Here is a 144,179-nt window from a genome sequence, read left to right on the forward strand (position 1 = left end):
CTGCCATCCAGTGGCCAATATTAAAAACTGCACAGATTATTTCTACTGCCACATTTCCAACTGCACCATGAAACTAGTCTGTAAAAGTCATCTTGTGCTATTCTCGAACAAGGGCACAGCACAAGAGTCAATGATAAACCTGTATGCATCACATTTTTCTATAATTGCTATTTTGAACCAACCTCCATCTCCAATATTTTCCTGACAGTACAATATATTCACAGCCCTCACGTTCCAGCTATGTTTTTTTCTGCAGGTTTTAGAACGTGCCTCTTGCGTCCTTCTCATTAGACATGCACAAGGTAATTTCCCCCTTCAGTGCAAGCTGGAGAGACAGTTAGAGTTGTGGGCTGGCAGACAGGGTTGTGGGCTGATTGCAAAAATCGATCTGCTGCAGATGGAAATGAGTCTGAATTCAAATAGCTTTCAAGTCAATTCTAGTGGCAGATGGTTTGCTGAGACTCACAAACATCCTGCTTCAGCTGTGGTGTAGATCTTTATCTGAACTTCATTGGCACTTTGACTCCAGTGAAGCCCTGACTCCCTATAAACAGCAAGTAGGGTTACTTAGGAACTTAACAACATTAGAAAATGTATGAACGAAAAGAGGCCATTTGGCTCAACCAGTTCCTAGTAGCTGGTTGATCACAATAGGCTATCAAGTTGGATCTTAAAAGGTCCAGATCATCAGCATGACTAAGTTTCTCCGTTACAAGAATCACATGGAAACAAACTTAGGACAGAGTAGAAGACACATCTTTGCAAGGCATGTGGTGAGGGTTATGGGTTGGGTTACCTGTACCATTGTGACAAACTGCTAATGTCTAAGAGCTTGCAAGAAACAATGTGGTATCGGTCCCCCCCCCCCTCCAACAGTCTATCTCTAACAGAGGTAAGAAATGTTACACAGAATAAAGGTGGTATTTTTACATTCACTAGGGGCAGAGTCTGCTGTACCAGGTGTACTAGACTGACACAATCCTGTGAGCTCCACTGTGGCCGCAGGGCTGCTTTAAATTGTTTTAGAAAGTCACCAGGATGTAATATGAATTGGATCTGTGCTTCTCTTCCTGATGAACTGCAACAAGAACAACAACCTGGAAAAAAAAGTGCACAAAATGGTAAACAGTGTTAGAAAAAGCCATTATTAAACAAGAGATTACTGCCGAATTTAGCCAGCTATGCTGTTATCAGATTATACATAGCTATACCACGAATGTGCCAGCAGAGGGAGTCTACATGACTAGCCACACAATACATGTACAAGGTAAGGCTGGCATTTAACTTTAAAACGTAGGTGTGAGTACAGTAAAATCTAAACAATGGAATTCAAACAGAAACAGAAAAAAATATAATATATATATATATATATATATATATATATATATATATATATATATATATATATATATAGATATATATATATATTCAATTAGATATTTTTACAAGAAATCACTGGGGTTTTTTCCATTACTACGTCACAGTATATGTGAAACGTTTTGTTTTCAGTCGAGCTTTTGGTTGGGCAGGTTGTTCTACCAGAGCTATGCAAATTGTGTCATAAATAGATTTAAAGTTCTCATGCTAATCCAGTTGCCTAGGTGACAAGTTTGCATTGCTGTCATGTTGCAGCTATCTGTCCTGACTAAGCACTATTCTTACTGTTGCAAATCCCTTGAGATATTTCTTTTCAGATTTAGACACTCTAAAGGCACAGTTAAAAAATATATTATTTATTGTATGTGTAATAGATTAGGAAAATTATACTGTCAAAAAGTGATATCCTGATAAGAATATAAGGAGGATTTTCATGAAATCTTGCACACACTGCTGATATGAGCAGTCTTTTTTTGTTGTTTTTTTTTTTGTTTTTTTTAAATCCGTAAATAAATTCTCACACGTCCATTTCCAAACGTTGTAGGTGAGCTTTAACAACTAGCGCTGCTTCTTATTTATTGCCATGAATTACAAATTAAAAACAGTTATCGTGGTCTTTTTGTTTAGTCTTCCTTCGACGCAAGAGGGCAGAAGCGGAGAAACCTCGCAGTTTATGGGAGGAGACAGCAGCAGCTGGTAACGGGGCTGAGCAAAGCCAGCCCGGTGACAGATTGTGAGTCTGACAAAGTAGTTAGAGCAACAAAGCGGAAAGTGCGGGGATCGGCCAAACCTGACAGCTGGGAGGTGTGCTAGACAATGCTCGATTAGTTTGTAATACCTACTTAACTGTGTTTACAAGTGGCAGGCTGGGGAAGATAGATCGCGTCCAAAAATTAAAATATACGCAATGGATGGCTCCCGAAGATGACACAGAGCGCAGAGCGAAGGTAGTTTAGAAGTAAAGTATTTTCCAACACACAGGAAGGAAAGGAAAAAAGGGCTGGATATATAGACCGGGGCCACAAAGCACCCTCCCAGTCTGAATCAGCCAAAAAGAACAGCTGCAGGCTTCTTATCCACAGCAGGCCAGCGAAATAGCCAAAAAAAAGGCAGAAGCACGAAACGGAGGACGATAAGAAGAGTTAAGTTGGATGCGCGTTTAAAAAAAGTGCCTGAGTGATTTGACTACGAGTGTTGCATTATAAACAAAACTTGACGTGCTTTTTTTTGGGGGGGGGTGGGTGGGTCTGTCACTAGCAACTATTTTAATCGTTAAATATTGACTATTTTAAACAAAAGCAATAATCTTTTGGCACCCATGGCAGCCGAAGCACTTGAAAGTCAGGCAGTGGTAGGTGATATTGGATTGACTAAAAACATTTCGGAATCAGATTCAGACACACCCAGGCTAGTCGTTTCTCAGACAGTGGAACCGATGCCACCAGCAGCAACACTGACTCCAGATCAAGTCTCTGAATCGCCACTGCACAGGATGTCACCTGCATCAGTAAGTGCTGATGGTGCAGCTTTAGCGACTCCAACCAAAACAGCAGGTCCGCTACAGGAAGCTGCGGTCGTTAGGACCTCAACACCGGGTAGAAGTTATGAGCCGCTCTCCTCAGAACAGAATGGAAGGTGAGTGACAGATGTCTTCCTGTTCCATTCCCAAACTAATTTCGCAATGCAATACACCTGTCAGCAGTCGATCTAACCCCTCTTAAAAACAGCTGTTGTTAAATGTTGCATATGTTGTTGTAAACACAAAACAAGAAAGATATTCATTCTTCCATGTGTTCTCTTTCGGTATGTTTTGGGTATGGAGGTTGCCCAATAATAGTTGAAAACTCGGCCTTAGTATCATAATAGAACTTGCAAAGAAAGAAAATAACATTTAACATAACTTTTTTTTTCAAAGGCAATACTTAGTTCATCAAAATTAGTCAAGTTTACTTCTGGTGTCTTGGCTCAGATATAGATTGCAAAAAAAAAAAAAAACAATAATGTGCAGAACCTCATCAATTTTGAGGAGAACTAGTGTCCAGAGTGGGGTATTCCGAGACTGACTTGGGCAGCTGCAGTATTGTGGTGAGACAAGACAGTCAGACTTCTGTTTGAGTGTTTAGCAAACCTCAGCCTGACCTGTAGTGCCGTAATTGCAGGCCCTGTCTAGTTTAGGCTTGTAATACTGTACACTGAACATACTACACACAAAGCAGTCACTACCTGAGTCAGGTGCTGCAGTATGCTAATGTAATTAATTTCTTAAAATTAATTTATTCTCAAGCTGCAGCAAGTCTACTGAAAAGGTGTCCTTTTGCAAAAAAAAAAAAAAAAAAAAAAAAAAATAAAACACCTTTCACTAATTATAGGGTTTTTTTTTTGGGTGGGGTGGGTTTATACAGAGGCATCTTCATAGGCTAAATTAATTTACCATTTTGTTGGCACATATAATAGTTGAATTAATTGTTTTTCATCTAGGCAGGTATACTGTAGCAACTTTTTTTAAAGTATCCCAATTTTCATTTCATGCTCCTAAGCTTCTCTGTTCCCACAATAGCCTCAGTTCATGACATTGAGCGTTTTTACAAGAATAACATTTCTTTTGCCATTTTGGACAAGTCTCTTATCCCTGTATACTGTAAGCCAGCCTGCTTGTACCCTGCCTGTCCTGCCATTAACTCACTGCTAACCAGTCACATAGCCTAATGGACAACGAAAACATCGATCTGTAAGGACCATTATTGAGCTTCCTAGACAGTGGTGATTGATTCATTTTGTTTTCGGCAAAGCACAAGAGCACATATACTGCACAGAGGCTTCAGCATGCAAACACATTGATATTTAGGCTTGATTTGAATTAAAATCCTGACAAAAAATAGTGGAAAGGGAAACGATCTGCTCACTAACTAGCAAAACAGACTCCAAAAAAGACTCCTTGCTCCAAAAAAGACTCCTCAGGCTGGTTGTGAGGAAGCATATGAGTGTTGCACAGGCGTCAGTGCACAGTGCTTCTCCAATGAGCTTAAAGTATAAAGCATAAGGAAAATATAGATGATAAAACTTTTAACGGTTATTTGGGAGTCTGAAACTACACATTTTGAAGAGTAACCAAGTTAACCTTTTGCAGAGCTAGGAGATGTCTCCAGCGTGGCTCCTAAGAAACATGACCATGTCATTCTTACTGCCAGGAGGAAAGCGGGGTCAAAGGGTGAGCAGAGTGAGACATTTACATCCACTGCAATTAACTCCTAGTAAGAAATCTGGTAACAAGCTGACTTTGTAATTCCCTGCTCAGGATTAAATCATACCACTCATATCAAGTGGGCTTCTGTTACTGGCTTTCCCATTATGGGAAATGGGGGCAATGAGGGGAAATTTCCAGGAAGGAGCGTTATGTGGATAGACTGCAGTGTTTGTAGGAGATAGTTTAGTTTAGATAGATTAGTTTGAAATAACATATCACTGCAGTGTAGACAACATGGGCACAGGTTAAGTAACCTTTTTTGTTAACACTTAACAACTGTACAAAGTCACAGTATAAATACACAATCGAAATACAAATATGTAATGCAATTATAAATTTTGGGGATCGTTTCAAACAATTGGGTTCATTATCCCACATAGATTCATCGATACGCTATTTCACATCTAATATCACGGGTCAAAAATATGTCGTACACGGTTTTGCATTGTAGGAAAGAAGATCTGAAATTGTGAAGCTCTGTTCTGACAGGTCCTGCATATTATCCACCGGGATGGGTATGAACAAACATTACCGTGCCGCTTCTTAATGATAAACTAAGATATTACTTAACATAGCACTGGGACCTCCCAGGTAAAATAAATAAATAAATAAAACTAGCGCACAGGCTAGTATTACACTGCCAAACTGTATGCTGAAATATTTAACCAACAGTAATTTGAATACTCATGAAGTGTTGCTGTAGAGTATGGGAACTGCCCCATTTAGTTTTTTTTTGTTCTGCGGTCTACAGTAATGAAGTGAATGGGGAAATTCTTACAATAATCACTTTTTTTATATCTGTGATGGGCTTCACATTATACAGGATCCACAGACCAGATGCTGCACTGGGTTCAGTAACTGAGATGCTGGTCTGTTTCACACTACAGTAGTTCACTATTCCTCCTTATCTTAAACCCAAAGGGGCAAGCTTGCATTGCATGATACCCATAGGAGCAGGTCTTGCTTTCATGTTATTTCAAAATAATCCTAATTGTTTGTGATAAAACCTGGTAATGACATTCTTTGGTACTTGACTATCAGAATCTGAGGACACAGGTCACAAGAACATTACGGTCGCTGCTATAGTGATTAAAATGAATGCCTTGGCTGGTAATGAAGTGAGTTTAAACTCTTGCCTGGCTGTACATGGTACATGTTTTGAGTGGCATGTCAGATACAGATTGTGAAGGAAACGCCTTGTAATAATGCTGTAACTGCACCTAGTCTGTTACCTGTCAAGACAGATCTACTGCAAGAGCAACATGCACGTCTATAGTGAGTCCCAAAAGCGTTTTTGAAATCCTTTGTTTTCAACACATTGTTTTCATCACATTCTAAGAGAGTGACTCATTCTGTAGACATTCCATCCACCCTGGTGGTTTCAAAACAATTTGTTCTTCCTCTGTATTAAGAGTCCTGCATTCAACACAGTTGGCATGGGTGGGGTTGTCTGAAACCATAATGGTTGTGAGGATAAAAAAAATAAATAACGTGTAACTAAACTGATTGCACGAATGTGGGTCACTCTTTCTAGAGTCGAGGAGTGTTTTACTATTGTATTAATAAAAAAAAAATGTAAAAACTGTTTTGCAGTTCTATACAATTGAGGAAAATCAGGTTTGAGATTTAATAATAATAATAATAATAATAATAATAATAATAATGAAAATAAATATATTTTATTTTGTTGTGCTGCTGTATTTTAAAACATGTCAAAGCAGTCGCTATCACTTACAGGAAAGTTATACTAATATGGGGAACAGTATTACCTTGAATAAACCTCAGCTGAACTAAAAAATAGCAAACATACTGTAGCAGTTGATCACATTGGGTTTGGAACAAATATTGTACACTTTCACGGGTGCCCAGACACAGTGCAGACCCTACGGCAGTGCCGACGAACTGACCCTACAGCAGTGCTGACAAACTGACCCTACAGCAGAGCTGATGAACTGTTGGACCACAGTACTGGATTCACAGGGGGGTGGGGGGGAGACAGGTGGATTATACAGCTGTAGCCAAAAGTTTTGCATCACTATACTAAAATGTAATAACTGTATACTGTATTATATTCACAAATGTTGCTTCGTGAAGTTGTAAGAAACCCGCTGAATAATGTTACGTTAACATATTGGGATATGTACCTCTTTGTAGTTTTCCATGTACTTAACTACAACTGACAAAAATTTAAAAATTTAACATTTTGAAATCAAATCCTACTAAAATGTTTCATATTGTGTGTGGGTTTTTTTTTGTTTTGTTTTGTTTTTGTTTAAATTATGCCTCGATCCTAAAATTCTGGGTGAGCCTACATTTTTGGCCCTAGCTGAAGATCATTCCGGAAGGGTGTGATGGTGACATTAGTACTGTTGTTTCCTATGCAAATTATTTTCTTTGTGCTCCTTGATTCCAGCGGTTTTGTGTCCAGAAATATCATGGACAATCATGGGTGTTTTATAAATGCAGCTTGTTTCTTCCTTCTGAAGTGTTTTATCACAAAGAGGGCCTCATTTATGGGCATGATCAACACGCTACTTCACAGTTGTTCACATGACAGTCCCAAATTGAATGGAGAAGGAAGCTTTGGCTGTATGCAAGAGTCCATTTCTAACAGATTTCGTTTCTAACCTTTCGTTTGCATTGCAGCCTGCTCGAGAGGCAGGAGTCGGTTGCCACCACAGAGGCCAGGCTGAGGATGGAGGGTGTGGAGCTGAAAGAAGAATGGCAGGATGAAGATTTCCCAAGGTACTCAAACAATGAGGCTCCCTTGTCTTTCAGAACCACCCCTGGTTTTGTGTATAAACACTAAGCCATGCAGCACATGAAGATTGCAGTTTTCTCAGAGAAGTTAAACGGAAGTTCTGAGGTGAAGCAAAGTTCATCTACTGTCTCGTTTCTGAAACAGGTGCCTGTCCTTTGAGAAATGGTTTCTGTATCGCAGAATTATTTTTATTATGTATTCCATGACCACAAATACATATATGTCTGATGCCAAAATTCTACTGTATCTTTTATAGGTGTGTTAAACTATGCACAAACAACTTTCACAACCTTCCTAGGTTCCTGTGCTGTCATTTTTTTATCACCAAAATTAACCTTTTATGTAATGTAGTTTATTGCAGTAAGCTTAGTCATTAGTTAGCCCCTTATTCATTGGATAGCTACATAACTACAGTGATGGAAGGTAGGTCTGTGGTTGCATTATGCCACCTAGAAAAGAACCAGCATTATACTTGTCAGATTCTAACTTTTTCTTGCAAAAGAGGAGCCCTCTTTTTTATAACCTTTTCCTAAACTGCAGTGCTGCATGACAATGTATTGCTTACAATCTTATCTTCAGATAATTAAACAAATGGAGAACTCCACTTCCATACAGACAATTGTTCAAAAGCAGTACTCATTTCAGTAATTTTAAAATGAATATGGGTTCGATTAATTTTCCTAATTGTAGCGTAAGGAACACAGAGCCACTCGTGGTCTCGTGTTGAAGTGTTTTTCAGACACTTTCCCAGCTAACGGTTAGGCACAAGCAGGTATGATCCAAGTAATCCACTGATGTATTCAGCAGGTAAATACACTGTTTCTACTAGGAAAACAAGCAGACCTGTTGCTCATCTCAGGTCAAGTAATCCAGTATACAGCAGATGACACACCTGTATTTACTACTGCAACTAAAGGAGACACCCCCTCATAAAAAACAGCTGGTGTACAGTCACACCACAGCCATTCAGAGCTGTGATTATGGACAGGTTTTAGGATGGTTGTGAAAAGCTTCTATTGGGTTGTTGGGTTGGACTATAATAAAATACTTTTTTGTAACTCTCATTAATTGCAACGTTCTTCCTAGTTAGCCGTTCTTCCTCTTGGTCTGCTTTTCGTGTTTGTAATGAAGCCAGACCATGTTCTCTCCCACAATAAAAGGGGGTCTGAATTAAATGAATGTTCAGATGCCCAGCATTTCTTTGTCTACAGGAATAGAGAGGGACAAAACCTCTTGGTAGAAGTGTGGCACCAGTTCATTCTAGCTTTAGATGACTGTCAGAAACATGATTATCAATAATAATTTTTAAAAATATATGCTTTTTCTTCAATAATTGTGATCTAAACCACCAAACCTACTTTGAACTACTCTAACCTACCAGTAAAGTGGTGGCACAGGTTAGTTCGTTCATTTTATATAAGATGTATTAGAGAACTGGTTGTGATCAGACTTTGTTCTGGCTCTCATTAACTCCACGTTGTCAGGTTTGTATTCTATGCCTGGGTATGTGTTTGTTACTGACATGCAGTACGTTTTTCTGATTTCATAGGCCACTTCCAGAAGAGGAGGACATCCACATGGATGGGGAGCTTTTCACAGCCTGTGGGAGAGAAAGTCATCCTGGTAAGCGGGCAGAGGCAGTGATCTCTCCCTTGAACCCCTTAGAGTTGAGTTTCTGGATTGCAGCCACGGTACAAATCAATGGACAGCAACTTAATAAGACAATACATAAACACACAAAATACGAAAATCAACATTTTATTCAGTCACTGTTTGACCACTTCTGATCCTAATTTTGAATCATACTTCCTTTTTTGATCATGCAATATAATACGTTTTAAATAACCGTCAATAAGTATTACATGCAGTCATTCAAAAGCATTATATTTTCAGGTGGCACGTTATATCCCCTTCGGTCACTGTGTGCACACATATTAAAAATTCAATAAAATAAATTAAACATTTGTGACCGAAGGGGATATACAAAGTGCGTAATATACATGGATTGTAGTATACAGAGTAGTATGTTATATTCTATTTTTGATAAGGCTTTTTACAAGAGATGTTATGTATTTGTTTATTGTACTACTTTTATTTTCTAGTTCCACAGTCTTTTGAGGCGAACGGCGATAAGAAAGCCAGGAAGAAGCTAGTGGCCCCAAATATCAGTCTGACGCTGAATCGCAGCGATGGGTCCCTGCTGTCAGATGAGCTGGAGGAGAGCGGGGAGTTGGAGCTGGATGATATGGACACCCCCTCTGACAACAGCAATGAGTTTGAATGGGAAGGTAAGCACATTGCACAGTGTCTGAAGCATTCACTTCTAGACCAAGAGGAACTGGGTAGTCTGGTCCCTTTCTGCAGTGACAGTGACAGATTCTTTGCAGTACATAGTTATTGAGGTAAGAAATAAACCGCACACACACTCCGATATGTTTGGAAACTTGAACAGGTGTTTAGCCTGCTGCTTTGTATTGCAACAGTGCCAAAAAAGAAATACTTACTAATCAATTTTAAAGAAAACACTGTCATACTCAGTTTACTGAAGTATTGTAACAGTGCTTGATTGTGATGTTGGCTCTAGAGAAGACATTCTCATCTTGAGTGCAACATTGTCATGATGCCTTGCTTTATGTCAAGGCGTTGGTTAAGTTTTCTTAGCAAGAATAATAATTCTCTGGGATGAAACAATCCCCATTTAGCTAATGTTGAGACATTTGTAATAGCAATCTATTAAATGTGTGTTCTTGTTCTTCACTTCATTATTCAAGCTAGCTGTGCTGTGTCTGTTGGTATTTACAGCATTGACAATTCTCACATATATACCCCAGTGGACTAACATTAGTTTACCCTTTTAAGTTCTAAGTATTCATCACATGTTAAAAAGGATGTCTGTCTTGTTTTTGTGTTTCCAAATGCTGCTTTCTGCTCTCTATCCTGGAAGGATTGTTTCCATTCACTGCTTTGTCTTGGAAGCAGGCTTCAGGCAGGCAGTAGGTCTGTCTCCTGACTCTTATGTGGTAAGGTTCACAGAAGACAAATCTGTCTTTGTTTTGCTCACACAGAAATCAACCAAGCTTTGAAGAAGTGATTTGCTTTATTTTTAAGTGATTTTTTTTTTCTTCAATAAAATAAAGTCCAGTTACCTACATATACCCAGATTATATTCATTACCCCAGTCCTATTGTAATTATATGAATGCTATGTCATGTGAATTTGCTTGGATAAATTAATGTCACACCCTGAAAATCAAGATCATTTTTTTTTTTTTTTTTTAAAGTCACGGTTGGACCACTTCTGATCCTAATTTTAATTTTTTTTCCTTTGCTCATACAATCTGAAAGAACTTCTTTAATAATGCGCTTTAATGACCGTCAATAAAAAGGTTTATTAAAATACAAAAAATGTAAAAGCTTGACAATGTATAAAATTTGCACTTCTGAAATCAATGCTTTGTTAAAATCCACAGAGAAGGGTGCTGATACCCAAGTGAAATTGGAAACCATCCAAATTTGGATGAAAAGTGGTTTACAGTGAAAGACAAGTTACAAGCGAGACATTGTAGAGAATCACAACATTTGCTTAAGTGATGAGTCCATCTTTGGTCCCACTGAGGGGACAGACCATGCAGAGACGCTTGTACACCTAGCTGATCAAAGTAGGCTGCGGTGGGGGCATGGTCTAATTCTGTTTAAAACTTTGTAACATAGCTCAGTCAATTGAGTACTTTATAACAACTGAGTAAGTAATGTTTTGTGTACGTTTACTTGAATTTAAAAATAGACTTTGGTTGGATGATTCCAATATTTACTCAGAACTACTATTACTTATCAAATGTGCTTACTGACTAACGATAAAGGTCACGATTCTAAGCCCATTACCTGATATGGGACTCATCATTTCAGTGAACAAGGAACCCCCCCCTCCCCTGTAAATAGGGAATCATTTAAGACTCCCATTGCATAGCAGTTGAAGTCATTCCAGGTTTCATGTCTCAGACCGCTGTCTTCAACTGTACCCTGTGAAATGTGTGGGACCTGAAGTGGTTTCCATTAACTGATGGGGGAATTTTTCAGATGATCTTCCAAAGCCCAAGATGACTGAGGTTCTCCGAAAGGGCGTGGACTCGATCCAGGAGTACTCCTCCACGGGCAAGAGGGAGGAGGGGTGGCGCTGGCGAGTGTTCAGGATCGGAGATCAGGACCACAGAGTGGACATGAAGACGATCGAGCCCTACAAGAGGGTGATCAGTCACGGAGGTCAGTGATGAGGGGCAATTTATTTCTTCTATGGTTTAATTCAATGTGTAGAGGCTAGGGAATGACCATGGCTTTGCTATTAGACTACAGGGATGGTGAATTTGAACTGAAAGGCCTCTGCGTGCATTTTACAGAAGTATGGTGTCTTTAGGCAAGGCTTTAAAATATTTATTCATATTTGCAACATTACAAACGTTCCACCTACTTTTTTCTTTTCTGTTCTTTTTTTGGTGTTCTATATTGTAATTTGCCAACCACACTGATTCAGAACCTGTTTTAGACCCATTGTGTGAGGCTGTAGTTTCAACTTTTAAATCTATATTCTGGTACTTGAAAATTCTTCTAGTAAAAAGTAATGAACCAAAAGACAGTTATAGGGGGGACTTTTTTTTTGGCTTTTGGATAGAGGCCCAGAGACATCCTGTAGTTCAAAAAAAAGGTATTTTATTATAAATAAACAAAAATAAAGTGCACAAGGGCAAAATAACAGATACTCAAACACAAATAAAGCAAAAACAAAACTCACAAAAATAAAGTTTCCAGGCTGGGCAATGCCTTCACTGGATTTAGAAAATTCAAAAACCACAAAACAAACACCAACCTGCTTCCTCAGCTCCCTCCTCCCAAATGAGAAGCTGAGGCCTCCTTTTATATCAGGTGGCTGGGCGCTGATTGATCGTTAATCAACCTAATCAACTAATCAACCCCAGCCACCTGAACATAATAAACCCAGGCAGGCAGGGGAAGTTAACCCCATCCCTGCCAATTTTAAAGGGCAGAGCTTTGCTCTGCCACACACCTCCCCCCATGTACAACGTACACCGGCCGCAATCGGCCAACTCCCCCCTTCCCCCCCCCCCCCCCCCCTCCCCCCAAGAGTCCAATTATGTCCCTTGGGTGGGCTGTTATGGTGGGTGGTGGTGGGCGGGGTTGATGTCGGAGCCCCCAAGCCTTCTTTGGTTGAGGGGGCCCCGAATGTCCAAGGTAGCATGGGGACGGCGGCCCGGCTCCCTCTGGTGGCGGAGGCGGCGACGGCGGCCCGGCTCCCTCTGGTGGCGGAGGCGGCGACCCGGCTCCCTCTGGTGGCGGAGGCGGCGACGGCGGCCCGGCTCCCTCTGGTGGCGGAGGCGGCGACGGCGGCCCGGCTCCCTCTGGTGGCGGAGGCGGCGGCGGCGGCCCGGCTCCCTCTGGTGGCGGAGGCGGCGGCGGCGGCGCCCGGCTCCCTCTGGTGGCGGAGGCGGCGGCGGCGGCCCGGCTCCCTCTGGTGGCGGAGGCGGCGGCGGCGGCCCGGCTCCCTCTGGTGGCGGAGGCGGCGGCGGCGGCCCGGCTCCCTCTGGTGGCGGAGGCGGCGGCGGCGGCCCGGCTCCCTCTGGTGGCGGAGGCGGCGGCGGCGGCCCGGCTCCCTCTGGCTCTGAGAGCGGCGGCGGCTCCTCCCTCTCGGGCTCTGAGGGCGACGGCGGCTCCTCCTCCCTCTCTGGCTCTGGGAGCGACGGCGGCTCCTCACCCCTCTCTGGCTCTGGGAGCGACGGCGGCTCCTCACTCCTCTCTGGCTCTGGGAGTGACGGAGGCTCCTCCTCCCTCTCTGGCTCTGGGAGCGACAGCAGATCCTCCTCCCTCTCTGGCTCTGGGAGCGACAGCAGATCCTCCTCCCTCTCTGGCTCTGGGAGCGACAGCAGATCCTCCTCCCTCTCTGGCTCTGGGAGCGACAGCAGATCCTCCTCCCTCTCTGGCTCTGGGAGCGACAGCAGATCCTCCTCCCTCTCTGGCTCTGGGAGCGACAGCAGATCCTCCTCCCTCTCTGGCTCTGGGAGCGACGGCAGATCCTCCTCCCTCTCTGGCTCTGGGAGCGACGGCAGATCCTCCTCCCTCTCTGGCTCTGGGAGCGACGGCAGCTCCTCCTCCCTCTCTGGCTCTGGGAGCGACAGCAGATCCTCCTCCCTCTCTGGCTCTGGGAGCGACAGCAGATCCTCCTCCCTCTCTGGCTCTGGGAGCGACAGCAGATCCTCCTCCCTCTCTGGCTCTGGGAGTGACAGCAGATCCTCCTTCCTCTCTCTCTCTGGGAGCGACAGCAGATCCTCCTCCCTCTCTGGCTCTGGGAGCGACAGCAGATCCTCCTCCCTCTCTGGCTCTGGGAGCGACGGAGGCTCCTCCTCCCTCTCTGGCTCTGGGAGCGACAGCAGATCCTCCTCCCTCTCTGGCTCTGGGAGCGACGGCAGCTCCTCACCCCTCTCTGGCTCTGGGAGCGACGGCAGCTCCTCACCCCTCTCTGGCTCTGGGAGCGACGGCTCACCCCTCTCTGGCTCTCGGGAAGGCGGCTCACCTCTCTTTATTGGAGTGACCGGTGGATCTCCCATGTCTACCGCCAGGTAATTAACCACCATGAGAGCAACCTCTGGGAAGGATATTGGGTGGTGTTGTTCCTCCCACTGTTCCCACCTCTCCCCATCTCGACGCCACAGCGTGTTGATAACTATGGGGAGATCGTGGACGAGGTCTGCCTCAGGGTGCATCAACCAGTCCCAGATCTCCTGGGACGGTGGTGAAGGTGGTGGTGCTGGAGGTAGTGGGGTGGCCCCTGATGCCCGGGGTGAACACGGCACCTCTTCCTGGGCCTGGTTGTAGGGGCATCCTGCCCAGTTGTGGCCGTCCTCCTCACACCGGCCACACCAGTTTGCCGGTGGCACGTCTGGGCAGGACCGCCAACGATGGTCCTCCTTCCCGCACCAGGAACACCAGGGGAAGAGGCTGGCCGGGTCCTCCAGCGGTGGCTGCAGCAGCTTACATTTCTTCAGCTGCTGCTTTTCCCTGCCTTTGCCGCTGTCTGCTCTTCTTTCCCATTTTTTTTTTTTTTTTTCAAAAAAAAAAAAAAAATAATTATCCCAAAAATTCCACCAACAAAACAAAACAAAAATACTGCTCTGAGCCTCTAGGTGGCGCTATCCCACTTCTGACACCAAATGTGGCAGGCTGGCGAGTGGATAGAGGCCCAGAGACAGACTGCAGTTCAAAAAAATAACTATTTTATTATAAATAAACAAAAATAAAGTGCACAAGGGCAAAATAACAGATACTCAAACACAAATAAAGCAAAAACAAAACTCACAAAAATAAAGTTTCCAGGCTGGGCAATGCCTTCACTGGATTTAGAAAATTCAAAAAACCACAAAACAAACACCAACCTGCTTCCTCAGCTCCCTTCTCCCAAATGAGAAGCTGAGGCCTCCTTTTATATCAGGTGGCTGGGCGCTGATTGATCGTTAATCAACCTAATCAACTAATCAACCCCAGCCACCTGAACATAATAAACCCAGGCAGGCAGGGGAAGTTAACCCCATCCCTGCCAATTTAAAAGGGCAGAGCTTTGCTCTGCCACAGGGGGGACTTTTTTTTTCTTTTTCAGTGTGGGTCATCCTGTACTGAATAAAAAGGTGGTGGTTGCTGTAGTTCCTACTTCTTTTGTATTCAAGCTTTTCCCTGTTTACCCAGTATAAACTATTCGATTCCCCTGGTTTCCAGCTTGTACACTGTTTGACAGTGTTCCGATGGTATTTAACAATTATAGTTAGGGCTTCTGATTTTCGGTTTTAACCGATAAAACCTGATAAAGCACCCCCGATACAAAAACAATGAAATCGATGGATAGCCAATAAACACTGGAAAAACTGTGGAAATGGTTAATCAATTCACGTTGATTTTACCCGTTTTTCCAATTAAAATAATACCCTTTTTCCATAAAATAAAACCTACTACAAAAATAATAATAAATACATTTCCCAGTGCTGCTGGGCAATGTCCCGCCTTCCTGACTTGCATCTATCGTTGATTCGTTCTGAATACTTTAAACCCACCCCAACTACTGAGTGACTGAGTAATTAAGCTTTACCACCCTTAATACATCACTGCAAGAAAACATGTTAATAAGTTAACTAAACAAAGAAACGTGTCCCTCTATATTAATGTATATTTTAACTTGTATATCTTTTTTTTATTTCCTTGTATGCCACTTTAGACATCTGTTCAAGGATGTCTTTATGAAGCTGTAATTTGCACCATGAAAACTGTCCAAACTGCACTGTGCTTTCTGCTCTAGGTTACTATGGAGATGGCTTGAATGCCATCATCGTGTTTGCTGTGTGTTTCATGCCAGAGGGTAATCTGCCCAATTACAGATATATTATGGACAATCTTTTTAAGTAAGTGAACATTCATATTCATACAGGTTTTGATTGTGTCAGTGTGCTATTATTGAGCATCTTTCTTCAAACATGAGGGGGTTGATTTGAAGAGCAGCTCTAACCAGTGTTTTCCTTTTAGGTATGTAATTGGTACTCTAGAACTGCTGGTTGCTGAGAACTATATGATAGTGTATTTAAATGGTGCTACAACACGTCGAAAGATGCCAAGTTTGGGCTGGCTCCGGAAATGCTATCAGCAGATCGACAGGAGGTAAGGTCACCAGAAGAATGAACTTTTACTGGAACGTTAAAAAAAGAAATGTAGTTATAATGTTAGACAAGCAAATCGTCGTTACGACTACTTAAGAGCCAAAATGAAAAGTATGAGTTGTTTATTTCTTGGTTTTTAATTCTGTGGGTTTATTTGTTTGTTTGTTTGTTTTTTAGTAAAATGTAGGCCACCTTTGAGGAAAGATTGGTAGTTGTGTTATTTGTGTCAACTGAACTTAGAAAGTGCATTCTCATTGTAGGTTACGGAAAAACCTGAAATCCTTAATAATTGTTCACCCTTCCTGGTTTATCAGGACACTTCTGGCTGTCACACGGCCGTTCATAAGGTAAGTACTACAGTTGATCCTGTGTTGTAAAGACTGCTGAACGAGTAATAGCTGCATTGGAGTAGGATGATTAAGACAGGGTGTGTGTCGCTGTGGGATATCGCCACACCTCGGGTGTGTTGGGAGGCATTGTGAGGAGTTTCCGTGTGTTCTAATTTTTCTCGAGACATTGTGCTCGAGCCAAATGAAAAATGACCCTATGCATTTCAGGTTTCGATTGGCTCAGTTTATTTTACTTGACAAGACCCTCTTTTCATCTGAAGTCATGCAAATGAAGGGGAAAGGAGGAGGTTGATATGCAAATTAGCCATCCGTAGCGTTCTCATGCTGTTTTAGCAGACAGCTTGGGAAAATGTGTTTTCCATGTACAGAGAACAGGTACACCAGAGAATCTCACCTGGAAATCCATGGTTGTCAGGTGAGATAATGTTTGAGTGAAACTCTAAAGCACAGTGTTAAGCTCATGTAACAAAGCTGTGATTTGTAAATACAAATGTATTGTGGTTTGTTCTTTTTTACTGCTATGTACTGTACAGTGCTTTGCAATACTTTTGTATAAAAAGCGCTATTTAAATGCATACATAAATAATATAAATTATTTTAAATTAAATAATGTTTAATAATATGTTTTACTGCTCTTGCCCAAATTGTTTTTCAGATGTCCATTGGTAGGGTGGCATATCGCTAGTAGTGAATAATATTTCAACTCATTTATCACACAACTTATTAATTAAAGAAAATAATTAACCCGGAGATATATAATGAAGCTGCTCAATCACCATGGCTGAAAACCGGCGGAGGATTATAGAGATCTGTGCCAGACACCTTCCACGTATGCTCCCAAGGCTGTCTGGATTGAGAGCAGTGGGCATTTTCACGTGAAATGCGGGTTTCCATGTGAAAGTGGGTGTGGATTTTCCATGTTTTACGTTATGCGCACGGGTAAATTAGATTTACCCTATCCTTCTCTGTGGTCGTTATTTTCGGCCATAAACCCGAATCTGTCGAGCTGTTCTCCCAAACGTGCACGTGCATCGCCACTTCACGTGTGAATAACCACACATGGAAACCTACCCCTTGTCAATGTGTATTAATAATTATGCAAGGCAGGTGTCACAGATAGTCACCCTACCAATAGGCTTAGTGGCTTGTTGCTAAAGCTGTAATATGGTATATTCCTTTGTGTTACCTTGTCCTACTTCAAGAGGAACTGGCTTGTCTTGGCATTAATCTCAAACCACTTAATGTTACCTTGGGTCAGGTAGTCCAAGATTAGAATTATTCAGTGTCTGTGAAACCACTCCTTAGTGTTCTATAGAAATCCCATTCTAGCACAGCTCAGTTTATGCATAACACATACCTGCTATGTACAGCTGGGTTATCTGCTCTGTCTTTTCTTGTTTCCCCAGCACAAAATTTAGCCAAAAAATCAAGTATGTCTTCACCTTAACAGAGCTAGCTGAGCTAGTCCCTATGGAGTATGTTTCTATACCAGAGTGCATCAAACAGTAAGTGTGATCTTTTCTCTTAAATTAGGCCAGTAAGCAGTATGTTTTATATGCATAGTATGTTTTTTGTACAGCTCATAGTTTGCTGTTATATGTAGGAAAAAGGACTTTTAACATGAAATGCCTGTTCTGATGCTGTTATCCTTACACTGCAGCTCTTTGTATTGTTTTGTAACAAGTAAACAAAACTCTTGTTTCATATCAAAAATGCCTGTAGAACTTAAATGTACATAGCCCTTTGACATTAAATTCTCAGTGCCGCATAATATGAGGAGTCTTCAAGACATCCTTTTTTCTCTTTGCGTAATCATTTTGCATTATAAACATCAACAAGCTACTTGGTAACCAGCATTTTTAAGTTAATTAATTTGTAATGTTCTTTTCAAGTGTTTGTTTGTTTGTCTTGAGTGTCTTGTTGGCTGTTCAATTTTCTTTGACCTAATTCCATAACCACTTTCCCTACCCTTCAAAGGTATGAAGAAGAAAAATTTAGGAAAACACGTAAAAGGTATCTGTACCCCTATTTAGGGAATTGGCCAGGCCTGCGTAGATTGCATTGCACTAAACTAACTCTGCAATTACTGTATTGGTTGGCTTGCAGGAATGTGACACACGCTTTGTTTAAACACCCCCAACCCCACAAAAAGGAGCACATTGCTTTGCCCCAGTTTTGAAAATGACTCCTAATACAAATGCACCTTCACTTAAAGTTCCTTTGTCATCTCGTACCATTTGCTCTGCTGTTCTGCAGAATTCTATTTTGTTCTCTTTCGCTTAGTCAGGAAAGCTCAGTACATAATCTGTGAGTATTGCATCCCCAGCAGTATATCATTTTACATTTAGATACTGTTCTATTTGTGTTCCACCTCATAATAAGAATGGACCAGTCCCATCCTCTAGTGGAACATTGGAGTACCCCCTACACTCTGCAGGAACCAAGCAGCTTGGGGGTGGGGGGGGTTTAAACACTTAGAATGCTTTGTCATTGACATTCTGAGTGTGGGATCTACACTCCCAGTGAAATTCTGTGTACTGGTAGGTTTCAATGGGGTCATGACTTATAATTGTTAATGGAAGTCAAAAGGCTATTTAGTTAAAATTTCACCGTTGCTCATTTTTTTCTCATCCTACACAAAACCCTGCTCATTTTGTCTCAAATATAATTTGTTCAGAAGATCCCAATTTCCCCCTTTCACTGCTTTTTAGTTTTATGTTTAAAAAAGTAGTGTCTCAATCCGTGAGTTAACCAATCTTTTGATTTCAAAGGTATGCCTAACTGAGCTTCAGTCAACTCCAATCTCTTTACACTGCTGAAATCGTCTTGTCTAAATCTCTAAACCACAGACTGACCCACTACATGCATATCCTTAATCCTCTTGATGTAAAAAGACTTGACCCTTCTTAAAGATAATTCAGCTGTGCAATGCTCACAAAATAATCCTTAGATTTATTGGGTTGTACTAATTACTAATTTTAATTATTTTCAGTCAACAGCAAGCCTACCTGAAGTAGACAAAATGATGCGGATCGTCCACGTTATGTAACAAAACATCTTCATCGCATTTCTGCCGATTTTAATTGGATTTAAACGTTTACATAAATACTGCCTTGTTTTGTAGCCATTTTGGCATTGCAGGTCTTGCATATGTAGAACACTCAAGGCAGCCCTCTTACAGCAATACAAGAAGAAAGGGTGGAGGTCTCAGGACTGATGCTAACAAAACAACTAATAAAGCCTGATTCACACTTTAATACAACCTGAATGCATTTTCATTTTCATAGAAATGATGTTGCATTTTAATGAAACGTTCCATTTCATATGCTGTAGAACACTCCCTTGCATTGTGATAAAGCAAATTACTGAAAAGTTGACTGTTAGTAATGCCAGTATGCTCTGTGATGTCATTTCAAGAGTACATTTTTGGCACAGAGCAGGTGCCTTTTTAGAGCACTTGAATAAATATAATTTGTACAGAAGGACGACTTCTTCAAATTGTATTCTTGCAGGAGTACTGCATGGGAACAGAGCTTTGCTTGAATAGTGTTGGAAACATTTCATGATCTGAATTAGGAACAAAAAACAAAGTCTGAATGCATCCTCCACTGATGGAGAAATACTACAGAGAAGCTCTTTATGTTCTCCTTTCCAGTAATTATCCTGTGGTTTATGAGTTCGTCCTAACAGGTCAGCATGACGCAATGTTTAGACGTGTCCTAAAATCCCACTGGTTGCCAGTGCTGACAACAAACAACAGTAGAAATCGTTTGCATCGGGAAGATAATGGATGTTTTTTGCATTGTTTTAAAAAAATAGGTTTGAACGCTGAAGTCCCAGAGTGGAAAATGAGCATCTTTTTTGCTTGGTAATAAAGTCAGTGGCTGTTTTGTGTTTGTGGAGGACAGGGTTCACACTGGTTATTTGGTGACCGTGGACTATTGGTTGTTGTGTTCTTGTGTGGTGCACTATGGTGGTTGTAAAAGTCACATGTTGTAGCATTTTTTTTTTCTTTAAGACCTCTTTAAAGGTAATGCATGTATACCAACAACTGTTGGTTATGAAAGTTATGATTCCAGTAACCAGGAAATAATAGGCTGATTACTGTACATAGGACAAAATGAAAACAGTTGCTTGTCCTATATATTTCTTTCATGAATTGTGGTTCCTTCATCACAAAATAAGTTACGCAGTCAACTGTACAGTTTCTTTTAGTTTCATCCTATGTACTGTAGCAGTCTTCCATGTTAGTGTAGACAACAGGCTTTACACAAATGTTTTCCGCGCCTGATAATTCTCTTCAAATCAAGGGTTGCCTTTGTCAAGCAGGGGGCAAGTATGGAATTAACATTATCAGCGTGGAATTGGGACCCCCTCCCCAACTACCTCTGTTTTGCTTTTATTTTGAATCCACAGACTTGACAAGGATATGCTTGGGAAACAGGAGACGGCAGCAGCCCAACAGTGAGAGACCCTATCCTTGTGCTTCATGGAAAGATGCAACAGACTGAAGAATGTGTAGGAAGAATGCTGCTTTAATACATTGGTCAGCCGTTGCCTTTAGATATTATTGTTCTAGAATAAGAGCCTTTCTTTTAATATTGTGGGAGCCTGTGATGTCATTGCAACGGTCACTGTTGTATTTGTATGCCAAACACTTACTGTACAGGAAGGTCTACAAGCATTTTGTACCTTTTACCTATCATGCCAAACTTTGAGAGTGAGAGTGAGTGAGTGAGAGAGAGAGAGAGAGAGAGAGAGAGAGAGAGAGAGAGAGAGAGAGAGAGAGAGAGAGAGAGAACAAATTTTGAATGATGCATGTTCTTCCGTACATTTAAAAATATATATTTATATTCATAAGTGGAAAAGGATAGAGATTAATATATTTTTTATGGTGGATATGATTTTGAGCAATATTTTATAGGTCTGTGAACCTGCAGCATGTGTATTATAAAAGCCTAAGGCAGAGACTTTCTGTGCTCTTTGACTGCTAATGGTCTGCATGAAAAGGCTCACATGTGTTTATTGTACATGCAGTAAAAAAAAAAAGCCATTATGGAAACCTGGTAATAGTTAGATGCTGTACTAGGAAGAATGTAGATGTAATGAGGAAAGAATTGTTTTTCACTTGGGAATGTAACTTGTGTAGTCTGTTACTGACTTGTCAAATGTGTTTAAAAAGTATCATATTGTACATTTACTGTTTGCAAGTAAACTGCCTATTGCAAAAAAAAAAAAAAAAAAAAAAAAAAAACATTACAGTACATGTTTTATATTAAATTCACAGAATCACAGTTTGACTTAGCTGTAACTCTCTGCAGTAACTTTGCAAAAAGATAACCCTTTTCTACAGGATAATTTATTCATTCATTTCAGTGTCTTACCCAGAAAGAAGTCTTTCAAAAACGTTATAGGGCCATACCAAAGACCTAATTAAATAGTCTGTTGTGCTGCATCTCCTAGACCTATATAGAGGTCTGCAGTGTTGAAAGAGTTAAATTAGCCCACTACATGTTATATATGTATGTATTTGTGTGTATGAATGAATATGTGTATCTAAATATATTTATGTATATACAGGACTAGTGTATGTTTGTAATAAAAGAGGTATTGATTGAGGCTTGTAGCGTGTGATAGGACTCTACCTGCTGCTTAGTAAACCCTTTTGGTGCTGGAATGCAAGATTAAAGAAAACATTGCTCTACTAGAAGGTGCCAGATAGCCATGATTCCATTCAGTTAATCCCAGCTGAGCCAGAATGTTGCTACAAACCTCAAGGGAAAAGTTCCTTCATCTATAAAAAGTTACAACTCATTTCCTGAGCTTATGTAGTTCCAGTACTGTGCAAGTTATGCATTTCTGATGTCTGAAGTTTTAATTAGGTAATGATTAGACCTCTGCAGCACAGCTGTCTAACCAGCGAGCTCAAGATGTATATGGACAGCTCCTGCTTAGTCAGGAATGGTTAATTTTAGCTGTATTTCTTTCAGGAGGAATATATTGTATTTGGTCATTGTACTGTCTAAAACAATGTCTGAGTGTGTTTATCAATTGAAGATTGTGTTTTAAAGATGTAGAAGCTCTGAAAATATGTATGGTCAAATCTATTATCTGCCCTTTTCTGGTTTCAGCAACATTTCTCTGTTCCTTTTATGATTATACAGATCAACTTCTTATCACAAATAACTTTTTCTCACCTGCAGGTCTGCCTTCGGCTCTGTGTTGGTAATATCCCTTAACATGCCAAGCACTGATAGCGAATAACACTCAATGAGCTTAATGAAACTGAGGAACAGGGAATGACAGTAAAACATTTCTTTTGTAAGGAATACTGTGCCCAATGTAGAGAGCCTTTGGGGACTGGAACACCTACGAACCAATACAGGACTGCTCTCTTATACCTTCATAGTTATGTAATAGTTAGAGACTTGATGGAAACCTATTGAGAAGTTGATTGAATCCTGATTGAACTGCACTTTCTTTGTGTAAGCAATAGGTTTTGTATTTTAGGAAATTAAAACATCTTCAGTTTACTGTACAGTTTGACAGTATCGCGTAGAACCTCTAAGTTCTTACTGCTACTGTAAATCATTATATTAAAAGAAGATGGCCTGTCTTTCCAAGACTTTAATAATTTCATTTTGAAAGGGTTGTTTCAGTTAAAGCCGAGTGCAGTGTCACAGGAAATTGACACGAATGTGCCATGAAATCACAGAAAGCAATAAGAGAAACCCACAACAGTGTGCTCTCATTTTAATTCAGTTTTCTGCCTCTTTATAAACTACTTGATAGTTGATATGCAGGACTGCTATAATGGTGCATGGTAGCTGTTTGACATGGCTCTTATTTGCTGAAGTGGTTACCAACTGGCAGAATTCGTGGGGGAAAAGCACAATAGATTTGAAACCAAAAATGTAAGAAACTGGAACATTAACACGCAAATAGTTATGTTAGAGTGATACACCTCCTTAAGTTATACTGCATGTGCCCCCTGAATTGTAGAAAGAGCTCTGTTATTATGGGTAATCCCTCATAATACCATAATAAAAACATATTTGAACTAAACTGAAATCAGGGGTAGTGATGTATTTATTTTTTCAACCAAAGTACAGTAAGTCTCTTGGAGATTTTGAAGCAGAATTGAATCTCCCTCATTTGCTTTCATTAATAAACCGTTTAAGTCAGGAATCACATTGAATTTTGAGAACGTCATTAAAATCATTTTTAAATATTTGAAGAGCGGGTGATTGTTTATTGTAGGATACAAAAATATTGTCAAACTTCCCCAAGCAACCAGCAGGGGTGGTCACATTCTGTGTTGGTTCAGTGTACAAACCAGGTCAATAATTTCCCCACAATGTATGTGTTTGGGAATCCGTCCACACTACAGTAGCTACAGTAACAGCTCGCCTTCCTAGTGGTTTTTATGTTTTCATTTGCAGGCACCCATTGTTTTGCTTTACACATGGATGCGTTATACACTAGCTATATAGTTGATTGTATCTTATACAATTCAAAATAGAAATACCACTCGATAACAACTTTAATATCATATGAAACAACACTGTGTAAGTTACAGTATGATTACAAAAGTGTTGTTTTCACTGTACATTTTGCCTTCCAGACGCTGATTGTTGTATGTGGAAATGAACAGTACTGCCCCTTTAAATCGCTTCTCCGCGCCTCATATTAGGTTTGTCCTCTTCGTCGTGTCGTATTCTCTAGGAGTCAGTTTCCTGTGGAAAAAAAAAACACAAAAAAGACAAGCCGTAAAGAAGTCTACATTCTGCTTCGGAGGAGTGTACATTTCTTTTTTAACCCAGATTAACATCAAGTAGAGATGGCATACCAACTTTACCGAAATACTACGCTTGGCAACAGCCTTCAGGAAAGTCTGGATGAGCTAATTCAGGTGATAAATACGCGATGTTTTCTTATGTGAATCTTTCCGCCTGGCGTGCACCAAAACAATCCGAAATGCTTGTTTAAAAAAAATAAACGAGTACGGTTTAAATGCTGCACATATACTGGTACTATATTGGGTTGCGATGTTCCTTAAGTTTCCAACGTGCAAACACAACGGTGCAGAAAGCAATTACCAAACTTCAACTGCTACTCCAGATTATTATTATTTTTTTTAAATCAAAAGTAATATTATTGTTTTAATTTCGAGCTCCGAGTGACGTTAACTGTAAGAAAGAGAAAGCTGTAGCCCCTACCTTATTCATCTTCAAGTTGTTTTTGTGTTTTATTATTATTATTATTATTATTATTATTATTATTATTATTATTATTATTATTTAAGTAAGGCTATTCTTGTTATATTGTCTAATATCTGCTTAGTGAGATTTTGGTTAATTTAAGTACTTACAGTACCCTGCTACTCATAACCGTACTGTTGCCTTTTATATTCTTCTTAAATAACTTGTAAGCAAAAACATTAGGTTTTTGTTGTTGTTGTTGTTGTTGTTGTTGTTAGGAATTATCACAAACATTTATATGATAAGTGACATAGTGGAAGCCTCATATGAACCCCATTACTGTATACCATGAATATCGCTATGCCGTGGGAGACATTTGTTTTTGTGGATTGTCTTTTTAAAATTGTTATTGTTGGAGTCCATTCCTTGTTATAAATGGTCAAGGCCTACCAATCCATTGGCGAATGAGGCACAGTGTAACACAGGTTATTGTATGCAAGCTAGCAAGTTCTGCATAATAAATAAGTAAGTATGTAAAACACAATCGTAAGATATGAAGACATTATTAAAATGCATTGTGCCAGTACATCTTCTGACCTTAGGACTTTCCTAGATTCAGTATTCAGTTAGAGGGCCATCACCAATGACTGAATTTTTGTCCACTGTAAAGATGATTTGTGCAATATTTTGCATCTATCTAGCCTTTTCTATTACTGTTTGTTGTAGATTAATATTCTATTATATATCCTCTTCAGTCAGTGCAACTTATATTAAAATATCTAAATGAAGAATTTTTTTTTTTTTTTTTTTTTTTTGTAGCTTTATTTCCCTGGATTTTTGTTTTGTTTTATTGTAATTAAATAAGAGTTTGTTTGGCTTCTAGTCCCAGCAGATCACTCCCCAGCTTGCTCTCCAGGTGCTTCTTCAGTTTGACAAAGCTATAAACACAGCACTGGCGCAGAGGGTCAGGAACAGAGTCAACTTCCGGGTGAGTGTCTGGCTTCCAAATAATGGCACACTGCAGCTTTGTGAGAATTAGGGGAACCGCTGTCTAGTATCTTTCTTAAATGGGTGAAAAAAAATGGACAACGATATTGTTGGTGTCCTGAAGAAAGTCATACAGCTTACATACGAATAATTGCTTACGTGGGGTGTTTAACAGCAATACAGTCTACAAACCTGCTTGAAAACACTGAACCAACGTGTAGATTAATCTGAAACAAGTCTGCTGGACAATTAAACACAGTGATACATTCCTGACAGAGGTACAGTATAAAGCAGCATTGGAAGTAAAACTCTAAAACAAGTGTAAAGACTTTCTTCAGCCCGGCTTGAATTCAAATAAAAAATGTTCAAGTATGTTGTATTCATCTAACCAGTGGTGCACAACTCTGGTCATGGAGGGCCGGTTTCCCTCATAGTTTTTGTTCAAACCATATCCTAAATTGGTTAATTGGACCAATTAAGCTTCTTATAAGGTCCAATAAAGTACTTTAGGGTGCAGTTGGAATAAAAACCTGCAGCAACACCGGCCCTCCAGGACCGAGTTGTGCACCATTATCTAAACCCGTTGCTTCTTGAAGCTAGATGCAGTCCCTACTGGACTAGAAGAGGGTAGCTTTTATTTATTGCTGAACCTTTTTCCAAACACTAGGGGGTGCCCAATGCAAAATTTTGAATTTGACACAACCTAAGGAATTTCAGGAACAGGATTGTCTGTTGTTGAAGCTGTTGTTTTTTTTTGTTTTTTAATTTTTATAGAAATAGAAACTGATCTATGGTTATTTCAGCAGCTCACCCAAAAGTTGTACATTGTGTGAGACTGATACTGTATAAATAAATGTGATGTGAATTTAGATTTCATTTAAAACAGTTTCTCCCCCCCCCCCCTCCCCCCTCAGGGTTCCCTCAATACCTATCGATTCTGTGACAATGTGTGGACTTTTGTGTTGAATGACGTTGAGTTCAGAGAGGTTACAGATCTAGTCAAAGTCGATAAAGTGAAGATCGTAGCTTGTGATGGAAAAAGTAAGTATATGCTTTGGAATGTATTTTGCATTTCTATGTGTGCATCTTTCAAAATTAAATACCTCATGTCTATTTAATTGATTGTGTTTGAACTGTATGCAACCTTTTCTGAGAGAACCCAGCTGCAGTTGTATTTGTACTTCTCCCAGCCTTTTTTTAAAACTTAACTTGTGTGTTAATAAAACGATCAGTGGCAAGCAGTCAGGCCCATGCTAAACCTCTCCATAGTAAACTAGATCTTTCCCTTGATCAACTGAAGAGTAACTTAGCAAGAGCCTTGAATCTGATTTATTGTAGTAACACTTAAGTGTCAGACAAGTAGAATCCCTTTTCAGAATTCAGGTCACAGCACTATGTTGCTATATGCACTAGCTAACAATACATGCAAGCTTGTGTACTTCTCGAAACACACAAATCAATAGCTATTATTATCGGTATCCAATCAGTGTCGGCCAATAAGGGTAGATAACCATCGGCTGTAGGTATCGGCCAAGAAAATCTTTAAATGCACCCCTACTATTAACTATTGTTTTTCACAGATACTGGTTCCAATACTACTGAATGAAATGAAGATGTGATTTGTGTGTAAAAAGATTCTGTTTGAAGAAGAGCCCAGGCTCATGAGGACACACTTACAGACAGGACTGTATTTATAATTTATTCCAGAGGTTTCTCTGTTGAGATGCCCTGTGAGTAATGGGACAGTGGGGAACAATGGAAATGCCAGTGCCAAGTGGGTCAGGCAGGGATTGCAAGATTTCATTGCCTTTTCTAATAAGAGATTTCAAATTCTTGGCTCATCTTTTTTTGTTTTAGTTTCTCAGTGTTCTTTATCAATAAAATTTCATTAATAAACTTTTATTTAAAACCATTCTCTTGTGAGTGTGTTGTGTAACAGCCAAATGCCATTTGGGTAAGCATTCCACTGCTCAACTGCAAATGTTTGGACAGAAAGGAATATAGTTATGAAAATTAAGTTATAAATTTAGACAAATATTTAGATTTCTACTTGCAAGGTGCTGAAAAAGTATATATGCAAGACTCCTCTAGCTTTTAGTACAAATGGTCACACTTGGGATGTACATTCATTAAATAAAGAGGAAGCAGCTTCAAATGTCATTTTAATTTATTAAAATGTTATTTTATGGTACTTAATCTTTTTGGTTTTTAATAAAACTATATTGAATTAAGCCTTTGGAGGTAAATGTTATCTAAAGCACCTCTTAGCTTCACAATAGATAACTGTCTTCGCAATTTTACTGCTTTTATAGGCCAGGTTTTACAGGTGAGGTGTGTACTTCAATTGTTACAACTGAATGTTATAATTATTTTGTTTACTGGTAATTGATTTCACGTAGAGTACTAAAACAAACAAGTGTTTAATCTGCACCCTCTTTACAACACTGAGAAATGAATGAACATTATTTATCAATATAAAATTGGAGTTTCAACAAATCTGACCCTTTTACAAAAGGTCTGTTGGGCTTTATCTAGTATCTTGTTCCCCAAAGGCTAAATCAAAGAAGAAAAAGTTTGCTGTGAACTAAAAGCATTTTTGTAACTTGAAATGAGTTGATAAGATACCACTTTCACAACCTCTCAATATTCTGATAGGATCTTGGTCCAGGGTGCTGAAATGTATTTAATGTTGCAATACTCTGTATAAATATGTAGTAAGATGTGGCACACCCTTGTGAATGAATCCTTCACATGAATGATTAATATATTTGTTTCTTGCATGCATCCTATTATTTATAAAAATGTAACAGTTTCCTATTTAATCCTACAGCAGAAAAGAAAACGCTCAGCTGTTGATTTGTAGATACAACAATAGTCATTTGCAAGTCATTTTTAAACTGTCAAAAAGCATTTATGTAAAGTACAGCTTTACTTTAACAATGTATTTAAGAACACAAATATATACCTTTCAACTATACTAGTAATACATTTCACATTTAATACAAGCCTACAACTTTAAACATACAAGAGTATAACAACGTTCTAGCCACTAATCTAGTTGGTAAAGGTAATACTTCATGCAAAAAATAAAGTTTTAGCAAGTGATTTTAACAATACAATAGTAGATATTGGTATAGAGACTATATACATAATATAAAAATAACAAATAAATACCTCCTTTAAAGTCCACATGATACAATTAAAAAAAAGTTAAATTCATGTATTACTACAACACATATAAAAAGATGTTTATTGCAATAAATAACCTTCCAGTGGGAATTTGAGAGTTCTTGTGTAGTTGGTATCTTCCTATGGTCATCAAATTTGTTGTCTAGAACCCTTCTCCGTAAATAGCCTTGTGTCTGAGATGCTCTTCAAGACACTGGATTGCAATATCATTGACTTCAGGGTCAAATTTATTGGCAAAGAGATGTTGTTGTCTGAGCATCCACTGAAGATCCCCAGAGCCGTAGACGCAAACTGATCTTCGATGAGTCCCAGTGCAGCGTGGATAGGGAGCCCCTTTACTGACATCTCCTTCCAAGTATGACCATTTCACTAGCCGGGCAATGGAGCTCATATCTGAAGTGTGGAATTTTTCATTTGGTGGGTTGGAGCCTGGTACCCCAGGCATTCTTTGGAGAGTGGCCCAGAGATGTTCGTCAGGGCTGTAGGTGTCCTTTTCCCATTCAATAAGTTTCTGTGCTTCAGGGTTTTCAAACAGGTACTCCACAAACTCCCTGGAGACAACAAAGTAAGCATTGCCTGAGAACATTGGGGAGCTAATAGGAGGTGGGCTCTTCTTTGTATCAGTCCTGCTTATGGAATCCGTGACCTCGTAATGGTACATCCAACGGGTTTTCTTATTCTCTGAGGTAGTTTCAGACTCTAAGCTGTTCTTGCCGTTCAGCACTTTGAGGGATCGGACTATCTCAGCATTGGTCTTGATAGGAAAGTCAGTCCCGCAGGTGTTCAGAAGATACCTCCATTGGACACCTGCTGCAAGAAGATCCTTCATACAGTTCAGATCAGCCTGCACTCGTGACCAAGAAGCATAGACCACTTTCTCCAGCTTACTGGCCACAAAGACATTCGGCAAGCAGGACACGATGGCTCTCACAGCCTTGATGAAGTTCTCTGGAGACTTCTGGTCTACATGGACACAGTATACATTCTGAGGATTGTAAATGGCCCTCAGAAGCCTTTCAAACATCTCAATTTTCTCATGCACAACAAGGGAGTAGGCGATTGGGAAGTCTTTTTCCTCCTGGCTGAGTGGGAAGGTAAAGAATCTTTTATTTTTTACAAAGGCAGGGCAATCCACAGTCATGTTCAAATAGTCATTCTCAGTTAAAGGCTTTTTCTTATTTGCAAGGGTCTGCTCAATGGCTTCCATGTCCCCTTTGATGATTCTGGAGCAGTTATTGAGGAAATCCTGATTCTTTCCACTGAGCAGATTAACTGATCTCTCTGCGATGTCAGTGGGCTTGCAGGACTGCCTCATAGATTGCAGCTGCAGGACTATGAATAAAACAACTATTACAAAAAAATAAGCTGTCTTCAGAAATGCACCAGAGACCACATTTGGACAAGAAGGTGCTGCACACCCAATTCTTCTCCTTTCTACCATAGCTACTAAAATGCAGATAGTGTCTTACCTTTTTTTGTTTAAAATAAATTGGAATATATATATATATATATATATATATATATATATATATATATATATATATATAATTTTTGTTAATTAATTACAGACGGATTAATAGCATTAGGTGCAATAAGAAAGGTCCGTGTCCAGTTGACTAAAAATTTGACTCCACGCTAGAAAAGAACGGGTATGGGTCTTATTTAAGTAAACGTTTGCCTTGTCATATAATTCATTTGCAAACAAAAAAGTATTACGTACACACACGCAGTTAAAGTATTTGCAAATAAACCCAGAGTTAAAATATTGGGAAATAATCTGTGGAGCTTTGATTAAGACAAAATATGCAAACATCGTATCATTAAGTTAGGAAATACATCCTACTAACCTTCCTACAACAGCACTTTATGTGCTTATCAAATACTGTATTCTATTGCTCACCAACACTATTTACAAAGTGGGATTTCCTTACTGTATCCTCGTGTCTTTGGTATGAATAGTCCACTGTTGAAACATTAGCTGAAACGTCTATTTGAATAAAAAAAAAAAAAAATCACAATCAAATACCTATCTTAATGTAATATTCAGTTGTTAAAGTAAACTTTTTAGTTTGATAAACTAAGTTTTGATTTTTATAGCAATACAACTTAATATTTATGAAGTTATGAATTACATTCACCAAACATCTAAGGCATTTGGCATGAAATATAACAAAATATAAACCATCAGATATCAGTAGCTAATTTTAAAATGTGATATCAACACCTAAGCTTAAAATGTGACTCCTTTTTTCAAAAAACAGAAGGTACATTTTTATGTTTCCCTTTAGTTTAAAATGTTTTAAAGAAAAATAAACTCCCCTATTGTTCATTATAGGACATAGCCATGTTAAGGACATTTCACTGTGTTAAATAGCAGCTGGCCACTGGCCCCTTTTCATATATGAACACATGATCTGGAAGCAGATGAGTTTTAAATCCTTTGTTGTAGTGACGTGCATTTGAGGAGATTTTTGGAATCGGTCTCGAAACTGGTGTTTTGATTCCGGTTCCAAAACTATTTAGAAAAACATGTCTGTATGTCAATGTGTGAGCAGAACATGCAGTCATGCTCTGGGGGACAGGCCTTGTCTCAGCTGCTGATTTTCATTAAATTCAATATTTGGGTGATAGGTGGCAAGGCATCTGTGGAGCATGTTAATTATTTATTATTATTCATTAGCAGCCTCATCTTTTTTTTTGGGGGGGGGGGGGGGTGGCCACAGCCACAGCCACTTCCTATCTGCGGCACTGGGATGCATGCAACTGTTTAGGTTTTTCCAGCCAGCCTTGTGCAGGTAGCATCCACCATCTCTAATTTGCACAGTAACAGTTTTATTAGAACAGTGAAAGCCATTGTGTGTTTTTATATGAACCTTGTTAATTGCAAATTTCACAAAGCTTACAATTAAAAAAAAAAAAGAAAAACTTTAACCACTTGGTATGTGCGAACAGGTCAGTGTATATGTTAGGATCCTAAACCGAAATACAACCCCATGGGCTTGCGGTTTCATTACATTTTTAAATTGCCGAAATCGTGTCATGTTCGGCTTGGGGTTGTCTTGCGAATGATCCCATCGAGGTTCAGAAAATTTACTTTACCTGAAGCAAATCTGAAGAAGCTCCAATCATCCCTTCACGTCAAACTGAGACTAGTTCGAATTAGCTGTCTGAGTTTTCATCCCTTTGTGTCAAAGTGAGACTGAATTATTCTCCAGGGAAATAAATATAATGATAATACAAAAAAAAAAAAAAAAAAAACATTAAAAACCTGTTAATGCATGTTCTGGCAGCAGAATAATCAGCTGATTTAGTGCAAGTAAAAATCCTAAAGTAATATATTTTCAATAAATGCAATTTTTCATTAATATGCTGCCCATTATTAGTTAAGAAGCAACACTAATTGTGAATCTGGGATTAAAACACATTTTGAGTTTAGTCTTGGCCTACTATTAACTTTGCATCATTTTGGAACCAGTTCAACAAGACTTTAAAAAAATTTGGCCAGCTGCCTAATCAGCCATTGTGTTTAAATTATTCTCAGCTGTATGTTAGTTATTATGCTGTATCAATGCGTTATGGCAAAATAAACATTGCATTCTTAGTTATTGATAGCAACCCATTACAGTTTTGATAAAAAAAGAATAGCAATGTATTTGCTGATATCAATAATTGTGCTTAAAGTAGCAAAATAATGATCAGAAATTGTATATATCAAGAAATAACCTGATAAGGGAGTGGTTATATTTTCTGATATCAGAAATGAGCCACGATACCCTAACCACCTAAGTTAGTTACTTATTTCCTTGTTCCTTATTTGCTATCCGGCTAACAGAATTGGAAAAGACTGTCATTTTGATTGCCCCACATATAGTGATATATATGCGCAAGCCATAACATGGATGTAGGGTCACCTCAAATCTCGCCCATTAAAAGCAAAATGACTAGGGTCAATATAAATGACTAGGGTCAGTCTTTTAAAAATAGTTGAGGGGTGGAGTAAAGAAGACAAGGGACAGAACTCACTGATCATGTTTCAACAGTGTTCTAAACAGCACTGTTTTGAATTTAATTTCTCATTAAATGCTCAATAAAATCCATTTAAAAAACGCCACTGTACTGTTTAAAAGGTAGCAACAGTTTGAAGGTACTGTGAAAGAGGTAGTGTTTCTAAAGCCCTAAACCAGCAAAATATAATAGAAAATAATAGAATGTGTGGATAAAATGGACAACAACAGACAACAACAATTTGGGTTAACTCTGCACCTGTGTTGCAGCTTGCTCATTAAAATATTTAGTATTTTTGCAAAGATACATAGATATTTAGTGAGCAAGTTAGGGTAAATGGGGAGGCAAATGGCGCACCCAAATGTGTTCTTTATTGGTTATATTTGGGGCATGGCATGTTAATTAAAACGTTACCACAAATGTATAGAGGACGTGATTACACTATGTAACACAATTTTTGTTCCTGGGTAGTAAGTGTTATTTCCTAATTGCTTATGCCTCAAAAGTATAGAAAATGGCTATTATTCCCCACAAACTGTAAATACAGTATAATCGTAAATCTCGAAAAACTATTCACTTCTAAATTTTTTGTAGTCATTTTTGTATTTAGTATAAATACATGTTAATTTGGATTCATATGTTGTTTTTTACTGACTTTATGTGAACGAAAAGACACACATTTGCCCATTTTCCCATTGGAAATAGTGATATTTTGAAATATCACTGTCCTGGTCACAAAAGTAAAGTTTGTGGGGAATAATAGCCATTTTCTGTGCTTTTGAAACATTTCCAATTAGGAAATTACACTTACTACCCAGGAACAAAAAATTGTTACACAGTGTTATCTATATCAGTAAATACCAAGATATTTACTGAGCAGGGTTTATGAGTGGAGTATGTGTGGCAATCAATGACTAACCCATGCATGGTTGATAATGGGTCATTAATGGGGTACTACAGCTTGCACATGAAATATTGTTGTATAAAGGTAGGGCAGAAATTAGTATTTTCCCTAAGACGGTAATATTTGGGATTCCGCAACACCAGTGATACAGCTTTCTTACTCGATATTTTAGTTTTACTTGAAAGAGGAAGTGATTGGCTTTTTTAAATGATACCAATATATTTAATGAGCAAGATATGTAGTGGGGTAAACAAAAAAACAAAAAAAAATCTGCTACTTTGTCAACTACACCGCAAATAGGGAAATGGGAACAAATAACCAACTTCCAGGTGGTTACACCCTAGCACTGTTCAAATATTTGTAATATAGTATTCATATATTGATAATACTGATAATGCAGGCTTTGAAGAATACATATTTAAGACGGTTGTTACATCACAAACTGATATTATAGGAGTTTCTTTGTAAATGTCTTTTATGTCCTGGTGTTCCTGCCACACTGAATGACGTTCATGGTCATAGTTTGTGACTGCCATGGTAATGACGGTATAAACACCAGATAAAACAGATCTCAGTCTCTTTATAAGGCAAGTGAAGGATCATCTTTGTTTTGTCTAGTAATGGGTGGATGAGTAGAGATTCTGGTTTTGTTTGATTCAGATCAATTTAAATGGGTGCTTGATGGAAAAATAATTTCAGGGTCACCAGACATCAGTATGTCATGGTCTCAGGGTCACACTATTTGTAAACTGGCATTATTGGTGGTTTTAAAGTTTCTTGATTTATGTTTAAATGTTATATTTACAAGGAAACATGATTATTTCAACCAACTTGCAGGACTTTAGAACACAAATTACTAGGGTGCAACTGTTTTTAAAGGCAATTCTCCACACAACTTCCTCTTTTACACTCAAGAACTCGAGTGTGGACGTCAGCGAGCTACCGACCTCTGCAGTACAAAGGCCAGGGGTCACAGACATACTGTGATCCTGCCATTATTTTTTTATCAGGCACTCATTTCAATTGATAGGAACCAAACAAAACCAGGTATCTGCTTTTGAGCTCCCTGGGCACCTGGCCAGCAGGGTCCGCTGCAGCACGATGAGGAGAAACAGTCCCTGCTGGTTTTGCCTCCCCAACCCACAGGAGCGTCAGCCAATGCAACAATCCCTTCAGAATCTCCAGTGAAGAACGGCAACTCCGCACAGCCAGGACGTGAACCTGTGCTGTATAACTCGCCATGCACTCCACGCAGCCACTCTGGGGTCCCCTTGTAAAAATTGGAACCCCAGTACAGCGTCACTTCATGTGAAACGGAATTGTCCGATGGTGATCAAATAAGCAATATAATAATCTTTATATCAATGAAAAAATTACTGCCCTGAGCTTACCAGAATGATTCACAGGCCCAAACCCATGTTTAAATGTTTTTGTCCTAGAATATTGATAATGAACCTCCCCTTTTTACAGTTCATATGAAATACTCAAATGTAGTAAAGCATACAGGAGAATGCTGAGTGTAGTAAAGCAAGGTAAGTGTCTAGTGCAAGCACTTATTAAACAGCTAAATGAATGGCATACCTGTTAATAAGTCTAGCCTCTATTTAAGAGGCTTTGGGGCTAATTTGTGGGTACTTGTTCCCTGTTTTACTCCTCTCAGGCTGCTTGCTTATGAAGTATCCCTGAATAGAGATTTCTCTTCAAATAAATGCACATAGTTTTAATGAAGAAACTATATGCTCACAAGTGTGTGGTACAAAATGTTATCCATATACTGTCAATTGGTGAGATATTTAAATGTACTCCCTGAAACAGGGTTCTGTAAATTTAACTGCTTCTGTACTGTTTTACTCAATGTGATGTTAGTCTTCACAAACATCTTCAGCAAGCCATCGGTGCTAATTCCCTCTCCTCCATTGGGGTCACTAGAATGATATTATGGTGCCCGAGGAGTCCGATTAAGGACCTATTTTCTTCACAGCGAAAGAACTATCAATTAACATATTGTTCTCAGCCCACCTACTTTATTCCACCTACACACACTTGCAGATTAGAGTGATGCAGGTTTTTGTTTCTTTGTAGTCTGCACTATTTGCATAGCTCCCCTTTTATCCACACCATGCATTTTCTTTACCTCTTTCAGAGGTGGAGTGTTACAAAGACAGGTCGCATAACCACATTTTGGTAACACAACCTCTAAAGTCGTCTTGTATACTTCTGTAATTGTAATACTGTAACAACAACAAAAAAATAAATAAATTATGCAAACAGTCCAAAAACCTTTTCTTCTCAGAGGATCCACAGAAGCCTGGCTACACAATGAAAAATGAGTAACGAAGCAGTCAATAGATCATTGAATTCTATTGTAGTGTAATATTGTGTGCGATTGTGGGACACTGCAGTTTTTTCTTTTTCTTTTTTATTTTATAATTTTGTTTTGTGTGTCCATTTATTATTTTACCCTCGATTTTCTACAATTTGGAATGCCCAATCACTTTTCTCCTCAGTGCAGCAATTCCCCACATGGCTCAGGAGATCCAAAGGTTCAGTGGCCATCCTCCAATCACACGGCCGAGCCAGCTTCTTTTTTCACCCAGGAACTTGAGAGCAGTTGTCAGGGAGCTACCGAGAGGACAAAGGCCAGCCATGCAGCTGTCTGCCTTGGAGCTTACTGGGCGCCTGGTCAGCAGGGCAGTGTAGCACGATGAGGAGAAACAGTCTCTGCCAACTGCAAGAACTCAATAGGATTGGTCATGTTGCAGGACATTCCTTAGATAGATATGTCCTGCTGTATTGGGACAGATGTGCAGCACGTCCCTGAGCTCTGTTCTTTGTTAATGGTGGAACAGGTTGTAACATTTGCAGCCAGCTGGCTCAAGTGCAGAACAATTAAGTAGTAGTAAATCTGAGAGATGAAAGATGAACTGACAGTGTTGGTAGTCTATCCTTTTAGATGCAGTGTACTAAACAAATCATTATCCAGTTATCAAATTACTTCATTCATGTATGGCTGTAGTAAAGTTACTTCCAAGCTTTTTGTGGAATGTCACACCAAGACGATAACTAGGGCCCTGATATGATGGCTATTACCCAAGTGTCTGCCGCTTGTTATTACTGGAAATAATTCTAGTCGTATATACATACATACATACATAAATATAACCACTGAGAAAATTCTAGAAACAATGTGAAATGATCCATTTAGGTCATTGCAATACATGTTGGGATACAGGGTTTTGGAGGGTACTGCACTGTATATTTACAAACATGATAAATGTAATCAAAGTATTTTCTACTACAGCAGTTCTGTAAAAAGGCCTTGCTATGCAAAATAAAAAGCCCTGGGAAATTAACATTGTGATCGTGTAAATTGCAACCCATTTTAGAGCCATGTTTATGAAGTCTAAGAAAGGTGTGAAGAAATGGAAAAGCTGTGATTAGTCGTGTTCCTTCCTTGCGTGAGATCATTGTTTTTTTCATTATACCTGGGGAATCCTTTCTCTTCAGCACCAGGGTGTGTTCAGAGACGAGCAAGGTTCAGGGGAACTGATAACACAGAGTTGTCATGCCATGAGTAGTTGAAAGGAAGAGGAAAAAAATGTGGCAGCCAAAGCCAGTGTTAATTAACCTCAGACATTAAAAAAATTATTTCACTGCTTTTCCAGAGACCTTAGCTGATCTGTTTTAGAAAGGGTGACAGTTTGCTTTCTACACCGCTTCGCTTTGATTTCCCTTGCTATGTCTCTGTGAGGGCAGAATTTGAATTTTCACACACAATTTTCATTAGTCGATATTGCAAAAAAAAAAAAAAATTCTATACATCACCTCATCGACAACACTACTTTAAATACTAGTGCTAAACTGCAAGTGAATCAATCTGATAACATTTTTGATGGGTGTTTGTTTTGTCTTAAGCGAGGTAGTCAGTGTAGGGTGGATATAGGTGGACAGTAACTAAGCATTGCCATGCTACCAGGCATAGCACATTCACCAGGCATTTCCTCAGTGTGCCGCAGACCTGTCTTTTAGTGTTGTATATTTAAATTTGGCTTTTTTGGAGGGGTCAAATAAAGGACCATTGGCATTGGTTAGGCCCATGGTCACATGGAACCAGTTGCCATGGACTTGTATTTATTTAATTTTTCTCCTGTTTTAGAAACCACATTTTTTTATAACGATCTATTTCTCCTAAGGACAATAACTTATTGATAATGCTCTTTAAACTAGGGGCTGGATATTAACATTTCAAGAGTTTTAGGAATACTATTACTATTACCCAACCTTCCTTGTGGTTTCAGCTTTACATACATTCTCATGACATCTGTTTGGACCAAGTTGGGCGGGCAAAGTTCGTGAAAGATTGTTGTCTTTTTTATCCAAAATATAAATCTGTTATTACGTCCTAATAAAACCAAGTTCTGCTTTAAAGGACTTCATAAAGCTTGGGTTGAGTTCAGACATTTCTAGTCAGGAAATGCCGATGACAGAAATGCAGCATGATGTTTATGCATGTCATCTGAATGAAACATCAAGAGCTTCTTTCTAGTCAAATATGAAAGTCTCCCATTCTAACCAACAAACGGTGCTGCCACTAATTACCGTTCTGCAGAATAAACAACTTCAAATGCATTTCATTTTTCTATCATGAAATGTTAACATTTAAACAAACTAGCTTGGCGCGGACTAATCACAAAGCAGACGGCAAATATTGAAGGAACACTTTAGATGATCAAACCAAAAAATAAACAGAGGATGGCCATCACTGTTGGCTGAACAAAATGTTCCTAGCTGACAGAAAGGTACCATGTGTTACACAAATATAAACCATCGACCTAGAAGGGGGAAAAAAAGAAATATAGTTCTCTCAAGCGCTAAGCAAACTCCTGTGGAATTTCATGTCTTTGGGTGGAATATTTCTGCACTACTTTGTGTGTATATATACAGACAAGAAAATCTTTTAAGGTCAAAGGTCTGAGATTATGCTGCTAGCCATCCAATGATAACACTGTGATTCCTTCGTACAGTCGAGGCTTCTTCTTGTACATAAGAGTGGGAGGCCTTTTTATATGGTGGCAGACACAACACATTCTTGGGCTTGGATTAGTTATTTACAAAGGGAACTGTCTTTCGATAGCTTTGCCAGTAAAACACCCTCCACTCTGGCAGCCTCACGCAAAGACCACACAGGTCCCAAAAAAGAGAGCTGGAATTCTCTTCAGGCAGCTGCTAGCCTGAGATCTTCTAACTTTGCAGATCTATGAGAAGACATTCCAGGAGCCAAATAGATTTATCTGTTTCAGTGCTGATCTGCTTCACATTAATTACAGAGCCTGGTAGCATAGTATTCAAAGCTGGGGGTGGGGTGCTTACTATTGATGAGTGCTAAACTACTGTCATTTTCAAGGCTACCTCATAGCAGTAAAATAAAATTAAAAGTGTTAACTGCACAAAATGCCATTTGTGGACATGGTACCATTGTGTGACTTGGGTCTATATTAGCTGGTCATATGTTTGTTTCTTTAATCCTTTCTTAGGGTAGCTGTCAGTAGTTGTTATTTCCAAACCACATTTGTTATGCGTGTGAGCTGAATCGCAGCACACTGTGTTGTGTATGATCTTTTTAAGTAGCTCGTAATGTGCATTACCATTTGCCAAAACACTTTTAATGTGATTTGCCATGTTAGCACCCTTCTCATTTAGGTTAAATATGTGTCCAATTCACCTTGCTACAAAAAAAAATCATTACTCTTGAGAAGGTACAGTACAAAGAAGATCAACATGGCTTATTCAATGATTCAGTGGTATAGTATGAGCCAGGAGCATGGGTTACAATCATTCTCAGCCTAGAAAAAGGGGGGGGGGCATTTATTTCTTATGGCAACTAGTTGTATGGTATGGCAACTTATGGCAAGAGGATAGCAATAGAATCTGAGTACACGCAAGATGAAAACTGGTAATGCAAAGCAATACCTGTATGAAATGGTAAAGCACTACCCGTAGCAATAGCTTTCACAATAATTTGTGCAGAAAATATATTCCAGAATGAAATTACCAATGAAATTACCCAAATTGGGGCAGTTTCAATGTTGTGCAGTGTAGTTTGGCTACAGGGGTCTGATATCTCATTAGATAAAAAAATAAACGAATCAGTAAAAGTAATTTGTGGCATTAATTGCAGTTTCTATGCATTTCAAAACAGAATATGCAATCACAAGAAGATGATTATGGTGTGAAACTGACTGAGACAGAGCTGAAAAGCAAGCACTCTTTTAGCATTATTCACTAACCCCACTGCATTCACCAGGAAAAGGCCACTCTGCTGTATTCAGGTAATTTACAATTGGCATACCTTTTTAACACAATAAATATAATAATCTATGTACTGTATTTGTAATACTTTACCTTAAGAAAATAATACCCTCAATAAAATGATTTGCAGCTTAAATATGTTAGAGAAGTGATGAATAATTCTTCCCAGTTTGTTTGAGCTGGGAGGTGTTGGCACACAGTACAGTAGATTGGGTAGTAATTCCTTACTTTGAGGTTTTCCCTGCACTCTACTCTCCAGTACATTATAACCACATATTTTATGTCCCTTCAAAGGAGGACTGCCCATCAACAAATATTATTTATCCAAATAAAGATCAAATTCGGACTTACAGCTATGGCCAAAAAATGTTATATTACCTTATATAATTAATTCATTTTGCTTTATAAAGTCAAATGAAACCTGCTGAACAATGTTCCGTTGACATTTTGAATTGCAATACACTTTGTAGTTTTCCATATACTTAATGAAAAATGTGACATTTCGAAATCTAACAAGAAATACTATTATGACTTCCAGTAGACATCTGAGATATCATTTTGTAGTTTCTTTGATTACATGATTGTAAATAAAATATCTAAATTATGTTCATTATAGTTTTTATTGTCTCAATCCTAAAATTATAGGTGATGCTAAACTTTTGGCTATAGCTATATATAAATATTTTCAAAGATCACTTAAATCCAATTCATACCCAAACAGAACTGGTGTCTGCAAAGGACTAAATTCTCCCTTACCAACCCATTACTTAATGAAAGTACCAGTTGGTTTCCCTATAGAAACCTTCACAATCTCTTAGCAGAACAAACTACAGTATCAGACCATGGCAACAAATGGAGTTGGCACACGTACAGCACAGTGGTCCTGATAGTTGTACCAGAGTATTGTGAGGGATTACCAGTGTGTATGGGTTCATTCCATTACCATGTGGTACTATTCTGCCAGTAGTTCATTATTGTGTTTTTGTTACCATTTCCCATTGGAACAGGAACCATTCTGTTAACATTGAAGATTAGATTGGGACTGCTCAACTGCAAGGGCACTGCTGAGGGTCACCTCTTATTGACCTGTACCTGCTGTTGATTTCTGCATCGTTTTCAAATCTTCTTCATAGATGGTTTGCTTATGGTGACAATGCAATGTCTTTACCAGTTCCAGTTTGCAGTGCTTGGTGTCTTCAGACGCTGACTTCTGTTCTGTTGTCATTTTTCTAGTAATATAGTAAATCCAGGAATCTGTCGGTTTTGTTTTTGTATCTTTAACTCTTTCTCCACGAAGTAACATGAAAAAAATACATATGGAAGCACACTTAAGACTGGGCCAGTGCAACAGGTCTGGAGTGTTTAGGAGTTCTTTAAAGTGCCCACAGGTCAGCAGTGAAAGTGTTTAGGGAAAATTTAAGTGACACAACCTCATTCCATTACTAAACAGAGTATCTGATGATTCAACTCAAAACCAAAACCACGTTATGTTGTTTTTCCTTTAAAATACAAGTGTATTGTTTGCCATTTCACTGCTGAAACGATCTTTTGTGAAGTGTACTGACAAACTTACAATCAGGTATGTATCTTCCAAAGTTGGCATATTCATTCATTTTATGCTCAGGTGTCAACAAAATGCGGATTTCTGTTAAAACCCAAAATACCACTGAATGGACCCACACTGTGGAGTGAAGACGACACCAGTGTAACAGCACACGGTTTTCAATTTGACATTAGCCTTCGAAGTAGCTGTTTTTTTTTTTCAGTTAGTTTGAAATAAGTGGTAAGGTGTTGGGGTACCAGTAAATAAAAAAATAAAACACATATTTAAACTTGGAAATATAAGAATTCTTATTAATTATAAGAAATTAAAATATTAATAATCGTCAAAATCAAAACTGGTAATAAACGCCAAGGCTGGTATTTTGTACCAATAGACTCCTTTTCATTCTTAAACACCTGAAAATATACATATGTTATTTTAACTTGTGTATCTTAAATGCCCTTCCAATGTTTTAGTCAAACATTTTTACAAACATCTTGTGTTCACCTTTTTCCCCTCTCTTTACTGGAAAATACATAGACGATAAAAATGTTGAGATTCATGAAATAGTTTTTTTTTTCTCTAAATGGTTAAAAAAAATCCAAATATTCCTTTAATTTACACTGCAGGTGTATTGTATAAATATTGTATAAAATAAGGCAGTCTTTCAGTAGGATATCTTATACAAAATATCTGGGGAGAAAAATCTTTGAATTCTAAGGATGTTTTACAGTTAGTTCTCCTGTTATTGAGACCTGGGAAGGTTACAATGTTACCCGAAAGGTGCACGGCTGGGATAATCACAGCTTCAGTGTGTATGCATACATTTTCCACTCCCTTAGGAGGAAACAGCTTATTCCTAATTACACCATCCCAAGTAATGGACAAAATATTAAAACATATGCATCTATTCTTACAGTGCAATAGAAATGTGTCATTTTGTATTTGCATTATGAAAATAAAAGGTCTATACATCAATAAAATGTATAGGTATGGATATGACTCGTAAAACTGTGATGCTTTTAAAAGTCAGCTTTGGCTTTTTTTCTTCAGTTTTTATAAATTCATAGAAAATATTGAACATCTAACAAAATAAATAAAATCAATAAAAGTCTAAATCATAAATGCTAATGATCAAGTTTGGAAAGCTTAAATAGCTTCTTCTTTTATACAGTTGCCCATCTTCGCAGACTCTACACAACTGCTCCTTTGGGTCTTGGGAGATGTGGTTCAGTAGACTTGTTTATGAGAAACAGTGAGAACGGAGAAGTTTAAAATGAAGATGGAGTGTAGCACAATAGTTTTGAAGTGTTTGCACCTTTAAAAAGTAAAAACCTAATTATGTGAACTTAACACGTACAGTATGTACACAGTACTCATGGCTTCTTTCAGTGTAATTTCTTCAAACTGTGTCGTCCTAGCCTTGTATCAGGCCACAGCAGTCCCATAGACAACACTTACCTCCATTCCTTCATCATTACTTTCTTGAAACCTGTGTCAGGACAACACTTGTTTCTGTTTGTTTGTTTTTCCACCTGGCGTGCTTGCCCGGCGATACTGAGTCAGGTATACACAGCAGGAATCCTTTGTCACCTGAACCATAAAATCTTTAGGATTGTCACAGGCCGCAGCAACCAGTTGCAAATGCTTCTTTTGTTTTTTAAAAACATTGTTGTATGTAGTTAATGATAAGTCTATAGTTTTAAGGTACACCTGGTCTGGTCTCACTGTGATATTGCCATAACAGAAACAGTCTGTATCATCATGAACAAGGGAGGTCTCTGGTGGCCACCTATTATGTTAATGAATGTGTAGTCGGAGGGGCCTGGTTCCTTATTCAGGTGGAGGTCGAAGACTCCGTAGCTTCTTTTCATCCAGTTCTTTCCAGTACTTGAAGTTGTTATCCAGGTGCTGCATTAGATTGGGCAGGTCTGCAAATTCTAAACGACAAAACCAAGATATTTACTAACGATAGCTGGTGCCGAACAATGATGTATTCAAAACTGAAATGTGAAGTTAAAACTACTTATTATTAAAAAAAAAAAAAGCTTTGATAGCAGGGTCTTAAAAATATAGCGTTATACGTCCCCACATGGTGGTGTTTAAATAATGTACCTGTAATTTTTCTTTTCATTGTTAACATCCTCACAACTATGTATACTTATAACTTTAAATTCTGCTTCAAAGCTCTTTTCAGAATGGCTGCTCTAGTGCACTGGGGTTTGAGATCTGTCCTCTAAAATCAATGCAGGAAGAGCGATTAATAAAAGAAGACAAAAAAAACTACAACAAAAAGACAGAAAAAAAAACTACAATTACAAAAAAAATTTAAAAAGTGCTCATGGATCGTTATTGCTGTGTTACCTGTTTGACAATGTGGCCAGTATAATCTTTACACTATCAGTGCACTAGAGCAGCCATTTGTAAAAGAGCTTTAATTGTGCTCCTTGCATCTGGTATGAAAATTAAAGTATCTACATATATCATATTGCATTAAGTTTTTAAATTCCAGTAATTAACTAAACTTAAGCATTATGTGTTTTCTTTCATATTTTCATTAGAGAGTGAACACTGTATAACAATTAACAAAGATCACCACATAATGTTGGAAATGAGCAGCAGAGTGTATTAAAAGGATGCTTCTGTAACAAATACATTTTATTAAGGGCAACACACATCTGGTATACTGCAGACCAGTAGTGCATTATTTACTTAGTCACATGGTCATAAAGCTCTCAGCACTGAAAGGGGGCTGGTTATCAGCAGGCAAGAAACGCCCGCCTTTTAGCCAAGAGCATATTACAAAAAGAGAACATTCAGTGAAGCTCCGCGGCATTGTTGCTTTTTGTCTCAATCGCATTATAGTTTTTCTGTCTCTGCTGATGCATTTATATAGTCAGTTGTTTTTCTTTGGTAGCGTATTCAGTCCCGATGACTTGTTTGAACATTAAGCCTTGACATTCCGTGATTTATATTGGAAAACTACAGTACTGTGGAACTACTTATATTCATATCAATAAATATGAATCACGCTTTTGTGCATAGACATACATTCTTTGCTACACATATATAGATGCATATATAGTCTACTCGCCATCATCTGTCATGTCTTGCTCACTGCCCATCTTAATGCAAATAATCTCCTCCTGGTTAGCACAAAACCAAAAATGTGTAAGAGCAGCATATTGAAAAGGAGCATTTTAGAATTGTTAATGAAAATCTATATCCATATTCACAAACAACTCTTGAATGTTAGTATCACTTAAGTGTGCTTTCAAATAGGACAAAAAAAAGATAATAATTTGGCACACTCAATTGAGCCTCAATTGTTGTTTCTGAATATGACTGGTAATTCATAATTACCGAGTATAAGAAATATAAAAACATGTTGTACTTACCGTCCCAAGCATCAAACATATCTGTTATGAAGTAATCAATGAAGGATATCTGTGATTTGGGGATGCTACATGTGTTTCTGTCAAAAACAGGCATTACCACAGGGAGGCCAAGCCTTTTTTCTTCATCAGTCTGCACAGTGAAAATGACACGACAAACATATTATTAACATTATTACAAATATAACCCTGAGAAACATCCTAACACTTGATGGGAGATCTACCAAACCTTTGCAACTATAGAGCTACACATTTTCCAACCAAAACCAGCTCTGCTCTTTCTTTGAAGGTCCACCGAACTGTCCACTTGTATTACATTAGGATTAGTTTAGCCATTTCTCACTGGGAGGCTGAAATAATGTTACAAGCAATAAACAATCAGTGAGATACACCCTCCAACACACATCTATCAATACAAAAATCTAAAATTAGCACTAACGTCTCTGTATGCACATGTAAAAGAAAATCTAAATTATTAAAGCAGAACGTATATTTTGTAAAAAACAAAATCTCCATTCATTCCTAGATTACATTTGTATTAAACATCTGTGGGTTTAACGGTTATGTGTTCTCTATTTAACAGGCAGTGCCATTTTAATAGTTCAGCTCATTTCAATTAGGTGTCGGCGCTGATCCTACATTGGCAGGATGTTTGTTTAATTTCACATATCAAGATCCGCAAGAAAAGTAACCGTGATGGATGTGCTGGAAATCGTTTTTGAAACACAACACAACCCTGGGGTAGTTTGCATGATTCTTTTCATAGCAGCGTCTTATTATCAATATCTGCTCACAAACCAAATATAAAGGTGTACTGCATTGCTGCAGTTAACCATTACTGCATAGTGTGCGACAATAAAAAAAAAAAATTAAAAGGAGCACAAAAGTTTTCTCTTTTTTGTGTGTGTGTGTGTGTGTGTATATATATATATATATATATATATATATATATATATATATATATATATATATATATATATTAGCTCAAAGAGCATCATATATATATATGCATGTGTGTATATATGTGTGTGTGTGTATATATATATATATTACACAGCTATCCAGATAATATCAATGTGATTAACAATATTTACTTTACTTCTTTATAATTAAACGATGGCTTGCTTACCTGTGCAAAGTATTCTTCTGAAATGCGCCCTGCCCATTCAATACACAGCTCTAGTGGTCTACAGGGATTGGAGATGTCGGCACACTTTATTAACATGCGTTTGACGAGAATACGGTTTTCAGGAGATGTCAAGATGCTTTTGACAGAGTCGACATCCCCATTTGCCTATATAGAGAAAGATATACAGGTTCAGGGCAAATTAAATACTGTATTATCTGTCATCCTTACACACTGGAATTCTAGGAGTATTAGGCTAGTGGAATACACAAAAGATAATGTATTGAGGTGGTCTATAAAAATCTGTAAATCATTTATATAATTTGCACATGTACTTACTCTATACTGTCTAATACATAACACATACATATTCTTCTATAGAGTGATGTTTTGTCTTTTTCATTATAAAGATGCCCAGATCCTTTAAAATCCCAGTGCCCTGCATTCCTCATTCTCATGTGAAACTTGTTGGCTGCCTGTTAGATTCCTGCACTCAGTAGCAGCCCCCAGTAGCCATCACTATTTTTAATCACTGTATCATGATTCCCTTTTTAACTGAATGTTGTATTTAGTAGATTTTGCTTCAGAAAGGACGCATCCTATACACACGTGGATATGTTAGGATCCCAAGTAATTATTCATGTTCAATAATTCATATTGGATCATTTAAATGGCCTACTATAATTATCCACAATGAACTTCAAGCCCAGGGGGTCATATTTGTACTTGGGATCCTAACACTGCAAGTCCATGAGTTGTATTTTGGCCTGGGACTTTGTTACCAGAATGCTTCTGGATTTCTTTTAATGAAATGAGATATACAAAATAAATATATTATTATTGTTATAATAAGACTAAATTAAAATGAAACGCCATAGTATCCTTTGATTTTAGAGTATAGAAACAAATCGGCTAAGTGATTAATTTAAACATCTTTTTATTTATTATTACATCAACAGATTCACCAGGCAGATTATATTTAATTAACTGGGTTGGTTTACATATACAACACCGATACGATAATAAGACACACTAGTTAGTAACAGGACTTGTAAGTAAAGTTGAGTAAAATACATCCCACTTATAAACTTAAATTTTGTATGGACAGTTTACTCTTGGAATGATCAGAAGAGCCCAATTGAACAGTGGAATATTAAATGCTGCTGGGTTTCTATATGGGGCGTCTCAAAACGTTACACATGTTGTATTTAGATACAGACAGTGTTTTGTGGTGCTTATGATCAAGTCTTAAACTGCACTTGTTTTAAGGATGGGCTAAAGGGCTGTACAGCACTTCCAGTCTTCAGTGTCAGTGTTTCATTTGACCTTGCTTACCCCATTCTCTTCCAGTGCTGCCAAAGGCTTGTTAATGCTGTTTACAAATTTGTTGACGTGCTCGAAGTGCTTTGTCATTTCAGTTGCCAGGACCATGTCGATGATGGCTTGCCGGAGTGTTCGATATTCATTTCTATATTAAAAATAACAAGAATGATGTTACTGTTCACCTCTTTTAATGGGGGTGTTTCAGCAGGCAAGAAAAGCTCCATTCTGTGCATTGTGTGGTCAAAGGGAGTTCTTGCATGCTAAAGTTATTGGTACAAGACTAAACCTAAAAGCATATCACAGATTTTTTTTTTTTAAATCCACAGACATGAATGTAAAATCTTATGTTCAACTGACTTTGTATTGTGCTAATATTCTATAGATTATATACTGTATCATATAAAGCAAACATTATATATATATATATATATAATATATATATATATATATATTATATTACACACATATATACATGTATGTATGTACATATATAGATAGATTATGTAAATACAGTATAATTGTAAATCTCGAAAAACTACTCACTTCTAAATCTTTTGTAGTCATTTTTGTATTACTTTAGTATAAATACATGTTAATTTGGATTCATATGTTGTTTTTCTCTGACTTTATGTGAACGAAAAGACACACATTTGCCCATTTTCCCATTGGAAATAGTGATATTTTGAAATATCACTGTCCTGGTCACAAAAGCAAAGTTTGTGGGGAATAATAGCCATTTTCTATACTTTTGAAACATAAGCAATTAGGAAATAACACTTACTACCCAGGAACAAAAAACAAAAAAAAATTTGTTACACAGTGTAATTAGACACACACACACACACACACACACACACATACACACACTATTTTACTCCAGTGTACCAGGAGGTGGGGGGATATTCAGAATTGGGAACTTGCCTCTCCATGTTTTTAAATATATTACACTTTTCATCTCGTGTGGTGAGTTGGAAGGCCAGCGCTGCATGATGGCTCTCTAACACAGCTGTATCATTATAGAGAATAGCCAGCTCACTTCCTGCATTGCACAGGAAGGAGTTTGTCCTTCCGGGGTGATCCACGTCGTGGACAGTGGCAGCGATGAGGGCAGCTACTTCATCAATCTGGTCAAGACTTTGCTGTAAAATAAATAAGGTGTGGATAGGGTTGTTAAAGATCTATTATAAGCCAACTGGAACAAAAGCAAAGTACAGAGTAGCAACAGCAATAACCCTCTGCAGGTGGCCAACATACAGCACACACCTTTGTGTTGGTATTTAACGCAAGTTAATAAATAAATAAATAAATATTGATAGAGGAAATCTGTTAAGCCCTCGCTAGAGACAGTGCAGTCGATGTCTGAAAACACTTCTCATTTGTGTTTGTCCCTGTCACTTTCATGTGACCTCTCAGATTTGTAAGGAAAGCGAAATCCACATGATAAATTAGATGTCTTGTTCAAAAAGTGGTGAAAACAAACCTACTGTGCAGTATTTGCTTTATTTGAATGTTCATAATGGGTCTCAAATATTTTTTTGTGTGCAAAACATATATTTCTTTACTCTTACCTTTACCCTTTCTTTGCCAAGGAAATAGGCTGTTGCATGCAGTACGTCGGCTGAGTGCGTGGAGTTGTGATAGGAGTTTGTTTGATGATAATTTGCTTCGATCACTTGTAGCCAAGACCTTAAAGTTACTTCGGAGCAGTTTAAGAATTCACAGACTCCAAAGCGAGAAAATACTTTGAGACCAAGATAAACCAAAGGCCTAAATGAAACAATAAAAAGGTAATGTATTACAGAATTTAAATAAATAAAGAAAAACTACTCCTACCTCTTCATTTACACTTCATGAGCTGCCCTTGAGCAAAGTAAGGATTGATTTATTATGTTAACGTTTTCATGTCGGACTTCAAAACGTCTCTGATTCACACTAAATATGTAAATTGTGTTTGTGAAGGCAGTACTCAAAACTGGAAGAGTATTTAATCAAACTTAACCTTTGTCCTTATCAACTCAGCACGGTGTAACATGGAAGTCACACTTGCTTTTATTGTTTTTGCATATGCAAATAATTAAAATACAACACTATAAATAAAGTGCTGCATCCTGGTGCTATTGGTCACATGGTCTGATTGCAAATAGACCACTGGCGTGAGTCTAAACTACAACACATGATGTAGGTACCAGGAAGCAGCAGAAACATTTCATCTATAGTTATCCTTGAAATATCTGCATATTGACTTTAAAACCATGTTTAGTTCTGAAGCCAATACAGGGCAGTAAAAGGGAACTGGATTTTAATGTTGGTATTTAAAGCGACCATGTGAATATTCAATAAACTCAGGACTTGTGGTCGGTAAAAAAGCAAGTTCCAATTGTAAAAGCACACAGCTAAAACACACTAACCTTTTGATTGTTGCACCCTCCAGCTTACAAATATCAAAGTCCCAGGAGTCTTCATTTTCCATGGTCTGGGCTACGCGGGGTGGGATGTCATTGAGAGACAGTGGAGTGATCAGGTGACTGGGGATATGATGGGGATCTGGAGAAAGGAACACAGTTTATTTCTTTTCTTTGTACCTTTTGTCAGTTTTACTTGGAAATTGGATTTGACCATACACATCAGTTTCCATAGTATTTCTGCCTCCCACAAATTTGAATATAGAAAAGAAACTTCAGCGGCAAAAATAAAAACAATGGTTGTATAACTGTTACGTAGATGTACAATGTTTTCATAGCACTCAGATTGCTTCACTTGAAATAGCAGATCAGCACACTTGAAACCGTTTGAAGAGCCAATTTATACTTACGTTTTGTAGCCAAGAGGTATTCGTTCCCTGATAACCTCCTCAAACCATCCTGCACAAAAAAACAAACAGAAAAAATTGTCATTACATTTCCAGTAAAAATATTCTTACAAGAACTCCTACAAAAACACACTCTGTACGGCATGTGTGTCCAAACCAATGTATTGACAAAAAAATGAAATGTATAAAATGAGCAGAGAATTAAACCAGTGAAAAAACTAACATTAAATACAATACTTCAAGTAGTATACATGACAGTTTGACAAGTTTACTGTATCTTCTGGAAAACTGGGAGTGGAAATTTGCAGGAATGTATGTTTTCCAGAATGGACCAAGGTCACCACTCGTTTCCTCAGTAATTTATGTAGTTTTGGATACAGCAGCAACGGCCAACCAAGTGTCTTTATAGGATGCATTCATTTAATATGTTCCCATAGTAACATGGTACATTAAACATCAGTATATGTGATTCGTACACACAGTGTTAAAGCTGGACATGGTAGAGTACTTTTAAGCTGGCTGAGTGGAACATTAGTAACATTTCTGCTGTATATTTTATGAAAAGCCCTGTTCAGGAAGTAAAACTGGCCTCACCTTTGATCTATGAATTGTCTGACATTCTAATAGTTTCTACACACATTTTAACACACAATCTGGAGTTGTGAGTCCAAAGAAACAAACTTTGTATCTCATTTATATTTTCTGTGATGGTTTAATTATTATTATTATTATTATTATTATTATTATTATTATTATTATTATTTTTTTTTTTTTTATTATTTTTTTTTATTATTATTATTTCTTAATAAATTAAAGAACAAACCTTTTATCTTTTCTTTTCTAAATAAAAAAAGTAAACCCTGCAGAAATACCTTATCCATAGATCACTGGGGTGACAAATTAATTATCTGGTCCCAATACGCAGATGCCGCTGTAAGTTTTGATTTCAACTTTGTTTCGATTAATGATTTTCAACCATTAATACCTCGGCAATAGTAAGGGTACAGTGGTGTCCTTTGGAACAAACACTTTGTCTCTTTAAATCTCTAAACTTTCTTAGTGTAAAGATAAAAGGGGAGTCAAAATGTTAAAATTCCCAGTGTGCAATACGAATGTCATTTTTCAGCAGACATGGAGAAAAAAAATTATGGCACAGCTATAGTGCTCTGAGCTGAGGTAGCGGTCTCTGCTTACAATTTCCTGTGGTGGTTAGAAATTTGATAGGATTTGTAGTTCAAGTTATTTTTATTTTTAATGTCAGTTTTTCTGTCGCATGTGCGTTTGAGTTTGAGAGTTGGTGATTTTCCATCAGGTCTGATCAGAAAGATAGGTCCCCTACTTTCTAAACTCTGCCATTTTCAGTGCTTCCCATATCACTGAATGCTACCCTGCCTATCACATCTCAGTATCTCTGCTAAAAGCCTAACCTGGATGCAGCTCAGTTATGGGTGGTATGGCATTTTTGTGGTTTCAAGTTGAAGTTAATTTAATTGTCATTTTTTTATAAGGAATTTCCTGACTTTTTTGTGGCTTCAAGCTTAAACCATAACAAGTTTATTACACACGCACTCAATTAATAAACCTCTTCCGTTCAAACCACAAGTGATTTCAAACCCAATAAGAGATCAAAATACATACTGCGGGTAAATCGTACTTGGGAAGTGCATATTTGTACTTGTACAAGTGTGTTTTTTAAATCTTTCCAATATAAAAGAGGCATCTGGGATTGAAAGGGACCCTTTTAATTTGAGAGATTTCTTTTTTCTTTACTGATCTACTGTAGTACAATATATTGGATAATAAATTACAATAATTTATCCATTGTTTCCACAACATAATAGGCTACATCAACATGCATTTCATCAATACTTTCCAGACATGAACACTCCAGTATGATCAAGGCACTGTTCCAGGTAAGCTGTCACTTGATGTAGCTATTGTTCTGATTGTATTGTAAGCCTACTTCTAAGAACAATTCTTAGACAAAGGATTTCTCCTGGGTTTTGTTTGTGCATTCAGTAAGTATGACTTGCTCTACTGCCAGAGACACTTCTGTTTGACTTTGCGAGCTATCGTTCTGTGGCAACATTGCTGGGTATAGATTTTATTTACCAGGAAAAGAAAATTTCACTTTCAAACCCTTTTGGATCCAAGCTATGTTTGCCTAATTTTTTTTTATTTTTATTTTTTACTTTTGTTAGACCTGTGCCTATAACTAACTATAAAGGTTAACAGGCAAATTTTTTCAACAAATTGGCCATATATACAAAAGGTACCAAAAAAGCAAAAAAAAAACAAAAAAAAATAAACAAAAAAATAAATAAATACATTTTTCATGCCAGGGACCTGATCATGTGGTGCAAGATGGAGATATTTACTGTGGCTTCAAAGCCATTCAATGTGGCAACCATAGCAACCTAATCCTAACAGCGAGCTTGTAACGTGCATCTGATCCACAAAAATTGTCAATACGAAAAACAAACATCTATTTATCGGAAATAGATCCTTGTGCCTTCAATGTCACCATTTCTCTTCTTTTGTAAAGATTTTGTCTGAAAATGTTTGTTTACTGCACTGAGGTAGGTCTGTCATACAGTGCAGCAACAATACTGCAAAACACTCGTTTTCACGCCTGTCTACTGACAGGATCCAATGCCGGAAATACACGAATAGGCCATTGTTGTGAAGCCCCAAATCTCCTCTTTTGAACTGTGCAAGCAGGGTTATCTCTTACAGTGCCTGAGTAAAAAGATTTAAAGGGCCAGGTCGCCGATGGGATTTTTAACATGGGGCGAACCCTAAAGTTTTATATTGGAGGTGCCCTGGAGGACCTTTTTTGCATTCTAGCGTCGGGAATCTAACACACATGACATGCTAACCCCTAAAGCCAGATGAGGATAACTCTTCACACAGAGAAATCAGGGGACGTTTTTGAACAAACAAAAAATACATTTTTCACATTCCGTACGCAATGACGTGTTTACATTTGAGCCTGATGGTCTTGTAAAAACCAAGACATTTTTGAAAGTTAAATGATTAATAGCAATAACAACAAAATAAGCGATTAAAACGGAAAAGCACAGACACAATTTGTGTTTAAAAAGTTCTTATTGCCGGTTCAGAATATATGATCAAAGTACAATAAATCCCAGCATGTTGGCTAGGGAAAGCTGGCACAAGGAAGTAACAAAGGACAAAGATAATCACCTCAGGGAACTAAATTTAAATTAATTTATTATAAACAATAAATTTAAGATTACTGCTGCAATAGCAACAGGTAGGCACTCTGATACTGGGGGCAAAAACCCCAGTGCTTTCTGCCAAATTTCAACCGTATTTTGCATATACACTATATATTGTAAATATAACTTTTGAACAGCTAAGCAGAATGCACACTAGAGCTGCTAAGATTAAACAGAAAATTGATTTTTTTGATCAATACCATTCCTCATTATATACATCGATCTAAATACCGGACAATCGATTCAATAATTACATTTTTGTAACGTGCATAGTTAATAAAATTATTTAAGTTTTTCAATGAAAATGCCCTGAATGCGCCTCCTTGAATCCAGAGCAGGACGACAGGCTTGTATTCCTGGCAAACAGCCTGCAAATACATTGTGCACGTCGAAGAAAACTGACTGTATATAGTTTGCGCTTCTTTGGAGTTTCAAAATGAACTGTTATATAATGAATATTTGACAATATTCAATAACGCTAATAAATAAATAAATAAATGATCAGTGGTGTTTAATTTTGTAAGAACGATCAGCTTGACCTATAGCAGGTAATCAGGTTTTGGTAAGTAAATAATTTTTTTTGTATTATTATTATTATTATTATTATTATTAGTAGTAGTAGTAATATGATGTTTTAGGAAGGGATTTCCACATTGTGTGCTTCACAGAGAGTGAAGGTTAGGTGGTACAATATTAACATGATGCGTGTGATGCTGCAGCGGTCACTGAATAAAAAAAGATGTTTTTCAAAAACTCGTGTCTAGTTTATATGCTTCAGGCTAGCTGCGAATGTTATGTTTTTTTTGTTTTTTTTTTCTCCTGACGCTACCAAGGCGTAATTACCCCTCACATTCAATTGTTGTGCACAAGTTTTTACTTAACTGTAATGATATTAAAATAATAACGCCGCGTGCAGAGCAACGGAGCGAAAATGTATGTGGGCAGTACAATCATCGATATTTATTTGAGCGTTTATATTTTGTGTGCCCAGTTAATCGATTGCTATTTTGAGCCCTAATGCACACATCCAAACATTTCAAATCTTAAAATTCAACTTACTGTCATAAGGCCACCAACAAGGTCGCTTGTATGTGGATCTTCATCTTTAGCCCCAAACTGTGGCGAGTAGAGCTCTGTGGTCCGCAGAATCTCCAGCACGCGGTCTAAGGCTTCAGCTACAGGCATTGGGCTACTTTCTTGTGCAGCATTTATGATATTTATTACCTAAGTCAATAGAGAATGGGTTAGAGGGCGATCACGAAGACTCTGAAAGGCTCACATGCCGTTGGAAATGTACTGAGGAGTCTACCTTTGTGATGGGCGCTTCAATTGTCATGGAATGGATCCTGGCCATTGATGAGTGCCTTCGCTGTGAACTGCCTGCAAGGCACGAACAAAAAAAGAGATATAAAATACCTATCTAATACTGATGATGATACAAGCTCATCCTGTAGCTTCAGCTCACCGTCACTCCCCCGTGAAGTGGTTGACTTGACATCTAACGAGCCTTTCCTTCTGTCCTTGTGCTTGCAAGACTGGATATCTGCAATGAAAGGAAACCTATTAGTGTTACAGTACAGAACGTGGCAGGCTTTGAAACAGGACACATGGATAAGGCATGGTTTCTACACTTTCTATTCAGGTACAAACAATCATTTCTGAATCCACATCACAATAAGAAATGACATTCCCTTTGCTTGTCACTCAATGCAAACCCTACAACTTGAATAAACCACTTCAATAAAAATCAAGGCATATTTTTCTATGGGGGTGGTGGTGGACGTTTATCAAAAGATGTAACAGCTATCAAGGAAACTCAATTTGCAGACAGTGTTAAGATCAATCACACAGTTAAGGTTAAAGCGATCAGTTTATTCCCATGTTAGAGGCATTATTCCGTACCTGTCTGAGATTCAGCCTGGACACGCTCACTTGATTTCTCAGCCTGAGTAGTGAAAAAGAAGCCGTGGTTCAGAAGAAGCTTTATATAAAACTACCAAACTTTTAATGCATGTAAAAGCACACGAATATGCAGCTTTACCTTATTGTTGTCATGTAATGGCCTTTTAATAGACACATAGTGTCTAATTTTTCTGCAAAAGAATGTGAAAAGAAGTATTGATCTCTACATTGTATTTGTTTAAACATGCTTGCAATTCAGAAGCCTGAATTCAATATTATACTACAAACAGGTAGTGCACTTTACTTTGGGCACATAGAGTAAATGCTGTTACATGTAAAATATTTAACACTTACCCTCCCTGTCCAATAACAGGTGTAATCTTCACATTTTGTTGTATGCTATCTCCATTTTTCTTTTTGGCATAATAAATCCCTTGCCACTCCTAAAATCAAAGGGAGTTATTAAAACATCAGAAGACAGGTTTTCTGGTATTATGAGAGTGACATAGCCCTTGCCTACACACTAATTGCATAAATTGCATAATAGGCCTACCCAACGAGGGTTTCCATTGTCAACAAAGGGAAGCAGTATTTTAACCGGGCTGTTACCACCTGACGGAGGCCTCCTTTTAAAATCAAGCTCTTATAAATGACTTTGTGATCAATAAAAATACATAGCTGTTTTAATCCTGTTGAGCACTCTCACAGTTTGTTGAAATGTGAAAATAATCTGCTGGTGGACCCCTCCTGTTTACCCTTTCACTGCCTTTTTGTAATTTTTGTACTGTGAATAAAGTTTAGAGAAAATACAATGCAAAACATTTTATGTGTGAAGACCTTTTATTTTAGCAAACAAGCAGTCATTTAATTCTAACCAAATGACCCTGGTACGCTCGTGGACTGCCAAATTTGTTCCAGAACCAGGTCTTGCAAAGCTACCATCTATTTTTGTTGCTTCTACAAACTCCAAGAATTTTTTTTAAAGAAAAATATTCTAGGTAAACACAAACTACGACATATGTATGTGCCGAGCTATATATACACTTCAAATAATCAAAGGGTGATAAAATAACAGATATCTTTAATGTCTTTAACACTCGTCACAGTATACCTACTTCAAAAGCAAATACCCACTGTTTGACGTGCTGTTTGGTCTTTTTAAAAAGTCACCTTACTGTTCTCTGAACTGAATACACTCTGTCGGTACTGAACTGTACAGTATTCTTAAAAGGAACGAGTCTTTACTAAACCTAATCAAAATGCAGGCATCCCACTAGCCAGATAGCTCTAAAGATCAGGTTCGTTAATGGAATTTCCTTTTTTTAAACTACCAAATGTATCTTTAAAACATCTTTCACTAATGGATTTTTTTCCACGTTCAGGATGAGGGAGCAGGACTACAGGAGACAGGTTTGTATATAGCTGTTTACACAAATACTACGGACCTCTCAGTGAAAATTATGGTTATGCAAATTGTAACACTGGGCATGCGGCAATTAAGAGTCCAGCACAAAAAGGTTACTGTGCAATGTGGCATCCTTCACTTGCTGCTTCAGCTACAGTGAACAAAGCTTTCAGTTTTGCAGACTTCAAAAGGTAAAATGAATTTAGCCAGTCATGGAGTATCCCCTCAAAAGACCTTTCTGAATCATCATTAGTCAAATAAAGCCCTTGAGTTGAAAGGGGGAGGCTGAGCGCTCACAAACAAGAGCAGCAGTTGGTAACAAAAAGGGATTCCCTATTTCAGTTTATTGTAACTACATTTGGTACCCTTTTGATTACATATTTCTCCTGTTTTTTTTGTTTTTATTTTTGTTTTTTTTGGATACTTTTATATTGCCTACATTTTTGTTTAATTTCGTTCTCGTTTAATATCCTATAGAGTGTGCCGCGTATGAATATTAATTGTTGTTTCTGCTAAGATTATTATCGTAAGATAATGCTTACTACTGCTACCACAGCACAAAATGTCACTTTTCAAACTATGTGTGTAAAGACTCTTAAAGCTGCACTTCTAAAGTCGTTTGGGAAAATCACCACTAGGGTGTGCAGTTGGAATTTCTGTCGTCTCTGTGACTGATTTTGTATTCAACCAACATCACTTAATTCCATTTACCAACTCCCAGTTGCACTGGGGGCAGATATGTACAGATATTTAGGTAAGCATGGTGTAAAATGATCTAAGCAGGAACAGCAATAGAGAATTATAAACAGCACACTGGTATATTAAACTGATAAAAAAAAGATAAATACTCCAAAAAGCGTCCCTTTAACCTCAGCATTTTTTGTATCGTTTCTCTCTCTTTGAAATCACTTTCTGAAACATTAGTTAACAGATTGGTTGATAAAGTACACTGCTTTCAGTAAGTCCTAGAGGTCTGTATTATAAGAACCATCAACTACTCACCTTTCCTATCTTTATACAAGAATTAATGGCATCGAGGAGGTCAGCTTTGTTGTTCTCACTTTTAGGCACTTCTGTATTGTCTTTCCCTAGAAGTTCCCCTTGCTGGTATCCCATAATGGACTCATAGGCAGGGTTTACATACTGAGGAAAGCAAATGAAAAACAACAAGAATGCATTTAAGATTTTTTTTTATTTTTTATTTTTAAACACACCACAGGCGAATTCAAGAATGACATTTCATTATCAGTAAGGACACAGTAATACACAGCTTTCCATTAAACTAGAAGAAAAGTGAAAATAAAGCTCCTTGATAAATGTAATTGCTACAATGTTATTGCCTTTAGTCAGAAGTGACAACTTTCCACAATACCTCAATGAATGGACCACAATCCTGACCTGAACACACACTGTCACACAATTCTGGACTTTATCCTGAGATTGCCATGACAACTGGATTGAGACCAGCCACCACTCGCCAGATTCAGAGGTAAGGAATGAGAGGCTAGTAAACTAGCCCGCTGTGCCACCCAGATCCTTTTAGAAAGATATTTTTCAGCCAAATACTGATTGTATCAGTCCCAGGACCTGTAGCTAACTTCGAAAAGTCACACCCCTCACTTCTAACATGCACAGACATAAGGGAGTGCTTGGGGCATTGTCTCATGTTTCTTTGATTACACATGACGGTACACTGCAAACAATGAGCCGTTCGGTGTAATCATGAAGTCTTTACAGACTACCAAAAACTGGTGAAAACAAACCTGGATCATGTGATCTTCACTTGTGATTTCAATGGCTTCCTGACTTTGCTCTAGTGCTGTGAAGATAGCATTGCATGCCCTTTAGGGAAAGAAGAAACACAAAAACAACGATTCTAGTACATCAAGCTGGATAAATGGGAGTTAATCCCCATTAGACAAGTCACGTGCTACTGCTCTCTGTGCAGTATCAAATTTGCCTACCACGAAATGTGTCTACAATGTAGTTTATGTGCAGCACATTTTAGATACTTCGCCTGACAGGCCCTAAATCTGGGCAGAATGTGCAGATATAGCAATTCCTTGTCATAAGAGCAGTTGATTTCTCATCGTGCTTATCATCTCCATATGAAATGCCTTGTTGCTCAGCTGGAATTGTGTTTATGCTACACACACACACACACACACACACACACACACATATATATATATATATATATATATATATATATATATATATATATATATATATAGAGAGAGAGAGAGAGAGAGAGAGAGAGAGAGAGAGAGAGAGAGAGAGAGAGAGAGAGAGAGAGAGAGAGAGAGAGAGAGAGAGAATAGAAATACCTTAGTTTGAACTGTGCCCTGACTTCCCCATGCTCCAACTGAAGAAGTTCATTGTAACAGGTCATAATATTGGTATTTTCTATGTATCTCTGTTGGATGTAAAAAAAACAACAAAAAATAGTGAGTTATATTACAGTACCGCATGCATTTGATTCTACACTATTCAAAGGGTAGTCTGTTAAAAGGACAGTGTACTGCAAATTTGCTGAACTGATACCAATGGCCTCAAAAGCATATCTGTGTTTGTGTATAGTGGTCAGACATCCCATGCTCCGGACTGTAGACGGCATCACACCATTCATTTCAGTAGGGATTTGATCAGGACCCAAAAACGATGCTGAATTCTACAGAATGCCAGTTTGTGTAGGGTCTTGTTTGGACAGGTTTTACTGTATTTCAAAGCCGTTTTGTACCATACTGGCCTGTCAATATTTATGCAGTTGCATTATGAGTGAGAGAGCTTCACATGCTAGCAGTCGATCCATAATGCAGCTCACATAACCCTTCCCTATCTATAAACCTTGAGGCAGGAAAATAACGTTCCGTAATGTGTGCTGCTTTATGTTCAATGTAGGATTCTCTGCATTCGTAACGGAAACCCTCAAGTGACAGTTCTATGCTTTAACACTTCATTCGCATGTCTGCCATGGGCTACAGCTAAACTTGTGCTCTTTCTGCATGTGACTATCACCTGAAGAAACTCGACCTAAGATCTCTCTTTGCATTGTATCACATACCCTATTGAATCCAGCGTTAAGCAGTGGCATAACAGAGGCATCTTCTCGATCCTGCCTTTAAAAAGAACATTTACAACGAGTTAAAAGGCGACGGGAATATGACCTCAACTTTTGCAAGCATTACAAAATAAATTTCACATTTGAACAACAATTGCATGTAAAGATTACATATATAATCATTTTTAATATTTATTTTAAAAAATCATTGAATTTGTGTGTAACATTCAATTAAACCTGCAATAAATAATACTACTAAATAATACGTACCTTCTAACTACTGCAACAATGACTGTATTTTCTGAAGATGTTGCTGCTCTAATTGACCTGAATGTAAACAGCAGAACACATGTTAGCTTTTGAATCTCAATAAAAACGCAAAAGGGTTTAGTATGCAAGTAGCAGCCATCCACTACAAAGCATAACAAACACATGGCAGTTGGCAGTACCATCAAAGTCATTCAATATCAATCTTGACTATTAGTCCCATTTGTAGTATAAATCATGGTCTGTTCTGTAACACAACTGACCCTGCTTTTAATGACACTCATTTAAAATAAAGCACCATAGAAACATACAAGGCTAACTAAGTCTGATCCTGAAATCTCTACGAAGGACATTTTAGTGAGGTGCTAGACCTTTTTAAACTTGCTCTATGACAAAAGCATGTTGTGCATCAGTAACAGAACTTACCGACACAGCGCTTCCGCATCGAAGCTTCTGGAATGTCTATGATCAATGATGATGATGTCATGGTGCTTCTCTAGAAAGCTCTCCAGTGCAGATTCGGGTGTCTTGGCAATGTTACACCGGAAGCCAGCTTTCTCACATGCCCAGCAAAATCCACTGCTCTGGCTATCTTCTTTGGCAAATACTAAAAGTACCTGTTGGTAGACATTAAAATGAAAAAAATGTGATTAGTGTCAGAATCTTCAGTGTATTAAAAAATATGGCAAAACTACACAAAGTTTAGGGGCCTTATTTCTGTGAACTATCAAAAGTTCCATCAGTTGACCAAAAAACAAGGTACGTCAGTAACACATACATATATATATATATATATATATATATATATATATATATATATATATATATATATATATATATATATATATATATATATATACAGTAACCAGTCAAAGGTTTGAGTACACCTGCTTGAAACCAGGTTTTTCATGATTATCTAAGCTTTCAACTGTATAAACTTGTCTATAAACACTTAATATTTCATTATATGATACATGTACTTATATAAGTTGATAATCATAAGTGAATTGCATTTAAAAATTTAATTTTTAAATGAAACCGTAAATCTTGTCAATTTCAATGAAATGGTCACCTAAAGCAAGGGGATTTCAGTCTGAAGCCCAAGTCAGTTAAAAGTCTGAAATGTGTATAACACGGTGTTAGAACACTGGCATAAGTATAAAACTGTCTTTGTTAAATGTTCTCTGAGTTAAACAGCATGTTACCTAATTAACCTTTTGTCACCAATTATTGTTAACAGGTGAGGGTCCGTGATTACTATAAATATAGATAGCATAGGCACAAGTTTGTCATTCCTGAATGTAAGGGAGCAGAAAGTGGCAAAATACGCTCAGTTAAGCAAAGAAAAAAGACAGTCTGTAATTACTTTAAGAAATGAAGGTCAATCTTTATGACAAATTACAAGAACTTTGAAAGTGTCTGTAACTGCTGTGGCCAAGACCATCAAACTATTTGAAGAAACTGGCACTCATGATGACCGAACAAGGTCAGGGTGACCTCAGAATCGGAGAACAAGTTCACTCGAGTCACAAGTCTGCGAAACCGGCGATTAACTGCCCCTGAAATACAAGCTCAGCTAAATGCTACTAGAAGTACAGATGTTTCAACATCAACTGTTCAGAGGAGATTGCGTGAAGCTGGCCTAACTGGAAGAATTGCTGCAAAGAAACCATTGTTAACCATTGTTATATATATATATATATATATATATATATATATATATATATATATATATATGTGTGTGTGTGTGTGTGTGTGTGTGTGTGTGTGTGTGTGTGTGTGTGTGTGTATATATATATATATATATATATATATATATATATATATATATATACACATATAATCACTACAAATGGTAAGGATAAAGCATTCCAGGTTTCTGTCCTATGAAAGTGGCTATGAATACATCGCCTTTTTTAGCCAGACCAATTGAAGGCCAGAACTCTTTCAAAAATAGGTCCCTATGAACATCTGGTAAGGCACATCCCTGTGCAAATGACAAGTTCTTCATGATGCTTAAAAAGAAAGATTGTAATGATGTAATCAATTCGAAATAAGCTCCGAGACTGAAACCACACACACGCACACGCAGGGCTTCCGCTCTGCCACGGATAGATACAATCTATATTGTTAAGAATTTTAAAAATTGTACCATGCAAAGTTTAACGTTCATTAATAATATGTTAACAATTTCAATATACTGCTATAAATGTCAATATTCTGCTTACAGTGTGCTGGTAACCAATCGAAAGCATCAGATAGTTACTTGTTTTTTTGTTTTAGTTTTTTTTATCGTACTTTAGTCCAAAGACCTTTGAAAATGAATGCACTGGGTTAGTGATTGTTATAACTAGTTTTAAGCTAAAAATGATGATGAAGACAGCAAACAGTCCACAGACTACAACTGTGGACTTACATAAACAGAGCTTCTGAGTTGTGCAACCAGTAAAGGCGCTTCGTGTGGAGTGCAGGATGCACCCTATTGCCTGGAGATCGTAGATCGTAGGCCTGTGTTATTGCCGACTGTGACAAGGATTTCCCAGAGGGTGGCGCACAATTGGCCGAGTGCCGCCCGGGTAGGGAGGGCTTAGGTCGGCAGGGCAATCCACAGTTCACCGCGCACCAGTGAGTCCTGTGGCTGATAGGGCACCTGCGTGTCTGCAGTGGAGCCATTCAGATATGTGTTGTCCTCCGGCACTATAGGTCTGATGGCTTCGCTGTGAATCTGCAGTGCAAAAAAAGACGGCTAGGCAAGGACACGTTTCAGAGGACGCGTGTGTCAGCCTCCATTTCCTGAGTCGCCAGGGGGTTGCAGCAGTGAACCGGAATTAATAAAATACAATTGGTGATTCCAAATTGGGGAGAAAACTGGGATAAAATCATTGACGACGACTAAATTTACATTAAAAAAAACAAAACAAAAACAAAGCTCTTCCATGTGGAATCCTCTTAGCTAAGCCAAAACTTGGCTCAGACATCACTGTTCAGCCACTGACACAAACATGCAAACAGGCATTCTGTATAATAATTATTGTTTAAGAAAAACAGTAACATACTGATTATCAGTTACTTTTGCATACCAATAAACAAGTATCTGGATTGTTATGTTATGGATAAAAATTGTTATATTTGTTTGCATTAATCCCAGACATCACAGGTTAGAGGTTCTGTTCGGTTTGTGATCATGTGAATGCAAGAGCAGCAATTTAGCCAACCTGACTGAAATAGCAAGGAGGACTCTGTCTGGAAGAATACACCCTGCACTGCCCTGTGTTTAAAAGGACAAAATGAAACACAGCTTGGTAATAAAAGCCAGCAGAAACTTGAGCAAAATCACCCTGGACTGGATCAACCATCTTTCCGTGATTATCCAGAGAATAAAAATGTGGGGTTTTCTAGAGCTGTAAAAGTTTATTTTAGTATTCCTACATTCTGCAACTGAGTGTTTAATTTAGTTATGGATACAAAAATAAATAATAAGAAAATTGAGTTACCTGACTTTATTTAAGCATGTTCTATGAAAATATCAGGAGAAAACAATGCAGCTTAATGATGTACTGTTCAGTGCAGTTTAAAATGGTTCTAATAGACGATTTGTCTTTTATGTTCTGTAAAGCTCAAACTGCCTTTTGGTAACACAAACAAATAGACAGTAAACACGCTGGCAACAGTTTCCCTTCTAAAAGAAATGTTTATAATGCAAAAAAGGGTTAAATACTGGAACCGTATTTATGCAAATACATGGAAATAAAGAGTTACGTATCTACTGCATGTAAAAGGAAATTCAGTTTGACAGTCACCACGGTTTTATTATGTGCCTTTCATCAAATCACTCTTAAAACACCCTCACCCTTACGCAGAAAGGAAAGAAAATCATAATCGACTGTAAAGAAACAGGAAAAGGAAATCATTTTCCTAAACTCTGAAAGTTGAAAGCAGCAGGTAGAAAAAAAAAAGCAAACAAACATTGATGGCTCATTCCTGACTAACATGAAATTTCCACCACATACTGCACAGTGTACCTCACTGCACTAATGAAGGCAACAGCTGAAACATTTGTTTATTTGATTTAGTTTATTAAAAGTTTGACTTTATAATTGATGAATATTTGAAACAGAACTGTGATCATACAAACCTTCCTAAAACTGGAGCTGGATTTTAACAGGATTTTGTTTCCAGTACCTTAATGGGGTGTTTGATCTTTGTCTTTAGCTTCTGTTATGTAACCCTATTTAAAACTCCTAAAATGTGATTTATATATGCTCATAAGCCTCCAACATGGAGACGATCGTCACAGTCTGCTGTACCTGCATATTCAACTTTACAAAATGGTTTTCTCATGAAAGGTCTTCTAAACTGCTTGTGGGATTAGTGTTACAAGGGTGAAGTGGATAGTCTAAAAGATTAAATTTAAAAGAACACGATTGTATAATTCATGCTAGTCTACCTTACCCCCCTTGCTTGTCATAACACCTTTGTGTTGACTCCAAAGCGTTCACACATGCATAACAAACACACCAGGTTTTATCATGCGAGAGTCACACCTGCAAGTGATTTTAGGTGTGCATGTCTCTTTGAAAGTCATTTTTTTTATTGTCACTTTTGCTCTAGCTACAGTGCTGCTATTATAATTCCATTCTGTAGATTAGTGTATCTATAACTTCCATATTGATGGAACCTTTCATACAAGGAATACAAGGAAGCGCTCGTTGGTGCTAAACCGCATTGCAGTGACTAACACAAGCTTCTGTTATTTTCAGTGAATTCTGACAGGAGTATAGAAGGAGATCAAACTGTGAGTGTAATATGCATTACTCTGATTATAAGGGACAAGACTATTTTTGTATTTAGTTTTTAATTTATGCACACACCCAGGAGGGCAATATGGTTAGCAATAGCCTTTTCAATAGATTCCAGAATTACATGGACATTCTTAATGGTTGCATGACCAAGGCTAAGCTGGCAGAGGCTTTTGTAGCTTCTGGCAAATTGTTCCAGTGAGCAGAGAATCTTTTTTTTTTTTTTTTGTAATATTTATTAGCAACTGTAAATGTACAATTAGAGTGGTTAGCTAGATTTTAAATGCAGTATCGTTCAGCAAATTAAACAGAAACTAACAACCTTAGCAGATACACTATATCCAGTTAGTCCATTCTGCAATGGTTAACTCAAATTTTTTCTTCTTTTTTTTGATGTAATGTTACAGTGTAACTAGTACAAGAGATCAGCTTGATTACACTTCTAATTAATTTCCAGTCACTTCCATTAAGAGTGAATGAAAAAACCGTGCCAAACAGAAACCTGAACGAAAGGATCTCTTCACATCCCTACTAAACCTGTAACCGTCAGTAAGCACATGTGACAGTTTATTATACTGGAGTTACCTGTGAGGATCAGACGGTAGCGATTTATTTGTTTTGTATACATACGGTACATCATGGAATGCACCAGATAAGGACAAGGTTGCATTTTTTTACCATCCGTCATTCTTTGATTGTGTCGTTATGGCAACAATGAGATCTGCCAATTACACGTTGCCCAAATTGCACATTGAAAATACTCATTTATTTACTGTCAACGTACTTCATGTTCTATTGAGCATTACTATTATAGTGACATGGGTCTTAAGAAGTATGTTTGTATGTTGTATATTTTAAATAATACAAACCTATGTCATCAAAGCTCCCTTCACTTCACTGTATAACGCCTTAAAAGCCCTCTCTGGGCCTTTAGCTTTAGCTTTAGTTTTTACTTGAAAAACAAGTAACAGTCAAGAGGGGTCACGTGATGTCTTTTGTTCATACAGGTTGAAATCTTAACAGCAGATTTGATAGGTTACCAAAAATCTTATTATAGATTTCAACCTGTTAGTTATTAATAAATCGGGGGGACGGGGGGCGGGGTTGACCGAGTGGCTGTCATGGTAAGTCAGGCGAATGCAGGTTCGTGTTCTGGCTGAGCAAGTCGGCAGTCTAAACTGGGGATTCCAAAGGGAGCGTCGGATTGGCTCTGGAGCGTCCGTGGGTTAGGGAGACAAACCCGGCAGGGGATGTTTCTCCTCATCGCGCTACAGCGGACCCTGCTGGCCAGGCGCCTAGTGAGCTGAGGCGGACACCTGCAGTTTTGACCTTTGTCGTCCAGAGGCTGGTAGCTCGCTGATGTTCCTGGGTGTAAAAGAGGAAGCTGGCTTTTATCGGTGGATCAGCTGGTGTCCACTGAACCTTCAGTTCTTCTGAGCTCTGAGGGGAATCGTTGCGGTGAGGGGACAAAACTATTGGACATTTCAAATTGGGGAGAAAATAAGGGCTAAAATAATTGGACACACTAAAAAAAAAAAAATATATATATATATATATATATATATATATATATATATATATATATATATATATATATATATATATATATATATATATTTGTAATAATAAATCAGAGGGAGGTTAAAATGATCAATAAATGATCTTAATGTGCACCTACTGTTATTGGAACAATGTTATTAAAAAAAAGCATTCTACCCATGGCCTATAAACCTAAGCACTTACAAATAAGCAGAGTGCATGCTCTGCTTGGAAGTTAAGAGCAGTTGTTGTTTGCAATGGTTTATTTGCCTATACTATGTTATTTCCATCCAAATACCTACTTATTAAAACACATACCTGAAGTTGATCCACGTGGAGCTTCATTGGGCCAAACTGCACCTCAGTAAACGCTGCCTGCAGAACCAAATGAAAAGGAGCTGTTAAGGATTGTATTTGCTTTTTGCAAGTGAACCTCTTCCAAAACAATAAAAAAATAAGGCAAGATCTAAACCGAATGTCTATTAATTATGATCTTTGCAGCATACAGTACAAATGTTTTTAAATTATGTAAGTATCGTACATTTCAAAAGCAAGGTTACATAAAATAAAAGCTGTTAAAAAAATATAAGCATGATTCCAATTAACAAGGAATTGGGTAACTGTAAAAAAAAAAAAAAAAAAAAAAAAGGCAAGAATTTTACCAACCCCTTAAAATATCAATTACTTGAGAAATGCAATGTAAACGTTACAGATTCACCTGCAATTCAGTCATATACCTCCAGATGTCTGTATAACCAAATAAGGCCTAAAAAATTTGAATAAGATGACAGCCACAGAAATATCAAATGTCAAATAGTAAAGTTGAATTAATTATTATTATTATTATTATTATTATTATTATTATTATAAGCACCGTCATATCAGATACATGTGCCAGAGTGAAACTTTCAATCAAAATTGCTTAAATGTACAACTCTGATCACTGCAATTCTGATTAAATGCTTAACAACTGAAAAAGCTCCTTCATGAAAAACATTTATACAACCTCACAGGGATGTCAGGGATGCCCTACTCATACTGTAAGTTTAGGATACAATTTTTTGTAATCAGTGACTTCAGAGCAAATACCCTACATCAGTGTGGAGTAGGGGTTGATACATAGTATCTTAAAACAGTCTAGAAAGTTTCATAAATAGAAAGAAAACTGATAAAACTATTGTTTGTATTAAAACTAATACCACAAACCCTGTATATGTTGTCGCTGTTACAATTAATATTTACGTTTAAACGGTTAATTCAAGAAAAAAGAAAGACTCAGTGATCTTGGTTCTTGGCTGTTGTAATCACATTCAATGGACAGACTGTCAGTATTGCATATTAAAAGGTCAACCCAGTGATGCAGCCAGACAACAAAGAGTTCCTTGATTTATTCACTCCTCATCCTCATCAATGAACTATAGGTTTATAAAAAATAAAGTAAGAGAATGGAATATGTATAAATAGATTATACAGTGATATCTGATGAGAAGAAACATACAACTGCATAGACTACAAAGGTGGGTCTTAGCCAAAGACAGTTTACTTGGCGCCATGACCAGGTGCTGCGATGTTTGGCCTTAGCATTGGAAGACAAGCGTAACATGACCAATCAGTTGCCATCAGTTCCATCAAAGCATTACACACAAAAGACAATATTCCTCTGTCCAGGAGAGCAACCACCTAAAACCTTCGACCAGACATTGTGTTATGGTCTGGATCGGCACGCCTTGTTCATCTGGTAGAGTTAACAGTGCCATGGGAGGATACTGTGGATGAGGTGTATGAGAGGAAGAAACTTAGGTATGCTCAACTAGCTGCTGAAGCGGAACAGCAAGGATGGAGAGTTTGGGTTTACCCAGTGGAGGTGGGTTGTCGAGGATTGTGGCACACTCTACAACCCGGTTTCTCAGATATGTTGGGTTCAGCTGCCAAGAGCTGTGTCACACAGTGAAATCGCACACTAATCTGAAGCAGCAGAAAGGAGCAGCAACTGGCTGTGGTTGAGACAGAAAAATTCTGGCTGGGGATCTCAAGCACAATAGAAAGAAAGCAACGCTGATGTACAGGCAAGTAGGCTGGGCTGAGTTGAGTGGGGGACAGAGAGGGTAATGCTGGGACGCCAGAATCACTGTCGAGCCCTCTTGAGGTGTCGTGGGCTAGTCGATGAAACACAGAGGACTGGTGTCCACTTGAAGACCCCAGAGATGTACCTTACTTAGCTCAATCCAGACGGTTGTCATGCTGATGCGCTGGGGAGACCGCACTGGGTTGATCCCCGGAGCCAGCATCGCAGCCGTTGTGTGTGCTGATGAGCTGGGGAGGCATAATAAGCTAATCCCAGGAGCCAGCAGTACACTTCAGCCATCAACACCAGACAAAAGGAAATCTACATAATCAGATGTAAAGAAACGTGAATGGCTGGAGATGCAGATGGATCACATTAGTTTATTGTAATAATAATAATAATCTTTATTTTATACAGTGCCTTTCATAGTGGACCACCATCACAAAGTGCTTTACAAGATACTAGACTAGTGTGTGAACTATGCATCAGCTGCAGAGTCACTTATAACATCTCACCTGAAAAATGGAGCAGAAGTGATTTGCTGAGGGTCACACAATGAGTCAGTGACTGAGCTGGGGTTTGAACCAGGGAGCTACTGGTTACAAGCCCACTTCTTTAACCACTGGACCACACAACCACCTAGAGCCATATCTTATTTGGATCTTATCTTGGCGAGAGCCAAGTTCAAATCAGCATGAAGTTTTAACATCTCATGTAATGGAAATCAAGAATGCTTATTTATATTATTTTAGGTTAATATCAAGTGCACTTGATATAGCACAAATTCAATTTTTGTTAAAATAAATAAATAAATAAATAAATAAAAATACAATCTTCAAACATACAAACATTTTGAATATCATAAAAAATAAAAAAAATACCCAAGTCTGGTTTATGTATGACAAAAGTTATCCCATGTTTCCCTTTGCACCATGAAACCAGTCACAAAAACTGATTATAAACTGTCGAGGATCTTTCCGTCAACCACAGCACACATTTTGCCTTCTGTATTCCACAACATATCATAAAGAAATCCTACTCATGACTTCAACCATGCCACTTTCATGTTTTCTACAGACCGTATTCTCTTCATCAGCCTTTCCCCTCTTTTCAGTGAAATTGACAGTGGACTAAGTAAAGGTTGGAAATGATTAGAAAACAAATATAGATTGATTTTAACCTCTGTATTAACAATAAAGCAGTATATAATAGTTATAGTACAGTGAACGTCTGTGTCCGGGTAATATGAATACTCCGCCTCTATCCGTTCACTTCTATTCATGCCGATATTCCACCATCCACACACGGTCACCGTCCTGTAATAACCCTATAATCTCATCTTGTTACAATATTGTACTGGGGCTACTGCCAGTTCTATCTGCAGTCCACAATCAAATCTGCAAGGTCAAACTAATTCATCTACCTGCCTTCAATATTTTACTGATAGATACAATTTCCCATTAGCTAAGTCATTGATTAACTATCCAAACCAACCAGTGCATTTCTGATGATAATTACATGCCAATTTTAAAACTTGTATAGCATGAACCCAAATGTGATTGGGCAAATAATATTACATTCTGATGTATTACTATAATAATACTTCTACAGAAAGAACTACTCCCCCTTCAGAATAGTGAAATGACCCACTGTTACTGATTCTTTATTGTTTGCAAAGTGATAGGACTGTATTGGTATTGTTTACAGATGAAGCAATTGCTATATAGGTCTGTAGCTGTAGCCTTGAATATGTCTGGTTTCACAATTGCAAATTCAAATTTGTGCTCGGTATTTTATTACATTTTATATTAATTTGTAGCATTAGTAATTTGTATCATTCCTCTATTTTCTTGTTGCAGCCCAGAAAGGTCTGCTAAGTATTACTGAAGGTAGCACAGTAATAGTGCCAAATGTATTTTTAGTACAAATATTTTCTGTGTAATTAATAAAGATTTTCGTCTTTTAAAAATAACATCAAAGTATTGCTCAAAAATTGATTCCCTGACAGCATAAACAAGAAAGCTAAATTATAATTATTTTTTAAATCATATATTAGAATCTTAGGGTTTACTATGGGCTGTGGTGATAAAGCTTAGTGTGCCAATAAATGTTACTTGAATATGCCCCCTACGGGCCTTTTACTACAGTCTAATTATCTATTTTTGAAAGGTTTTTTTTTTTTTTATAAAAATGACAAAACACAACTTGAGTGTTATTAAGAGACCTTTAATTATAACCTTTAGGTTGGTTCTGGATTAGAAATAATAGGAATTAAAAGACTGGAATTGTATTTAGTTGCGTTTCACTGAGCCAGACGGACATTGCAGATCTGACTTTTTTCAGTAAGTTGGCATTATTTATGTATTTATTTTTTATCTAGCCAATTATTCCTTTCATAAACAAAAGCATCCAATATGGACAGACTCTCTTCTTCAGTCCTACTGTAGCAGTTACTATGGAGAATGCCATGGAGAGTTTACAGTGCTTGTTGTATTCATTGAAATTTATTTTTTTTTTACCAATTTTTATTTCAATAACACTGCTATTTCTCCAGTAAATAATACAGTATGTGCAGGCCAAGCAGACAGCTAAAGTTCAACTCCATACACCTACTGTTTACTTAGCAATGCTGCATTTAACCTTACATCCTGTCTGCTGGGTGCATCCGGTCCTATGGATCTCTATGCTACAAAGCCCTTCATATAAACTGAAAGAGTGGCTTTCCACCAAACCGAAAAACAGGAAATTTGATGACATTGTTCAGTGGGCAGACGTCAGCAGACAGAGAGATAAAGAGTAAACAGCTCCCTAGCAGCAGCACAGGACTGGTCCGGAACTGCTGGAATCCTGGGAGGTCTGCTGTATTTCACATCAAAATGAGTCCCTTGGGGTCAGACTGTTCCAATTTGTATTACACAATGCACAGAATGAACCATTTCATTTTGCTGTCCTAGTATTTGATTGTAACACCCCATCAATCTATCATCGTATTGGTAGGTAAACAAGTATTAGTACAGAACCCCATGATTCACCTTTTTTTTTTTTTTTTTTTTTTACATATTTAATTTATGCTGTAGAATACGTGACCACGTGGTGAAACTAAACAATGTGTGCTTTTGTTCTTCAGCCAGTGTCCCAAAAGGATATATAGCATAGAGACATAAGCACGTAGTGCAATCCTACAGTAGCTAGAGTAGAATGACAAACTGCATAGTAACTAGCATTTTCCTTCTGTAAAGGATGTGCTTAGGGTTACATACACAAGTGTATAGAACAAATTATAGAAATCCCTTTGTCCATAAAACACAAACAAAAAAAAAATGAATTCAATATAAATCACCCCTATAAATCTCAATGAGAAAAGTGATTTCATAAAAATCTGAAACAAATTCCAAGTTCAACGGTGTCCAGTATGTTACAGCTGCAATGTATAACGTTTTTGAAACCAATTGGAAGCAGTTCAGTGTGCAGTGGTGATCAAGGAACATGAGCTATCCATATAAGCAACTCTACACGAGGGATGCCTAAATGCAAGATTTGTGGGCATTTCCTTTTAAACAGTACCTGCATAACAAAAACTTCATGTCATGTCCCTTTTTTCATTTGTTTATATTTTGTTTTGCTTCTCCAGGTAACAGTGAGCTTGCATTTGACATGAACAAACTCTTGCTGCTGTCAAATGTGTAGAACACAGTTACCGTCGTGTTAGAACAACATTAAACATGCTCTTACTCATTTTACACCAAACAAACATGCTGCAGCGTACAGCTCTGGCCACAAGTTTTCCACCACCTTATAGAATTAACTAACTTTTCTCCATAAAGTTGACTGAAAGTGGCTGAATAAAGTCACATTAACATATTGAATTACATACAGTAACACTTTGTAGGTTTCCATGCACTTAACGAAAAACTGACAAAAATTAAAAAATTTGAAATACTGTAGTTACTATTATGGCTAGATGATGCAAAACCTTTGGCCATAGCTATACATTGGGGCCAATAATTCATAGGGAAGATCAATTTTAATGGGAGTGTTGTCTCACTAGTACAGGGACACCCTAAATATCCATTTACTAGAAACTGCTATGTGGGAAATTGGTTCTTCATTTTACCCAGTAAATGTTTTTTTTTTTGGTTGTTTGCCCGTTTCTTTTTTCACAAAAAACATGTTTTCAGGAAAGGATTATGATTAACAACCGTATTAAATATATAAAAAAATAATATGACTTTTATGAGAAAATGGGTTTTCTGTTTAAACTTCTACAGTCTGCATAATATGATTTGTCACAATGGAAGAATTTTAAAGCTAACGTCCACGAAGAGTTTGAGGCAAAGGTCTAATTAAAGAGCTGTTTACATCCTTGTTTTTTAGAGCAGGCCCCAGACTGCCACAATGAAAAGTCTATTCAGATGCTTGGGTGCCAGCCTCCCTTCTGCTTACACAGTTAGGACAGAACACAGCCTCTGCACAAAATATTCATCATAAAGTAAAATTTATAAGACAGTTGGGCAAACTTTACTTCCTAAACCAGGTTAATGATATACTAAAGAAAAGCCAAATGTTTATCTACCTGACTTAATTTTACCTTTTAATTTATGACTGGGTGTTTTTGAAATCTGGAAGCAAATATATATATATTATCATATATATACTTGTATTTTATATTATACTTATATATAATATATATATATATATATATTGAAAAGTGTATATTACAACATTGTATTTTCTCTCTACTTGTATTAATCTGACAACATTGAAAGTGAGATTTAAAAATAGACAATGTCTCTGATTGTATTCATCTGAAAGGAGGTGTGGACGCTTTTTTGTTTGACTAATTATGCAGTCCCTGTAGAAGGGAGACACCCTCTGTGCCTCTGTGCCTGACCCTTGAAGAGAAGAACGTACAGCAGCACTCTGGAAAGTGGCCATTTCATGTGTTATAAAAAAAAAAATTAAAAAAAAAAATCACTTTCTTCAAACAATAATTCAAATAGAAAATCAGGATTTTCAAGTCATTTCATGAGACAATATTCTAGCAGACAGAGTGGATTACTGTTACACAGGGTAAACAGACAGATCCCCATGGTAGTTACAATACCCTGGACTGCATGTAAACAAACAGAGGAGAGAATGGAGTACTCCAGCTCCACTCTGAAAACTAAAATGTCCTGAAAATAACATATTTCACCATGTTAATAAGACATTTCATATACTGTAACTACTGCGCTAGCCAAAAAAAAAAAAAAAGGTTTTTAGTTTTTTAAAATGTATGTATATCTGATAAAAAAACATAATTGATGCATCCAAGCCTTATATAAATAACAATAAAGTAGGTATGTCTTAATATTTTATTTGAAAATTGAAGTTTAGTGCAGTCTGCTTTCTGTTTTCTGTACTAGCAAAGCTTACAAATACTGGTGCTGTTTAAATCGTTACACTTGGGTCCCCCCAGTCCTTTAGGGGTTTTCCATCATACCCTTGTTGTATTCTTCAGGAGACTATTGTTTCAGCTTTCTGTTCAATTACCCAGACGTTACCACAGTACAGTATATGAAACCATGCTACTGACTGGAGTATGGGAAGATAACGTCTCTTGTTTATTCAAAACCTTCTGTACTAATTCACAAGAGATTGCTGGGTAAAGTGAACCTCAGTAATGTGTAGCACAGATTAGAACAAGCCAGTGTATAAAAGCGTTCCAGTTGTATTCCTTAGGCTTGTGTCGAAACACGCAAGATGCTGTTTGCAATAATAATGTTTAGACGCCAATGTAAATCAAATATATTAAGCTTCATAAAATCTGTATCGACTAGAACACTGAGGTCTTTTTCAAATCTGAATATCATCAATTTCACTAAAATAATCTGTCATTCAAAAGCCCACAAAAAACCAGCAACACAGTTGGTTTTAATATTGAAAGCATTCTATAGAATATACTGTTATAGGGCATTTCTTTGTTTTGAAAAAAATATTGTCTATCAACCAGGGCCTTCAACGGCATAAAGTACGGTACTATAGACATGAGAAGGCACAAACAATTACTGCAAAACAAAGCAAACACATACACCGTAGGCCCTCTTTAAATGGAAAATTACATTTTCAGAGCGCATGAAACTTAAAAAAAATAACTTCACTGCAACTAAATTTGTTCCTGCTAGATTTACATCACTTTACATTCCACTCAGAAAATGTGCCTTCGTGTTTTACACTTTTTGCTGCATGTTGTAAACGTTTATATTTCATAATCTGTAATGCAAGAGAACATCCCTAAATTTTTTGGTTAGTTCATAACAAAATCTATGAAGAAGTACTATTGACAGGGTTCATAAAAGAAAGCTCAATTACATGTAAACAGATATGTGAAAGTGTGAAGAGTGTACTACAGTACATCAGGTTTTGGTGACCTTAAAAACACACTTGTAGTTAAGATTAGTTCCTTATTTGAAAGTCCACTTGGCTTTTGGGTTAGTTACTGGGTAGCCTATACAGTATGTTTTTAGAACAAACGGTACTGTTTACAAGATACTCTAGAACAAATTCTACAGCACAATAAGAGAAATATGCACGTTATCTATAGCAGGTGGCCACTTTTAAAAGCGCTGATGTAAAAAGTCAGCAACTAACTAAATCCTGATGCGGTCACTCAAGTTGCTATCAAGCCATTTTAAATAAGCTATTTGATGCAACACATAGCATGTAGTGTAAAACTGAGAAATAATGGCTAAAAACAAATCCCTGAAATGCCACAAAAATAAACACATACACAAAAACGTATTACTTTAAAGAAATTGTGTCTAACAAAATAGTTCCCATATGCCCCATACAATGCATTATATAGGTCTGATACATGCAGTTTTGAAATAAACTTTTTGGTTTTTAATTAAAAAAAAAAAAAAAAAAAAAAAAAATTGATAATTTGATGATATTGGGGTATTATAGTAGTTTAACGACATTTCTGTTTACAAACCATGCTTATAGATATGTACTTCCGGGGTCATTTTCCCCAGAGTGTGAAACTGTCCCCACCCCTTCACTGCTTCTTTCTGTCAACAACCAATCAGCTGCTTCCCCTGCTGACTGGTTTGCTTTCAGCCAGTAAGATGCTTTGACCAAGAGTGCACTGCTGGGGTGAAATGACCCAGGAAGCAAAGCAGTAACAAACTTCTTTAACTTAGCTTAGTACCTGGTGTTTGATAGAACATGTGTTTCTTTAAAAACTGCACCAGACCTTTAAAACCTACAATACATCAATTGTACAACTAGGAATGAGAGCGAGAGATTAAAATAACGTGGGATTTTATCTGTATTTCTTGTGGATTTTAAAACGAATCACACTGTTTGCAGTTTTCTTAAATCACAGAGATAAGTAGAAGCACTCTCGCAGTGAACACTTATCATATATTTGGTCAACCTTGTACAGGCCAGCACCAAATTGGCTTTGGAGACCCTAACGAATTGCTAACTATTGAAGATCCTACCGGATTACTGTAGAAAAACAAATCAGGCATCTTTACAGTAAGGCACACCTAGCATTAAATGACTTTGTTTCCATTTCCTGTTGGATGATGCCAAGTTCCTTATTAAAAAGCACAGTTCTGACAGCACAAATTGTGAAAGAAATATGTCATTCTTAAGTGTTTTAATATCCTAATATTTGTGTTTCCATTCCAATTACAACAAGATTAATTTATCAAATGCAGTCAAGACAAATCTTCTTTCACTTTAACTAATACGCAGCCAAGCAAACCATTTTGTATCAAACATCCCAATATGCATTTAAAGAACGGGCCCTTTTCAAAAAGCTTTGACTCATGGATTATTTCAAGTTACCCAATGTCTTTTTCAGACTGTATTTATGAACAAAATAAAATCATGACACTGTTTGTAGGAGTCTACAACAGGAATATAATAACTGTATTTTATTCGTAAAACAGACTTCTTTTTAAATAACTCGTTGTGAATCGGCCCAGCATCTACAGAGGACTGAAAAATGTTTTGGGGACCTGACAACACCGAACACTTATTCTCTCAAGATTTAAAATGGGTACTTCTACAGTACAGACAAAGTGCTAACGTCACTGCTCTGTGTTCTTTTTCCAGGCAACGACTGGTCCGAAACCGTCACTCCTATGGCTGTGTAGACTTTTCGACTGCTCGTTTCATGCCGCAAAAACACTGATTTGTTGAGACATGCTTTTTACGAGGCAGTCAGATTACAGAGTTGAGTGTGGTGGAATGCTCTCTCTAAAACCCATAAAGCATACAGCAGACAGAGTGCGCCTGTTTTACATCTTCAGGCAATGCTCCCTGCCCATTACAGCTTGATGATTACCAGTCAATTCTGAACAAATGAGTTGCAGATTAAAAAAAATATATAAAGTTAAAATTGGAAGAGGCCAGATTTTCATATATTTACATGTACTGCATATGGCGCCACCCAAGTGGATTAGCCCACTAAACATTTTCTACAACCTTAGTTAAACAAAACTAAAAACAAATCTAAAACGGCACTAAAAAAAAATTGTTTTAAAAAAGTTTTTTTTTTTTTTTTTTTTTGTAAATGGAAATACTTTAATTATACTTATTTCATTTGTAATTGTAATACTGTACATTTTTGTAGGTACATTAAAATGAATGAGGCCCTGGATGCTTAATATACAGTATATATTTTTTTTAAATCAAAAATGAGTTTCACTTATTCATTCACGCATTCATTCATACCTTCGTTCATAAAAAATCTGAATGAAGCTAAATAAACTTCCTTCATTAACAAATGTTTAGTCGCAGTCCTAGATCATGACATTGAGAAAGGCACATTGCTGAAACCGTTATCCAAGTTTAATATTTTCTATTCAACTATCTTCCTAAATGTGACTACATTCAATGCATATGCACTGTAGTTCTGCAGTTTGATGTAGAGCTCTTATGCAGACATTTGACTCTTATTAAATACCGTCTGGGGACACCAACTAAAGATGCATTTTATTATGCTCATTATAACGGCATTGAAGATTGCTGGAAGCCATTGCCGTATATTGCACCTATCAAATATTTTAATGCCTTGCAAATGCAATTCTCTACATTTTTACCAAGCCATAATAACCCAGGCTTCTAAAAAAAGCAAAATCCTATAGGTTTAATGTAACGATAATTTCTACTACACCACTGACTCGTGACAAATTGTACCCACAGAATAGTCTACTTGATGATTTGACCTGACAGGAGGAGGCCAGGGCACCTACAGCTGCTTTGAGGTGATTACAATTATGCATCAACCCCAGAGAAGTGCATGACTTCAATGAGGCTGCGTCACCAACTGTAACTACCAGTAACAGCTCTGAAAAAATGGTACAGACACTTCTCATAAGTAAATGAGGTGTATAGTATATGTATAGTATTTTTCTATGAGAAACTACTGGAAATATCTGTTATGGTGTCATCTAAGCAATATTTTGTGTCCTCCATAGTTGTAGTATATTAATATAGGGTTAAATGAAGAAATAAGTCATTGTAGTGATCTTATAGGGCTTACCACATAACAGCTTTCTTGCAATGCTCTTATAATTCCTTTATCATTTTTTTTCTTCCACTTTGAGTCTGGTGAAGTCCAGTTAACCAGTCACCACACCACCCTGCAGCTCCTGAATTGGCTGACTTGAGGAACACACTCAGGCATTTACATTTACCATCTAAGTGCCTATTTTTTCTAAAATGCCAACATTTTCTTAATCAGCCACTTAAAGCTATAAGTAGTCCAGCAAAATTAGAAAAAAATAAACATTTAACCAACCGAGAGCAGATATATGTCTCTTGCAGTGCTAAATCAACAAACATAAACTCATTTTGTAATGTCTGACTTGAAGTTAGCATACAGGGCTACCTTTAGCTCCTAATTCAATAATAACTTGCATGTTATAATGACACTTAGCCCCCACCTTCCACAGTTGTAAAATCTAAATCAGCAAAATCAGTAACATGAAAAAGTAGATCACCATCATCCTTTATCCACTGCGTGCACATGTAAAAATACAGTATTACACACAGACAGATGGAAAGTTATCATATATGTCAAGATTATGACATATATGCAGTATGCAGTATTATGCTAAAGAAAGTTCTTAGCAAGTAGTGTATCAACTGGAATTCTCTAGCTACTGTATATGCAAAACTATCCCCCGGCATATGCATTAAAAACAAACAAACACATATATACATTTTGACAAATCAGTGTCTAAAATGTATTTTTAAAGCTCATGCATAATTGGATAGCATGAAACATAAACATGCTAATGACACAGCTGTAAAACAAGTACACCTTAGTAATATTTCACCTTCCTCCCTAGTCACCTTCAAGGTATTTTTGTCCTTATCCTGATTACATACAAATCCACTCTAATGCCATCACATTAAGCTCTGTGTGGTTCAATCTACACTGAACACACAGCTTGCTTCTCACAATATATAGTATCAGGTATCAAGTGTATTCTGTGTGCCCCTCAATTATAGTTACCTGTGCTGATACACTGTAGAATATTGGAATGAAGCTTGAAGATTTTTCCAGTTTTACAAGACCCTGCTGAAACAAATTACTCAAATTGCCCAGTGAACATAACGTTTAAGTGAATATCAAAAGTAAAATTAAATCCAGTCAAGCCCGTTACCTAGAATAGGCAATAGGTCAGGCCTGCTTGCCCTACAGTGTATACTTTACCAAATATACCCATTTTTAAATGCCTGCATTTCAAGTTAATCTCAAATATTGGACTTCTACTAAATATAATTGGGTTATTACAGAAATTGTGCTAGTCTTCAGCTAATTAAACCAATGTCCCTTTCACTGTGATATTTAATTTAAATAAAGGGGCATTTTCAATATAACCTAACTAAGAGAATATGGGAACTCAAGGCCTCTGCTTTTTGTTTGTGTAAACACAGTCCTTTAAAGGGCAATTAAGCAATAATTTAGTTAACTTACTATCTATTTCTTTATGTATACGTGAGAACATTCTTTGCATTCCATTCTGAGCTATTTTTTGCAGGATGTTTACATTTCTTTTCGAGTCACAAGCTCTCTTGCAGTATATCTCGTATACCCTCATAACAATGTAAAAACGTGAGGTTTGTCTTGTGTCTAATGCTTCCCCCATGTGAACAAAGTACTAAAAGCAGCAATAAAACTCCAAGTGAATATCACTCCCGTTTACAATGCCACAGAATCAGGGAAGAGAAATGAACTCTAGGACTACAGTCTTTACCAGAAACCCCCAAATGCAAGAGAGAAGGTAACTTCAAAAGTTTACTTATTTATGTTCAAGAATCTGTGTCTGTAGAATTCCTGATACCTGTTTTTTTTTTTTGTTTGTTTTGTTTTGTTTACTTCCTGTAAACAATGAAATCACAAAATCTGTTGACCTTTCACCTGTCGGCTCCATATTAATAGTATGATGAAAGTGGGGTCATGTTATTTCGACAGGAAGCACAGATGTCAGTAGAAGCCCAGAGCTTATGAGCAAGCAGATCATTATATTCTAATACTCACAAGACTTTTCATCACACTACCACTAACACAGTACAATTCTGACATACACATTAAATATAAAGCATATTGCTTGCTGAGGAGTACATTGCATTACCTCTGGTTTCAACATGTTACTTCAACTTTAATCGATCCTTTTGGATACCATTCTCGTTGCCGATTTAGCCCTTCATCCCTATACCTGCGTGCGTTCTTTCCCAGCAACACAACAACATTCTCCCTTTACAGCTCTCTTTCTCTCTCGCGCTTTAATTTGTATTCTAGAAGTCTGCAGGTTTCAATGTTCCTTTCAATCTCTAATTCCTGGCTTGGCATCTCCCTTCATATGTTTGACCGAGCTCATTTACTTTGAGGTTTCCTCTTCTATGTTCAGACAAGCCACTGTTCTCGTAGTACCAGGGAATGAAAACAGTCCAAGGTCACAAGTGACCAACACCTGCTGCAGAGAGCCAGGTTTGGACTGTAAAAACTCTGCAAGGGCACCCAGGTACAGTGAAGGCAAATAGAATGTTTTAAAAGAACTTCTTGAAAAATCTGAATTCCAAAATCTGAACCGAGTACATTATTTAATAGCTGCTAGGTGATAAAGGGCCAGCAGGTGGCATTGGTGACTATACTGTACAAGGAAGAAGTCCAATTGCAACTGTCCAATTGGCAAATTACAAGATGATCAGCATGAGAATGTGTAGTAGTACAACTACTACTATAGGCAGTAGAGCCATCATTATGGGCAGCCCATTTTTAGCTCTGGACAAATGACATGGACACATTTTGGCCTCTAGAGATGGATTAATTGTACAAAAATAACTCACTCTCTTTTCATGTATTCATTTTTATGTTTCATTTTGAGAATCTGTCAAACTTTACATGATATGAAAGAACATACTCTCCTCTTTTTTTTTTTTTTTTTTTTTTTTTAATAATTAATTTTAACCATGGTAAAGTCTGGTAATAGCCGAGAAGATTTCTGTGCAAATTACTGTGGCAAGCTTTTATAATGGAATTAAGAGAGATTGTCTTCTGAGGAAAAGCATTTTAACAGCCATACATTTTAAAAATGGATTAACACAAACCTCAGTTAATACTGCACTTTCCTACGTATTTCTAATCATTTGCATTGTAAATTAACCTCTTCTTTACTTTGATCATGTTATTTTCAACAGTCTACTTCAAACACTGCAGGAGAAAAATGTTACATCAAACTAAATATTCTGGTACTGTGCGATCTTGAAGACCTTATTACTTGGGCTGTTTGTTTCTCACAGTTCTTGTTTATTTCCAAATGATTTTCCTAACCACAGCTAAAATGTATAAACTAAACACGGATAATTCTTAATCTTTATCCCTATACTGCTGCTGGGTAGTGTGATATACTTGCCAAGCCAAGCTTCAAAGCACATTTTGACATAAAAGCTGTTAGGCTAAAAGCCTATCAAATCTTGCAACAAGCCAAGTTTAATGTTGTTTCTGCAGAGAAGACCTTGACTTTAGCAGGTGACCAGGAGGTTTCCTTCAACAGTTTATTGAAAAGATGACGACAAGAATGTGTAAACTGTTTGTAATTATACAAGTGGGTCAAAAGCCTTTACCTGAGACAAGAATATGGGAACTCTGCACTATCAGATTACATTTTGACAGCTGTACAGGTCTAATCATTTAGGGGAACTTGGATCAGTAAATCCTTCTTCCTTGTACAGTATGTTTCCTTAATCTCAGTGAAATACAGCAATGCATGATTAAAATATGGCCCTTCTAGGACAGATCACTGCAATCTGCGCATGGAACTAGACTGTCTTTATCAGACTCATGAAAGTACGTTTCATCTGACACATAATTAATAATTAACATTTTATCTCCTATTCCGGTTATTTAAGACCATAAAATTGGCAGTCTATTAAAGTATGCACCTATTACTGTAAGTCCATCATGGGGAAAGGGATGCTTGCTTTGAGAACTCTTTGCCGGGTTTTATACAACAAGCTGCTACTTTTTCATTTGTAAGTCTGTGTGTTAAGAACATAAGAAAGTTTACAAACGAGAGGAGGCCATTCGGCCCATCTTGCTCATTTGGTTGCTAGTAGCTTATTGATCCCAGAACCTCATCAAGCAGCTTCTTGAAGGATCCCAGGGTGTCAGCTTCAACAACATTTCTGGGGAGTTGGCTCCAGACCCTCACAATTCTCTGTGTAAAAAGGTGTTCTTGACATGTATGAATGATCTGCTGCCTTGATCTTGCAATCTATCCAGTGCGCGCTTTGTAAATGTATGATTCATCTCGTCCTGTTTTTAAAATGCTTAGTTTAACATTTTGCCAGTCAGGTGAGATGTTAACATCTAGACCAGAGGGAAGGTATGTGGTGCACCACAAACCTTCTCCGATAGCACACTGCAAGTCATAAACGCATTATATTGTATGTTTATAAGAAATGATATTAGAGCAGGTTATCATGCCTGTCAAAATAATCTAGAGTATCAATGCAGTTTGTCGTTTTTTGAGATGGTTTAATTTTTTACAAAACTAAATCCAAAATAACTGATTTTACCGCTGTTTTACTTGGAAGGCAATGGGAAATGCTTTTGTAATATTGCTAAAAATAAAGTCAAGTACCAATTATAATTTACAAGATTATGAAAATATGAAATTGACTCATGCACAATTTAAGACTATTCAGGTAATCTGAGTAATTGTTACAGCATTAACTGATTATATATATATAAATATATATATATATACATATATACATATATCACACACAGACACATAGAGGTTTGGCAAAATTTTCGAATTCATGAAACCCACATGCATGCAAACTATTGCTAATGAGCAGTTCCACGCGTATTGTTAATTTGTTACTAATTTAACCCCTAATGTTGAATAACCGTTTAGACTGGGTTAAAAGTCTGGTTTGTTAAATGTAATCTCATGTTTTATTCTCACCCTAAAGACACAGAGTCTAAATAATGTGTCAATTACAAGATTAAAGACCCATCCACTGGAAAACTGACTTCCTAAAATTATTTAGTTTAATAAACCAAAACTCTGATAATAATTGGGCGATTTAAAATGTCTTGAGCATAAAGTCCTAAGATGAGTTACACATTCAATACCTACTTGCTGACTTCTGAAAGAACAGAAGGTTAGTTATTAAGTAAACACTTATGGTGTCTTTTCTTGAGGTTCGTCTTTGAATAATGCTGTTTCAACAACCTCAAAAAGCTATCACATGCCATCCCATGATTCAAACTTTTTAACCTTGAGGGAAAAGCACAAACAAATTCAGATTATCTACAACTGAATGCAGCCTTATTAATGACAGCTATTTAAAAAAAAAAATTTAAATAAAAAAACCACACACGCACACAATGGCAAGGCCTGTTTCTGAAGTACACTCACCTTAGTTGACATTTTCACAGGGAACACGCACATTTCAAAGCTGTGCACACACTGCTTTAATATTAACTGTGCCATTTTTTTTAAATTATATACACGTTTTTCCTCAATTAATTTTTAAAAATGTTATTATGATAACATGTATAGCAATATTCTTCTTGATTATTATCAGGCTGGGTAATTGGGATCTGAAAATGTGGTTTGCCCTATTAGGTAGGGTTATTTTGGTACTGTCTATATTATGTATGAAAGGATGTTCAAAGACCCATTTTATAATACAAAAACATAATTTTCAAACAAAACTGGTTCAAAGTGGGTGGACGTGTACTATATATTTTTTCTTCTTATCTTTTAGTTTAGAATTGAGTGAATACGCCCAATGTGCCAAAAGCATTGAACAGAAATGGAGCTGACAGAACATAATGACTGTCTCTACGTTTACCGACTTCCCTGAGGTTTTTACAGTGTTAACTGTATTTCTTGTGTTACTTTGGTCCTCAATTTCCCCTAGTCTTCCTCAGAGATAACTAGGAGAACTGGAGGCAACTTTTTAGTAGTGTCTTTGAATGTGACCTTGTGAAACAAAATTTGTTTTGAAGAGTCAGAGAACTGAATATTTACAGACATTACTGGCCGACGTAGGTAATGAAAGATAACAACACTGTAATATTTCGGCAAATATTTTTTTGTATTGTAGTATGAAAACTGTTTTGTTAAACCTGGGAAATATACTGTAATTCTTTTGTTGTTGTTTCAAGTCAATTCAAATCATTTCAGCTGTTTTAGTTTTGGCAGCCTCAGTTAGTAAGGCAGTAAGAGGTTAAATATGTCTGCCTTTAAGTCACAATGAAAAGCTACAGTACTAGGCGCAACTTACTGGATACAACACTAAATCTGTCATAATTACATGCTTCAAATAAATGTGATATGAATAGGATAGGTGTGGACAGGCTATTAGAAGACATTGTAATCCACTTTGTTTAGCCAGACCGGCATAACCTACCTCAATGCTACACAGCAGATGACATAGTTTTGCTTGCTCTGACGTCACATGTGAGATATCATATCCAAGAGCCTGTCACCACCTATCCTACTTATACATAAGATTATCACAAAACCACTCAACAATATTATAAGGTTCTAGTAAAGTCTGTTAACCCTGTCACTTCTTGTCAAAGCACAAATCAGTATCCAAATACAACTCCTTCAGTGAGCCCCAAAGACAGCACTTTGCTGATACCAAACTCAGCTTTTCTCCCTGTGGGAGAAACAAGAGTAATTTTCTCATTGTATTTCAGGTCCTCGACTCCTAACTATTTTACAGTTTTCAGGTTTACATTTATAATTTTTCACATATAATACACTACCTTGTCTACTTAGCCAGCAGTGAACATACAGTGCACTATACTGTACCCATTTTGGAGTACTTTCTAGCTGATTTGAACCCAATTTATTTTCTAATGATTTGTATGACTAAAATATAGGTTTACATTGACTGTTATTCAGACGTAACCAATCAGAAGCCAGAGGCTAGAACTCATACAAAATACCATGATACTCTCAAGAACAAAGTTTAATCACAGTTCTCAAATCACTATATAATATTCTCCGCCACGGCCATCAATACAAAATTTAAGCTATCAGGAGCAAGAAACTGATTCCTTAATACTGATGATCTCAACAACTTTAGGAAAGACTGTTGTAGCCAAGCTCTTAATTGGATAACCAAGTTCACTAGATTTAAAGCGTACATAAGCACCTTTTTATTTTACTGTGTTACATGTCCCAGTGTGTTGCTACAACTGTTTACGTAAGGTGTGGGTATTGTTTAAATTTTTTGTTATTACATTTTGACCACTTTTTTAAACTTTTAAATTGCATCCCCTACCTCAAGACGGCTTCACATGTACCTCACAGAACTACATTTCCCATCATCCTCCTGCTCACATATGTAACTGAGATGGATTTACCAGTGAGCAGGAGGATGATGGTAAATGTAGTTCTGAGAGGTCCATGCAGGTACATGTGAAGCCATCTTGAGGCAGGGAATGCAATTTAAAAGTAAAAAAAATAATTAAAACAACACACACACCTTACGTAAACAGTTGTAACAACATATGGGAAAATGTAACACAATAAAATAAAAATTTTAATAAAAATGTAAGCTCCTCCAATAAATCGTTGGGGATAAAAAATAATTACATAACAGAAAAAGATAATGCTCATTTAAATCTAATCTGGATAAGTAAGTCAGCATAATTAAACATAATCTCCTCACAAACAGTAAGGTACTTAACTACAGATTAGTAGAATTAGGTTGGGATATATAACAAGCAATTGCTGAAATCAATTTATAATAAAAATGGAAATCATGTTGGTTGACCATAAGATTCCCCCTGAAAGGTCCCCACAGCACACTGCAACAGTAATTTAAAAAACAATAAAATCCTTTTTTTTCCTCCCACAATAGTCCAGAGATCCTTTTTATTATGCCCTGACATTTATATCTCTGTGGTGATGCTGCTTCTAACAAAGTTATTTGATCCATTACTATTAAAGTAATAAAACATTGCAATAAAATAAAACTGGTTTTCTGTGACAGAGATTTATTATCCTAGTGGGTCATAGAAATATATCCTCAACATGGACTTTATTGTTCATTCCTGAGCTCTCCTCTGCTCATGTCTCCAATAAACCCAGCTTCATTGGACTGTGAGAGGTAATGCTTTTTGTAACCAAGCCAGTGAAACCCTTGGTTACTGTAACAGTGTCTGTTCACAGGTCTCAACCCTGAACTGGAAACCAGGGATCAGACTGGAGAGACAGAACGAGGAGAGAACTGAACTCTGAAAGATTATGATTAACTTGACTGGGTAAATCCACAGGACTGGAGGAGCATAGACGTCCAGAGTGAATAAAAAAAAAAAAATTATAATAATAATTTTACTATTTTGCCCCAAATGTATGTGGATATGATCAATGCAATAATGTAAGCAATGGCTACACATCTATATTACATTTCAACTGGTGTTTTTCCTCGGGGTGACTTATTGACCATAATTTTTAACATTGCACCAAACAAGAGGTGGAAAGAGATCGGTCACAGAGCAGTGTCATTAAAATCTAACATGCTTTATATCATAAAAAATACACCTTGAAAACTCCATAGGGACATAAGTGAAGAACTAGGATTACAAACCAACAGAGAAATCCATGGGAAAAGCATGTCATCTTTCTGCTCTGGTATTTAAACTGTAATCACTCAGGGGTTAATCTGATCAATGCTACACTGTACGGATAAACCATGCAGCTGGGATTTTCAGAGTATTTTACAGCACCAGGGTAACGAAATGCACACCATAACATGCACTTACTGTACAGTCTATGGAGAGACTTAAGAGGAAAAAATAATTGCTCTGTTTTATAAATTGGCTGCCCTGCAACAGCCTCTGCAATTTATTGAACCAATTATGAAAGTCCAGCCTCTACTACTGTAGCGCTGGTGTCCAGATGTTCGCTGTGATTTCACGGTTTGTTTCTTATCTTTTTCTTGCATTGTCATCTTGCGTTTTTATAAAAAATACAAATTTAGTGAACACATGACATCATCATGAAAAGGCACACAAAAAATAAATAAAAACCTTGTCCCTGCAGTTTCCAACTAGAGTCTAATCCTTTACTTTCTTTGTTTCACTGTGTTACCGAGAATAATCCAGGTTTTCACCTCTGGAAAACTGTTTAATCTGATCAAAAAAATCTCCTAAGAAATCTCTGCTGAAAATGTATTGTTTTACACTGAACACATTTCCATCACAGTTTTGCAATACATTAACCTGCTTAGCTATGCTTTGTTACACTTCGCTGTGCCTTACCTTGATTTTATCATTGTACATGTTGTAAATTATTACAAGGGTAAACAACCAAATTGAAACACATGTATCTCCTGCCTCCCTTGCAATTCCAGCCTGTTTTTATTTGGCTTGAAGGAAAGCTGTACAAACTACGCAATTCAACTTCAAGCCTTCAACTGTTTTATCTTGCCCCGAACCCCACACTGTACAGACACAAAGCAAGCAATATTAAACCAGAGGAAATGCATGACGCAAGTGCTCTGTTATCAAGTGCACCCAGAAACATCATGCATTTTGGTATTTTATATTGAAGCACCCATTTTACACTGTGTTATATTTATAAACCTAGGCCAGAGAAAAGGCAGGAAAACAACCGTTAAATGCTGCAGTCCACAGTTTGTTACTCATCAAGCTTTCAGTACACTTTTTAGTTCCCATGGTACAGCAGTACACTGTCACAGACACACACACACACACATACATATGCCATGGGATGACCACACTGACCAATCCATGAACAGTCTTTAAGATACATAAAATATAAACATACATACAGTGCCTTAAGTAAAAAATGAAGCTTAATAGAAATTAACATAAACAATCTTCTCTCTCTTTATATGACTCATTTGGTTTTCAGTTTTCTTGGCTGTATAACAATTACTGTAGTTTAAAAATAGTTTGTTTTGTTTGAAGCAGAAAATGGTTCTAGCAATTAAAAAGTAGATTTATTCTATTGTTTGGCTCAGCTTAATAGAAGACATCAACCACCAACCCTGCTTCTTCATGTCATTAAATCGAACCTGTCAACAATGTTAATAAATTACTCTTATTTCTTCCAGATCCAATCCACCTCCCACCCCCTTGACTATGGTTCTCCTACTTAATAGCTCACTGGACCAAAACTGTTTCCAAGGTAACTTATTACAACATGTAGTAGGGTAGAGTTACTCTGCTTCAATTTATTTATATATATATATGCTGATAACTAGTCCTTTTTATCATTTCAAAAAAGTTAAATCTTCCCATATTATCACATATCATTTCCCATCATCCTCCTGTTCACATAATATGTAACCAAGATGGATTTACCAGAGAGCAGGAGGGTGATGGGAAATGTAGTTCTGAGAGGTCCATGCGGGTACATGGGAAGCCATCATGAGGCAGGGAATGCTATTTAAAAGTTTTAAAAAGTGGTCAAAATGTTAAAAAAAACACAAAAAAAACCAACAACACATACCTTACGTAAACAGTTGTAGCAACACGGGAATATGTAACACAATAAAATAAAAAGGTCCTTATGTACCCGTTAGGTAATTGTAAGCACCATTTTCAAGCAATGCCTCCTGGCACCACCTTAACTGGTCTATAATGATGCCCACTTGCATGCTACAATTTTTGTGAACTACTTAACTAAAAAGCTGGGTAAAACTAAATTCTGTGGTATGATTGTAGCTTGACAAAACTTTCATTCTGTTACAAACATAGCCGTTGTTTCCAAGTACCCACTGCAAAAGCATTTCTCTACCTGGGTCTGATCAGTTCAGCCATATGCACTGACCGACCTGTTTCTGCACTAATTGCTCAGAACATAACAATATTTATTAGCAGGACTTGTCATGGCAACAGGATATAATAACCTTACAGCTCCACCGCTGAATGGATTTGAGTGCTGAACAGTTGAAGTGCCTCTTCACAAAACCGACAAAGGAGAGGGAACATTTTAGCTGCTTCTTTTTTGGCACAAAGATAGCTAATGTTTGAATAACTTTACCATCCATCCAATGTTAAAAATAGCCACGCTGTAGGCCAAAATGTCTTTCAAAGCATTAACACCAGAGTGTTACCTGTTCTTCACTACTGTGTGTGTGTGTGTGTGTGTGTGTGTGTGTGTGTGTGTGTGTGTGTGTGTGTGTGTTTGGGGTCATTGAGTGATTTACTTTCCAATTTACACTATGTGAGTAAAATGTATTTTGGGTGAGTAAAATGCAACATTACCTTGAAGTCATGAGTACTTCCAATAAATACTGCACATACTTTAATGCTATGAGATATGCATTAACTACAACCTTACACTTTAACTATAATGTTACTTTAAACTACTGTACAAAACCATGGTGTTACAATAAAAACAAAAACAATAATTCATATTTGCTTTATTGACCTTAAACAATATAGCTGTAAGGCAAATAGACACAGAAACATAGTTTTGTTTAATTCCAACTGTGCAAGTGCAATACTATTGTATTCTCTATTGATCGCCTTGCTATACCAATATAAAGCTTTCCGACTCTCTGCAAATACAGAATATTGTATTTATTACATAGATTTACCTTCCAAAAATGTGGCTGACAGATAGGTACATTGGTAGGTTAAGTTGAGAGGGACTAAGAAGGCACTGAGAAATCCAGAATCCAAAATCAAGAATCCAGTCACTAATTCACCAGTGATAAACATGCAATACAAAGAAGTGGATTCAACAGTATGTTTTTTTGTTTTTTTTCTATTTAAAACCCAGACTTATTTGTCACAGTAAATTTTCTTAAATTTCTTAAATTTTAAACAAGTAAAAGACACAGTTAAGAGAAGTGTCTAAATCACGTTATCTCCTGTAGTATGAAAACACATCATCAGTGTGTACCGTGTACAGACAAGAATGCATCTTTACAGACTAATAAAACTGTTGGGAGTCCTTGTACCTCATCATTTTATCATACAGCAAGCTGCCCAGCTGGCCTGTGGCCTTGACATAATATTTCCATCGCTAGACATTTCACAGTTCTGTATTTTAACAGCCTTGTCTCAACACCAGAGCTGCAGAAAACTAGCCTGACTTACGATGAAAGGATCTCCCTCCACACTGTGAATTTTTAAAAGTGAATACTGATAGGAGCAATTATAAAACATTTGTAATCTTTTACAGCAGGCTGAGATTTATGATTGCTCGGTAGAGTAGCTAAACAAGGAAAAAACAAACAATCTGATTTGGAAGCAAAGTCATCAATCATGCAATATATGTAGGATTAGGTGGAAGATGAAAAGAAAAAAGTGAAATTCTTTCAGAAATCCACCTACAAGGTCTTTAATCCATTTTGCTATTACAACTAACTATGCAACTTTGTAGTTCCACGTCTTTTGTACTTCTCTTTAGCCATGAGGCTTTTACTCAGTTTACAAACCTGTTCCCCTAGTTGCATGATTCTACTGTAGGTAGCAGCTGGTTAATAAATTGAATATTGAATTGTGTCAGTCCAACAAAACTCCTTCAGTATTGCATTATTTTATAAATTGTGTTGTTTTAAAGATTTTATTTCAATATAAAAATCCACAACTGGAAAACATTTACTGTTTAACAAAAAAAAACAAAAAAAAACAGGTTGACATTATACACTTAATTTTGATTTGGTTGTCAACCTCATACGTTCCTATGTAACATTTGTTTACATTTTTGGGTAATTTCTAATCCCTCAGCAAGGCATGTGGTTTGAACCATTATAATTAAACAATTTCTACAAATTTAGTTTATTTTGGTTTGGACAGGAGCTAATCATACTGAAATCACCACTGTACTGTAATAGTGACACACGGATAAGTCTACATTACAACTTTGGATAGTATTCATTCGTGTCTTAAGACCTCAAATCACTGGTGGGGTCCTAGCACAGTCTGTAGTATCCAATTGTGGTAAAATATTAATTTAACAGTATTTATGCAAGGTGAGAAGGCTAACATGAGCCGCAGTATACTATATATTGTATTTTATCACATGAAAATTAATCCAGATTGCAGTCAGTTAAAAAACAAGATATTTTGTAACCATGCTATAGCCCTCCGTTGGGGCAGAATGGGACACTAAGCCCAAATGATAGCTACTTAACCCCCAGTGAAACACTGGTTTCATCTTTCAACTAAACCTAATGCATATCTGCTTCACATTTTACATTTTCAGATTCCAGCTCTCACTCATCTGACAATGCCCCACCTAATACCCAATACATCTCTGCTTCATATTTTAATTTTCAGATTCCAGGTTTACAATGACAATGACACTTTCAAACAGGGCTGGTCCCTCTCAACTAAGAAACAAAATATGTTTTGGCAGGCTCTTTACTATTAACTATCATGAATAAAAGGTTAATAATATCACCGTAGAAATACCACAGGATGAAAGGTGTGTGACTAAAAATACATTCCAGGAGATTTTAGCAAAGATTACGCTGCATGCAAACGCAGGCCAACGACTTGTGAAACATGGAAGCACTTTTAAAGCAGTACCCTCTGGGTACAGCTGCCCTTTTATGTAGCTAGAAATGGGTTACCATGGTAGATTTTTGATTGAAAGCAAGTCGATATTTATTTCTGAGCATGGGAATATTTCACAATTAGCCTTTAAAAATAGAGTCTGAGGACTGGAGGAAAGCCCATGGATAGTCATGAACGAACTCTTCAACTCTAAAACACACACCGGCAAATCAGATGTGACAATTCTTCAGGTGATGTGGCATAGATAGCTTCTCAGTACCTTCTCACCACACACATGAGGAATATATGTTTGGGGGATGTATCTTGTTTTAGGGCACTATGTGTAGGGGGGTGAACAGGGAACAGTTAATGAACCCAAGGTTAGTTACATCACCTTACTATACCTCAGCAATTGAAACCTGTCAACCTGTCAGAGTGGAAGCGACAGCGAGTGGGAGAAGTACAGCGTGGAAAAGTACAGAGCAGTTTCGAAGCAGAAAGGAGAAATTGCATCTTGAATTGCTTTAATCAGAAAACAGAGGGCATTGGGGAAACACAGCCGCGTGTGTTTTTCTGATAACAAACAAGCTGAAACTCGGAGCAGCTGATTCAAATTCAGCGCCGTTTTGAGACACGGGCGAGGGGAGGAGCCGACAGCACAGCAGAACAACGCAGTTAAACGAGGCAGTCTTCCCAGCGACAGCGAGTGGAAGCGACAGCGAGTGGGAGAAGTACAGCGTGGAAAAGTACAGAGCAGTTTCGAAGCAGAAAGGAGAAATTGCATCTTGAATTGCTTTAATCAGAAAACAGAGGACATTGGGGAAACACAGCCGCGTGTGTTTTTCTGATAACAAACAAGCTGAAACTCGGAGCAGCTGATTCAAATTCAGCGCCGTTTTGAGACACGGGCGAGGGGAGGAGCCGACAGCACAGCAGAACAACGCAGTTAAACGAGGCAGTCTTCCCAGCGACAGCAAGTGGAAGCGACAGCGAGTGGGAGAAGTACAGCGTGGAAAAGTACAGAGCAGTTTCGAAGCAGTTTGAAAGCAGGTTGACGGCTGCAGAAGAAACTAAACTTAAAAAAAAAAAACCCTCAACATGGTCTTCAAGCCAGTAATCTGTGACACCTGCTTGATGTGGGAAATCCGAGAAAACCCAGCGGAGCTAAACCAAGTGTGCGTAAAGTGCCGCGCGATCCAGGATTTGCATAAACTAGTAAGCATGCTAGAAATGGAGCTGGAAGAAGTGAGACAGCAACAAGATCTTGAGGAACTGGCACACCCACAATTCATGGAAGTCTGCATCACCCCTAACAGACTGAAAGCCACCAGGGAGATAGAAGGTCAGAACAGCTGGGTTCAGGTAGGCAGAAGCAGGGAAAAAAAGAAACTTCGTCAAACACAACCACCAGAAATCAAAACAACCAACAGATTTGAGTCACTTCAGAATTGTGATGAGCAGAACCAACAACAAGAGAATGAAAGGAACAACATCCAGGACCCCATTGACAGTGGTGACCAGACAGCAAAAAGAAGGGAGGTCATGATTGTTGGGGACTCCATATTGAGAAACACAGCAAGTTCAGTTCGCAGTTTGGACCCCCTTACTACAACAGTGTGCTGCCTTCCGGGAGCCTCGGTCAAGCACATCACTGAAAACGTGGACAGGCTCCTAGAACGAACAGGAGACGACCCGGTAGTAGTCGTCCACATCGGTACAAACAACATTGGAAGAGACAGACCAAAATCCCTGCAAAACAAATTCAGAGAGCTAGGAAGGAAATTAAAAGAGAAAACCAAAACTGTGGTATTTTCTGGTATACTACCCGCACCTTGCAAAGGACCATATGGACAGCTGGAAATAATAAATCAAAACCAATGGCTGAAGACGTGGTGCACACGGGAAGGCTTCACCTATCTTGATCATTGGACCACATTCTACAACGAGGACTATCTGTATAGACGGGATGGACTGCATTTAAAATAACAAGGGAACTAGTCTACTTGGAGAAAAGATCCTCGAGCAGGTTCGGAAGCATTTAAACTAGAAAGGAAGGGGGGAGAAATCAACAAAAAAACAGAAGGGAGACCGCATCAAAACAAGAACAACAACTCAGGTAAGACAACCATTAAATGTATTTATCTAAATGCTAGAAGTATCAGAAACAAAATTCTAGAACTTGAAGCTACTGCACTAACAGGTAACTATGATGTGATAGGTGTTACAGAAACGTGGTTATCTGAGAGTGATGGGGACGAATATAATATTTGTGGGTATACACTGTATAGGAAAGACAGGCAGGACAGAAGAGGAGGAGGGGTAGCGCTATACATAAGAAACAGTCTTGAAGCCCAGGTGTTAAACCTGGACAAAGAAAATAAAACCGAATCAATATGGGTCAGAATAACAGACAAAAATTCAAAAGGCATAATAATAGGAGCATGCTATAGACCGCCAGATTCAGACGGTGAGCACAATAATCTGTTATACAATGACATTAGAAATGTGTGTAGCAAAGGAGAAGCCATACTAATGGGGGATTTCAACTTCCCCCATATAAAATGGGAAAACCCGGTGGGTAGCGCGAAGGATGAAATAGAAATGGTGGAAATGACAAATGACTGCTTCCTAACACAATTTGTGAAGGCACCCACTAGAGGGGAGGCATGCCTTGATTTAGTCTTTTCAAATAACGAAGATAGAATAACTAAAACAGAGGTCAGAGAACCACTGGCAAACTCAGACCACAACATGGTCTCATTTGAAGTGTTTTTTTAAATCCTCAAAAGTAAAGACTAAAGCTAAGGTTTACAATTTTAGAAAAGCAAACTATGAAGGTATGAAACAGAGACTAACAGAAGTAGATTGGAGTAAAATAGAGAAAACACCCACAGAAGAAGGATGGTTGTTCTTCAAAAACGTAGTACTAGAGGCGCAAAACAATTATATCCCTAAAGTAGACAAATCTAAATGTAAAACTAAATTGCCAAAATGGTTTAATAGATCAATTAAAAAAAATATTCAGCGAAAAAAGGCACTTTACAGAGCATTAAAAAAGGACCAAAAAGAAAGTACACAGAAAGAGTACACAGAACTGCAAATGCAAGTCAAAAAGGAAGTTAGAAAGGCCAAGAGAGAAATAGAAATGAACATTGCTAAGGGAGCTAAAACCAATTCCAAAATGTTTTTCCAATATTACAACAGCAAGAGAACATTCAAAGAGGAGATTAAATGTTTAAGAGATACAAATGGCAAAATCGTAGAGGAAGAAAAAAAAATAGCAAATATGTTAAATGATTACTTTTCACAAGTTTTTACAAAGGAAGATACTGACAACATGCCCCACATGTCATCCAGTTCCTATCCAGTTTTAAATAACTTTAGCATAACTGAGGCAGAAGTGTTAAAGGGACTAGGAGCTCTTAAAATAAACAAATCCCCTGGGCCGGATGAGATCCTCCCAGTAGTACTCAAAGAAATGAAAGAAGTAATTTACAAACCGCTAACCAAGATCATGCAGCAGTCTCTTGACACAGGGGTGGTACCGACAGACTGGAAAATTGCAAACATAATACCGATCCACAAAAAGGGAAACAAAACTGAACCAGGTAACTACAGACCAGTAAGCCTGACTTCTATTATATGCAAACTTATGGAAACTATAATAAGATCCAAAATGGAAAATTACCTATATGGTAACAGGGTACTGGGAGACAGTCAACATGGTTTTAGGAAAGGGAGATCGTGCCTAACTAACTTGCTTGATTTTTTTGAGGATGCAACATCGATAATGGATAATTGCAAAGCATATGACATGGTTTATTTAGATTTCCAGAAAGCTTTTGACAAAGTCCCGCACAAAAGATTAATTCTCAAACTGAACGCAGTTGGGATTCAAGGAAACACATGTACATGGATTAGGGAGTGGTTAACATGTAGAAAACAGAAAGTACTGATTAGAGGAAAAACCTCAGAATGGAGTGTGGTAACCAGCGGTGTACCACAGGGATCAGTATTAGGTCCTCTGCTATTCCTAATCTACATTAATGATTTAGATTCTGGTATAGTAAGCAAACTTGTTAAATTTGCAGACGACACAAAAGTAGGAGGAGTGGCAAACACTGTTGCAGCAGCAAAGGTCATTCAAAATGATCTAGACAAGATTCAGAACTGGGCAGATACATGGCAAATGACATTTAATAGAGAAAAGTGTAAGGTACTGCACGCAGGAAATAAAAATGTACATTATAAATATCATATGGGAGATATTGAAATTGGAGAAGGAATCTATGAAAAAGACCTAGGAGTTTTTGTTGACTCAGAAATGTCTTCATCTAGGCAATGTGGGGAAGCTATAAAAAAGGCTAACAAGATACTCGGATACATTGTGAAAAGTGTTGAATTTAAATCAAGGGAAGTAATGTTAAAACTGTACAATGCACTTGTAAGACCTCATCTTGAATATTGTGTGCAGTTCTGGTCACCTCGCTATAAAAAAGATATTGCTGCTCTAGAAAGAGTGCAAAGAAGAGCGACCAGAATTATTCCGGGCTTAAAAGGCATGTCATATGCAGACAGGCTAAAAGAATTGAATCTGTTCAGTCTTGAACAAAGAAGACTACGTGGCGACCTAATTCAAGCATTCAAAATTCTAAAAGGTATTGACAGTGTCGACGCAAGGGACTTTTTCAGCCTGAAAAAAGAAACAAGGACCAGGGGTCACAAATGGAGTTTAGAAAAAGGGGCATTCAGAACAGAAAATAGGAGACACTTTTTTACACAGAGAATTGTGAGGGTCTGGAATCAACTCCCCAGTAATGTTGTTGAAGCTGACACCCTGGGATCCTTCAAGAAGCTGCTTGATGAGATTTTGGGATCAATAAGCTACTAACAACCAAACGAGCAAGATGGGCCGAATGGCCTCCTCTCGTTTGTAAACTTTCTTATGTTCTTATGTTCTTACTATCAGAAAAAAAACAAAAACAAATAGAGGAAATGGAGACATGTTGTAGGGTGTTTTTCTTATTTTAATAAAAGCTCCTATTCACCCCGTCCATGAAAGCAATTATTTTAAAAGGATTAATTTGCTAGTGTTAATAAGCTCTCTGTAGCTGCATGTTCATCTTCTTTGTTACACAGTTTACACAAACACATTTTTATGTGTGAAACTGAGCGTTTTACAAACGGCTCTAGTCAAACAGCTCTAGTCACCCCGGTTTACACCAACTCTGTGTTCTAAAACTAAAACGTGCATAAAACTAAGACAGTGTGCAGCCACTTACAATATACAAAGTGAAAATTAGCATAGTTATCAAAAAATGACATAGCTGCAATACTGCAATCAATAGAAAATGCTAAATGCCTTGAAAAGGACAGAACATGTCAAATGACTTCACCCCTAGTCACTCTGTTGTTATTTGCCAGAATAACTCGCCTTGACAAAGAGACCTAAATTGACTGCAGTGTACAATACAAAAATATTCTAAATAGGAAACCATCTTCATTTTACACTTTCCAGAGATTTCAGAAGGAAAAAGCAAAGTAGAGTAAATCATAGTGAAAGAGTGGAGACAAGAATCCAAGATAACTGAGAGGGACGAATGTACATGAATGGGAATTGCACTGTAGTATAAACACTGGAGAAACATGTGTGCCTGTATTGTATATGCATGTAAAATAAGTGTTCTTACCAGAAAAAAATGCAAGCATTGGGTTTTACACTGAATTTGCTACCGTAATACTTAAGACAATTGTTAAATTCAATGAAGCATATTTCTTTCTCAAAGTATTCAATGTTGAAATGAGTTTTGGTTCACATAATTATATCACTGGGTGATGTCGTCTCCACCCCCAAGTGGTAAAGTGTAAAGGATCTTTTAGTCTTTAACCTTGCAAGTGTATGAATGATGCTAGTTACATTAAAGTAAAGAAGAAAAAAAAACTAAGAAAATGAAAGAGAAATAAGAAAAGAGAAAGGACAGAAGAGATTTGTAGGTTTGTTGATTCCCTCAGTAGGAGACACAAAACTCATAAGGTAGCATGTTTGCCAGAGATGAACAGGGCGGCACAATTGATAGAGAAGAGGGTGCTGACTGATTCACAGGCAGACACACATGCTTGTCTTCCAAGAAACTACGTCAGGGACTGAAAAAAAATTTCAAATCATAACTCGTCAACATAGTTTTTCTTTTACTTTGTTCACGAAGTGTTCCTAAAACATTTACAGTAAAGACCTAGCTATGACAATACTCTGACTACAATAATACTTCCATGGGTGTCAAGGTAATGCACGCAGTCAATAAGTTTCCACTGTATCCGGGATGCTGTCAATTTCAAACTCCTGGCAAAAGCAAAACAATGGGAACTGGTGGATTAGAGGACGTCATTCCACATTCGCTGTGAATTCTGTTTTCTTTGTACGGATTTGGGAAGGAAACCAGGAACTCTACTGAAACAAATGAAAGGACTTCAAGGTCACAGTATATGTATGATTTTACTATTATTATTATTAATAAATAGAAATTAAATTGTGTGCTTTAAATACATTTCTGAGAACTACTAGCCTAATTGTAAATTGATACTGTAAGTGCACCCAACTGTTTGAATCCCCACCAAATATGTTTATTGCAGGTCGAGGATCCAGTAACATACTAGTTTTTGTAAAGTTTAATAAACTGAGCTATTTTTATGTGCTGTGTTGACTGAATTGTCTCGAGGGGTTTAATTTTTTTTTTGCCAACATATCGAACACAGAAAGTATTACTGTATAACAAAATTTAGTGTTATCAAAACATGAACAAAACTACAGTTGTCCATTATTCAAGCCCCAAAATTACCTTAAAAGACACAAACACACCAATAGAAGAACTTATTTCTTCATTTGAACCAACTTCTATCAATATTATGCAAATAAAGGCCTCAAAATTCACTCTGTTTGTAACTCGAGACACCACGAAAGGCATTTCTGAATTCTTTCACAGCTACATTTTTGTGTTTATCGCACATAAAGTTGCTTTATAATTTAAAGCAATAAACCTAAGATGTTTTACAAGTAAGCTAAGAATGGGAGAGGGCAATCAGTCTGATTTAGAGCCAACAAGTCCGCCCACAGCAGTAGGGGGTGATGTTGAAGAATGCACACTTCATAAAGCCACGTTTAATAAGATGTCTCATTAAAATGCTGTCAACACCATCCAACCAACACAACACCACCACCACTTCATTGATTGAAAACTACAAATATTTAAAAAACATTAAATAAGCTTGTTAATTCATCATTAAACCTTTCTTGACTTAAGAAGTTTTTTTGGATTCTGTTTTAACAATTTCTAATCATAGTGTAAATGTATTGTTCACAGGGCTCAATTATACAGTCTAAGGCTTTCTAAGTTATAACTAGCTAGCATCCAAGTTAAGAAGTGGTTGTTTCACTATATTTTTCTGAGGCTGATCTAACTCAACAACTCCACTTGTGCAACAAAAACACACTTACTGTAACACACCAATGTTACTGGTTGGCAATGCTGTCAACACTAAAGGTTCTGCACCATAAAGAATGGCCTACGGATTTGGTTTTACTGAGACATGTTGGCGTGTCTCATGGGAATAACTCACTATAAAGAAGATTAATGCAAGGTTGCGTACCATACATCATACATTAGGTAGAACCGCAGGGTAAACTTACAAAGTCATGAATGGAACAGTATATACTAAAAATGTGGTCCAAGGAGCAACATGTTAAATGAATCCATCTGTTTCATAATGTCACTGGCTTTTCCATTTTAGCTTATATTCCATTTTGTTATGGTACAGTGGTTTTCTTTTTGATTATGTTACTTTAATCATTTTTTTAATATGTTATTCTATCTAATTTTGAGCTCCACTTATGAAAAAAAAAAAAAACCCAAAGGCTCGTTCTTAGAAAATAAAAGGTTCTTGATTTTTCGTAATAGTTTGATTGCATAGCAAACCAAATAGATACTTTTTTTTTCAAGCATACAAAATCTGTTTAATACCTGGCTGACGGTGCAACTGCCTCTTGAACCCCCACAAGAACCACTCTAGTGGTTAAACAGAGAAACTGAACTGGAATGTAAATAACAAGACTTAGATCCATCACTCCAACTGTACAATTCGGATTACCGGTGGACAAGCTCGTGAACAGGTCAACAGACTGTACTTTTTAATGTGGGCACAGAGTTTGGTGCTCTCAGATACCTACTGATGTTGTGGTGATAGCCCCATGGGGGAAAGTCATAATACATTATCTTTATATAATATAATACAGCTGCATCTGTTTAACATGACTGATACAGACGCACATTCTAAAGCATGCAGCAAACCATGACCCGGTGCCCTACTCATTCACTTGGATATCAGTGGTTTCACAGAAGACAGAAAGCTCAATAGAATAGGACCCTGTTACAAATGCGGCTAAGAGTCTAAAGTGGGTGGAATGAGGGTATTATCACCAATGTTATATATATATATATATATATATATATATATATATATATATATATATATATATATATATATTTTTTTTTTTTTTTTTTTTTTTTTAATGCTGTGAAGCATGAAAAGAAAATTTGAAACCTGTACTCAACAGGGTTTATATGTCAAGGCAAACTGCAAATCATTAAATGCTAGCCTTTAATCAGATGAGAAAACTTGCAGAAGACTGAAGTGAAGGTTATGCATGTCTGAAAGATCTGTCTGGACAATGTTAAGAACTATTTGCTCTGAGTTTTAGCAGACACTACTCTGTTTTACAAATTAAACAGAACAATAATAAAATGGTGGATTTTTAAAAAAATGTTATTTATGTACTACTCAACGTCTAGTAAACAGTGGAAGTTATAAGCTACAGTATAAATGTCTAGTGAAAAACAGAAAAGATCACCAAATTAAATTTACAGCTATGGCCAAAAGATTTGCATCACCTAGAATTTTAGGATTGAGACGTAATAAAAAAATAACAAAAAAATATCTGAACATAATTTTGATTTTTTTTTTTTAACATCATAATCAAAGAAACTATAAAACAATATCACAAAAGTCTACCAGAAGCATTAATAATAGTACAGTATTTCATGCGAGATTTAGAAATGTCACATTTTTCAATTTTTGCTAGTTAAGTACAGGAAAAACTGAATTAAGTGGTACATAATTCCATATGTTAATGTAACATTATTCAACAGGTTTCACTCAACTTTATGAAGCGGAATTTGTTCATTCTATAGGGTGACGCAAAACATTTGGCCATAGCTGATCGTTGTTAATAATCTACATTGGGTCGTGCAGTAATGCTGAAATTATACAATGGCCATGTATCCCAATAGTTTTGCTTTTTTCATACTAGATGCCTCTTCTATTATGGTCAGGCTGTTACCAGTCTGCCCGTAACAACACTGCTTACTTTCATACATGCTATTATTCAAATATGTTGGTAAAAATGATTTAATCTTCCTCTATAAACTTTTAAAAGGCTGTACCCTTGTTCCTAGCTCCAACACAAGCCAGCAGCTCTTCTAGGGGATCCAGGCTCACTATTCAGAGGTGTTTGCTGGTGCTTCACAGATGGCCTTGTGACGCAGCCTAAATCACAGTCCTTATAGTTATTTCTACCAGTGAGCTTTAAACTGTAAACATTTTTTTGCATTACATGGGAATAAAATGTAATACCGAAAATCTACAGAGTAATTAGCCTAAACCCCATTCGATGCTGCTTTTCATTCTATCCACAGAGATATAAAAGTAAATGAACTTTGCCTTGGTTGGCTGAAAGACTTAACACTTTCAAACTAACATACTGTAAATCCTGCTTGTCCATGATTGTATCACAGTGCTAAATCTTACATTGCTATACTCATTCAAGTGTGCATGACCGTGATCTAGCACACCCTTTAGGAATGTGCATACTTTATGCCTTGGGTACAACAAAGTGCATTTTTCAGTGAGGTAATAATGATTGGCTAGAAATGTCACAGCGCCTATAGATTATTCATCCTCATAACTTCAAACACTCAATAATATAGAGAAACTTAAAACACTCAACAGTTTGCCTACTTGATTTAATTCTATATAGCCTATGAACTATGGTTTGATCTAGAATTGATACATCTGGTGCTGAATTTATAACACAGAGTGATTTGGGTTTGGTACTGAATATTCCCATTCAAATTGCACAGAAAACTATTTTAATCTTTCTGCACAAAATAAGCAACTCTGAAATGTCTTGTGGCTTCTACGCTTCAGTACCTGTGCAAAAAAATAATAAATGGCCATATATAGACTTTGTATGTAACAACCTTTGTCTCTGACAGAAGCAACTGTGTTCCGTCAGTATCAGCCTACAAATCTACAAAGTGCTGGGGTTCCATTTGGAGTCTTTGCGGGAGTCTACAATCTTTTAGGTGTTCAGCATTTTTAATAGCATTTTTCAAATTTAGTCAGGGGGGGTGGGGGTGTGTGTGCGCTAACTCTTTGACATTATATACTTCCCTCTGTCCCTCTGCTGATTAACAGTGTACTGGTAGCGGAAATGGACAATCTTATATACTGTATACGTTTTTTGCCAGAAAGGGCATATGGCAATCTCAAAAGGGATTTGCACACATGAATATTTACAGCCATCATACATTTTTGTCTTCCACAGATATGTAGCAAGGACAAAATTGAAACAAATATATTCAAATTCAAAATCAAGAACCTAGAAATGTATTTATGTATCATAGCTTATTAAACAGAAAGAAATACAGGCCAGTTCCTTTTAAAAACCCTGTAAATTAAAAGCTAAGGGTTATAAGGAGAAAATGGGGATGACATTACTACTCTGTTGCTTATAAAATACTGATTGTGCCAAAAATTATGAATAAATTAAAAATTTTGGCAACAAAAAAATGACTCATCGTGTCATAGGTTTTCAAAAACAACTCAGTTTTATAGACTAAAGAAGCTGTACAGAGCAGAGGACTTAACACTTAAATCCACTATGCTGTCTCTTCATAGAGTCCAAAAAACATGCATCATTTTAAAATAAAATAAACAGCACCAGATTAAGTCTGCATTACTTATACTTGGCTGTCAGGGTACACACTTCATCCCCACTTTAAAAACACAAAACGTGCCATTCTGTGATCCGAATAGGCATGTTCCATTAATACCTGGGCTTTTAAATGACACAGAGATCTTCTACAGATCAGGAAGCAGAAGTTGACTTTCCCACATAGATTTATGGTTATACTGATAACATTTTACTGAAAATACCTAGATGGTATTTTCAGTATGGGATTAATCCTATGGGGCACCTTTAAGACCGATGCTGAACTGTATGATTAAGTGTGTAACATTAATCTAACACCCTGGCTATAAATATAAAAATGACAGTAATCAGTAATCATCAAAAATAAAAAATTACCAAGACCTACTGGTAAATATGTGCAATAAGAGTGACATACTTATAGAACATATGTAAAGCTACAGGTTTCATCTTATATTCCCAGATTCTAAAACCCAGTGATAACTAGTTATGCACAATGCAGCAACCACATTTTATCACAGTTGGTTAAGTGGTTTTCAACAAAGCTCAAATATCCTCTTGCAACACTGTGTACATTATAAAGTACATTATTTTCCATTGTTTGTCATTGTGTCCTAAAATGTCAGGGAGGGTCCTATTTGGGTCGCAATAGTTCAAAAGAGAATGAAATCCAATGAACAGAAATCTTTCGGGTCGCTAGAGGATACTGTGCATAACTTTAAATATTCAACCATAACTTAGAATTACGAGAAGGATGTTTCTTAATGTGTAACATGGCCTACATAACACTTAAGGGCATAAAAATGGACAGACATCTTATATATACGGATGCCCACATTACATCCGAGTTACCAGGAACATGAAGTATATGGGCTTAAAAAAATCCGCCTTCTTAGGGTTATAAAAAGCACGACAGATGTGACAGGGTATAGGTTTATATTATAACCACTTCTAAATATATGTATTTATCCACACCTAAGCCAGTCAGAAATATCGCAATCAACAAACCTTCTAAAAATTGTCTTGTTTAAGAAAGCTTTGCTAAAATGTGTGGTAATGCTGAAAATTTGTATTACTCAGAAACACATAAGAGCAAATATCTCTTTATTTGAGTTATGTAACAGATTTCTATGCCAGAAAGTGGATAATGGAGCTAAGTCTCGTTATTTACTGATATTAAAAGTACAATGTGTATGGGGGGGGGTGGGGGGGTGGGGGGTGGGAATGGGAGGGAATCCTTGCATTTCTCTTTTTCAGTTTTCCTGGATCACAAGTCCATGTCTACCACTAGCAGACAAGCATTCTATCAGTTCAAAGCTGCCACACAATTTAAATGTCTAGTTTTATATACTTCCACTTTAAAGAGGACTTGGTTGACAGTCCGCTTTGATTACATTCCTTGTGGGTAAAACAATGTAAAACACCTACGGGGACATTGTAATGACCTAAACTGCGGCAGATCTCAATACCACCGTCTTTTAAATGTATATTATTCCTGTCTGCTGGTGTGTTAGATTGGCCACCCTTTTAACATCCCTGTGCACAATAAAAAGAGAGGTCCGCAAATGATCAGGCATAGGGCAGTGGTATGAAGAAACTGTTTCTATGGCAACTATTTGCATCAGGTTGTTTACATCATTAAAAAAGGCCCCAATTTTTTACCATCTATAATATGACAACATTTAAATCACATTTTTTTAAGATGTTTTTTGATATTCTTTTAAAGAAGGGCGCATGGGCTATAACAACCTTCCTAAATATTAAAAAATGTTAAAACATTTACATTACAATCCCCCAGTCCTGAACGGCCACAAAACGTTGACACTGCCCGACTGAGTTTTTAATGGTGTGTGGTGTAACCAGAAGACATTTTATACCTGCAAAATGCAATTTAACTAATAAACCACAAAATGAGCCAACAATACAATGCGATATTGGCTACAGGAAAAATAGAAAACGAATGCTTCCAGCATACAGATGAGTCTTTCATCACCAGGAAGGCCATTAAAAAGACGAAGCTTCTCCTCCTGTGTCAGTCCCCATACTTACAGGGGGTGGCAACGGGGCATGGGACACGTTTATATTTTTTACATCTAAAACATATCAATATGTTTTGTTAATAAAATAACAAATAGCACCATATTTCAAGGTCCAATATCTGAATGTAAATAAGGACGGGGCAAAGTTTTGAAAATACTGTTGGTTTGTACGCACATAATAAAACAATAATCAACACGTTTTTTCTTATTTTTGGATGGGTTTCTAAAAAGACAAAGAGAAATACTGTTGCCCAAGTGCCAACGGCTGTAACCCCGTTACGTTTACACTGTATCTGCTGGTCTCTATGCTCTGAATGCTCTCTTACTTGCCTTTCTTGGAGGCATTTGCCCTCACCTTGTAAGTGGATGTGCTCGAGGATTTAATAAACAATCCTGGGACTGGATTTCCTTGCTCTTGCTGAGACGGAGTCGCCGTGGTGTTGGTCTGGTGGGGTGAGTTCGAATCCTCTGACTCTTTTCCACTGTGATAGACCACCCTGCTTTCTGAGATGTGAATGCTTGAAGCACAGCCCATGCTTCAATGCACGTTTTGCCAAATGTACTTTTCTTTTTTCACCTTGACTACTGATTATGTCGTTGATGTTTTTTTTTTTTTTTCTTCCAAAATATTATAATTAATATTTTACGTGGATCTTCTATCCATTGCTTTTAACCTCCCAAGGCGAAATTATCTTTCCCGTTTTTCTTCCCGAGACCATGAATAATATATTATCTTCCCGTTTCTTTCCCCCACCAGGAAATATATTTCCTTTCCGTTTTTTTTTTGTTTTTTTTTTACATTAAAGTTAATGATAACATTCAGCGCATATATAACAGACACTTCTTCTGCAAATGCATCTATTCAAAACCACAGCGGTTCATTTTTTTCAGCCTTTCAGTTATACGCATTTCTATCTTTATTATTAAGTCGTACGCAGTATATTTACCCCCTCTATACTTTTCAGTTGTCCTTAATTGCACAGTTTTACCCCTTTAGCAATCGTTTATCCATTATTTTCCAAGATTTGTTGCTGTTTTCTTCCTCCACATCCCGGAGACAAAAATATGTTCTTCTTTGCTGTGGTTATTTTTTTTTTTCTTTATTGGTTTCTGTTTATGCTCTCTAATTTTAACCCACAGGGTTTAAACCTGTTTTTACTATCGTTTTTCCACTTCATCGTACCATCGTTTCCATCAGCAGGCTATTTAAATTCACACAATATTCCTCTTGGCAACGGTTCTGGATTGAAGACCCCCCCCCCCCCCACAAAAAAAAAAAAAAAAAAAAAAAAAAAAAAAAAAAAAAACCTTCAGTCCAACCAAACATTCCATTCAATTGCCAAAGAAATCATAATTACTGAAAAGGAGCTTCTGTTTGAAGAACCTCCATTCAGATTCGCGGGTTTCGTTTCTTAACAATATTAATAAAAATGACAAACTGCAGGAGCAAAAAGAAAAAAAAAAGATTACATATAATGCATCAAAGGCCTTCCATTTTTTTTTTTTTTTTTTTTTACAAAAATATGTAAGGCTGTCAAATTATCATGTAGTACCACCGATGAAGAATGGATTCAAAACACAGACTGCTCGGCATTCTTTTAAGGTTTCAAATTGCGGAACAAATGGAGGCCAGTGTTTAAATTTTTTTTTTTTAAATCAGCCACAAAATGCTGGCTTGTTTTTCTTTCTTTTTTTTTTTTTTTTTCAGTGAGTCTTTCTCTGCCTTTCGAATGTTTGCCCTTCCAATTCTTCAGCACTGCTTGACAGCGGCAGATCCAATAAAAGCACCCGCAAGGATTGACCTACAGCCTTTACAGACGTCAATGCAAATGAGCTGAAGGGGGCGAATCAGCAACTGCAGGCCCACGGCTGGGGGGAACCAAGTGGAAGAGGGAACTTCAAAAAAGCAATTGAAATAAGGATGTGCATGCTGCAAATATACAGATCGTTTTAAAGTGCTGTTTTTGGTAACTTTTGAAACTCCTTCCTGCTCCTAGTCTTCACACTGAAATAAGAGTCGAGTTACTGTACTGGTCACATCATAGTTGCAACAGTAGCTCTATAAATGACCCATTATATTTGTTTAGTACCACAGCATTGAAAAGCTACCCAAAGTATTGCATTATACTGCACTTTCTTAAAGGTAATAATAGTAATCCATATTGTAATATATTTGTACCAGATTCATTATAGACCTCACTTTATTGTGTGCTAATGCTGAAAAGTCCCTAAAAGCACCAAAGAGAAGGTATATATGGTACAGGTACATTAAAGAACCAGTAGCTGGGCTGGATCGAATGTCTGAAAGATTTCTCCAGCGTTTTTTTTTTTTCTTTCTTTTTTATTTGGGCAATGCAGAAATTCAGGGGTTTGGTTTGTTAAGCACTCAGACTCAGAACAATGAAAGACTTCAGACACAGCCCAGGTATTTTCACAATGTCTATCGACACAGCTGCATTGTGTCCATCACTAGTAAGTTTTCCTCCATGTGACAGTCGTGTGGGTGAACAGCTCCTCTTAAATGAGTGTGGTTGTATTACAATTGACACAATCATTACATTTTGTTTCACGTGTAAAGGTATCAATTGTATGACGGATGATGTGATATCTAGAGAAAGGGCCAAGATCCAAAAAAAGAATTAGCATGAAATAAAAGGAACAAGATCAGATAGTGCACCCAATTGAATGCTTATATGTATATATGTATGTATGTATGTATTTAGATTAAGATCACTTAACAATCAGTTGAAAGGGGTCACCATAGAAACCATTTTTTGTATTATGCCTTCAGGTTGTTGAGCAAATACCCTAAAATTTGACACACTGACTTCAACATACTGCCTTCCTTGGGTAGTGAAAATGCTGGGCTACAGGCACTCTTTGTCACTCAAAGAAATCCCTGAAATATTTTGTATCTGTGCTGGCTATCACTGCAACCATATCACAGCAAATATTAAATAAAACAGTAAGTATTATAATTAACTTATTTTATAAAAAAAAAAAAAAAAAAAAATGTACAGCTTTAACTCAAATTTTAGTGCATGTGACATAAAGATTAATATTAATAATTGGTTTTCATGGCTTTCTCTAACAAATCTGTTGTGAGTGGCTGACCAATTATCTAGTGTAGAGTGGAGAGTGGAGAGTGGAGGGAGAAAATTCAAAAACAGCTCCATACCCAAGGAGAATCCAGATCCAAAAGGATACTCATCAATCACTACAAATACTTAATTAGGAAGAAAAGTAACTGATAAACTGAAAACTCACCGTTTTAATAATTAGCTTCAATGTTTCAGCTGCTGCACTTTTTAGATAGCATGGTAGAAATAGTCATGTACACTGATGTTGTTTTTAGCCAAAGCTAATTATTAAATTAATGAGTTTTCAGTTTTCAATTACTATTCTTTTCAAATGCTGCAAAGTTTGCACCAGAGTAAAAGTAAAGTAAAACTGTAATTACGTCAAAGAAGACAGAATTTGTGGTTAACGACTTCATCAGTATTAACCAAACGCCTGTCACTCTGGATGGAGTCACATTAAATCTCTGTAAATCTGTCTCTAAATTGTAGTTTTCAACATGTTGACAGCCAGGTATTCCTACAGTTTAGTATAAACATCACGGGTGCTGCTTAAACACAGCGTACATGAATCAGAGAAACAGTCAATACAAACTGCAGCACTTGGCACTTGCCTTCCAGAATGTGGTTTGGTGAGTGGAAAAACAGCTCCACTAAAACAGTCTGCAAAGGGGGCTAGCCTGGGCCGAAGTGTGGCTCATTGCTTTCTGATCACCTTGGTTGAGATAGACTTGCTAAGCGATCAGTGCTCGACTCCTGTCTTTAAATAGGTTTCCCATGTCAATTTTATTATTTCATCCAGTTCCTTTTTTATATTTGTATTTGTACTGTAGATCATGAGAAATCACTGTAGATAACATTTCAGTTGCCTGTGAGTATTAAGAAAATGAGCCTGACATTTTGAGACCGAGAATGCATGAGACCCTTGGAAACCTAAACAATATAGACATACACCCAATATAGCTGCCATCAAAACTATGTTTTACAGCTCTAGACTAATACACCTTTAAATTATTATTCTACACCAATTGCACACCAAGCTCGTTCTTTCATTAGGTCACAATGCAGGGGGTAATTTCATCACCCGATCTTCTGTCTAAAACAAAACCTACATTGTTTACACAAGTACCTAATGTGAATGGCTTAAAGCAATCACATATTGATGCAAAAAGAATTAATTGGTATACAGTTGTAATGCCGCTTGGCACAATCTTTTTGACAAAAAAGAAATATGCTGATATTTTTGGAGGCTGTATGGTAACATTTCTGACACAATGCTTTAACAATTTAAATGTTAGTCTTGTAAGCATATTTGGAGAGGTTCTGATACCTGAAAAATGTGGTGTTGCCAGGCAGGCACACAATATATTTCAATGTATTTTATCTAGTTCTGCATCCAAGCAAGCATTGTTGGATGGTAAAAAAGAGACTTCAGTACGTTTTTAACAGTTGTGACAGATCTATAGAGAATAGTGGCAAAATATTTCTGGCAGACATTAACTTGTAAAGACTTAAAGAGGTTAAACCGAAAATAAATACAATAGTTTGCAAAGCACAGGTTCCTGCCAGTTTTGCCTGCCTAACAAAACCAGTGCACGCTCCCACTGGAATCCCCAGAAAAGACTGCCATTCACACAGCCAGGATGCAAACCTTCACAGTATGACTTACCCAGCACATCATGCAGCCGTGCGTTTTCCATGTGAGCCACTCGGGGACCCAGGGCCTTAATCTTTTTTTGAAGACCATGTTGTACTTCATTCATGATACTGGTAAACTTTGCAAGACTGGTGTGTTTATACAAGAGTTAATCTGTACTAACCAGTTTGTATTCTCTCTTCTACTTCAAGTGCAGTATATTACTATGTTTTGTGGTGTTTTAGACATTGGAGGTCATAAACCAAAGTTTATCTAATAGATCATACTGTCCAAACACCAATCTAATGCAAAACAATGAGTCACGTGAATGCATTACAGCTACATTAATCTTGAAATGCACAGAATGTAAACAAATGTAGTGAGAGGCAAGATATGGACAGAGATAACAACAAACAAGACGTCAATTGACCTCCCTCAAGAGTGTTTAAGAAAATTACAAATCAATATACCATCTACTACTACCATTTTCAATTACTAAAAAATGCTTTCTATGCACAATGTTTTGCAATGATGGTGGTTACTCCTGTAACGTTCCCTGCTTTGCCACACTATATATTTAAATATATAAATTGAAGGGGTTTTATCAGAAAGGAGTTGCATGTCCTCATACCTCTAACCCACTTGCTCTGGTACTCCCTGAATTCACAGTATGAGGCACATTTAACAGTGTTTGACTCTCCATAGCCTTGCCCAGCTTCAAGTTGAAATATCTCACAATCACAGTTGAGAGTTAACACTTTTGTTCCACGTTTGTTGAATATGTGCACAGATAATTAGTCAAGTTAATTATTTTACTCTACCTGTAACTGAAAATGTCCTGATTGATGGGGATCATGTATTTCTTTTTTTTTCAATAGCATTAATCATTTATTGTGTGCTCATGCATTGCTGAACATTGAATACGAAAACCAACAAGTCTACTTTTTCATTTTAAATGGTAGTTTAAAAGGTAAATGCCCATTTTCACAGAAGATTCAAACATTTAATCCATTAAATATAGATTTCCTCTCATGCAAGAGCTTAAATACACAGGTCTGTGTAGATGAGCTTACAGCTCTAAAACGTCATGGGGATGCCTCCTGTGGCTTAACTTCTGTACTTCATAGCTGAGCTAAGGGATCCCCCTAGCCTTGGTATTTCAGTCTACAGATTTATGTAATCCAGTTCATTTAATGATGTCATCTTGAGTCATTTTGTAAAGGGGCAGATGGTCTGGACTGACTAAGCACCTGCTATAGTGTTAAAAGTGTACATCTTCTCCAGTGTACAGAGGTCACCCCCTGCATAGAAAATACAGCACAATTCTAAACTTAAAAAAAACACCAACACCTTTTTTTTGTGCCATTGTAGTTCCTAAGTACAACCTTTGTCAGCCGTATGGCTTTGTGGTCCTCTTGCCACATGAGATGACATCTTGTATGCAATAACCTTACATACAGAACAGTGTACAGTCCCAGAGCAATGCTGTTACTGGGAGTGGCATTGTGGGAGCTCATTAACGCCCATGAACATGGACGAGAGGAGGTGTCAATGTGAGCTATTACATTTAAACGCAAGTTTTAAAAAAAAAATACATTTACTTAAGCATTTTAATAAAAATAATATGTGTTTCCCCCAGTTTATCCTTCTATAAATAATGTTGTGCCATCAAGCTAACATGCTCAACAACACTAATAAATTGAAGAAGTCTTTTATGTTTAGCATTTGAATCCCCAGGGCTGGAATTTGGTGGTAGTCTATTGAAATAAACAGAGAATGTGTAAAGATTTGTTAAAACTTTTAATAGCCACCAATCCGGACTCCTACTTAAACATTCATAAACTACTGTTGTGGTCTTTGACACTGCCATTAAGCAGTGCTGCTTGTGAGCTTGGGTTTCACATGTCAACATTAAAAAAAAAACATATATATGATTCTAGCCTCAGTCTGGCCTGACGCATATTCATGTGCAAGATGACCCTTTGATCCTGAACCCAGCATCCTTCACACAGTGGCACTGGAACAATTTCTAAAGTGGGGGTGCTGTAAGCCATTGAACAAAACTGTAACCCCTGTACATGATGGAAGCCATGCAAAGCCAGGGTGTGCTGCCGTACCCTCAGCACCCCTAGTTCCAGCGCCAGGGGTGCAAATCGTTATGCAAACTGCTGCTAAACTGTTTTGAAAGATTAGCACTAGAGAGCCTACTGCTGCTAAATTATGAAATACCACCCCAATCAAGCCCCCATTGCAACAACACAAACCTTCTCTCCTCTGTATGTAGATGAATGTGGATGGGTCATGTGAGTAGTCCAGACCCAAAGAGAAACTATCATCATCTATGGTTGCTAATGAAGAAGAATTTGCTAGCTCCAGATTTGCACCACTGATCCTTGGCGTTCCAATTTTTTGAACTGTCAGAGGAGGAGGTTGAGGTGGAGCTAGACAGCTACTTGGTTGATGACCCTCTAATTTTGATGACTTCCAAACCATTTCTACTGGTACTCACGTGAGAACCTAATGGTAAAAGTTATGTGAAGCCCTGTTTATAATGTTTAGCTGGGGAGGAGCAAGCAAAGGAGAAAAGAGGAGAGAGAGAAGGCGAGAGGACATCACCTTACCGCCCTATGTCTGATGGGGTGGTGGAACATGCAAACAGATCGAGGATCAATTGGCAAAAATCCTGTACGGTAAAGGTGGAAACTTGCTTACAACACCACTATGCACTCGATTACTAAGCACACCTCATTCTTCCTGGCTCACGGATGGGAAGTAAAACTGACAGCAAATGTGTTCTAGATGGTACCTTTTCATCACCAAAGGCTACAAAAGGCACTCCAGGACAGTATGCTGCAACAGAAAGCTACATTTATCTTTTAAAATAGTGAATGAAAACAGGGACATAGCCAGGGCAAATCAAAGCACTATTACGACTGGAACACGTGTCACAAGCCATGGGGATCTTGTGTGGATTGATGACCCAGCTACGGAAAGAACCGTACAAAGTACTCAAACAAATGGATGCCATCAGCAGAGAAACAGGAGTGCATTATAAACTTCAGAACTCAAGGGATCCGGAGGCTATTTTAAAACTTGCATTACAATCGCATGAATCCATACAATTCTCCCTGGTCTGAGTGTTCAACAGCCACTCCAGGGTCTGCCCCCTCAGTACCTTGCACCAGCATGGCTGTTCCTTCATTAACAGCTCTGTCAGGATCTTACCAACCACGTCCTCAAGCACCAACACCAGAACCAGCCCGGGTTCTGCTTCCCCATTACTCAACCTCAGGTTGCCCCTGCTAGTGCTCCTAGACTGTACTACAGCCTCACAGAGGGCAACACAGGTGGGGCACAGTGTTCGACAGCCTCACTATCTCAAAGACACGTTGTTTTATTAAGAGACGTTTTTTTTTTTTTTTTCATATGGACTGCAAAGAACATGTTTGTTAATTGTGTTGTTTTGTTCTCCATTGTTTATCATGTTTATAGTTTTTTTTAATGAAGTCACTTATTTGCATAATAAATTGTAGATCAAGTTCATCTAATGGAGACAATCAGAGACAAGCTGGGCAAATTAGCGTTATTTACACTTAAAGTCACAGCACTCATTTTTTGCCATCTGTCAACTTTCACACAGCACACGTATTTTTTACACTCGAGATTTCTAAAAAGAAAATACAAGCTTGTGACTTATCCAACCTTGTGCAGTGGTCCATTTTTAACAATCCCTTCTTGTTCTGCTTTCATTCTGTTGCGTTTTTCCATCTCCTCCTAGTTCTAGACACGCTTTCCTTTGACAGACTCTTTCATACAGCAGAGTTCCAACAGAACACGTGACAAAACAAATAAACTTTTTAAAAAAGTATTATTTGAATTAAAAAAAAAAAAAAAAAAAAAAAAAAAATCACCAATATTCTGTTACTATGGCCATCTCGTTGTCTTTTCTCGTTTGCTTTGGTGTGCCCACTGTTCAGTTAGTTCCAGCTGACCAGTTATGGCTACATACGGTTTAATATATCCACAAGCCGATTAGCTCCAGATATCCTGTTAATGTAGTTGACAGCTCGATGTGCAACTTCTCAGCACTGCCAGAGATCAGGGCGATTGCATGACAATCAATAATGCGAAACGTGTCTTGTTTCTGATGGTAAATTGTTTACTAGCTGCCCTAGTAAATTCGTGTACACGTCAATAGAGCCAGAACGTTCTGCAAACCGGGGGACCACTTTTTTTTTTTTTCTGAAGCCACTCCTCTTTGTTCACAGAACTAGACCTGAGCTATAACTCAACAGCAAGGTCACTCACTCGGCAAACCACAACGTCGGCGTCATGAAACCTAATAAAACCTATTACAATATCGCTTTCTCTTTTATCTCTCAGGTTAAATAGCTGTCCTCTTACACGCACAGTCTTATCTCTAACCCCATTGCAATGTACGTCAAAGCGGTGCCTTATGATATAGGTTCAAAGGAGGCTACATGATAAAAGAGAAACCGCTTCTACTGTTTTGCTGTTTATTACTTGTGGAACTCTTTAAGTGTTGATTACATATTATAATTTAATTTTGCTGCCAATTACTTTATGGCAGCAGATGCATTTTTCTGTTTTAAAGCATCACAATTTACGTCTTGCGGAATTATATTGGCTATTATGTTCGATTAGTGTTAGCTGGCATTGGAAAGGTCAGTGGTCAATATTCAGTATAATAAACCTCTGAATGAACCCATTTAGTGCAGCCCTCTTTAGCTCCTGATGTTATGCAGGTGGCTTGCAAACAAATTGTGCAAACCTATAAAATAAGTACTGTCTCAAGGAAGTAGGCTTCCATAGCACAGACACCAAGCTCCCTCTACTGTGTAAAGTAGGCTCAGCAAGACAAGACCTCGCAGGCAAAATACATTTACTTATAACGCAAGAGGCTGGTTTCTCAGAGACGGCCTAACATTACTTTAGCTACGGTAGTCGAAGACAATGCCTCAGCTGACCCAAGACAAGTGCTAACCACGGTCCTTGAAACCAGCCATAGATGGCACAGCTATAAATACGGCAGTTTATTTATAAAACGGAAAAAAAGCTTTTCAATCGCAGGGTGAAATAAACTATGCTGTAGCTGACAGTTATGGAACTTGGCATGTATTTGACTTTTTTATTTTTTTACAAATTAAAAGGGTCTTTCTAATAAAATAACTTAATAAATCTTAGCTGTAATGTACTTAAATTCTCTCCTCTCAATGTGCAGTTTATCATTAAAATAAATTATGCCAGGTACTATGAGATGTGTTTCTTTCGATGCTGCACATATTGAATTGACTACAGCTAGGAGCTATTGCATCATTATATTAGCTGTAACACTTAATTAGAGTTGACAAGTTCTTCAGTGACGTATTAACCATAAACACAAGTCATAAAAACAGGCAGCATTTTACTACATTATTTGACAACTCATCATAGCCAGGGTTATAATAATACAAACCTGATAAATGATATTCAGCTATAGTTAGTAATCCATGTTTGGTACATTCCAAAAGCTTTTTAATTTAAATTATTTAGTGATCCAAGATTAATAGCAGAGCCATAAAAATAATAATAAAAAAATATACCTATACAATACACTGTTCAGAAAATGAACTGCATAAATGGTTTCAGTGCAAGTAATTATATGAGTACCTAATGTTTTCAATGTTACAGTAAAATAAGAGAACACATTTATATATTTATATATATTTTCTTATTAGCATTTTAAAATACATTTATATGCATAAAAAAAGTATAATTTAAAAAAAAAGGGGGTTGTAATTTTGCTCCACAAATTGTATGATGATCCTCCACTCCACACTTATTTTAAAAGACCTAATTATCACATACAGGTTTACAGCTTAGTCAAATAAAGCAGAGAATTCATGTCAAAAACAGTTCTGTTTATTTTTTTTTGTTTGTTTTGTTTTTGTTTTTTTTGGCCTTGGGTTTGTACATTGATAATATTGAACATTTAGTGTTTTCAACAACGTAAGTGCTGTAATACAATGATGTAAACATGCTGTAAACGTTGCTTCACCGAGGGCAAATTGTAGCTGTTTAAAATTAAAAAGAATAGGAAAAACAAAACAACTGCATTGCTTAAGACTTAAAAGCTGCATAAACCACTGTCATTATGAAGAAAAAAACAGGTAAAGAGCATCTTATTGTGAGTATAAAATATGAGTTGTCTTAATTAATGTAGTTTTGTAGTTTAGATTTACATTGTATCATTATTTTATGTTACCATAAAATCACCACTTCCTTCTTTTAAAAGACAATGGGCTGTGTTGCAGGGGGAGCAGAATACTTGTTACACCCTGTTGTACCTGCTGTTCAGACATGATTGTAAGAGTTCCATAAGAGCCACAGGGGTCCTTCAAACTTCCATTATTAAATTATTAAAAAGTTACAAATATGTGCCGACAGAATTAAAATAACAATATTTCTTACATATAACAAGGTAGCCTTTATTAAACCCTATTGCTGAAACATAACCTCACACTTTTCTCAACCTTGTTTTCATTGATTAAAAAATGGTTCAGTATCCATTGAACTGGTATAGCTTGTTTCTAAGGGGGGGTTGGGTAGTTTATTTCCTTTTTTAAATGCTCTCAGTAAACTTTACAAACACTCTTTACAAGGGAAAGAACTTTTTGCATAAAGTGTGGGTAAAAGTTTGGCAACCAAGTTTTGCTAACACCACTTCTTTTAAACCAAATGTTGGACAAATTCAGATGTTCTTTAAGGAATAAGACAATTGTAGTAATGTACGAAGTTAGTTGCAGGTCATGAGGTGTGACTTACTGGTTTTGCACATTTAAAAGTGTTGTATTCCTTAAATAGTGCCTTTGACGTTGCACTTGCTTGTAAAATTGAGCCCCATAACTAACTAAAAGCGTTGCTCTCTACTGATCTTATTGTAGCCTCTTGCCGGCTAAGAGCTGCCAATGACATCAATCTGAGCTGTGCCGTCTTGCTAGCATAATACAAGATTTAAAAAAAAAAAGATGTTAGAGGAGGAGAGGGGGATGAAAGAAGCATGGAACATGACAGAATGATTAGGGAATGCAAACATGTAACAAAAATGGTTTAAAACATTATAAAAAAAAAACACTCAAGTGACCGAGTCAATAATGCAAATACAGAGCCCCAATTTTACTACAACAATTAAATAATCAAATCTTAACTATTAAATAGACATCACCACATAAGCTAGGGACTTGTGTGTTGGTGTCTTCCAGAATGACATGAGAAGGAAGGTTTTCGCTACACTGTAAAGAACAGCACTGTTAAACAGAGCAATCATCTTGGCATGGTTAGTTGAAGTAGGATTCCAGGGTGCCACGGCGACGGATGTCACATGTCCAGCAATGGAATCCCCCTCCTAAAGAGTTGGCATGACGAATGTTCGCTTTAATTGTTTTTATTCCTGCAGGTACAAAAAAAAATACAATGATATATATATATAATATATATATTATATATATATATATATATATATATATATATATATATATATATAACAGCTGTCACATGCCCCTGTAAGATAAAAAGACACAGATGCCACAGACTTTGCTTCAGAACTGCTGCACAAGCTAACCATCAAAATCAACAGATCAAAGACAAAAAAAGTGCTATTGTGATTTATAGGTGAGCAAACCTTGAATGAATTAGTCTTATTATATACAGTTGGGCGTACATTATTCATTTATTTTAACGTGAGGGGAACGGCTATTAATTATTCACAGGATTGCGCATAATGAACATTTCACCACTAGAGGAAGTCATCCTATGAGCTTTCTATGAGTTAACACAGATACCAGTTTATCAGAAAGGTGAATAATGACTGTAAATGTTCCAGGAACAAGAAGGAAACTATTAAAAATTCAAATGTATGGGCCCTGTGGTATTTTTATCTATACATGGTAAATTGAATTCAGGTGGCTATAAATGGATTTAATTATTAAAATAAATAAATAAATAAATAAACTTACCAAGCCTTTCAAACATTTTTTGGGTGCTGATTTCATTGGATTCAACCAATACCCGTTTTTCATCCAACATCAAGACATTCATTGAGAGCCACTTGGAAGACATCCACAGAGGGTGGTCTGTAGAAACACATTTGTTTGCTTAAGATGTACAAAGCTACACTGCTAAATGTTTTACCATAATGCAAATGTAACAGTGAATTCCCAATTATACAAACTATGAAATATTGTCGCATTGGCCCATTATCAATACCCTGCTGAAGGGCTTACCATCTGGAATCAGTGGAGTTGGGGGTTGTACAATCGTCCACCCAGCCTTCTTGAACATTTCAATCTGAAATATTGGAGAACAGGACACATTCAGTTTGTGACCAAAGCGCTTTTCAATCTTCTTACCACAAGAGGGCAGCAGTGCCCTACGAGCTAGATTATTATTATTATTATTATTATTATTATTATTATTATTATTATTATTATTATTATTATTATAATAGGCAAAAAAATAAATTCAAATATAAACATAAAACCCTAAAGGGAAAGTTGTTTTAGCCACAATATGATTTTCTATTTCTAAGTACTTCATCTCACACATTCTGTGTGTGTGGGGGTGTTTTATTCATTCATTTGTTAGTTAATTTATTAAGTCAATACATTACCTCTCAGTCTTATTAGCAGCTGGCAGATAGAGAATGTCCAGCCTGCAGTGCAGTCCCCTGGTCAGCTCCAGAGGTAGAAGTGTTCTTTCTAGAGCATTACCATCACCAGCTTCCCACAGACATGTTTCAATAGTCAAAGGTGCCTTTTATGGTGTTCCCCAGGGAACCCTTGTAAACAAGACGCTACACCTCAATGGGGTTTATCCTGGTACAGCATTTTAAAATAACAAATGAAACCACAGCTTACCTGGTGACACGGGCGGTCTGGGTTAGACAGTACCAGGCCAGGACCAATGATGTTGAAAGTAGCGTCAATGTGCATTGGATTGGGGTCCTTAAACGAGAGCAGGTGAATTCTGTACTCAGGTCCAAGGTGCCTACGCATCCACTCGATGCCCATATAGTTTGTAACCTGAAACAAGCAAATACCAAACATATGCTGTTCATTTTAAAATGTAAAGGTTGGGGGTACAAAAAAAAAACAGTTTTTCTTGTCAAATTTAAAGAAAGAAATGAAGTAATTTCAAAGAAAATTCTTCTTTATAGGTTTTGTCATACGATAACAGAAAGAAAAAAAAAACACGTACTTGACTCCTTTGTGCAAAAATGTCTCTCCCAGCCCTCATAAAGTCAGCAGCATCAAAACAGGGCTCGAATTCAGTTGTAACAAACTTTCCCTGAGCGGCCAGTTTGTGTCTATCTTCGACTGTACGCATAGGGTATTCCTGCAAGGTTAGAGTATAGACAGCTGGATGTTGGATATGCAGGCATGCACAGGTTTTAAACACAGAATACAACAAGCTACATGACGCATACAGTATATGTGAACCGCCTGTAATACACACATATGAAAAAAGGCACACAAATAATGTAGCTCACAATGTATTAGAAAGGGAGCATATATATATATATATAGATATATTATATATATATATATATATATATATATATATATATATATATATATATATATAAATACATCTTATGGGAAGGTGGACTGTGTTTGTTGTAAGAAAGCTATGCTAGCATGTAGGATGTGAAAATATTGAAATTACTAAAGCAAATACACAATTGTAGGAATTATGGTATATGGATTTGCACCAATCTGCCTGTTACTGCAATATTCAAGAATGTAAGGAATAGTTTACCTGGTCATACAGATCATCAGCCATGGTAGGTTTTGGGGCTGTTGTCCATTTAGCACCTTTGCTGAAATACTCTTTAATCAGAGGTCGGTATGCTCGGTATTCAAAGAAGCGAGACCGCCAAGCCATTGGGGCTTCAATGATCTCATTGCCCACAACAAGGAGGATGTCCCTGGGCATAGCACTATACAAACCTGGGAGCAAAGAGCAGAAATCCCATGCAATCAGGTCAGGGGAGGATTATAAAGCAGCAGCTCTCTTATATCTTGCAAACCTGCTCCATCACATAGGACCGGTCAGATTTCTAGTCTTGACTCCTTCAGCACTAAGGCTGATCTGCTGTTTCAGTGGAGTTATCTTTCCTATACTACTTGAATGCTCTGCAGGTCCCTAGAGCTCTATACAGGTCTGCAGTGTTGAAAGAGTCAAGTGATGGTAACACTGTGGAAATAATTCAACCCCCAAATCAAATATGCATTTATATAACAGCTAAAATCAAGCAATACATGGTGGCTGTTCTTAAGCAAACACTGGCCAGGGACAGGGTGTTAATATCTAATAACTGTAAGTGTACAGAGCACAAAACGATAACGAACAAGGAGATCCTGTTAAGAATGAATGTATGTGCCGGTTTTATTTTTTTTATGCTCAAGGTTACACAGTTTGCTTTTTTAGACTTAAAATGAAAGCAGTTGAACAACCATTAAGACAAAAGGTAAAGTCAGCAGGTGACTGTCACCCCCTGGGAACAAGCTATAGACCAGCTGCCTTCTGACCATCGATTATCTGTTAACCCTCTGTTAAAAATCAATGGCAGGCTTTAAGTTAGATAAACCACTGCACTGGCTCCAATTTTAATGTCTTACCACACTTTTTACTAGTTTACTAGTCTTTCAATGCACTTTGTAATGTTTTTCAAAGGTTCATCAAATCAAATGCGCCTTTATGTTCTCTTATGACAGTAATTGTTTTCAACGATAATGCAGACCTACCTGTAGAATCAAAATCAGGTGTCTTGTAGTGAGTTAACCAGTCAATAGGCTCGGGCCTTCTAACCTTGACTCCTTCCAAGCGTAAAATATTGCACATTTCCTCAATCTCGCTCACAGCTTTTTTCAGGTGTTCTTCAGGGAACAATTGACCGCCATACTTCTGGTAAAAAGGCCAGTGTTTTTCATAGGTGTTTGCCTGCGAGAGAAAATAAACTTAATGTAAAATAATGCACAAAAAATACACAGACTTACAATGCAGAATAGTTTACATTCTGTGCTGCACGAAACACATAGGGTAGTCTTTGTAAATACAAAAGTAAAGTTCTGTAAAGTGTAGCAATAATATCTTCATGTTACATGAATGAGCCACAAATGGTATGAAATACTACCTGACTTCTAGCAATAAGAGGGTAATATTGTGCGAGATACAGTAAAGCAGAGTTAATGTCTCATATATAATATATATATATAATATATATATGATATAGTATATATATATAATATATATATATTTTATATTATATATTATATAATTTTTTTTATTTTTTTTTTATTTATTTTTTTTTAAATCATTAAACTCTAAATTGGAACTGCCTGTTCAGAAGAACGGTTTTATTATACAACCTTTTTTTATCATTAGAAGGTGCTGGTTTGTTTTTCCACCACTATCTGCTTCTGATAGTAAAAATAATCTATTCTGAAACATAGTGGGCTCAGCACCATGACAGATATGAACGTGGAAGTCAAGGATTGTTCCTTGTAACAAATATGTAGTCTTCATTAAAGGTTTAGGGGAAAAGGTCTAGATAATTCGTACAAATAATAACACAATTCTACAATGAGATTTGTTTTATTTCTATCTTACACTTTTAGATGAGTGTAATTTGCTGGGAACACTGGTGACCTTGTCCCTGTGTGGCAGCTGCAGTGATATCAGTTAACTTGGCGCTTGTCCAGCTGTGGAGGTCAAATTTCGTGGAATTCTTGAACTGGTGACAGTTTTTTTAATTTGCAATGGCTTGATACTGCAGTAAAACTAAAATAAAATAAAACTGGAACCGGAAAAGAATAGCTTTATTTTTCTTTTTTTTTTTTTTCCCTAGACTATACCTTGACTTCCACGGTAAACGGTGGAACACAAGCATTCTCGGCTCTTCCAACAATGACTTCTTCTAGTGTGTCCCATTCATTGAAAGAGTTTACAGGACACTCATCGGGAACTGGGTCGACAGACTTCGACATGGTATCCTCCTTCGCCACCGCTGCCGAGGTGCCTTGGAATGCTTTCTGCACCCAGCCTGTGGCAGCTCTTGCAACCTAAAAACAAGAAATACATACCCCAATGGACTAAATGCGATACATAAATAAATCATAGTATCCTCCTCAAAACCAGACGGCAAACCAGTTGAATTAATCTAAAAACATTTTAAAAAAAAACTTCTAAAAGGTGTTTTATAACGGAAAATAAGGCGGGACATTAATAAGGTCTTTTAAAATCTGTCACGGGTACACCCGGTTGAGTTTCAGACTATCTTAATAGCTGTGGACAGCTGACTGGTGGCATTTCGTTTTAAAGCCAGCTGCGAATCATGCACGTGCAGAGAGGCAAGTGAACTCAATGGGAGGAAATGCTTTTTTTTTTTTTTTTTAACATTCATATGATATACGGTAATTAATATAAGCCAATGTACTGTAGCATTTTGATACATGACTCATATCGAAAAACTATTACATAATCCTGCAGGCTGCAGTAAACGTAATAGGGTTTTTTTTTTTTTTTTTTTTTTTTTTTTTTTTCAAATTCAATTTATGATTACTGTATAAAGTACCTTTGAACACCAAAATCGTACATACAATACCCAAATGAAACGGCATACCAGACAAAAACAATGTATTTTCTTACGTCTGTCATTTTCTGTATTGTTTGTTGAGCAAAATCGCCGTATTTTGCCTTAGACCTAAAATATTTTATTTAATGCAGGCACAAATATTAGAGTGATTTGAAAATATCTAAAATTCCATTGTGATTTTTATTAAGATGCATAATTCTGTGCAGATGTTTAAACAAATAATTGGGTGCTCATTTTCTTAAAAAAAAAAAAAAAAGATCGATTTGTAGCAATTTGTTTTACAGGAATTAATAAAACATGAAATCAGTACTAACCATGGCTCCAATCAAATGAGCTGCTTCAGCCCCTCTGCTACCTCCTCTCATGCATCTTACTCGCAGCATTGTCCTGTGACTTGATTTTTGCAGGAATGTTGGAACCCTGAAACACTAAGTGTGGGCTGACACAAAAACTGCAAAACAGTTGTAAAACAGAATTCGCTCACCGCAGCTTTTTATATCCAGTCTGAACGTTGTATTGGCTGCTATAAACAGCTGGGGCTACGTGACGAGGTTAAATGGGTCACGAAAGACGATAGCTTGGGTAGAGACAGCACATTCTTGTGTTTAAGTCACATCCAACAACACTTACATTTAATGCGAATGAGTGGCTTAGAATCTGTCAGAATTAATAGTTAATAGTGAGAGATATGCAACTTTTTTTTTTCTGCATGCTTTTAAAAGTACACGGTACTGTAATTCACACCAGTCGCGATATCATAGATCTTGTTCTATCACGTGACACATAGAGTATTGAATAGCCCAAAGGAAAATATAGCCAGCAAATACTGAAAGACTATTATTATTTCAATTTTTTTTTTTTTTTTTTTTTTTTTTTTTTACACCCTCATGGAAATTGCTGGTCCAAAAAAAAAATAGGTCCATTAAAATTATTTTATAGCAAAGTCCCAAAGTCCATTTTTTCTTGTCTGCCCCTCTGAAGCCTTGTAAAGGCTCAAGACTCCAAGGTGGAAGGGTGGAACATTGTGTCAGAGGGGATCCGGAAAAACAAGCTGGAACACAAAAAATAAAGAAGGCATGCTCTGGGATTAAAATGGATGAGATGGGGAGCCGTTACACTGCCTATTGAACTTCACCAATTGTGCCGCATTGCTTAGTGATTTAGCGATGTGGAGGCTAAATTTCACTTGCAATAAGCTGGATCACCATCAACAGACCATTTTAATGCTGTTATTTTACTTTGCAGAAACTGATGTCAGTTTTTGTTTTTTTGTTTTTGTTTTTTTGTTTTGTTTTGTTTTGTTTTTTTTTTTGGTTTTTTTTTTTTTGGTTTTTTTTTGTAAGTTGCAAGTCTAACAGTATCTCGTGTCTTGACACAATACAGTACGTGCAGAATCTCGTGAACCTGCTTTACCTCAGTTGGTCTAAAGTCCGTGTTCTCTTATGTTATCTCATTGGGAAGTTGCCAAGTTATTTGGAGCAAGGTTAATGTAAGAACGATGATTTTCCATTTAAGTGGAAAAAAACAGTTTTAACCATTATTTGTAACCGTTTATTTTGGCTATTAATGTATCAGCAGTTTTGAAGTCCTCAATTTATGCAATGAGACCAGAAGCATGCTGCTCCTATTCATTCTTGTTAACACTTCCTAAATAATGCGTGATCATCACATTTTGTAAACGTGATTGTGAAATAGAGTGAATGGCAATCGTGCTTTCAAAGTGTACTGATCGTGCATTACTCACAAAATGTGGAGGAGGTTTTAGTGAAACAAACGCATTACATGTTCTATATACTGGCACAAACTAAAAGTGTATTTGTCTGCAGCTTTCTCCCAAAAGGCCGTCAGCAAAGCACAGATATCATTAAGCAATATTTTGCTCGTCTTACGCAGCAGGCAATGAGCTTGCTGGTGTAGGGACAGCAATATAGTTCCGTTTCTCTGCTGCACGAACTTTAGTATTTTCCCTTCTCTTGGACAATAACATGTCAGTATCCTTGGCTTGTAGAATTACAAAGGTGTATCATTTTAAAATAGTGATAAAGTGACTGTAAATTACTGTTAAGCCAATGCCTTTTTGAATGCAGTCAGTGGACGGAGTTGTTCATGTCAAATTGTGACGACAGCTGCCGGTCTGGGACGTGCCAAGTTTGTTCCAAGTCTGTATTTTTGCTCCACAGTCTACATTTGAGGCATGCAACAAATTGCTGTTAACTTCAATAAATCATGCAGAATGATTTGATTTTAAAAGACAGCTTTTGGATGCAGCAAAAGAATACTGATTTCAGACTTTTGAATGGCGAGTCCTTTGGCAGGCATGCAGTCAGAGCGCGAGGCAAGTTCACATACTTACTCACTCACCTGCATCTAATCCCGCCGTCCACCCCCCCCCCCCGATTTTGTATTTTCAAAAGTTGACAGATATGAGATTTCAGTTTACAAAATCTACTGTATATTGAAAACTCAATGTTGAATGGTATGAACATGATTTCAACAGCTACGTCACTCAGCCTCCCGCAGCATATGTTCCAAGAACTGTACCAGACAACCTTGACCAAACAGGAGTGTATTTGAGGAATAAACATTGCAAACCATCTGAATGTTTAACTGTTCTGTAGATAAGTTTTTTTTTTTTTTTTTTTTTTTTTTTTGTTTTTTTTTTGTTTTTAGTATTATTTTATAACGGTTAGAACATCCTAAACTTATCTGACCTGCTGTGTCGGCAAAATGTTCAGTTGCTGAGGGGAAATAAGCATTTTTTTTTTTTTTTTTTTGCCCATTAACCTTTTCAGTCCTTAATTATTTTTGCCGAGCTGAAGAATGCGAAATTGAAGTTAAACAAAAGGAACTCCTTTGCCGAGTATACATGAGAATGGGGCAGTTTTTTTTTTTTGTTTTGTTTTTTTTTCGTTTTTGTTTTTTACATATATTTTGGGAGGTTAAAGTCCTGTTGGTGCTCTAAATACCACTTATTGAAATATAACTTGTATAATTACAGTTGAATCACTGGCCTCAAACTTCGAAACATGTTTGCACTCACATGTATAACAATACGGCTGATATACTGTTTATCTTACTCGTCTTTTATCACAACAATACAGTAACCTTTGTTGCTTCTCAATGTTTTTTTTTTCCTTCTCACAGGCCGTCATATTCTTTAAAACTGCTAAGATAAGGTGGGACCTCAGGACTCAAAGGGTTACGGTCTGTCAGATGTTTGCAGTGTTACCAGATCAGAGGTTTTACAGTTCTTCTCAGGGCATTCTGGAGGTAAGTAATGGGCAGAGCTTTTCACTTTATTTTAAGGTACATTTGTCATTTTAGAGGAGGGTTTTTTTTTTTTCAAAGATTTATTCTAAAGTGCAAATCCTTCCTTTAGTAAGATGGCGGACAGAATGCCTGTTTCCATGGCAGCTACGACCACTGATTCCTATAGAACTTCTCCAGACTTTAGAATTACTTTGACTGCTGCAACATTATAAGATAACTTCATGTGCAGCAGGTATTAGGGCCCCTAGGCCCACATAGAGTCTGTGCTGCATAGCATTTGAGTGAGGGGCACAGGTGGGGCCTAAATGCTTGTTGCACAGAAAGTTAATTCAGTTGTAATGGCAGTGTCTAAGTGTTGTTCCAGTCAGAGAATATATATTCTGGAAAATGAAGAAGAAAAAAAAAAAAACACAAACAAATTTAAATGTTATTTTGCTGAGGTAACTTGCCAATATTAATTTATATCAATGGTTTTACCATTTAACCATGGTGTGGCAATATAATATTAGGTTTATCTAGAGGTTTAAGAATTATAAAAGCACAGTATATTCCAATTAATTGCATACCAGACAATTGCATATTCCTGTTAACATTAAAAATTGTGTAGCACATTACTTATGAAAATACACATGCAGTAGATTATTGCATTTAGTTTTGTGAGCATAATCTGCAAACACGTGTGGTATTTGCTTCTTCCCCTGGCTGGAATTTACATTGCTGTTTGAATCTGCGTTGAAATAGGTAAGTGGATTGTAGTTTATATGTTAGAGTTGTTGTTTGCTTAGGTAAGCAGCCTGCACTTAAATAATAATGAAAGAAAAGGAATTAAGCTATCCAAATTGCGTTTGGGGTGTTGAATTGTGAGGTTGATGCAAATTTAGTGTTACGTATACGGCTTCAGACCGACAGAGAGTATAAATTGGCAATCAGTGTCTTAGAACACCAGCCGTTCTAAGCGGCAGCCGTCTAAGGGCCACACGTCCATGGGCAGTCTGAGCTGTGGCTGTGGGCCACACATCCAAGGGCAGTCTGAGCTGTGGACAGGTGAAGCCAGGACCTTTCCCAAATCCCTCCAAATGGCTACTAGAGGTCTCATTCCTACCTTGACACCTAACATCTGGATCTCCTGGACAAAGTGGGCTCACTCGTTCTCCACTCCCAGAATGAACACTGGTAAGTACCTACTGCACATACCCTTATTAACTCCTTCTCACCCTACGCTGCCTGCTACAAACTTGAAAATCTCCTTTTTTAATTGTTGCTCTCTGACTAACACATCTCTGCTTCTCAGCAAACTTATAACTGATACCAATCTTGATCTTTTCTGTCCAGCTGAAACCTGGCACTCTGTAAACGACATGCACTCGCTGCATCTAGCCACCCCAAAGGGCTATTCCCTCTTTGACAAACCTCGCCTCACTGGCTGAGGTGGGGGCAATGCTGATATTGCAAATCTGTGCTCGCTTCCTCAGTCCTTTCTTTGCCTGCCTTTTCTTCATTTGAGCATCTCGCCATCAATCTCCCATGTCCCTTACCCTTGCTGTTAGTCCACCTAAGAACAACTCTGCTTTTATTGCAGAGTTTTCAGAATTTCTCTCCCTCATCTGCACTTCAACTGACAAAATCCTACTCCTAGGTGACTTCAACATTAATGTTGACTTGCCTTCCTCCCCCCCTTATGACCGACTTCAACATGCTTCTGGACTGTCTTGGCCTTTCTCAATCTGTCAACGTCCCCACTCACACCCTTGATGTCTCCAATTTCTCCATCTCAGATGTCTCTCTCTCGCTCTCTGACCATTTCTTAATCACTGCTAATAGTAATCTCCCTGCTTCTGGCCGACTAACCTTGTCTGTCTCTGTGCTTCTGATCTTGCTCTCTCCATTATGCACACCCTCAACCTGTCCCTGGACTCCTGTTAGGTTCCTGCTGCCCTTAAGCTTGCCTGAGTTATGCCGGTACTCAAAAAAACCTCCCTTGACCCAGCTGTTTATCTAATTTCCATTCCATTTCCAACCTCCCTTTTTTCTCAAAATCTCTCGAAAGGGCTGTAGCCAGTCAGCTGATGAAACATCTCATGGACAACAACTCTCTGCAGTCTGGTTTCCGGCTGCATCGCAGTACTGAAACTGCTCTGCTACGGATTGTGAATGATCACCTGCTCAATCCTGATGCTGGTGCTCCCTCTGTGCTTATCCTTCTTGACCTAAAAGCTGCTTTTGACACCATAGATCATGGCATTCTTCTTGACCACTTTCAGAAGTATGCTGGGATCTCTAGAACCTCACTCTCCTGGATGTCCTCTTACCTATCCGGATGCAAGCAGTCTGTTTTCTATGCTGGACGCAGTGGTGTTGCAAACCCAGTCACTTGTGGTATCCCCCAAGGATCTGTTCTTGGGCCGCTCCTCTTCAATATCTACATGCTTCCCTTGGGACACCTCTTCCTCCAACACAGCCTCATGTTTCACTCCTATGCTGACGACACCCAGCTCTACTTAAAACTCAACCCTGGAAACCCCTCTGCCATGGTCCGGCTCTCGGCTTGCATTCAAGACATCAAGACCTGGATGTCTGCCAATTTTCTTCAGCTGGATACTAGCAAATCTGCACTCCTTCTAGTAAGAGCTAAAACTTAAACTTAAGAATCTAAATATAGCTGTCCTGAACGTTGGAAACAGTCTGCTGCTGCCTTCCCCCACAGTACGAAGCCTTGTTGTACTTCTTGACAGCAACTTCTCCTTTGATGCCCACGTCTCCTCCATGGTCAAATCTTCCTTCTACCATCTTTGAAACATCTCCAAAGTCTGTCCCTACCTTTCCCTCCCAGATGTGGAGATATTTTGTCATGCATTTGTCTCCTCTCGACTCGACTACTGCAGCTCTCTATATGGTGGTCTCCCGCACGCACCATAAACCAACTGCAGCTAGTCCAAAATGCTGCTGCCAGGATCCTTATCAGATGTAAAAAACGTGATCACATCACACGCACACCTCCGTCCCGTCCCGTCTTGCCCAGCTGCACTGGCTACCTGTAAAGTTCAGGACTATTTTCAAAACTCCTGCTCACCTTCATCACACTGATCCCATGTACCTCCTCAACCTGCTGACCCGCTATGTCCCTGACCACAAGTTGAGGTCCTCCGACTCTGGCCTGCTTGTATCCCCTAGCCAAAGTACACCACACTTGAAGAACACTCGTTTAGCTTTATGACTCTGACTCTTTGGAACTCTCTCCCAGTTTTGGTACATGATGCTCCCACCGTCGCTGGCTTTAAATCAACTTTAGAGACCCACCTGTTCTCTCTTGCTTTCCATGCTCTTTAAGCCTGATATCTGTTATTAGCTGCTGTGTTTCTGCTACTGTTTAATGTATTATGTTACTATCATGTATTATGCATTGTCCACTGTATTTAATGTACTATTTCATGTGTTAAGCACTTTCCACTCTAATGTACTATTTCATGTATTATGCTACTATCATGTATTATGCACTTTCCACTGTATTTAATGTATTATGCTTTTTTTATTGTATATCATGTATTATGTATTTCTCTGTATTTAAAGTGTTATTGATTTTCTTGTAAAGTGCTTTGTGATGGTGGTCCACTATGAAAGGTGCTATATAAAATAAACATTGATTGATTGATTGATATCCCAGTTTTATGGTTCACAGTTGTAACCCTATTAGGCACATGGGCTATACAATTAACACGAATTTATGACTTAACGTCATATGACTTAACACGATGTGCTTGTGGTATTATTTAAAGTTGGATTTCAGTGCTACTTGCATGAATTGTGTCTTATAACTTCAGTAGATATTGAACATTTCACCAGCCTAATTCTGCGTTTACAATTAGAAAAACGGGAACTTGCGCATGTTGCGTCAGGTAGGACGCAAGACTCGTGTACTTATAAATGTTGTTATTTATTAAATGTCAGAACAAACACTCTTAACACGTAGCTTTATTTTAGACTGTCCTACCCTGTGTTCCTAGCCCACGCTGTCTTCACATGAACCCCATTACGTCACCCCTGTCACATCGAACATGCAAAACTCTAAACATAACAGAGCACAGTTTCCAAATCCGCTTATAATAAGAGGGATTTGGCTTGTTTTTTAGAGGCGGTTGGAATTTGCATACACAGCCAACGGGGTCTGCAACCCAGTCCTGGAGAGCTACTGTGGCAGCTGGTTTTCGTTTCAACCAATCTCATTTACTTAATTGAACCAATTATTGGCCAGTCAAGATTAGTCGAGATTAAGTGTTCTATATCTTTAGCCAGGCTAGGGCTCTACAGCACCAGGGTTGGGGACCCCCTGCTTTAATATGAGTTGCGCTTGTTTTGAAAGGTAGTGCCGATTTGGCAACACTGATCTTTCGACCCTACAGCGCTCGCTAGGCACATATTTTTCAATGTACTAAGTCTAAAGGCCGACTCGCACAGAATTACATTGCATAACTACCTTCAAACAATGTGCTGGGGATGCTGTGTTGTACATTACTACAGGGGAAGGAATTAAACATCTAGAAGCCACGGTACATGAACTGGGGTAGACGAGGTACTTTTTGGGGTATGATTGTGGTCTGACGATAGTTTAAAAAGTTATCCAGTAACTTTTCTAAAGAATAACAACCAAACAAAACAAGCAAAAACCTGATGAACTAGAATCAGATTGCTCCGCCTTCATGAAGACGACCTGTTAATCATTTGCTTTTAGGTGTGTATCGGCGTTGTTCAGAGGTTACTGTTGCGATACACAGCTGAAATTTCAAGTTTTATAGAATTACGTGTTTTACATATGGAAGTTTAAAATATCAACCAACGCAACAATACACATGCATATCCTATTTACACTTTTAGCAAGCGTGGCCATTTTGCCTCTGCTTCTCTGTTCATTTTTTCCATATTTTGTGCAAGATGTGTTGTACATTGTAAAATGCATTGGACGTGGAATTCGGATTCGGGGGTATGCAAAGAAAAAGCCGTGCTATTCGACTTTAGAAAAGTTTTTGGAAGTGGTGCAGAAGCAGCCGGACAAACCTTTTATCGTGTTTGAGAATAAAACCTATTCTTACCTGGACGCGGATAAACAAAGCAGTAAATTTGCCAGAGCGTTACAGAAGCACGCTGGCTTGAAAGAAGGAGACACGGTTGCGCTGTTTTTAGGGAATGAACCTGCTTTCATTTGGACCTGGCTTGGTCTGGCTAAATTAGGATGTGCTGCTGCATTTCTGAATTACAACATCAGATCAAAATCATTGCTACATTGCTTCTTCTGCTGCGGGGCTCATGTGCTAATAGCAGCACCAGGTAAGATGAGTACAGAGTACTATCTACCAGTCGGTGATTATCTGTATTTTCTGTGCAGTTGCCAGATATATCCCCACACAAATATGTAAACCAAATGAATTGTTAAAAGTATTTTTCTATCTTGCTAGTTTTATAATGTTAGTCATGTCAATTTGCATTTCCTACAAAACCATATTCATTTGTGTTTTTATTGTGAACTTAAAAAAATAGAAATATTGTCAGATTGCCTGCATGTTTCCTTGTTACAAATGAATAGCTCATCCCTGCAACATGTGAAATCACAGTCCTGATGGGTGAAATTTGGCCTCAAATGTGAAACGGGACATTAAAATATAACAGAACCTGCACATTTGGTGTTTTAGGGTTTTTTTTTTTTATATTCATGGAACTCAAAAGAAACCTCATAAACCTGTTAATAATCTCAATTTCACAACTAGTATATAATGAAATAGTAGATATATTGGGTCTTTTGTGAACTCTAAAACATGGGATGGCGTTTTAATTTATTTCAGTCCAAGATATACATGGAAAGAAAGTCGGTTTATTTTGTGTTCCCTTGTGATACTCTGCATTTTAACAGAGCTGAAAGGCGCTGTTGAAGACGTGCTTCCTTCACTCCAAGAGCAGAAAGTGTCTGTTTTTATCCTGAGTGAAGAGTCCACCACACCAGGGATTGAAAGCCTTAATGACAAGATTCATCAGGCTTCTGACCAGCCACTACCACAGTCTCTGAGGTCCAATGTTACCATGAAAAGTATTGCAGTATATATCTACACCTCTGGCACCACAGGTAAGGAAATGACGTTTGAGAAACGTGATGTCATTGAAATGCAAGGGACCTATAATTAGACCATGAAATACTATTCAGCCAATAATCTGATACGGTCCTGTGTGTACAATAATGTATTTATACATCAGTCACTGGCATTTCCATACAAGGCATTTGATATCAAGAGGTCAGGTGGTATCATATGAACAGCAGCACTCTCAGTAGTGTATCTGCTTTTTAAGGCATGCATGCATAGTAATAAAACATTTTTTAGTTCTGCGACGGTCAGCAGTCTAGGTCTGAAATGGCCATTTACCAAGTGTTGTATATTTAAAGTTTTAGTTTTGATCATTTTAGTCATTAATTTCTTAGCTGCATTTCCTTTTTTCAGATTTGAAATATATGAATACTAAAAGCACTTGGATAAAATTCCATTTTTATTTATTTATATATTTAACTTCAGCTTGGTGAATGTCCTTCTGTGCTGATTTTCAATTTTGCTTTCTTCTGAAGGACTCCCAAAGGCTGCAGTGATCACTCAAGAGAGGCTATGGGCAGGAGCTTCAGTCTTCAGGGTGAATGCTGTTCTCTCACAGGATGTGGTCTACATTAATCTGCCCCTCTACCACAGCGCTGGCTTCATGCTTGGATTAATGGGCTCAATAGATATGGGTATTATTTTCTCAGGACAATATCCTGTTCCAGTTCCACTCAAGGACCACAGACCCCATGACATTACTGATATTTTATGTTGCAGATAAAACATTTTTTAAAAAACAGTACAGGACCACCAAACTCCAAACTTGATTTCATTTTTCCAGCTATGTGCAGTATTTAGTGTCCAATCAATGCTCATAAAACAAGCATCACACCATAAGACCTTAACACAGACTGTGGGAACTCTTGTACAACTGTAGAGCCACTTCTACCCAAAAAACTATACCAGTGCACTGTAAATCCATACTGCATTTACAACCAAGCCTGTTCTGTGGTGCATACTTTCATTGATATACTGTTTGTAAACCAAGGGTATTGGAACTTATGGTCTCTGCATATCGTAACTCCTTCAAGTGGTAGTTACAGATATTACCTGTAGAGTCATTTATGAACAGAACATGCCTTGGTTTGCTTAATGTAAGATGGTTCTTGTTTAAAGTACCGTCAAATCCCGTTTCATACATGTGTGTTTAATATGTATTTTCTCATTTACCAGAACTTTTTTTTTTTTTTTCTCCAGGTACAACCGTTGTTTTAAGGCGCAAGTTTTCAGCCTCTCAGTTTTGGGATGACTGTCGGAAGCACAATGTAACGGTTATACAGTACATTGGAGAGGTGCTGCGCTATCTCTGCAACGTTCCAAAGGTACTTCCACATCCTAAACACGTTGGCCAATACCTTCTTCAGTGTAGCCAATCAATGAAATGGCTTGAAATTAAGAATGGATTCATTTGACCATAGCTTTCAGTTATTTCATACAATACTCTGTGTATGTGTATATAAACAAGCAAATACATCATGTATCTGATACATTGATATCTACAGCCAGCATTCTGCAGTGTTCTTGTATTGTCCTTCCACTGATATAATGTGCAGCTATGGCCAAAGGGTTTTGCATCACCCTAAATAATGAATTTGTTTTGCTTTATAAAGTTGAATGAAATCTGCTGAATAATGTCACGTTAACATGTTGAATTATATACCGCTTTGTAGGTTTCCATACACTTAACGAGAACTGACAAATTATACAGTGTGACATTTCAAAATGTATAATGAAATACTGATAATGGCTTCTGGTAGACTTTTGCAAAATCACTTTGTAGTTTATTTGATTACATGATAAATAAAATATCAATTATGTTATAATAAAAAACAATAAAAAAAAGAGGTGATGCAAAACTTTTGGCCATAGCTGTACTGTGTTTGTATATTTAGTTTTTTAGGGGCTGGTTCAACTTTCCTTTTGATAAAGAGTAACAGTAAATAAACACGGCAACAACGTTGTTCATATTTTGCAACCATAAATGAGGTTGTATAATTGAATTATTGATGTTTGAAAGAAATGGGGGGGGCGGGGTCAGCAATCTGTAAAAAGTAGGCCACACACTCCTTTTTTGGCCTCGCTAATCGGCGTAATTCCTTTCCATGAGTTGATTGCCCAAGTGTTGTTGCTGGTCATATGGCAGCAGCTGACACTGCATGGCGTGAGCCCCTGCTTCTGTGTTCCTTTCAATCTGACGAGTTGAGGAGATGACCAGATCTGTTGCCAGAGCTCAATTTAACACTTCTCTCGGCATGTAATCCCTTGAATTTAAGTACTTAATGATTTAACAATGTGTAATCTTTAATTTATGCAGATGTTAGCTAGCAGAAATTTCTTAACTCAGGTTAAGTTTTCTCAACCTTTTCCCACAGAAGTTATGGCTGCTGCTTCAACCCCTCACTTAAAGGTGTAGTGACACAAAAGCGTTTACCAAATGGTTTTTACACATCTAATTCCTTATAATGCTGAAGGTGTATCCTGTTGAATGTCACCAGGTGTAAGTCTCTGCTCGGTAACAGACTGAAGGTTTATTTTTATAACCTCTTGCTTCTGCAAGTAGTAGCAGGATCCTATCAATGTTAGAGTAACACAGCGACAAGCCAATTTGGGGAGAAAGTTTGTGTGTTCTACTACAAAATATTGAGAGGTTAAACAAAGTGGCATGTCAACAAGGTTTGCTTTCTGATAAAGTACAGTGTTGTCTATTGGAAAGTTATTCTCCTTCATCTGGTTAAATATCCAGCATAGAAAATGCATTCAAGCCCACATGGACCAATGTAATGTGTATGACGGGTATATTTATACCAACTGTAAGTAATTTATGAATAAGACATACTGACAATTTTGGCTGGCCTCCTGTTTGTGAAAAGGTTATGCAACTTGAACACACTGTCAGTTTGTGAGGCTCACTGAAATTGTATCTCCTCTGCTCAGCATATCATCCAAAGGGTTTGGGTCTCATTTATCATGTGAGGAGGCAAGAGAAATGTAGGGTTCCTTTCTTGGAATAGCCAGTGGCTTTTACTTTGATAGCTGTTATATGAAGTCTGATTGACGTACTGTACAGATTGGTTTCAAACATGAGCTTAAAAAAAAGTTTACCCTCAAATTATGAGTCCACAAGCCTTGAATTTGTGTTGCAGCCACTGTATGTGGGGAAATCTGTTAAGATTCACTGTGACTTACTTGCTGTATGTTACATAGAAGAACAAGTCTTTGTTTTCTTTTTGCCAGGGGTATGAGAGAGAGTAGTTAATTATTGTAGCATAACACTAAAGAAACCCTTGTCTATGGATTCAGGAGTGTGTTTAAGTTTTATTCACTCGATTTATGTGTTTAAACACATCGATGATGTATTTGTAAGCTTTGTATATACATCTTTCTTTCCTTTTTGTTTCCTATAGCAAGACAGTGATCGGGATCACAAGGTTCGGATTGCTATAGGTAACGGTGTCAGAGTAGAGGTTTGGAAAGAGTTTTTGAATCGCTTTGGAGATATCCAAATCCATGAATTTTATGCCGCAACTGAGGGGAACGTGGGGTTCCTCAACTACGTAGGAAAAATTGGCGCTGTCGGACGTGCTAATTATTTTTACAAGGTAAGAACTGAATTTGAAGCATTGCTAATAATAATTTCATAGCTAAAACACATCTGAAATGTTTTGTAGGGAAAAATGTAAAAATTTTAATGAGTGGCTAAAAAAAAAAAAGTGAACATGCTCAATAAATATTTTGTTGATTTGGTTAAAACAAGGAATCTGAATTTTGTAAGCAGCATCAAATTGAATTTTTACAGTGCTTCTAATTTCTCTTCTTCATTCTGAGTAGTGAATATTCATGGATACCAGCAGTGTCTCGTAAACCTCAGTGACATTGCTCTAAAAGTCCAAAACAATCTGATGTCCTTTTATAAAGTAGTGTAGACTGGACAGTAAACTAGATTGTATACACATTACATGGTATTATTAAACACTAATTAAATGGTTGAATCTAAGTATCACTCGAATAAACCTGTAGTAAATTGAAAAATGTTTCAGTGAGTGTCAAACTAAAGGGACACCACTGGTTTCAATGGAAATTATTTAAATTAAGGGTATTGTGAAACAGTGTTTTACTTGTCATGTTCAAAGTGAAACATCTTTTTGAATATATTAGTTCAGCCAATTTCCCCATCTGTTGATCTCTTTCAATTTAGTTTTAAATTGTGTTTTAGAAACTCTTCCCCTTCGTGCTGATTCAATATGACACTGAGAGAGAAGAGCCTGTTCGGGACTCCCGAGGTCTGTGTATCCCGGCTCCTAAAGGTGAGGGTTAGAACTGGTATGGCACATCCTTATGCTGCACCCCCTTTGCACACATTTTTTATTGAAAAGCAAAATCCATCTGATTGAACCATTCCATGTGCATCTCCAAAACTGCTTCAGAAACACACACAGTGATCCCTTAATACAGAGTGATCCCTTAATATTGACACACTGTTAACAGTGCACTATTTTAAGAGGGAGGGAGGCTCTACACAGGTTGCACCTCAGCCTCTGCCAGCCAGGTAATATGTGCCTTTTTTGGAAATATATACCTGCTTTGTGAAGCACTTTTTTTAGGTACTGTGAAGCATTCATGTTTTTGTGGTGGTCTACTTGACTTTGGGTCATTCCAGCTCAAGTAGACTAAATTTGTGGCCGATGATAGTTAATCAAAGTTTTGTACTGGACGAACTGCAGTGTACTGGTGGGGTATTTAACTGTGTTTTTGTTACCTTTCATGTAGGCGAGACAGGCCTTCTGGTAACAAAGATCACCAAAATGTCTCCTTTCGTCGGATACGCAAGAAACCAGCAGCAAACTGATAAGAAGAAGCTGAGAGACGTCTTCGAGAAAGGAGACCTCTACTTCAACAGCGGGGACCTCCTGATGGTGGACCAGGACAACTTTGTGTACTTCAAAGACAGGATTGGAGACACATTCAGGTGAGGCAGCATAGTCTGCACCTGATTATCTATCTCATCAATCAGTCAGTGCTGTAACAGATTCCATTATAGAATACTACATATAACAGTCACATGTGTTTTCTGACCGCATCTGTATCTGTTGGACCAGCACTATATTGCTCATTATTAACTCATAAGTAGTTAAGTTACTATATCGTTGCCAATTTTGTAAAGTGCTAGCTGACAGTACTGCCGTAATATATATTTTATATTAAGTATAATCTTTGCATTCATTAATGTAGGTCGAGTTGTTGGTTTTCTGTTTTTGTTTTTCACTGCTTGAAATACCGTTTAAATACAGTAGCTTCAGTATAGAACTGTACAGCGAATGTTTTCTAGTACTGTAACTTAAATTGCAGTATACACTGTATGCATGCTATTGTGAGTAAAGTTTGGGAATTGTGTTTTCTATAAAAAGGTATGTGCTTTGCTTTTGTGCATAATGGTGTTGAACAATTGATTTCTGGTTCATCATTATCTAGTGGCTATTTTATCAAACCATCACTGGTTTGACAGGGGAAGCTGTGACAGCAGGGATTGGTTAATGAGTGCTGACTGTACTGCTCCATTAGACTTCACATCCTTTTTTTTTTCTTTCAGGTGGAAAGGGGAGAACGTGGCCACCACAGAAGTTGCTGATATTCTAAACATGATTGATTGCATTGAAGAAGCTAATGTGTTTGGTGTTAAAGTACCAGGTAGCGCCCCAGCTATATAAATATCTAATTATCCAGAGCTTGAAGAACTTGTGACTGCTGAGACAGGCAATGATATGTCAGTCACTGTGCAAAAAAAGTGATCTGAGTTTACTCATCGTAAGTGAGGCGTAATGGTGGGTCCATGGCAGCGTAGGGATGCAGTAAATTCTAATACTGTACCTAAAAGAAAATATAAATGACTATTTGAAACAATTTGTGCCTGATTCAAGAGTAGTCAGGTTTTGGATTACAGAGGGGATCACACCATTAACCTCAACAGGGATTTGGTCACCACCCAAAAGTAATGCTGAATTAGAGTGGCAGTTTCTAAAGGAGTTGGATTTCAGTGGGACTGTTTCTTCTAACCTTGTTGCTGTTTGGATTCCAGATCACGAAGGGCGAATAGGAATGGCTGCTGTGAAGCTAGAGGAGGCTAAACAACTTGAGTGTGACAAGGTCTACAGCCATGTTGTCAGCTATCTGCCCAGTTATGCAAGACCACGCTTTCTTAGAATTCAGGTAAAAATTAGAAAATTGCTAGTTTTTAAATTAAATTCCACAGTGAAAATGTGTCTTTCGCTTGCTTCAAAATAAGCCAAATACCTTCAGAAGTGCTTTCCTGAATTTGATAGTATTTGGCATGGTGATTTGTTACTACAGTACTGACACACATGCTAACAGCTGTATCTTAGGAATGATATTCTGATTAATTTATGTGTGAGAATTTTGTATTGGATCTTGCATGTCCACAGCATAGATGATATGGAATTAGTGTGTCAGTTACAACCACTTGAAGGCAAGGTTAAAACCATGTTTTAATATTTCTTAACTAAGATAATATACTTTTTCCCCTTCCTTTCAATTCTAGAATTCTTTGGAGGTCACTGGAACATTCAAACAGATGAAAGTCAAATTAGCAGAAGAGGGTTTCGACCCAGCTGTAGTCCAGGATCCACTCTACTTTCTGGATGAAAATGAAAAGACATATGTACCGATGACCCAGGAAATCTACAATTCCATAATTTCAAAACACGTCAAACTATAAAAATGACCACTTCCAGGAATGCATAGCTCATTTTACAAATTCAAATGTGCATATCTAGTTACTCTTAAAAACATTTTTAAAAAATTTTAAAAAAATAAACAAACAAATTCACCTCAGGGAAATAAAGGGTTTGCATTTTCTTAGCAATAAAAAGTATCATCGTATCATGTTGACATTGGTTTGGTTGATATATATGCATTATTTTTATGTCAACTCTACACAGTATTTCTCACTCCCCCATTTTCAACATGTCTATATGCTTCACAAGCAATGCTTCAGTATCAATGTTCCGCATCTTCGATTTAATTTTAGACAATCTATTTCCTCACCAAAAAAAAACACCCTTCGCAATTTCCTACCTGCACCACAGCAATCGAAATATGGATTAAGTGGGGGTTTTTTTTGGGGGGGGGGGTTAGGTTCAAGTTTCATACCGGTAGTTAATTCCGTCTATCTTATCGAATGCGCTGTTACAATTCTTGTACTGCTAGAAAGTGAAATTCTGAATGGTATAATGCAGCATTTCCAGTTTAAGGGTGTATTTTGTCTCGGTTGGAGTGTGATGTTGAGCAGTACAGAGGAAATCAATATGGTGATAAGCAAATGTTAGAAAGGTTTGGAAACCTTTGTTTGTCGTGTGTTGATGAGAAGGTGTAGGAATGTACTGGCAGTATATTTCCTTGGTTAGGAGCCAGTTGAGAATACAATATACTGTGTTTTTATGTATTGCTAGTCATTTATTGGACATTCTGTTGGTTTTACCAAGTTGCAGATTTTTTTTTTAATGTTTTTTAAAAAAAAAAGGAAAATAAAATACAGTCAACGTATATAACTTATGACTAACAGCAAGTTTAACTTCATTTTGACAAATGCAAGATCACATCTGGTATTAAATACCAACATCCATCCTTTACAATGTAGAGCAGTATTTGAAAATCTAGAAAATGATTTCCATGGTTTAGTGTTTTCAAATTCTTCAGTAATGATGATCCAAGTTTTACACTGAAATGTTTAACGTGTCATAATTTAGTTTTCAGTGTATTAAACTTACTTTATTTGGGAAGTGTGGATATATCAAATACAACATATGTAGGGGTAGATGTATTAAAGTGTACTAAAGATTCTGTAGTGTGTGGGGGGGGGGGGCACTATAGAATCTGATGGGATTAAACTACCTTTCATTTTTTACATCTATAACAGTATTTTAATAGGTAAAATGAAGATGGAACAGAATGCATTGTATAGATATTTGCCCTTGCAGAAGACCCTTGCATGTGTAGACATTATCCTTCGTGCACCCTCTGCTGCAGCAAACCACAGCTCTGCTGCCGCTATTTTACTTTTAAAAATGTCGTACAACTCCTGCTAGAGATCTCGCTAAGATGATGATGCAAATATTTAAATTGGTGTATTGCGGCTCTCAACATATTTTTTTCTTAGTACATACGACAATGTGTACTTTGCGCATGTCGTTATGAAAATGCAAACTGCGATATGTTTGCGCTGCGACTGGCCCATCTTAGTAAATCTACCCCATAGTGTTGTACTTGTAACTTCAAGTATTTGCATATACACACCCGATCTGTGAGATCAGGTTGCAACCAATAACTGATAATGGCCTGCTAAATCTGCTGGTAGGATCAGTAGGTAACTACTGCCTCACTAAAATCAGACCGATTTAAATGTTGGTAACTTCCATTCGTTGGTTAATGACATACCGATCAGGTGCATCACATGCACGTAGGTACTAGTTTTTCAGATACATGAAAAACAGGCTACCTGCATACGTGTTATAACAGAACCCTGCTTGTATAATATGCATATATTTAACGCAGTAATTTAACACTGGAAAAATACCTTTGTACCTGGATAACCTTTTGGGTAATTTTCAATTTAGAAAACTAAATTGTTATCTTCTGAGGATCTCTAACCTTTAGGCTTTAAGGTGAGATATAGTGACATGCAGGGTGGTAGGCTCAGTCTGTGTTAGTGTGTGGGCAGACAAAAATCATTACAGCAGCTGCCATAATCCACAGGAATTTAACAATGTAACACTAACTCATATAATAGGTAACACACACCTGTGTGTAAATTGCTGATTTTAGCATCTTATCTATAGACATTTATATTTAATCAATCAATCTTTATTTAATATAGCGCCTTTCATAATGGACCACCATCAAAGTGCTCTACAAGATAGTGAGGAACAGTGCATAATACATTAAAAAAAAAAACATAAACCTCTGATTTGTTATTTTTAGTGTTTAATATATAGTTTGTAAATCTAAGAAATGTACGTGACAGGTTTCAATGCCTGTTTTACTATTTTTTTTTTATGGTCTTGGTACCCTACGATCTCTATAGGTTACCAAACTATTCATTTACAGTACACAACAGGAAGAATGGTATGTGTTTGCCTATTTGTGGTCTTTCATATGTGGTTAATTGATTAATTAATTGGTTAATTGATGTGATTGAAACTGTACCATATCTGACTTGTGTGAGTTTTGCTAAATGCCTTTGTATACAATGGTAAACCATAGTAATAAGCATGATCAAGCATATGCAAGCACAGAGCAGAAAGCATAGTAAAAACAGTCATGGGGTTGTCTAGGAAACTGCACTGATGCCAGACCGTCCTCCAACACAAAGTCCCTGAATAGCAAAGCTTTTCTGACTTCCGAGCAAAACACAGAATTTCCATGAAGGACGAGAAAGTCGCAAAACCCCAATTCTGACAGTAATAGGAATGTTATGGAAAAGAAATGGGTACTTAACATACCCCCCTGCAAAAATCTAAAGGTTGTAATTTTTTTTCCTTTATCTTCATTACACACAGATGGTTTTAGCTAGTTTGACCAGACTTTGATGCAAACAACTTGCATCTGTCCTCTACCAATCCCCATAGTTATCCTGTTTTAAGAGCTGATATACGTACAGCAAGAGGGCTTGAAATGTAAGGTGTCCCGTGTTACAATTGACCCCATGGCCAGGGTCAGCCGTAACGGGGGTGGTGTTAGATGTAACATTCTGTGAAGAATAAATAAATAACACATTTAATTTAACTAAAGAATTGAACGTTTTATTGAATACGTCACATCAAACAAATATGATTATTTTTATTTAACTCAAACTGAGTATCTCTAGTACAAAAACAGAAATGTTAAAATAAGACAATTTTGTTGTTCTACTTTTAAAACTTTAACATCCCTAAAACTGTAGGCCTTTTCTCTGAGTCACAATTGTGATATATTTGCATTTTGTTTCCTTCAGTGCAAGCTTCTGTGCCCAAATGTAATTGAGCTAATGTTGTATGGGGTTAATTGTAACACGTGTTACAACTGACCCCAACCCAGGGATCCATTACTAAACTTCATGTTCCAGCAAGAAACAACAAAACTAAGAGCAGTCAATTATAAGTACAGCTATCAGGGATGAGAATGCTAAAAGCCTGGATTCATAAACTGGATAACAGGTACACATCACAAAGAAAATTGGGAGGGAGGGGGGGTATTCTACTAGGTCGAAAAAACGATTTTTGTAAATAAAATCTCAGGGTTTTGGCAGAGACAGCTTCTCTTCTGCCGACCAAGGTAGCTAATCCTTGTCAGGGTCTCTTTCCTCCTGTGAGGGGTCTCTCCATGCTGTGACAAGGTCTTTCCCTTGTTGCCAGCTGCACTACTCACAGCAGTCACTAGATGTATCCAGATCTTCATGATTTCCATTACATGAGAGTAGATGTTAAACTTCATGTTGTTTTGAACTCGACTTTCACCAAGGTAAGCACCCACTAAGACGTAGATTTACAGTAAACTAATGTGGTCCATCTGTATCTCCATCCATTTGCGTTGCTTTCCCTCTGATGATGTTGATATCCTTCTGTCTTGTGTTGATTGCTAAAGTGTATTGCTGGCTGCAGGGATAAGCTTATTTGCCACCCCAGCACATCAGCATGCACAACAGCTGCGATGCTGACTCTGGGGATCAACCCAGTGCGGTCTCCCCAGCACATCCTCCCATGTCACTGTAAACTCTACTAGATGAGCAAGGCATGCTGATCCAGACCACAAGACATTGTTTGGTCAAAGATTAGTGGTGGCAATCTCAGGTGAAAAAATAAGCTGTTGACAAACATCTGCCAGCATCTTCCAGTCTCTAGCAGCTTCCAGTTGTCCTGGGTGAGGCCTGGCTTTAACACCTTTTCTTGGTGGTTGCTCTCCTGGATGGAGGAATATTGTCTTTTGAGTGTAATGCTTTGATGGAACTGGTGGCAACTGATGGGTCAGGTTACGCTCGTCTTCCAATGCTAAGGCCAAACATCGCAGCACCTGGTCATGGTTGCCAAGTAAACCGTCCTTGGCTAAGACCCACCTTGCATCCTGTCAAAATGTGCCTTAATGTTGTAGGTGCTGAACCCAAAGGACATGAGGGATCCTCACCCATCCTGTGGTGATGGGAGAACATCATATGTTGATCTGATGAGGAAACTGATCCTGCTCTGTTCCATTGTCCTATTACACACTTGTGTTATTAATTTTCAGTGCAACTGGGTATGGAGGATATTGTATGCCAAAATAATAAATAAGAACATCTACATATTTATTTATGCATTTATATATCTGTTTACACTGAACAAAAACTATAAATGCAACATGTAAAGTGTTGGTCCCATGTTTCATGAGCTGAAATGAAAGATCCCAGAAATTTTCCATGCTCACAAAAAGCTTATTTCTCTCAAATTTTGCACACAAATTTGTTTGCATCCCTGTTAGTGAACATTTCTCCTTTGCCAAGATAATCCATCCACCTGACAGGTGTGGCATATCCTGATTAAACAGCATGATCATTACACAGGTGCACCTTGTGCTGGGGACAATAAAAGGCCACTCTAAAATGTGCAGTTTTGTCACACAACACAATGCCACAGATGTCTCAAGTTTTGAGGGAGAGTGCAGTTGGCATGCTGACTGCAGGAATGTCCACCAAAGCTGCTGCCAGAGAATTGAATGTTAATTTCTTTACCATAAGCTGCCTCCAACGTCATTTTAGAGAATTTGGCAGTACCTCCAACAGGCCTCACAACCACAGACCATGTGTAACCACGCCAGCCCAGGACCTCCACATCCAGCTTCTTCACCTACGGGATCGTCTGAGGACAGCCACTCAGACAGCTGATGAAACTGTGGGTTTGCACAACCGATGAATTTCTGCACAAACCGTCTCATGGAAGCACATCTGCATGCTCATCCTCACCAGTGTCTTGACCTGTCAACGCTGTCAACAGTGTCAACGTTGTGAACAGAGTGCCCCATGGTAGCGGTGGGGTTATGGTATGGGCAGGCATAAGCTAGGGACAACGAACACAATTGCATTTTATCGATGGCAATTTGAATGCACAGAGACACTGTGACGAGATCCTGAGGCCCATTGTCGTGCCATTCATCTGCCATCATCACCTCATGTTTCAGCATGATAATGCACGGCACCATGTAGCAAGGATCTGTACACAATTCCTGGAAGCTGAAAATGTCCCACTTCTTCCATGGCCTGCATACTCACCAGACACGTCACCCATTGAGCATGTTTGGGAAGCTCTGGATTGACGTGTATGACAGCATGTTCCAGTTCTCGCCAATATCCAGCAACTTCACACAGCCATTGAAGAGGAGTGGGACAACATTCCACAGGCCACAATCAACAGCCTGATCAACTCTATGTGAAGGAGTTGTGTCGCTTGCTGCATGAGGCAAATGGTGGTCACACCAGATACTGACTGGTTTTCTGATCCACGCCCCTACCTTTTTTTCTTTTATTTTTTTTAAGGTATCTGTGACACAGGTGCGTATCTGTATTTCCAGTCATGTGAAATCCATAGATTTAGGGCCTAATGAGTTTATTTCAATTGACTGATTTCCTTATATGAACTGTAACGAGTAAAATCTTTGAAATTGTTGCATGTTGCATTTATATTTTTTTGTTCAGTGTATATATTAATTTATTTTTCACCGGGTATATGAAACTATAATTTAATTAATACAGAATATACATATACAAAAGCTACCAAGAGAATTTC

The 144,179-nt window shown here is 37.5% G+C and overlaps 6 protein-coding genes across 11 annotated transcripts; 3 read left to right on the forward strand and 3 right to left on the reverse strand.

Annotated features, from left to right (window-relative positions):
* The first annotated feature begins 2,096 nt into the window (after positions 1-2,096).
* Positions 2,097-24,058, forward strand: bnip2 (BCL2 interacting protein 2). Of its 4 annotated transcripts, XM_041226306.1 has the most exons (11): positions 2,098-3,012; positions 7,268-7,366; positions 8,932-9,005; positions 9,485-9,670; positions 11,459-11,641; positions 15,732-15,834; positions 15,956-16,087; positions 16,347-16,433; positions 17,843-17,941; positions 18,414-18,449; positions 20,853-24,058. In XM_041226306.1, the coding sequence occupies exons 1-11, from the start codon at positions 2,696-2,698 to the stop codon at positions 20,902-20,904; spliced, it is 1,368 nt and encodes a 455-aa protein (XP_041082240.1). In that variant the 5' UTR covers positions 2,098-2,695; the 3' UTR covers positions 20,905-24,058. The 4 variants fall into 4 exon arrangements, with proteins under 4 accessions (XP_041082239.1, XP_041082240.1, XP_041082242.1 ...); XM_041226305.1 differs by lacking the exon at positions 20,853-24,058 and having other exon boundaries at positions 2,097-3,012; positions 18,414-19,422; XM_041226308.1 differs by lacking the exon at positions 18,414-18,449 and having other exon boundaries at positions 2,099-3,012; positions 19,429-24,058.
* A 118-nt stretch (positions 24,059-24,176) lies between these two features.
* Positions 24,177-27,536, forward strand: LOC121298950 (transcription initiation factor IIA subunit 2). Its single transcript, XM_041226309.1, has 4 exons — positions 24,177-24,348; positions 25,521-25,625; positions 26,539-26,665; positions 27,205-27,536. The coding sequence occupies exons 1-4, from the start codon at positions 24,277-24,279 to the stop codon at positions 27,228-27,230; spliced, it is 330 nt and encodes a 109-aa protein (XP_041082243.1). The 5' UTR covers positions 24,177-24,276; the 3' UTR covers positions 27,231-27,536.
* Positions 27,537-28,804: 1,268 nt separating this feature from the next.
* LOC121299315 (beta-1,3-galactosyl-O-glycosyl-glycoprotein beta-1,6-N-acetylglucosaminyltransferase 3-like) lies at positions 28,805-30,262 on the reverse strand. Its single transcript, XM_041226998.1, has one exon. It carries the CDS (start codon positions 30,252-30,254, stop codon positions 28,956-28,958), a length of 1,299 nt encoding a protein of 432 aa, XP_041082932.1. The 5' UTR covers positions 30,255-30,262; the 3' UTR covers positions 28,805-28,955.
* Positions 30,263-40,897: 10,635 nt separating this feature from the next.
* LOC121298907 (high affinity cAMP-specific and IBMX-insensitive 3',5'-cyclic phosphodiesterase 8A-like) lies at positions 40,898-113,180 on the reverse strand. Of its 3 annotated transcripts, none has more exons than XM_041226211.1 (22): positions 113,026-113,180; positions 66,761-66,817; positions 60,531-60,721; positions 60,108-60,164; positions 59,841-59,895; positions 59,104-59,192; positions 58,540-58,618; positions 57,779-57,919; positions 55,726-55,814; positions 55,511-55,562; positions 55,372-55,414; positions 54,935-55,012; positions 54,779-54,849; positions 54,529-54,693; positions 50,231-50,279; positions 49,827-49,962; positions 48,987-49,185; positions 48,340-48,557; positions 47,431-47,563; positions 46,099-46,263; positions 44,973-45,102; positions 40,898-43,514 (listed from the first exon to the last, which is right to left on the reverse strand). In XM_041226211.1, the coding sequence occupies exons 1-22, from the start codon at positions 113,089-113,091 to the stop codon at positions 43,408-43,410; spliced, it is 2,370 nt and encodes a 789-aa protein (XP_041082145.1). In that variant the 5' UTR covers positions 113,092-113,180; the 3' UTR covers positions 40,898-43,407. The 3 variants fall into 3 exon arrangements, with proteins under 3 accessions (XP_041082145.1, XP_041082143.1, XP_041082144.1); XM_041226209.1 differs by lacking the exon at positions 113,026-113,180 and adding an exon at positions 104,966-107,568 and having other exon boundaries at positions 40,900-43,514; XM_041226210.1 differs by lacking the exons at positions 40,898-43,514; positions 113,026-113,180 and adding exons at positions 44,665-44,720; positions 104,966-107,569.
* A 1,964-nt stretch (positions 113,181-115,144) lies between these two features.
* Positions 115,145-122,453, reverse strand: LOC121299285 (glycine amidinotransferase, mitochondrial-like). The gene is made up of 9 exons (XM_041226958.1): positions 122,293-122,453; positions 121,239-121,445; positions 120,129-120,324; positions 119,140-119,330; positions 118,579-118,716; positions 118,239-118,403; positions 117,606-117,669; positions 117,339-117,455; positions 115,145-116,773 (listed from the first exon to the last, which is right to left on the reverse strand). Exons 1-9 carry the CDS (start codon positions 122,359-122,361, stop codon positions 116,661-116,663), a joined length of 1,260 nt encoding a protein of 419 aa, XP_041082892.1. The 5' UTR covers positions 122,362-122,453; the 3' UTR covers positions 115,145-116,660.
* Positions 122,454-129,424: 6,971 nt separating this feature from the next.
* LOC121299155 (very long-chain acyl-CoA synthetase-like) lies at positions 129,425-138,965 on the forward strand. Its single transcript, XM_041226742.1, has 10 exons — positions 129,425-130,567; positions 131,148-131,357; positions 131,850-132,008; positions 132,574-132,698; positions 134,781-134,975; positions 135,590-135,680; positions 136,144-136,342; positions 136,964-137,061; positions 137,450-137,580; positions 137,930-138,965. Exons 1-10 carry the CDS (start codon positions 130,093-130,095, stop codon positions 138,104-138,106), a joined length of 1,860 nt encoding a protein of 619 aa, XP_041082676.1. The 5' UTR covers positions 129,425-130,092; the 3' UTR covers positions 138,107-138,965.
* Positions 138,966-144,179: the final 5,214 nt, after the last annotated feature.

Source organism: Polyodon spathula, chromosome 24 (genome assembly GCF_017654505.1).
Source record: "Polyodon spathula isolate WHYD16114869_AA chromosome 24, ASM1765450v1, whole genome shotgun sequence".
NCBI classification, from domain to species: domain Eukaryota; kingdom Metazoa; phylum Chordata; class Actinopteri; order Acipenseriformes; family Polyodontidae; genus Polyodon; species Polyodon spathula.

What these genes read in the sequence shown, in the direction of transcription:
- LOC121299315 (XM_041226998.1), bottom strand. Translation starts at nt 30,254, where the DNA reads ATGGTAGAAAGGAGAAGAATTGGGTGTGCAGCACCTTCTTGTCCAAAT.
- LOC121298907 (XM_041226209.1), bottom strand. Translation starts at nt 105,145, where the DNA reads ATGGGCTGTGCTTCAAGCATTCACATCTCAGAAAGCAGGGTGGTCTAT. An exon ending in GATGCGGAAGCGCTGTGTCG is followed by an intron (nt 60,165 to 60,530) that starts GTAAGTTCTGTT and finishes GTTTACATTCAG; the next exon opens with GTCAATTAGAGCAGCAACAT. An exon ending in CCTGTTATTGGACAGGGAGG is followed by an intron (nt 55,563 to 55,725) that starts GTAAGTGTTAAA and finishes ATTCTTTTGCAG; the next exon opens with AAAAATTAGACACTATGTGT.
- bnip2 (XM_041226305.1), top strand. Translation starts at nt 2,696, where the DNA reads ATGGCAGCCGAAGCACTTGAAAGTCAGGCAGTGGTAGGTGATATTGGA. An exon ending in CAATGAGTTTGAATGGGAAG is followed by an intron (nt 9,671 to 11,458) that starts GTAAGCACATTG and finishes GGAATTTTTCAG; the next exon opens with ATGATCTTCCAAAGCCCAAG. An exon ending in TATCAGCAGATCGACAGGAG is followed by an intron (nt 16,088 to 16,346) that starts GTAAGGTCACCA and finishes TTCTCATTGTAG; the next exon opens with GTTACGGAAAAACCTGAAAT.
- LOC121299285 (XM_041226958.1), bottom strand. Translation starts at nt 122,361, where the DNA reads ATGCTGCGAGTAAGATGCATGAGAGGAGGTAGCAGAGGGGCTGAAGCA. An exon ending in CTCATTTGATTGGAGCCATG is followed by an intron (nt 121,446 to 122,292) that starts GTTAGTACTGAT and finishes TCTTGTTTTTAG; the next exon opens with GTTGCAAGAGCTGCCACAGG. An exon ending in AAAAATGTTTGAAAGGCTTG is followed by an intron (nt 116,774 to 117,338) that starts GTAAGTTTATTT and finishes TTGTACCTGCAG; the next exon opens with GAATAAAAACAATTAAAGCG.
- LOC121298950 (XM_041226309.1), top strand. Translation starts at nt 24,277, where the DNA reads ATGGCATACCAACTTTACCGAAATACTACGCTTGGCAACAGCCTTCAG. An exon ending in GTCTGGATGAGCTAATTCAG is followed by an intron (nt 24,349 to 25,520) that starts GTGATAAATACG and finishes TTTGGCTTCTAG; the next exon opens with TCCCAGCAGATCACTCCCCA. An exon ending in CGTAGCTTGTGATGGAAAAA is followed by an intron (nt 26,666 to 27,204) that starts GTAAGTATATGC and finishes TGTTTTTCACAG; the next exon opens with ATACTGGTTCCAATACTACT.
- LOC121299155 (XM_041226742.1), top strand. Translation starts at nt 130,093, where the DNA reads ATGCATATCCTATTTACACTTTTAGCAAGCGTGGCCATTTTGCCTCTG. An exon ending in TGTGCTAATAGCAGCACCAG is followed by an intron (nt 130,568 to 131,147) that starts GTAAGATGAGTA and finishes GCATTTTAACAG; the next exon opens with AGCTGAAAGGCGCTGTTGAA. An exon ending in CACGCTTTCTTAGAATTCAG is followed by an intron (nt 137,581 to 137,929) that starts GTAAAAATTAGA and finishes TTTCAATTCTAG; the next exon opens with AATTCTTTGGAGGTCACTGG.